The sequence below is a fragment of the Lissotriton helveticus genome, assembly GCF_964261635.1.
Source record: "Lissotriton helveticus chromosome 1_1 unlocalized genomic scaffold, aLisHel1.1 SUPER_1_unloc_27, whole genome shotgun sequence".
Lineage (NCBI taxonomy): Eukaryota > Metazoa > Chordata > Amphibia > Caudata > Salamandridae > Lissotriton > Lissotriton helveticus.
Window position 1 is genome coordinate 1,810,540 of NW_027611667.1, and position 144,179 is coordinate 1,954,718.

At 46.7% G+C, this 144,179-nt stretch overlaps 2 protein-coding genes across 2 annotated transcripts in view; one reads left to right on the forward strand and one right to left on the reverse strand.

Annotated features, from left to right (window-relative positions):
* Window positions 1–6,560: 6,560 nt before the first annotated feature.
* Window positions 6,561–87,349, forward strand: LOC144805815 (uncharacterized). Its single transcript, XM_078672293.1, has 3 exons — window positions 6,561–6,807; window positions 8,027–8,188; window positions 85,231–87,349. The coding sequence occupies exons 1-3, from the start codon at window positions 6,561–6,563 to the stop codon at window positions 87,333–87,335; spliced, it is 2,514 nt and encodes an 837-aa protein (XP_078528419.1). The 3' UTR covers window positions 87,336–87,349.
* Window positions 87,350–143,108: 55,759 nt separating this feature from the next.
* LOC144805813 (uncharacterized) overlaps window positions 143,109–144,179 on the reverse strand; it is a 2,734-nt gene continuing 1,663 nt past the window's right edge. Inside the window, exons 1-2 of the mRNA XM_078672291.1 lie at window positions 143,929–144,179; window positions 143,109–143,845 (exon numbers count right to left, since the gene is read on the reverse strand). The exon at window positions 143,929–144,179 is cut by the window's right edge and continues 1,663 nt beyond it. Of these exons, the coding sequence (XP_078528417.1) occupies window positions 143,359–143,845; window positions 143,929–144,179 (738 nt within the window). The 3' untranslated portion in view covers window positions 143,109–143,358. The remainder of the gene's footprint in view (window positions 143,846–143,928) is intronic.

Sequence of the window (144,179 nt, forward strand, 5' to 3'; positions counted from 1 at the left end):
ATTAGGAATATCCAAGGGAGCGGAGGGACCGGACGTTCGTAAATTTGTTGTTGAACTCTTTACAGAGGCTTTTCCTGAACTTTCAATGTGGCACTGGGCCAGTGAAGATCAAAGGGCACATAGGTTCCCATTCAAACAACCGACTGCCAAATGGGGACAACCTGATCTCAGGCCAAGGGTGATTTCGATTTGTTTGAACAATTTCCTAGCACTCCAGGCTGTATATGAACTTCCACCACCTGTTAAAAAGAAGGCAGGGAAGGGTGTTGAATTTTTGTTAGGCCTGATTTCTGCCATTATATGGTGGAGAAAAGATGGCAACTCTGCCAATTAATATCTCCTTTCCATGGCAAGGTGATACAAGCCTCTTTGTTAATTCCTGCCACACTAAAAATAATCTACAAGGGGCAAACACTTTTTTTATAACTGATGTTGTTGATGTTGCAGGTAGCCCTTCCAGCACTTTTCTACCTGATGCTGATCAGGGAGTCCACTCCTTCTGGCACATGCATCAATATTGCATTTTGCGATTCCCTAATTGCAAAAATAAGGAATCGCAATTAAGGAATTGCAAAATGCAATGCATCAAAAAATCTGTAAAGAAATTAGCGATTCCTTACATTCCTTAATTACGATTCTCTATTTGAGAATCGCAACTAAGGAATACCACCCCATTCATTCCTATGGGCCTAGAGGCCCATAGGAATGAATGGGAATTACATTCTTAATTTGCGATTCACCATTAGAAATTCGCAAATTAAGAATGCAATTTCAAGGGTGCAGGGGTGTCCAAAGGACACCCTGTTGCACCCCTGAAATCTGCCCATAAGTAAATTTTGCACACACACATACCCCAAGGGCATGTGTGTGTGTGAAATGAAACTTTGAAAAATGCACATAAGTGCTTTTTTCAAAGTTTTCGCAAATTAACAAGAAGGTCAACTTCATGGTAATTTGCACCCCTTATTTGCGAATTCGCAAATTTTTAAAGTTTGATGTATTGCATTTAAGGAATCTCAATTTGAGATTCCTTAAATGCAATCGCAATTTAAGAAATCGCAATTTTGCGATTTCTTAAATTGCGAAAATAACAAAAATGATACTGCATCCCAAAAATGGAAATGGCAATGCAATTTCCTTTGATGCATGTGGCCGCTTATCCTTTAACACACGCAAAGTCCTTTTATTGTGACGCCTTGTGAGTGGAGGAGGTGCAGTCCTATGAGTGCAGTCCTCTCTTTTGCAATCCCAAGGTACGGCAGGACAGTCTTTATGAGTGCAGCAGGTGCAGTCCTATGAGTGCAGTCCTGTCTTGTGCAGTCCAAGGGTCCAGCAGAGCAGTCTTTATGAGTGCAGCAGGTGCAGTCCTTATGAGTGCAGTCCTCTGTTGTGTAGTCCAAGGGTCCAGCAGGGCAGTCTTTATGAGTGCAGCAGGTGCATTCCCCATAAGTGCAATCCTCTCTTTTGCAGTCCTAGGGTCTGGCAGGGCAGTCTTTATGAGTGCAGCAGGTGTGAAGAAACCTCCTATAGGGATTCACTGATACACTTGGTTATTTTAACCAACAAAGAAGAGATTGGCACAGAACCTGTAATATAAAGAAAACATATTTAATGACATCACGTGAGGGAGACTGCGTCACACAATACCCTGAGGCCACTGTATGAGACAGTCTAAGGAGTACAGAGAACAGAGGCCTTATATGTGCATAGGTTATATTAGTCAGCACAATACCAAGGGGAGGTCCTGGCACATACCAGCATGCAAAATGACTAATATGGCTATACAAAATTTGCTTGCTCAACAAAGTGGGAGGAGAGACTAAACTGAGCACATCAGTAAGAATAGCCTGACAGTTCTATACCAGGAGCAGGTGCATTCTATCAGCTAGGCCTTTCTGAGAATGTGCAAGGCTCTGAAAGAGAGAGAAAGTGCATGGCCAACTAAGATGGCTGCCAAGTACAAAATGGCTTTCAGCTCATGCTAACAGATTCCTGCAATCTTTAACAGATGCAGTCCTTATGAGTGCAGTTCTCTCTTGTGCATTCCAAGAGTCTAGCAGGGCAGTGTTTATGAGTGCAGCAGGTGCATTCCCCATGAGTGCAGTCCTCTCTTGTGCATTCCAAGGGTCCAACAGGACAGTTGTCAAGAGTGCAGCAGGTGAAGTCCTTATGAGTCCAGTCCTCTCTTGTGCATTCCAAGGGTCCAGCAGGGCGGCCTTTATGAGTGCAGCAGGTGAAGTCCTTATGAGTGCAGCAGGCGCAGGTCTTATGAGTGCAGCAGGCACAGTCCTTATGAGTGCAGCAGGAGCAGTCCTTATGAGTATAGACCCCTCATGTGCAGCCCAAAGGTCAAGCAGGTGAAGTCCTTATGAGTCCATTCCTCTCTTGTGCAGTTCAAGAGTCCAGCAGGGCAGTCTTTATGAGTGCAGCAGGTGCAGTTCTTATGAGTGCAGCAGGTGCAGTCCTTATTAGTGCATTCCAAGAGTCCAGCAGGGCAGCCTTTATGAGTGCAGCAGGTGCAGTTCTTATGAGTGCAGCAGGTGCAGTCCTTATTAGTGCAGTCCAAGAGTCCAGCAGGGCAGCCTTTATGAGTGCAGCAGGTGCAGTTCTTATGAGTGCAGCAGGTGCAGTCCTTATTAGTGCAGTCCAAGAGTCCAGCAGGGCAGCCTTTATGAGTGCAGCAGGCACAGATCTTATGAGTGCAGTCCAAGGGTCCAGCAGGGCAGTCCTTATGAGTGCAGCAGGTGCAGTCCTTATGAGTGTAGACCTCTATTGTGCAGTCCAAAGTTCAAACAGGGAAGTATTTAAGAGTGCAGCAGATGCAGTCCTTATGAGTGCAGTCCCCTCTTGTGCAGTCCAAGAGTCCAGCAGGGCGGCCTTTATGGGTGCAGTCCTCTCCTGTGCTAGTACAATTATTAGGGCTCTTCTCTGGCTGGGGGTGCAGGGTATGGGGGTGCGCCTGTGTCCTGTCTTGTCATTCCCTCTCTGAAGACCAGTTTGGCTACTCCAGCCCCATCCTGCCTTTTGCTCTGAAGCTGCAGACCCCCCACCCCCATATTGCCTTTGTCTCTATGCAGGCCACTTCACAACTCATCAGAGCAGTTTGCCTCAGCCTGCCAAAGACTGACCAATCAGGAGAGGCTGCTGGAAGACCGGATTTTAGCACATCAGAAAAGCAAGTTCTATAACTTCTTTTCTGTGATAGTTATATGAAATCTAACCTTGGCAAGTTGTTGGATTTATTGTATCATTCTAATACTTTGGTGTATTTTTGTAGCTCACTCCTATCCATGGATATACTTTATTAAAGTATTCCCATGTTAGCCTATGGAGCTAATGTGCAACATTGGGGAAATATGTGTAATCGGCAGTCTTTGTCTCACCAGTTTTTTAGTCAACGTTTGAGGTGGGTGAGGGATTCTGGGTAAGGAATGCTGGTGAAAGCCACACAAGTCACCCTACCCTCGAATTCTCCAGGTATCTAGTTTTCAAAACTGTGGACGTTTGCTAGGTTTCCCTAGGTGCTGGCTTAGCTAGAACCCCAAATTCACAGCTACTCACTTTGCATAGAATGGGTCGTTCTGAGTCGAAAAATGTGATGTGACCACGTTGTGTTTTGGATGTGTCCAGTCATGGGCACTAGGACCTAGCGACACAAGTGAGGTACCCTTTCTATCAGGAGACTTAGGGGAATGCTAAATGGGAATAAAGTTTGTTGCTCCCCTCAGATGCATGAGGAAAATGTGTTTTGAAGCACAAGTTTAAGGTTTATAAGGGATTCTCGATACAAAATGCAAATGGAAGCCATGCAAGCCACCCCACCCTGGATTCCCCTAGGTGTCTAGTTTTTAAAAATGTGCAAGTTTGCTATGTTTTCCTGGGTGTCGGCTGAGCTAGAGCCCAAAAATCCGCAACTATCAGTTTTCAGTGGACAAATGTGGTGTGCCCACATTGGGTTTTGGGCCACTTCCTGTCACAGGAACTAGACCTACTCACACAAGTGAGATACCATTTTTGTCTGGAGACTTGGGGGAATGCTGGGTAGAAGAAAGTTTGTCTCACCCCTCTAAATCCAGAACTTTCTATCACAGAAATGTGAGGAAAATGTGTTTTTAGTCCAATTTTGAGGTTTGCAAGGGACTTTGGGTAAGCACAACCTAGTGAGAGCCAGACAAGTCAACCCATCTTGAATTACCCCATGTGACTAGTATTCAAAAATGTGCAGGGTTGCTATGTTTCCCTTGGTACCTGCTGAGCTGGAGCCCAAAATCCACAGCTAGTCGCATTACAAAAAAGGGTCCGTTTTCAGAGGAAAGTTTGATGTGTCCACATTGCGTTTTGGTCTGTTTCCTATTGCGGGCACTAGGCCTACCCACACAAGTGAGGTACCATTTTTATTGTCAGGCATGTAGGAACATTGACTAGCAGAACGTTTGTTATTGGAGTTTGCTGCATGTATGCCTTGCAAATGTAAGACAGTCCGTAAGAAAGAAGACATTTTGAAAAATACTCTCAAAATCATGTGCTGGTACGTGTACCCAAAAATTCAAAGATGTACAAATACGCACTGCTCCTAAACTCTATTTCTTATGTCCATTTCAGACATGCAAAGGTTTCCTTGATACCCATGTTTCACTGCACATATTTCAACATATGAATTGGTCCACACTCGGTACACAATAACCATTGTTCAGTGCAGCTTAGTTGTAGGCTCTGGGTACCTTGGGTTATTGGAGAACCTACAAACCCTATATTCTTGAGATGCCTGCTTCAACGGAAACATGCTCCATCTGTGACATGCCTACAGTCTGATCGTATGCATTCCTGACCTGAAACTGTATTCATTCCCGTTCCTTAAACTGTGTTGGCAGTGAGTGCAGCAAGTTATCAGACATTTTCTGTATCGTCTTCAAGAATTCCAGTGTTAATCGAGGAGGCTTCCTATTTATACTCTTCTGTGAAAGTCTTTTGACTTGCCGCACGTTTTCACGCTGATTTTGCTGTGGCTTGAATTGTATCTGTGTGAGACTGCCACTTCCTCCCACTCCGACTTCGTTCTTGCGCCTCCTTTGCTGCGCTGTGTAAGCTATTGGGATTATTATATGCTGCCACCTCACCGACGGAATTTCCAATAAAGGCTCTACACTTCCGTGTACTCCTCAGCTACGTAATCCCGCTGAAGCTGCCAGGCGCCCTGCTTGGTTCCCTCCCCTTGCGCATCGACCGCTCCGCTCCTTGGTCTAGAGCGTTGAGCGTCAGAGGCTGGGTCCCGCCCCATCTTCACAGCTGACTTTTCCACAGCTGACGAGACCGCTACGCTCATTGATTGTGAGCGCCGAGCGTCAAAAGGCTGGTTCCCGCCCTCAGCTGACTAACGAGACCACTCCGCTCATTGATTGTGAGCGCAGAGCGTCAAGAGTCTGATTCCCGCCCTCAGCTGACTCTTGTAAGTGTGCCATTTTCATCAGCTTGCCAGCGCTTTCTCCATCATTGACAGGCACAGCTTAATAATTCAAATTTTTGCGTGTTCACCTCAATGAAACACACGATTTTCAACACAACCTGACAGAAGTTATTTTGTTGATATCACATCATCTTATCGCTGACAGGCACAGCTTTGAAACAGTTTTATTGTTTTGCTCATTCACTCATTTATTCTAATTTTACAAATAACCCTCATTAATCTAATTTAGGAACATTTTCACAACCTGCTTCTGGTTAAATGGCTGACAAGCACAGCTTCGAACTTTCATTTTAGTCTTATTGTTATTTGGTTCACTTTACAATTCTTATGAAACACATAATATCTGTCAGTACTATGTATTAGGGGGACGGTTTCCATTCTCCATGTGTATTGAAATGTGTATAATGCCATATGTTACTTAATTTTCTACAAGATACAGCACTACTTTACATTTATTACAAATCACATAATTTATATTGATATCGTTAGCACTATTTTTGCAGTGTTTCTCCATACTTCTCTGTTCCTACATTTTCACTTACCACTATTTGTAGCTTCACTCTTTCTCTCTGTCTTTCTCCTCTTTCTTTTCTTTTACTTTTCCCCCATCTCTACCCACGCACCATTTTGGCTGCTTTTGCAATGTCTCAATCCCCCCTCCCCCCATTTCTTAATGAAGAAGGAGAACCACTTATACCATGGAAGAAATGGGTTAACCAATTTGAATCATATTTGATTGCTATAGGAGTTTACAGATTTTTCTGCAGTATGCAGGCAACATATCCTCTTACACAATTTAGGAAAACATGGCAGAGAAATATTTCATGATCTTCCTGATTCTATAATTGAAAATGTAAATCCTAACGAGGAAGGTGAAGGGGATGCACAGCATGATGTTTATCAAATCAGCCTTAAGAAACTAGAAACGCAATTTGGAGAAAAAAATCAACATTGTCTTGGAACATCACAAATTCTTTTCTAGGACAAAAGGCAAAAATGAGCGGGGGAATAATTACATTGCCGTCCTGAGGGGATTAGCCTCAACTTGTGATTTGGGCATTTTAACAGAATCTCTTATTAGGGATCCACTAGTTAGATGTACATTGATATAGCAAAGAGCATAGAACATACTGCCTTCTGCATGAATGAGATCAAAGAAGTTGTGGACGATGAAATAAATAAAATCTCCACAAAGGACTCTAAACCCTCCTCTACAAAAGACTCTAAACTCAAATCTTCACCTACGGAGACAGAGAATCAACATTCCAATGAATACAAAGTTAGGTGTTATAGAAGTGGGAATCCTAATCACTTGGCAAACAATGTGAATTATCCAGCCAGAAGTATTACGTGTAGTTAATGCAATAAAAGAGGGCATTTCTCCAAAGTTTGCAAAGCATTTAAGAAAAAAGTTACTCATATGATGACAAGTGATCCAATTCACAATAAAGACATTGTTTTCCAAGTATCCAAACAAGCTGGGTGTACTAATAATGTTCCGTAATTGGTATTCGCCGATTCTTGTTCTCCATATACCCTCATCAATGAAGCCACCTTTAATATCAATTCAAGAAGCAAGGAATACACTTTACTGTCTCCTTATATCATTCCAGGCGGATACAATTAGGACCCCATTCCCCTAGTTGGCATGCTGTTTATGCACATTGACTTCAAGGACACATCCACGTTGTTGGACCCGGCCTCGTGGCGTGGCCTGTCTCTTTCCCTCAGAACCCTGCAAGCATAGGCCTGCACCCTGAGCCCCTGCGCAGCGTCCCCGCAAGAATAGCCTGCACCCAGCAGCCTGGTCGTCTCACCCCCGATGAGCCCTTCTGGGTGGTGAAGAATAAGCTATCTGTCATAAATGACCACATCTATCGAGGTTAAAGGGTCATACCTTCAGAAAAAATGTATGAGCACATTATCCAAATCGCACACGAAGGTCATCCAGGCAGAAACTTGACAAAGAGCAAAATCAGACAAAGCTATTGGTTTCCAAAAATGGATTCCATGGTAGAGGAAAGAGTTAGAGACTGTCTTGAATGTGGGACCAGTGATAAAGCCAAAGTTATCCGCAAATCCCCACTAATTCCTGTATCCATTCTCACCAAACCTTGGGACAAATTAGGCCTGACATTATTTGGTCCACTGAATTTACTCAGCTACTCACAAAGGTACATGTTTTTACTTATCATCATTCCCACTTGATAACTACAGAAATGGTCACTAATATCACCACATCTTCATTGATTGAATTCCTCAGAGACACCTTCTCCAAAGAGGGCATACCGAGTACACTCATTACAGACAATGGAGTTCAATTCACTTCCGAAGAAATGAAACAGTTTATGACTATCTTATCCATGACCCACCTCAAATCTCCGTTCTACTGTCCAAAAGCCAACGGATTGGTAGAAAGAGCTAATACGATGATGAAGGACACCATACAATTAGCCTTAGCATCCCATGAACCAGTGGAAGAAGCCATAAGAAAGATGTTCTGATCATATCACATCACACCAAATGCTGTCACTGGAATTACTCCTTTTGCCTCTCTTAAAGGGCGTAACCCAGGTTCCAAACGCACACCCAACTGGCTCAATGGAGGATGTCCGGTCTGGGTAGACAGGAAATCTGTTCTAGGAGAAGTAGAGAAGCATCAATTAGAATACAAATCTAGATATTACCAGAAATGGGGTACAGTCAACAAGAGTTGGCAAGAAGGTCAGTGGGTAATCATTAAAGAACCTAACATTTCTCGAGCCAGAATATCCTCCTTTTCTAAACCTTTAAGAATAAAAAGAGTCAACAAAAATTCCGTCGAGCTGGAAGATGGGAGCACCTGGTGTAGTGTAGTTATGTTGTTATGTTATGTTAAAATGCGTTTGTATAGCGCACGGCTACTCTAAAAGAGTGTCCCGGCGCTTTCCACAGTCAGCTACAGTGTAAAAACATAACATGAATAACAGATCCCAGAAGCAGGAAGAAAGAAAGATCCACCTAAACAGAAAGATTAAAAAGCCAAGTTTTCAGATTCCTTCTAAATTGAAGCAGATTGGAAGTGCTGCGAAGTGCCAATGGAAGTGAGTTCCACAACTTGGAGGCCTTGAGTCTAAAAGAGCGCCCCCCCCGTACGGGCCTTCCTCACCCGTGGGACCACCACAGTAAAAAGGGATTCAGAACGCAGAGAGCGTGTAGGACGGTAAAAGGCCAATCTCTTCTGCAAATATCCCGCACCTGACCCAAAGAGAGCTTTGTGTACCAGCGTCAGGGATTTAAACATAATCCGTTTCCGGATTGGCAACCAATGCAGCGTCTGCAGCAGCCCAGAAGCCCGTGTTCGTCTATGCAGACCAAAGATCGCACGGGCTGCGGAGTTCTGTGCCACCTGCAGGCGCTGGACCAGATAGTCCGGTAGGCCTAAAAAGAGGGCATTGGCATAATCCAGCCTGGATCCGATTAGCCCCTGCACTGTTATCCGTCTGTGCTCCGCAGATAGTAAAGGAAGAAACTTGCGGAGCATTTTTAGAACACCGAAGCAAGTGCCGGACAGGCCGAGAACATGCGCTCTCAAAGAGAGCTTGTTGTCAAGCCTAACACCGAGGTTCTTGGCGACCTGGGAGGACTGCGCCGGAGGGCACATTGCAGCCGGCCACCACTGCCGCCATTCGGGATCGATGTCACAGCCGAAGAATAAAACCTCCGACTTGCTGGAGTTGGCCTTCAGGCTATTACGCTGGAACCAGCCGAAGACCATATCCAGACAGTCCCGAATTCTCTCCCCATCAAATGGCTGATCTTTGCCACAAGTGAAGAGGAGTTGCGTGTCGTCGGCGTAGGACACGATCTGGGCTCCACAGGCCTCCACCGCAGCCGCCAGAGGGGACATAAAGATGTTGAACAATGTCGGGCTCAACACAGATCCCTGTGGAACCCCAACTCCCAATGGCGGCATCTCGGCAGAGCTCTGGGAAACCCAGACCGTCTGGCGGTGGTCTTCCAGAAAAGATGTAAACCATCTGAACACCGTCCCTCTTAGGCCGATGTCATAAAGCCTGGCGAGAAGCGCCTCATGGGGGACGGTGTCGAAGGCCGCCGACAGGTCCAACATGACTTGCATGGCCTTGCCACCCACATCCAAGGTCTCCCTGATGATCTCGGAGACCTCCACCAACGCTGTTTCCGTACTGAAATTCGGACGGAAACCGGATTGGGATGGATGGAGCAAATTGTTGGTTTCGAGAAAGCTCGACAAGACACCATGGACATGTTTCTCCGTGATCTTAGCCAAAGCCGGGAGAAGTGAAATTGGCCTATAATTGGCCAATACCTCGGCATCAAGACCAGGCTTTTTCAGGAGAGGGATCACCATCGCCCTTTTCCAGGTGCGAGGAACAATCCCCTCCCGCAAGGAGGCGTTGAGGATCGGGTTGACCAAGGGATTCACCACTGCCGCCATCCCCGCCAAGAATTTGGCGGGGCAGGGGTCCAGTGGTGAGCCAGATTTAAGGCTGGCCAGCAGAGTCCGAGACATGTCACTGGAGACAGGTGGAAAGTCAACCAGTACTGCCGTGGACACGGGCGAAGTTCCAGGTCCTACCCCAGAGCCGCAACCATCCTCCATCAAGCTCTCCGAGAGGGAGGCCTGAATTGCCTTAATCTTGTTGGTGAAAAAGGTGGCAAGATCACACGCCCACGCCTCAGGTGATACAGGCGGGGGTGAATAAGAGGTCGGGGACGTGAACTCCTTCACTATCGTGAAGATCTCCTTGCAGGAGTTCACCGATGCCTCAATCCTCCTAGCAAGATAGTCCCGCTTGGCGCCAAGGATATCCCGGTGATAGGCCTTCACCATAGACCTATAGGCGAGTTTAGCCTCCGAATCATACTGAAGGCGCCAAGCCCGCTCAGCAACCTTACAATGGCTGCGAGCCAGATGCAGCGCCTCGGTGAACCATGGCGCAGATTGCCGTATCGCGGTGGACCGGGGGGTTACCCTTGAGGCGAGAGTATCTAACCTCTCCGTCAACCATCGCTGCAGGGCCTCGGTGTCTCTTTCCGGGTCGCCCGAAAGAGAACACGGATGTTCCATGAGCGCCTGCTCCAACATGGCAGGCGTCACTCTGTGCAAAGCTCTTGAGGCAGCTCTGGGCACTGCAGGGGCACAGATACCAGATCGCCCGATTTCCAACACAGAAAACCCAATCAGCCAATGATCCGACCAGAGCACCGGCCGTGCAACGATGTCAACAATAGGGACAGAAGAGAACACCTGGTCGAGGGTATGCCCTTTCTCGTGAGTAGGCCCTAGCACAAACGGAGCCAGGCCAAGCGAAGATGTAATATCTAGGAGTTTGATCCCTATAGTTCCTATCTTCCCAATAGGCTCTGCGCATTGGAATAATATATCCTATAGATTAGACGTAGGACTGAGGTCAACTAGGTGTCTATGGAATATACTAAACTTAAAAGTGAGTGCCAGCTATCTCAGAGGTCACTAGAAACTTTCTCGAATTCACAAGAAGGGATTTGTTTCTGACAACCGCATAAACATGACAACTTTGTTTCCCAAGAATAAGAAATATATCTCTGGAGTCGCGGAAACAATAGATAAGTATTTCATTAAGTCAATTGTGCATGCTTCGTTTCAACAGAGTTTTTAGAGAAATAGAGACAGGCATTTTCAATAAAAAGGTTTATTGAACAGTCTTCTTTCTCATAAAAGACAAGTGAACTGCTACAATCGTTAAGCACACTGCAAAGTATAATGCGTACAGCGAGAATAGTATTATAAAATAATACTGTAAAAGCATTGTATGGTTTCTAAGCCATATAAAAATATATACATAAATAACATTGACTAAAAATACTCAACTGGTGCTTCTAAATACGCCTACCCCAATGTACCTAACCTAAGTCTAGTACGCAGGAAGTGTTGTTATCTCCTAAGACCTTCCAGATCTTTGATGGCGACTCCTGCTCCACTAGCAGACCTCTAAACTGCGGGGTACCCCAAGGCTCCTCCATAAGCCCTACGCTGTTCAACGTGTACATGAGGCCGCTGGCTGAGGTTGTCCGAAAATACGGTATCAAGATCATCTCGTATGCGGACGACACTCAGCTGGTGGTCTCTCTGGCACAGAAGAACAGCAGGCTTCCCCAAATCAACCTAGCAGCATGCATGGAGGCCGTCAGGAGATGGATGACAGCATCCTCATTAAAACTCAATGGCGATAAGACCGAGATAATGCTCCTTGGCCCCCCTATTCTCACCCCCATGGACCAGCTATGGCCTCCCAGTTTGGGTCCTCCCCCATCCCCGAAGGAGGACATTAAAAGTCTGGGAGTCTGGCTGGACAAAACCCTCACTTTCAATACACAGGCAACTAAAACAGCAGCAACTTGCTTCGGGATCATCCGAATGCTGAGAAAAATCCTGCCTATTCTGCCCCTAGAAGCTAAACAGGTTGTTATTCAGGGCCTCATCCAATCTCGGCTCGACTTCAACAATGCCCTTTACTTAGGAGCCCCTGAATACGTGCTACAGAAACTTCAGCGCACACAGAACTGTGCAGCTCGCACGCTACTCCAAATCCCACGCAGAGAATCAGCTAAGCCAGGGATCAGGTCACTGCACTGGCACCCGGTCAGGGATAGAATAAAATTTAAAACTCTGTGCATATCGCACCAAGCCTTTCGCAGAGCCAGACCTGAGATTAATCACACACTTCTCACTCCCTACTGTCCCGGTAAGTCACTTCGCTCAGAGAACGCATTCCTTGCTGTAGTTCCCAGAGTCAAAAGGTCCAGAGCAGGAGGCAGGTCCTTCACGCTCAACGCTGCTAAATTATGTAACTCCCTTCCCCTCTCACTAAGGTCCAACCCTGTCCTTTCATCCTTCCGTAAAGAGCTAAAAACATATCTTTTCAGAAATTAGCTCCCCACCTGGATCTCTCCCCTCTTCCCTCAGAGCTTTGTTACCTTTACTTTATTATTTTTTTTTTTATTTAAAACATTTGTAGAGCGCAGCTGTCACCTGGCAGGTATCCTGGCGCTGAAGAAGCATACTCCTAGAGTTGAAAGCAGGGGAGTTGGAATAAGGGGGGGTGGCAGTGGAGGGGGAGATTAAGGGAAGAGCCATGTTTTTATCCGTCTCCTGAAAGGTAGGAGCTGTGTGATTTGGCGTATATCGGCGGGAAGACTGTTCCAGAGCTTAGCGGCAGCCACTCTGAACGATCTTCCCCCGATTCTGGCCTTCTTAAATCTCGGTACTCTTACAAGACAGGCGGTCGAGGATCGTAGAGTTCTCGTTGGAATATACCAGGAAAACATGTGTTGTAGGGGTCTAGGTCCTGATCCGTGTACTGCCTTGAAGACCATGCAGAGGACTTTAAAAGCTATGCGTTGCTTCAGGGGGAGCCAGTGTAGCTCGGCTAACGCAGCAGTAGCCGAGGATCTCCTAGTCCATCCAAGTGCCAGTTTGGCTGCTCCCGACTGGACTCGTTGGAGTCTGTCCAACAGTACCCGAGGAGATTCGAGCAGGAGGGCATTGCAGTAGTCGATACGACTGAGAATAGTGCACCTAACTATCAGAGCTCGTGCCGGAGGTGGTAATAGTGGCAGAATTTTGCGTAATGATCGCATAAGAGCCGAGCAGGTAGCGACTGTTCTGGTTACCTGTGTTTCCATGCTGAGTTTGGTGTTTAGCAAGACGCCCAGATTGCGGACACTGGCAACAGGTGGCGGGTTATCCGGGTTTTCCGGGGGCCAGAACTCTACAGGCAGGAGGCGAGGTATTCGGCTCGCGGGACAGAACAGAACCTCGGTTTTGGAGGAAATACATTGAAGGGAGTTGCAGTGTAACCAGCCTGCAGTATCTCTCAGGCAGTCGTGGAAGGCTTCTAAGGGGATGGAGCCTTCCCCCTCCCAGGAGAGAATGAGCTGGGTGTCGTCCGCGTAGTTTACTGTGGTCAAATTGTAGGATCTGATTAAAGTGACCAGTGGCTTTAAATAAACATTGAAAAGGATGGGGCTGATGGAGGAGCCCTGGGGAACACCGTGAGGGACTGGGGAGAAGGCGGATTGGTAGGGGGGAAGGGATACAGCTTGTTTCCTGTCTCTGAGATAAGAGTGGAACCAGAGTAGAGCTGTGCCGTTGACCCCAACATCTCTCAGCCTCTCTAGCAGGATCACGTGGTTGACAGTATCGAATGCGGCAGACAGGTCCAATAGAATCAAGGCCACGGCTTGGCCCCTGTCTGCACGCACTCGAAGTTCTTCCATGGCAGTAAGCACTGCTGTTTCTGTGCCATGGGCTGGACGAAATCCAAATTGGAAGTCGTCCAGAACGTGATTCTGCTCCAGATGAGTTGATAGGCAGGTGCTGACCCATCGTTCCACCACTTTCACTGGGAAGGGCAGAAGAGATATGGGTCGAAAGTTGGAAAGGCAATCTGGATTCAGAGATGTTTTTTTTAGTAGCGGGGTGATGAGAGCTTGCTTCCAGGGGTTGGGGACGAGACCACAGCAGAGAGATTGATTACAAATCTTCCAAAGAGTGTGGAATAGCTCACTCCTGCATACTTTCCATGTTTTCGGAGGCAGAGGGTCAAGAGGGGATCCAGAAGTGATGCCTAGTGCCAGTCTCTCAAAGTCTGCTTCGGAGATCTGTGGAAAGGCCAGAAGACTTTCCGTAGGAGAGCGTGCTGAACTAGGAGAGTATAGATTAGGGGCGGCAGCACCGGGGGAAGATAAAATAATTTCCGATGGGGGGGCTGCTAGGTTGTAAATGATGGTCTCAATTTTATCTGTGAAGAACTGCGCCAAATTGTCGCAGAGAGTCTGAGATGGGGGAATAGTTTTTTTGATACAGTTAGGGTGTAGCAGGTTCTCCAAGATCTGGAAGATGCTTTTTGAACTATTGGCTGCGTTGACAATGGTAGAGCAGTAGTAAGCTGATTTGCTTTCTATCATCGCAGATTTATATTCACGAAGCTTATTTTTCCAGAGGATTTTGTTGTTATCACAGTATCCATGTCTCCACTTCCTCTCAGCCTGTTTACAGGCTGATTTGAGAGTTTTCAGGGAGTCGTTGTACCAGTGCAGCATAGAAAAGAAACTTTTTAATAAAAGGATTAAAAACTAATTCAAGATATACATTATCTAAGGAATGTTATAAAAACTCAGATATGGAGAATATTTTTCATTTTCGTCCATTTTTGACCGATTTGGAGCACTTTGAAGCACTGATGCAGCTTTGGGATTTTTATGGTTATTTTGATCAGAGATGCTCCTAATGTGTTTAGAATTCATGTGGGATGTATCCAAGACACTGCAATCACACCTATATAGTTTTTAAATGATTTTGATGTATTAAAATTTTGACCTCCATAAGGGGGGAAAGGTTGAACTTTTACCCCGCAAGGAGTTCCATGACTTTCGTGACCTTGTCCCCCTGAAATTTAAAATTGCATTTTCAAAGTAATGTGTACAACTATTCATTCTGTGTCATTCATTGTGTGTTTAGCATGCTATTGGGCCACTGTAGCACTTGTTTTTTTTCGTTTTTAAGCATTTTTGACCGTTTTTGAACACTTTGATGCTCCAAATGGTCTTTGGACTTAGTCACTTTTTGCTTCATGGAGACTTCAAAAGTGTTAGAAATTCATTTTGGAGGCACACAGAACAGTGCAAATGCAGTTACATAGCATTCAGGACACTGCAATTACACCTATATAGTTTTTAAAAGATTTTGATGTAATAAAATTTTTGACCTCCATGGGGAGGGCCCTTAAGCTGAACTTTTACCCAGCTCGGAGTTCCATGACTTCCATGACCTTGTCCCCCTGAAATTGAAAATCGAATTTTCAAAGTGTTTAGTAAAACTGTTCATTCTGTGTCATTCATTATGTCTTTAGCCTGCTATTGGACCACTGCAGCACTATGTTTTGTTAATTTTAACCCAATGTTGACCTTTTTTGACCACTTTGATGCACCAGTGAAGTTTTTGGACTTGGTCATTTTTCACTTCATGGAGACTTCAAAAGTGTTAGAAATTCATTTTGTAAATACCTAGAACGGTGCAAATGCAGCCATATAGAATTCAGGGCACTACAATTACACCTATATAGTTTTTAAATGATTTTGATGCAATAACATTTTTGACCTCCATGGGGAGGGCACTCAAGCTAAACTTTTACCCAGCTCCGAGTTCCACGACCTCGGGTGGAAAAAGTGACTTTGCCCCCTTAAACCCAAAAACTTCAAAAAGTCACCCCTGGAGGCCAGAAATGGGTCTTAGACACTCTTGGTATGTCATCTGAGGTATACTATGGTGTTCTTGGGTCCAGAACTAGAAATGTGATGTGACTCTGATATCTAAGGCCTATAATGGAAAAAATTAATTTGACACCAAACACCTCAAAATGTCTGAAATAGGACTCAGACATGTACCTGGAGGCTGGACATGAGCCCTAGACACTCTTGCTATATCACCTGAGATATAATATAGGGTCCTGGTGGCCACAGGGACCCAAAAACAGTCAGGTGGGTTGATACTGAAAATTAGCAAAAATCATCCCAAATTTTTTTTTGACAAGATTTGCTAATTTTCCAAATAGCTCAGAATGGATATCAGAGACACTGTTTGAGTGCGCAAGATACGAATACACTTGTTAGAAAGGTCAGCTCTGATGCTTTCATGTGATATATATAACTTTGATATTATATAAAAAAAAAAAATCCGCTACCAGCCAAGGGAAACACCTGATATCGTACCCGATTTTGAGAACATTGGGCTTGGTGGAAAAAGTCACTTTGCCCCCTTAAACCCAAAAACTTCAAAAAGTCACCCCTGGAGGCCAGAAATGGGTCTTAGACACTCTTGGTATGTCATCTGAGGTATACTATGGTCTTCTTGGGTCCAGAACTAGATATCTGATGTGACTCTGATATCTAGGAGCTATAATGGAAAAAAAAGAATTTGACACCAAACACCTCAAAATGTCACAAATAGGAGTCAGACATGTACCTGGAGGCTGGAAATGAGCCCTAGCCACTCTTGTTATATAATCTGAGATATATTATGGGGTCCTGGTGGCTACAGGGACCTGAAAACAGTCATGAGGGTTGATACCGAAAATTAGCAAAAATCGTCAAAAAAAGTTTTTTTGACAAGATTTGCTAATTTTCCAAATAGCTCAGAATGGATATCGCAGTCACTTTGTGAGTACCCAGGACCTAAATATACTTGTTAGAAAGCTCAGATCTGATGCTTTCATTTGATCTATCTACCTTTGCTATTATCTGAAGTTTTTTTTTCAGCTTCCAGCCATGGGAAAAACCTGACATTGTACCCGATTTTGAGCACCTTAGGCTGGATGGAAGAAGTGACTTTGCCCCCTTAAACCCCAAAACTTCAAAAAGTCATCCCTGGAGGCCAGAAATGGGTCTTAGACACTCCTGGTATGTCATATGAGGTATACTAAGGGGTCCTTAGGTCCAGAACTTAAAATTTGATGTGACTCTGAGCTCAATGTGATGTGACTCTGAGCTATATGGCCTATAATGGAAAAAATGAGTTTGACCCCAAACACCTCGAAATGTCACAAATAGGAGTCAGACATGTACCTGGAGGCTGGAAATGAGCCCTAGCCACTCTTGTTATATCATCTGAGATATATTATGGGGTCCTGGTGGCTACAGGGACCCGAAAACAGTCATGAGGGTTGATACCGAAAATTAGCAAAAATCGTCAAAAAAAGTTTTTTTGACAAGATTTGCTAATTTTCCAAATAGCTCAGAATGGATATCACAGTCACTTTGTGAGTACCCATGACCTAAATATACTTGTTAGAAAGCTCAGATCTGATGCTTTCATTTGATCTATCTACCTTTGCTATTATCTGAAGTTTTTTTTTCAGCTTCCAGCCAAGGGAAGAACCTGACATCGTACCCGATTTTGAGCAACGTAGCCTGGATGGAAGAAGTGACTATGCCCCCTTAAACCCCAAAACTTCAAAAAGTCATCCCTGGAGGCCAGAAATGGGTCTTAGACACTCCTGGTATGTCATCTGAGGTATACTAAGGGGTCCTTAGGTCCAGAACTAGAAATTTGATGTGACTCTGAGCTCAATGTGATGTGACTCTGAGCTCTATGGCCTATATTGGGAAAAATGAGTTTGATCCCAAACACCTCGAAATGTCACAAATAGGAGTCAGACATGTACCTGGAGGCTGGAAATGAGCCCTAGCCACTCTTGTTATATCATCTGAGATATATTATGGGGTCCTGTTGGCTACAGGGACCTGAAAACAGTCATACAAAGCAATTTGAATCCATACGAGGCAATTTTTAATTTGCGGCCATCTGGTCACCCTTTGAAATGGATAGGATATACTACAGAGGATGTAGTGCACTCTATTTCTTGAAGCATACGATGTACTGACTTAATTTCAATTGCAGTATGTAGCTAAGACATTTACAATTCATAGTGGTAACTCTCATGGTTGTGGCTTATAGGGACAAGGTACAAATCAAGTGCAACCTTCAGGTAAGTTTTTATTTTTCACTTTCATGTGTGTTGTAGAACACTTTATACTTTTGGCTATAATTCATAGTCTGTACATTATAGAGACATATTTTAAACAGCACTTTGTTCCTAGTGATGTGCATCTTACCCATGTGAATTATTATGTGTGTGGCGTATTGTAAAGTTGTCAAAATTTGAGGTTGAATGTATGACGTTTTTCAATACCGTCGCATGTACGAAAAAGTATGCCTTACATTTTGTCCCATACTTCTAAAACCATACAATCTGGATCCATAATTGGAAGTGCAGCATTAAGCTAACATGATGCCACTGTCCTGTGTTCATTTTCATGCATGTGGAAAGCTTCAAAGTGGTGTGAATCTTTCAGCGATTAAACACATATTTAAAAAAAAATTCCTCCAGCTTTTGCAAAATGTGTCACGTATGTTATGTCATCAGTCAAGATCCATATTAGATAGAGCTTGATTTCCAACTGCAACACATTCTATAACATAGCCTACTACAGTGTGCCATTTTATATGCATGTGGCTCACACACAAGGTGCATACAAAGCAATTTGAATCCATACGAGGCGATTTTTAATTTGCGGCCATCTGGTCACCCATTGAAATGGATAGGATATATTACATAGTATGTGGTGCACTATAAATCTTGAACCATATGAGGTACTGACCTAATTTCAATCACAGTATGTAGCTAAGACATCTACACTTTATAGTGGTAACTCTCATATTTGTGGCTTATAGGGACAAGGTACAAATCAATTGTAATCTTCAGGAAAAGTTTTTATTTTTCACTTTCATGTGTGTTGAAGAACACTTTATGCTTTTGGCTACAAAATGTGAAGTTGAATGTATGATGTTTTTCAATAACGTCACGTGTGAAAAAATATGCCTTACGTTGTGGCCCATAATTCTAAAACCATACAATCTGGATCCATAATTCTGAGTGCAGCATACAGTTACCATCATGCCACTGCCCTGTGGTCATTGTCATGCCTGTGCCATGCTTAGAAGTGGTGAGAATCATTCAGTGATTAAACGCATGTTTTATAAAATTTGCCTCCATTTTTTGCAAAATGAGTCACGTATATTGTGTCATCAGTCATGATCCATACTAGATAGAGCTTGATTTCCAACTGCAACACATTCTATAGCATACCCTACTACATTGTGTCATTTTAAATGCATGTGGCTTACACGTAAGGTACATACAACGCAATATGAATCCATACGACGCGATTTTCAATTTGCGGCCATCTGGTCGTCCCATTGAAATGGATAGGATATTATACATAGCAGAATGTGCCCTATAATTCTTGAAGCATATAAGTTAAAGACTTAATTTCAATTGCAGATTCTAGCTAAGATTCGTATGCATTATTGTACCAATTCTTATGCATGTGGGGCCACATCCATATGAATCTCGTACATGAGTCCACTGCAACCAAGATATATTTATAGTTACCATCCCTTTGTAAGGGACCACAGTGGTCTAGGTAAACACAGGCTAATGGTTTATCCGAGATTAGAATGGGCGTCTGCGCTGGACGTCTCACCGTTGATACTTTCATTTTTTGACATATCTCACATTCTAAAACATAATTCCTTGTTTGTCTTCTCATTTGTGGCCACCAGTATCTCTGTTTTAATAATGATACTGTGGCTGAGACGCCAGCATGTATAGAAGCAAGCCCTTCGTGTGCCGCTATTATCAGTCCTAACCTATGTTCCATGTTTGGAATTGCCCTATCCCCCACTCCAGGGATTCGAGCAAAAGGAACATTGTTTGCATCAGTTATGTATGAGTATTTTATAGGAAAGCCTTTCGGGAGTGTTTCTATCGATTCCTTTTCTGTAGCGCTGACAGCTTGTAATATTTCGCTGTCTAATTTTGTTTTTGACCGTGTGATAGCAGCTACGGAAGCCGTTTGCACAGCTGCCTTCGCGGCCTCATCAGCCAATGAATTCCCTGCAACGTGAACGCCATCACGTTGATGACTCAGTGTATGTATCACGTGAGTCTTTGGTAGTTCTTTTTGTAAAAGAACTACTTGTTCCCAGAGCATTTTATGCTTGATTGTGCCTCCTTTTGCATCTTTAAAACCATTCTGAAGCCAGATCTGCAAGTATTCATTGTAAGACTGAACGCAATAATACGAATCGCACACTATTAGTGTGGGGAATTCTCGATCGGTATTTTCAGGCGCCATCTTGAATGCCAGTAGTTCAGCTCGCTGAGCTGTACAATCTCCTAGAGATTGTGTTTTAGTTACAGCTGGTATAAATTTCCCTTCGTGCCAGCAACCTTTAACAATCGCGCACGCAGCACTGTAAGCTTGTTTACCCCCCACTGCGGGTTGTGCTGATCCGTCTGTATATATTATACAGCCGTAATGTTCTAGAGGCAGAATTTCAGTCGGCGGAGGACATTCAAATTCATATTGGAGAAATTCTTGTGTTTTTAAGTTAGGATCAAATTCATATGCCACGTCTGTTGCAGCAAGAGAATTAGCCCATTGTATCCATCTCGGATGGAGCGCTTTAGCATTCGGAATGCTTGCTTTTGTTACAGCCTCTAGGGCTGGTATCGGTGTCACGATTATTATTCGTTTACCTTGTGCCAGGGCTCGTTCTTTTGCTATAGCTGTCTGTGTTGCAGTTAGAATTTTTTCCGTTGGGCTGAATTTCATTTCAGCCTTAGTGTACAAGTGTGATTTGAATGCAATTGGTACCTTTTCTCCCTCATTAGAGGTCAGGTATGTCAATCCGCATCTTCCTGGGATGACTCGAATCACAAGATTGCGTGTGTTATCACGTGTTTCTAATTTTGTTTTAATTAGCATGTCTGTTTGTAAGGATCTCAGAATTTCTGTGTGTATTTGAGTCCAATTGGTTCTTTTAAAATCTGGTTTAATTAGATCATAAAGGGGTTTGACCCTTTCTGCGTAATTTGCAATGTATGTTCTTCCGAAATTTAGGAAGCCTAGAATTGACTGTAGGTTTTTTAGTGTTCTAGGTGCTTGGAGTACGGCACATTTCTCTAGGAAAGTGTCAGCCAGGCTTTTGCCTTCACTTGATAATTCATATCCTAAGAACAGGACTGTCAGATGGGCAATTCTGGATTTTTTAAAGTTGAATTTGTAACCCTCTGCTGCGAACCCAAGTATTATGGTGTTCACTCTTTTCAAGTGAGTATCCAAGTCATCATCTGTTAAGTATATGTCGTCGACATAAGATAATGCTTCGTCATCATATATTTGTAGTAATTCTGTTACTCTCGCTGAGAATACTCCCGGGCTGTTCTTGTACCCCTGGGCTAACCGACAGAATTGTTTTTGAGTGCCATTTATTGAGAACGCAGACAAATATCTACTCTCTGGTGCTATGTTTTGACAAAAGAATCCATTAGAGATGTCTAAGGTTGTTTTGTATTTTTTGCGCACTATGTTATTCATTAGTGAAGCACTATGCGAGTTTTGCACTGCAAAAGTTTTGCAACATGAGTTAAGGTGTCGGTAATCCAAAACTAGACGATATGAATTGTCTGGTTTGGAGACCGGAAACAAAGGGTTGTTCATTTGTGAGGTGCAAGTTTCAATCACCCCCTGGTATTCTAGCTGATCTAGTATTTCTTTTACCTGTTTTTTAGCTTCTTGCTTAATTGGGTACTGCCTTTGTGCAGTAGGTTGTGATTTTAATTGGATTTTGTGAGGAGGAGAGTCCTCATCCCATCCTACGTGATTTTTATATAAAGCAGGAGCTAGAGCTACTGCCCACTTTCTAGCAAGTGTATATTTTTTATGAATTGGGATATGATTTGCGAAGGCAGGCATAATTATTTCTTCGCCATGAGGGCAATCCCTGACAAACTCTGGTGGCCAGTCTTTTTCAGCTAGAAGGATGTCATAGCCCTTGGAGAGATTATCCCAAAATAGTCCCCTTATTTTTCTAGTCTTATCCCCCTCTATACGTAATGTTATTTCATATATTTTGTGAGGTTTGCTAACTCTGGTGTCTGCAGTTTCCACTTGAAGATATTCATTCGTGTCCACTGTCTCCAGATGATTCATAAGGACTTTGCGAGCTATGCTCACTTCTGCTGCGCTGTCTAGCATTGTCTGAACCCATTCTCCGTTTTTCAGTTGTGTCCTCAGAATTCTCGGCATTGTTAACTATTTTAATGCTGGCTACCTTCTTTTTTGGAAATTGTAATTTCTTTTTTAGCTGAGCAGGTTCCTTGTCTTTGGACTTGGCGTGCTCTTCTCTTTGTTCTGATCGTCCTCTTCTTTCCGATTTCTGCGAGGAAGTCTGAAAAGATTGAGAGGGACGTGTATCAATGTCTTGATATCTATCAGGTTTTTTTATATTATCCCTATTTCTAAGGTAATATCTTTTCACAGAGGGGTCACTCTGGGGTGACCTATGTCTTTGGTTCGGAGATTTTTCTCTTCGCCTAGGAGACCTTCCTCGGGACTGGAATTTCTTTTCTTTAGGATTGGATTGTTTGTTTCCATCCCAGCTTTTTTTCTGTGATGTTAAATTATTATTAAAAAATATTTTTTCAGGATTTTCAATCAGTTGTGGTTTTACTGGTATTCCACCTAAACTATCTCTACCTAGTTCCTCATAGGATTTTTCTATGATTCTGGCAATTTCAGCTGGTTGGTCTGCTATATCTGTCTCTTTTAACCTCTGGCGGATCGCCACGTTTGCTGCTTCTCCCTTTATGTTAGCTAATAATATAGCCGAGACCTGCTTGAAGTCTTTTAGTAATTTCATACCAAGAGTTAAAGCGGGTTCCGGACCGTATTCATCTTGAATTTGTTTTAGCACATTTGGTATTACCAAAATGGATGGAACACCGTGCGTTTTTGTGTAGATGGAAGCAAAGACTGTACCCCAAGTGTCACAGTCCTCAATGTGTGGTGCGATTCCCATTGGAAGACAGATAGTCAGAATCCTGTGTTTTTCTAACGGGGTGGTGTCTGGAAACACCGCCTCTATTTGGGTGATTTTCTGTGCTAGGCAGAATGGTATTTGTTCCCGTTTAGCCGGTACTTTACCTAGGCAGGACTGTATGTTCTGTGGTGTAATTTTATTTGTGTTCCCCTGGTGAGGGGTCAGCTGTGGAATTTTAATTGCTGGTTGAATTGTTGAAGTCCGCATCACATATTGGACTAATTGTCTATGTATTTTTATTAATTGTTTTAGCTGTGTTAAGAGCTGTGGTGCAGACATCCCGTCGATGTCTGGATGTGGTGTGTATCCGGCTAGGACCGGCCACGTTGCTCCTGGTCTTCCTAAGGGACCGAGCCTGGTGATGTGATTATTATGTTTTAGGGCGCCATCAAATAAGAGCAGGTGCTCTTGAAATTTGAGTGGTACTTCCACCTCCTCGAAAGGAGTGTACGTTTCAGGAGGTTCCTCTATTTTGTAATAGTGGAAGTACTTTGTTACAGGATTTGCTGCTGGAAAATTTATCCATGAATAGTATACCTCTGTCTGCCGATATTCGTGTGCCTCAATTACGAATATGACTGTGCCACCTCTAGGTGTCAGTCCATTTTCTATAAGTTTTAAGGTTATAGATTTCCTTTTGATGACCGGGATGAGTATTATATCCTGGTCTGCATCTTGTATAGCAGCATCAGCTGCTGCGAGTTCAGTTGCTAATCTAACTGCCTCTCTTTCATCATCACTGTCTACCATTTTACCGACAGGAAGGTTATTACTTTTGTTTGCAGATCACGTTTCTTATGGAAACAAAAATTAGATGCACAATATTTTGGAACAGTGTATCCTTCAACGTTGACTAAACCAAGAACCATACATAGGAGTTCCCTCCTGCGAGGTTTTGGAGGATATTACCTTTCACCCACTCCAGACGTCTTTGGAGTATTATGGGGAAAAAGGGGTCTGAGTGAGAAAGAACGACTGAGTTACTCTAAATGTCTTACGTTAGTTTTATCGCCCTTTCCAAATGCGTTGGGCGCCATGTAGTGTAGTTCCTATCATCCCAATAGGCTCTGCGCATTGGAATAATACCTTCAATAGTATAGGCCTAGACCAGACGTTAACTAGGTCTACTACTGTCGATATTAGACTTAAAGTTTTGGGTTTGCCAGCTTAGCTCAGAGTTCACTAGAAACTTTCTCGAATGTTCAGGAAGGAATTAACTTCCCTGATTAGACAAGAAGGGATTTAGTTTCTGACAACCATAGAACATGACAACTTTGCTCTCCCCTAATCAAGAGTGTATCTCGAGAGTCGTGTGAACAAAAGGCAATTTATTTCACTCAGTCAGTACGTGCATTCTTAGTCTCATCAGATTGTAGAGAAAAGGAAGAGACGGGCGTGTTCAATAAAAGATGTTATTTATTGATCAGTCTCTTTTCTCGTACAAGAGAAATGGATCGATATTATTGCAATACTTATAGTTAAGTAAAGTGCATACATTAAAAGCAGAAGTATAAAATAATACTGTAAAAACATGGATATGGTTTCTAAGCCATATGAAGGTTTAAAATGAAAAAAATAGATCTATACACATATACATTTGACTAAACGTACTCAACTGGTGTTTCTAAATACGCCTACCCCGTGTACCTGACCTAAGCCTAATACGTGGGCGGGAATAGAAAGTTACAGTTTAAGTTAAGTTTGTTTTGCCAAGTGACTGACTAAAGAATTCTCTGCGAGGGGTTATTCAGTTCTGTACCTGGAATTTAGGATGAATGATGGATGGTATCTCTTGTCTCTGGTCTCGATATTCCAGGCTGCCTGCGAGGGCTACCCGGAAACGCCGGTGCTGGATTTTCTCGGCAGGAGAAAGCAGCTTCTCTCAGCGCGTCAGGAAGGCGGGGCTGCGCCAGCGGGGTCTGCTCTGCTCTGGGCTTCGGCAAGTATGGCTGCTCCGTCTCGTCACCACCGCATGTGTTTGCATAGGGCAATATCGGTAATATTTATACCTTTAAGGTGCCGAGATTGACGTAAGGATGGACATAGATACGTCAATAAGGATGTCATACGACTTGGTCGTTAGCACATTCTTTTGCTGAAGTTCTCGATGAAATCAAAACAATGGCCGCAGGGTTTTTCCAGGTTGACATAGGTTTGATTTGTTTTGAGAACTCCGTATGCCTTATCAGGGGCTGGAGGATTATCGCTTGTCTAATTAGATGGCAAGCGTTATGACCTAATCAGATAACACGTTCCTGTGCCGTAGTGTGGCTTTATCAGATAACGGTTCCTGCATCATGGGGGTTTTCTGCATCATGGGCTGGCTGCTAGTTAACTTGTTAACCAGAATAGGGTCAGGAATAGGGGGATCGATCCAGAACCTATAGGAATACATCACAGTACGACGTATTTTTGCATGCGCAAATGGGTTTGCGACTCGTTTACATATGCAGAAATATCTAAGGGCTCGCTGATTAGTATTTGCAACTCGCTATTAGGAAGGGGCGTTTCAAAGGCATCCCTTCCTAATAGCAAGTCTCAGCCCGAGGTATGAATGTTTTGCAATTTTAAGCATTCGCAAACAGGTCCCCAGGGGATCTCTTACCCTTTGAGATTGCATGGGAAAATATTTTGTAAGGGCAGGCCCTTGAAAAATGAACTGGAAACGTATCATTTAAAAAAAAAAAATGCAGCTCGTTTTCCTTTAAGGGAGGACCAGCGATTCCTAATGGGGTCGCAAATTACGAGTGCCTCATGAATATGCATGAGGCATGCAATTTGCGACCCCATTAGGCATCGCTAACAGTGTCTCAGACACTGTTGTACATTTGCATTAGGGACTCGCAAATTGCAACTCGCAATTTATTCCAATTTGCGAGTCACTAATGCAAAGGGGTCGTACATCTGGCCCTTGGGGTGTGGTGAGTGGCATGGGTGGGTGAAAGGCAACGCTTTGAGTAACGTACTCATCAGTGGTGGTTCCTCCGCTAAGGCAGAGACTCATCGCCCCACTGCTTTATGCAGTGTAAAAAAAGAAAATGATAATAACTTGAGGTTATCATCATAGTATTTGTTCCTGTTGCGGCGTCTTTGTGGGGCGGGCTGCTCTCAGAGCACGGGTAGGAGTGGTTTGCACTCCCTATGTGAGCATGAGTGTTTGGCCGGCCCTCACGGGCCCTCCAAACCGTCATGCGCACATAGCATGTTCTCCATGCAGACTGCATTACAGCCTGCGTGGAGAAAATGACAACCCCTTCCAGACCCTGGATGAGCGCAGTGTCACGGCACTCAGACTAATCACAACACTGCATTGCAGCCTTGTGATTGACTGCGGGGAGCGTGAGAGCCCTGGCGCTACCTGCTTCCTGTTTCCCCCAAGAAGCCAGGAAGAAGACACAAGAGAGGCGGCGGCGGCGGCCAGACAGCCAGGAGGTGAGTGATCATTTTTTTAACTCGATCCTCCCACCCCGCGCCACTACTGCTTCCAGGTAGTAGCCGCCACTGGTACTCATCTGGTGCGACTTAGACCCATATGTACTAACATGTTTTCCCATTGATGCTGAATGGGAAACGCTTTCATACATCCAGCCCGTTGTGACATTAGGGTATAGTGTCAAAATATCGAGTTTTTATTATCAACTAGACATAATATCGATTGAATCTATTGGCACATATAACTGCTTCTGACCAGCTCACTGCCTATCGATACATATTATAGCTTGGGATCGATTGAGACCTGTTACAGCTTGCTGCCCATTGATACATACGAAAGCTTCGTACCCAGTGGGGCCTGTTACAGCTTACTGACCATCGATACATACTAAATCTTCGTACCCACTGGTGCCTGTTACAGCTTGCTGCCCAATAATACATAATAAAGCTTGGGACCCACTGCAACCCGTTATACCTCGATGCCCAGTTAAAAATACTACAGCTTGGGTCACACTGAGAACAGTTACTGCCCGCTGCCCATTGATACATGGTATATCTTGAAACTCACAGTGACCTGTTACAGCTTGCTGCCCATTGATACATATGAAATCTTCGTACCCAGTGGGGCCTGTTACAGCTTGCTGCCCATTGATACATGGTATATCTTGAGATCCACAGTGACCTGTTACAGCTCGCTGCACAGTTCTACATACTACAGCTTGGGCCCAACTGCAGCCTGTGCAGCACGCTGCCCCTTGATTGACATTAGAGCTTAGGACCCACTGAGAACAGACACAGCTCCATGGATATATATGTTACAGCTTGGGACCCAATGAGACCTGTCACAACTCGCTGTCCATTGATACATAATAAAGTATTGCACCCGCTGCGGCGTGTTACAGCTCACTGCCCATTGATACAGAATAAGGTTTGGGACCCACTGAGAACAGCTACAGCTGGCAGCCCATTGACACATTTTACAGTTTCAGACTCACTTAGAGCTGTGACAGCCCACTGCCATATTTTCAGCATGCTCTCTCTGGTTTGGCTCCTGCCTGCCTGATCACAACCTTTCAATCTTTTACCAATTTCCTCACTTTAGAATCAAAAGAGATGAATCCTGTTTTACAGTCACCATGATAGGAAGATGACAAGAAAAGAATAAACTTTTGACAGCATGTATGAAAGGTCTCACTTTGTCAAAGCTCCTAGCTAATGAGTGAGGAAACAAGACCAACCGTTTCGAAGGAAGCTTACAGCAAGTTTGGGAAAATGACCTTCTGAGTTATGTTTCCCAAGCCAGTCCCCAAAGATTAACAGTTTTCCATTAGGGTTCTTTGACCTCCCTGTGGTAGGCTCTCCTAAGCAAAAAGGCAACGCGGATAGAAAATGTGTGAAGTATTATGTGTCATAGCACAAGAAATCAACAATACAGGTAAAAAATGCAAGCTCCTTAAGAGCCTTACCACCACCTTAAAAACTGAAGACTGGGCTTCTGGACAGACACTGCACTCATCCTGGCCTTGGATTGAGAGGAGGACCATACTTGATGAGAGAAAGGCAGTATCACTGATCCTGCAGGATCTTTCCACCACTTTTTAAACCGTAGACCACCTAGTGCTCACCCAGCGTCATGAAACTCATACGACAGCATATTGTTGGACTAGCGCAAGTCTCATACAATGCTTTCAGACTTTGTCACTTGCACTTTAGGATAAGAAAAGATGGCCATTCTTTGTGGAGTGCAGTGTGGCTCTTCATTATTACAATTTTTCTAATGTATGTCGGTACTTTGTCAGATCTGATTACATCTTTCAGGAGCAGGACGTTGGCTTATGCTGCTGATACTCAGTTAATCAGTCTGCGCAGGTAGGTTCCCACACTAAGGCTGACCAACCTTCAGTTATTTTGGGAAGGGAGGGAGAGGTTGCAATCCGGGTTTGGGCCATGAATCGGGAAGGTGGGCTCTGGTCTGCGATCTTCAACTCATGAGGATCTTTGTGTGGGCACCGAAGTGTCGATGTTCAGGGATGTTGGTCTGCAGATTCGAATTTGAATCATTAAATGTGTGAGGGATCGATGTCGGGTGGAGCCGGCCACCAGACGTCCGTTATGTTGCCATGTGGGTGAATAGATGTATGGGTGGAGTGGTGGATGTATGGGTGGGGTGATGGGTGGAATGGTGGATGTGAGGGTGACATGGTGGATGTATGGGTGGGGGGTGGATGGATGAGTGAGGGGATGGATGGATGGGTGAACGGGTGGATGGATGGTGAGTGAAGGGGTGAATGGATGGTGGGAGAGAAGATGGATGAATGAGTGGAGGGGTGGATGAATCAGTGAAATGGTGGAAGGATCGATGGGGGGGTGGATGGTGGATGAGTCGGTCGGTGGATGGATAAGAGAGGTGATGGATGGATTGATGTATTGATGGGTGAAGGGGTGAATGAATGGATGTATGGATGAGTGAAGGGGTGGATGTGGGGATGGATGGGTGATTGAGGAGGGTGGATGGACGGGGGATGGATGGAGGAGTGAAGGGGTGGAAGGATGGTGAGTGAAGGGGTGAATGGATGGTGGGAGAGAGGATGGATGTGTGTATGGTTGGAAGGGTAGATGGATGGGTGGAGGGGTGGATGGATCAGTGAAATGGTGGATGGATCGATGGGGGGTGGATGGTGGACGAGTCGGTGGGTGGATGGATGAGAGAGGTGATGGATGGATTGATGTATTGATGGGTGAAGGGGTGAATGAATGGATGGATGAGTGAAGGGGTGGATGTTGGGATGGAAGGGTGATTGAGGAGGGTGGATGGACGGGGATGGATGGAGGAGTGAAGGGTTGGATGAGTGGTCAATGGATGGATTCATGAGTGGATGAGTGGATGGATGAGTGGGTGGATGGGTGAAGGGTGGATGGAGGGATGGGTGGCTGGGTGAGGGGGGAATGGAGAGAGAGGGGGAGAATGGATGGATGAGTGGGGACATGGATGAATGATTGGCAGAGTGGATGGGCAGGTGTGTGCTAGGATGGGTGAGGAGAGGAGCATGGAAATGGATGGGTCAGAGAGTGCATGCATGAGTGGAGGGAGGGTGGAGAGCGGAGGGATGGATGGGTGGGTGGATGAGTGGAGGGTTGAGTGGGTGGACGGATGAGTGACTGGGTGGATGGATGAGTGGGTGGGGGGATGGCTGGATGGGTGAGAGGGTGGGTGGTTGGATGGATGAGTGAATGGATGGATGGGTGGAGGTGTGGATGGATGGGTGGAGGTGTGGATGGATGGGTGGAAGAGTGGATGGATGGGTGGAAGAGTGGATGGATGGGTGGAGGAGTGGATGGATGAGTGGGAGGATAGCTTGGGTGAAGGGGTGAATGGTTGGATGGATGAGTGGGTGGGTGGATGGGTGGATGAGTGGGTGGATGGATGGGTGGAAGAGTGGATGGATTGGTGAAGGGATGGATGGATGATGGATGGATGGGTGAGGGGGTGGATGGAGGGATGGATGGGTGAGATGATGGATGGATGGATGGTGGATGGGTTTGCAAGTGGTTGAAGGCGTTTGGATGTGGATAGGGCACAGATGGAGGGACGCCACACCCACTCACAGGCCTGCAGTTTACTAGGCACTCTTGTTGTGTTGAGCATTCTTTACCGGATATTGCCCGTGGTGTGCACGTGGCAGTCGATCATGTGGTGTGCTGGATTCCCGAGGTTTCTGTCGGGTGGTGGGGGGGCCCAACATCTTGGGGAATTCAGCTGGGGGGGCTCAACATGGAAAAGTTTGAAGACCTCTGCTCTAGGTTCAGCGGAAGTGTCCTTTAACTTTAACTTTACAACTTTTACGCACCATTGGTTAACATTGGTGCGTGCGTGCGCTTTCCGCACATCTCCCGAATCCCGAGGGCCATTCCCGACTTCAGCATTGCTTGTCCTGACTGCTCCCAGCGATTCCCTAGGCCCTAGGCCTAACCACTGCTCGAGTGGCATCTCTTATACCACTTGTTTAGTATATGGTTTGAGTGGCCCCCTGCCCTCATCCATAATTGTGCAACTTTGTATGTTTAAACAGTGCTTTTGATTTAACGCTTGTGCCCCTTTATTCATAAAGAATACTGGGGATTGTTTTTAGTAATAAATACATATATTTTTATAATATATACTTGTGTGGTGTCCTTTCATTTGGTATTACAGGATTGTATGTGGTAAAACAGCTCGCTTAACACGACCTCTTAAGTTAAGCCTTTAGGCTGCTTAGTCCATGCTACCCCTAGGATAGCTTGTCTAATAAGGTTGACTTACAACCAGACACCATAAGGGATTGTTTGGTCAGGTAGTAGGTGGTTCCAGAATTGGAAACATCCCCTACCAGGCCAACTTCTCACATTGGTGAGCAGCGGTGCGGATTTGAGCTTGCTGTTGTTTTACCATTGCAATCTTTATATCAAATTGAAAGATCACATCAAGTACCTCTAGGTACATATAAATCAAAAGCTTCGCATTTTAAGTTCTACTGAACTTAGTAGTTGTAGATTAAAGGGATTAGCACACCCTGACTACAACTCACTAGCAAGGTACAGTAGGAAAACACTTAGTGTAGGTAAGTGCACCACTTACACCTCACTAGCAGCCATGTCTGACACAGGAAAAGCCTCAGGGTCTACTCCTGTGACAGTTGACCTTACCCAGGCAACTTTTGGATATGACAAACTAACCCGTAGAGACTTGATTGCCTTGTGCAAAGCAAGAGGGTTAAAAAGGGGCAGAAGCCCCACCTGCCAAATCCTGGTAGAAATCCTAGAGCAGGATGACTTAGAAAGGGCAAAGGAAGCTTCCCTAGAAACAGGAAATGGAGGGAACCCCCCTGTAACTGACCCCCCTCAGGAGGAAGAAGATGAGGAGGAAGAAGAGGAGGAGGAGGACTCAGAAGTTGAGGACTTAGAAGATCAGGATCAGAGGGGTAGCCAGGTCCCAGTTGCCAGGCTTAGCCAGGCCAACTTGGATCTACTGGGGAATGGAGAGGGCAAGCACCTCCCCAGAACCCACCATGGGATTCTCCCAGGCAACAGAAGAGTGAGATCTCCCTCAGGGGACTCTCATATTTCTAGTGCCTCCAGAGAATCACAGAGAGGCATGACTGCTTCTCAAAAGCTAGAACATAGGGCCAGAATGAGGGCTGTCAAACTCCAGATAGAGAGGGAGGAGGTAGCCTTGGCTCAAGCTAGACTTGCCTTGGCAAGAGAGCAGAAATTAAGTGGCTTAGATGTCACTGGTGGCAGCAAATTTCCAAGAGAAAAAGACAGGGCCTATGACAATAGAAACCTGACAAAGATTGTGCCCCCCTTTAAAGAAGGGGATGACATCCACAAATGGATGACTGCTCTTGAGAGAGCCTGCATGGTACAGCAGGTTCCTGAGGATCAGTGGGCTGCAATTTTATGGTACTCCTTTTCTGAGAAAGGGAGGGACAGGCTCCTCACAGTTAGACCTGAGGATGCCAAAAACTACACTGTCTTGAAGAGTGCTCTTATTGAAGGGTTTGGCCTAACCACTGAGCAATACAGGTTGTTGTTCAGAGACACCCAAAAAGCACAGATTAAAGACTGGACTGATTTCGTTGAGTGTGCCACTAAGGCTTTGGAGGGTTGGTTGCAGGGAAGTAAAGTTTCAGACTATACAGGATTGTACAATCTGATGATGAGAGAACAGATCCTTAATAACTGCACAAACCAGCTGTTGCATCAATACCTTATTGACTCTGATCTGACCTCTCCCCAAGAATTGGGAAAGAAGGCAGACAAATGGGTCAGAACAAGGATTAAGCAGAAACCCCAGAACCAAGGTGGTGACCAGAAGAAAACAGACCAGAAGGGTGGTAATCAGAATCAGAAAGATAAAGAAAAAGACCAGAAGTCTTCAGGCCCCCAAACTAATAGTAAGGAGGGTGGTTCCCAAAATGGAAACAAGAAGAAGAAGAACAAAGGTCCAAAGACACCTTGGTGTAATACCTGCAAATCAGTTTCACACTGGGGCAGTGAGTGCACCAAGGCAAATCCAGTTCCCACCACTACAGCTCCTAAAGCAACTGCAACCCCAAGTACAGTAAGCAGTGGTGGAACACAGTCCAAGGGTGTAGCTGGGTTGACCCTGGGTATTGAAGTAGGATCTGGCCTAGTCAGAATCCCTACACAGGCAGTTCTCCTGTATGATGTGGACATTGAGTTGCCCACTGCAGTGAGCCCCAGTAACCTGGGCAAATACAGGCAGACTCCCTTAATTAATGAGAAACTGGCTCAAGCCTACAAGGACACATGTGCCAGCGTCACAATGGTGACACCTGACTTTGTGGACCCTGGACAGATTGTACTAGGTGAGAGCTACCTAGTAACCAATGCCAGCAACTCCACTACCTCCCATAGTGTGGCAGTTGTGAACTTCTCCTGGGGAGGGGTTGATGGCCTAAAGAAAGTTGTGGTGAGTGCAGACCTACCAGTAGACTGTCTGTTAGGCAATGACCTTGAAAGCTCAGCATGGTCAGAAGTGGAGTACAGGACTCATGCAGAAATGCTAGGGATTTCAGAGCATGTCCTTGCCATGACAAGGGCTCAGGCTAAGAAGTGCCTTCCTGAACCAGTGGTGGATCTTGAAACAATAGACCAGCCACAACCCAAGAGAAGGAGCAAGAGAGGAAAGGCTCAGCCTTCCACCTTGCCCCAGGTTGAGGATCAGGTTTCAGAGGAAACTGATTCTGCAGTCCAAGAGGAGACTGTCTCTGAGGAGCTTGAACCTGACCAGGTTGAGTTTCTGGGGACAGGGGGACCCTCAAGGGCAGACCTGAGGCAGGCTCAATTAGATTGCCCTTCCCTTGAACCCCTCAGACAGCAGGCTGCTGCTGAGGCTGCTGGGGATGCCCAAGGTACCCATACTGTGTATTGGGATGATGGACTCCTTTACTCAGAGGCTAGAGCCCCCAAGCCTGGCATGACCAGGAGGTTGGTTATACCTCTGCAGTTTAGGGGGTTCCTCCTTACCTTTGCCCATGATATTCCCCTTGCAGGACACTTAGGCCAGAACAAGACGTGGGACAGGCTTGTTTCACACTTTCACTGGCCTCACATGTCAGAGGATGTCAAGGAGTTTTGTCGCTCCTGTGTCACTTGCCAAGCCAGTGGTAAGTCAGGTGGCACAACAAAGGCCCCCCTAATACCACTACCTGTGGTGGGGGTCCCCTTTGAGAGAGTTGGAATTGATATTGTGGGTCCAATGGACCCCCAAACAGCATCTGGGAACAGATTCATACTGGTGGTAGTGGATCATGCCACCAGGTATCCAGAGGCTATTCCCCTAAGGACCACCACAGCACCTGTGGTGGCAAAGGCCCTCATTGCAGTTTTCTCAAGAGTGGGCTTTCCTAAGGAGGTACTATCAGATAGAGGCACAAATTTTATGTCTAGCTATCTGAAAGCAATGTGGAAGGAATGTGGAGTAAACTATAAGTTTACCACCCCATACCATCCACAGTGCAATGGGCTTGTGGAGAGATTTAACAAGACCCTTAAAGGCATGATAAAAGGATTACCAGAGAAGCTCAGGCGGAAATGGGACATTCTTTTACCCTGCCTGCTCTTTGCTTACAGAGAGGTCCCACAGAAGGGGGTTGGCTACAGCCCTTTTGAACTTTTGTTTGGCCACCCTGTGAGAGGTCCATTGTGTTTGGTGAAAGAAGGATGGGAGTTACCTCTCAAACAACCCAAACTAGACATAGTGGACTATGTACTTGGTCTCCGCTCCAGGATGGCTGAGTACATGGAAAGAGCATCCAAAAACCTGGAGGCCAGCCAAGAATTACAGAAAGCTTGGCATGACCAAAAGGATGTGCTGGTAGAGTTCCAACCAGGACAGAAGGTGTGGGTACTGGAGCCAGTGGCTCCAGCAGCACTCCAAGACAAATGGAGTGGACCCTATCCTATTATTGAGAAGAAGGGGGAAGTCACCTACTTGGTGGACTTTGGAACACCCAGGAGCCCTCACAGGGTAATCCATGTGAATCGCTTGAAAGCATTTGTGGACAGGGAGGACATGAGCTTGCTCATGGCCACAGATGGGGATCAGGAGGAAGAGAGTGACCCTCTCCCAGACCTGCTTTCTCAGAACCCTGATGATGGTTCAGTTGATGGAGTAGCCTTGGCAGGCAGCCTCACTGACCAGCAACAGATGGACTGCAGACAAGTTTTGCAGGCCCACAGGCATTTGTTTTCACTCACACCCAGCCAGACTGACTGGTGTACCCATGTAGTGGACACTGGTGACAGTCTGCCTGTGAAGAATAAGATCTACAGGCAACCTGACCATGTCAGGGATTGCATCAAGGCTGAGGTGCAAAAGATGTTGGAGCTTGGAGTGATTGAGCCATCAGAGAGCCCATGGGCCAGCCCAGTAGCCCTGGTGCCAAAACCTCATACCCAAGATGGAAAGAGAGAAATGAGGTTTTGCGTGGATTACAGGGGTCTCAATGCTGTCACTAGGACAGATGCTCACCCCATTCCAAGAGCAGATGAGCTCATTGACAGATTGGCTTCTGCCAAGTTTCTGAGCACATTCGATCTGACAGCTGGCTACTGGCAAATCAGACTAGCTGAGGAGTCAAAAGCCAAAACAGCATTCTCTACCCCTAGTGGTCATTATCAGTTTGGGGTAATGCCCTTTGGTTTGAAGAATGCACCTGCCACTTTCCAAAGGTTGGTGAACCAAGTGCTTACTGGGTTGGATGACTTTTGCGCAGCATATCTAGATGATATTGCTGTCTTTAGCTCCACCTGGGAGGATCACCTGATCCACCTGAAGAAAGTTTTGGAGGCCCTGCAGAAGGCAGGCCTAACTATCAAGGCCACTAAGTGCCAGATAGGGCAGAGTAAGGTTGTATACCTGGGCCACCTAGTAGGTGGAGGCCAGGTTCAGCCACTGGAGAGCAAAATCCAGGCCATACAGGACTGGGCTCCTCCAGTTACCCAGACACAAGTCAGAGCCTTCTTGGGCCTGACTGGGTATTACAGGAAGTTTGTGAAGAACTATGGGTCTATAGTGACACCATTAAATGACTTGACATCCAAGAAGATGCCAAAAAAGGTTCAGTGGACAGTTAGCTGTCAGGAGGCATTTGATGACCTGAAGAAGGCCATGTGCTCTGCACCTATCCTGAAGAGTCCTGACTACTCCAAACAGTTCATTGTACAGACAGATGCTTCTCAGTTGGGGGTGGGAGCTGTGCTCTCACAACTTAATCAAGATGGTCAAGACCAGCCTATTGCTTTCATTAGCAGGAGGCTAACTCCCAGAGAGAAGCGTTGGTCAGCCATTGAGAGGGAGGCCTTTGCTGTGGTTTGGGCATTAAAGAAGTTGAGGTCCTACTTGTTTGGAACTCACTTCCTGGTGCAGACAGACCATAAGCCCCTCTTATGGCTTAATCAGATGAAGGGTGAAAATCCCAAACTGCTCAGGTGGTCCATTTCCCTACAGGGGATGGACTTTACAGTGGAGCACCGCCCAGGGACTGACCATGGTAATGCAGATGGTCTCTCCCGGTACTTCCACTTAGAACATGAAGACTTATCTGGTCAAGGTTAGTTTAATGTCCCTGCGTTTGGGGGGGGGGTTGTGTAGGAGAGTAGGGTCTGCTATCCTATGGTCACCCCAAATTTTTGCTTTTTGCTTCACTGGTTTTCGACAACTGAGGCTGTGGGCCTGCTGATCAGACCCCCAGCCTGCTGTTCTCTCACTAAATTACTGACACATGTGCTATAGGCACATACCAATTGGAAATGGACTCCTTGTCAGCCCCTGTATAATGCACTATAGGTGCCCAGGGCATAGGGGCCACCAAGGCCTACCAGGGGCTGCAGCATATCTTTTGCCACCCCTGGCTGGTTCTTAAATTGACACAACTGGCTGATCACTCAGCTGGGGTAAGGTGGTGTACACACCCCTTGCTTAGATATAGTATACCTATGTCTAAACCTATATCTGGACACATGTAAACCTGTGAGCCACTCCTATGGAAGGCCTCATCAATCCTGGAGGCAGAGTGCGTGGTTTTATGTGAGATGGAGCTCTAGCATGAGCTGAGCCTGTCTGCAGCTGTCGGGAACAACTCGCTAAGCTGTTTCAGGATAATGCCATACCATATACTCTTAAGTGCCTTATAATCCTCGCGGTTAAATAGCAACTTTGGTTTGGCTTTATCAAAACATGTCGTGTAAGGTGTCATACGATTTGGAATACCATCCCCTCGCCAGTTCTGGCGACGGGGATGGCATTCCACCCCTCTAGAGGGGTAAGACATGTTACTTCACTTAAATGCGGTTAATTTCTCCAAAGACCTTAAGATCCACAAAATGGATGCCTCTGCCACAGACAAATGTCTGGACCCCTGCAGTTGACCGAAACTCAACCAAATGGGTCCTGGACAAAGGGTTTCCTGTCACAGGAGGGTGTCACCGCCCTCCAGACAGGAGATAGTGGATTGTAGCAGGGAGGTTTGAAAGAAACCAGACACTGCTTGGGGCGCACAAGGCTGCCCCTTGCATAATCCGGCCAAACCGGTTCTGGGGCACTCCAGCCCTCGTGCCAGGGCGGCCTGGATCAAAGGAAGGGGGTGTATCCACCCACTTCCTGGGTCCCACCCATAGGAGGGGACCTAGCAGGTAATCACGCCCCCCAGATTCGAATAAGAGTGGGAGCAGTGCCAATGCACATCAGATTTCCTGGAAGAAACATTTGAAACGAAATTCTGGACCCTTCGCCCTCCATCTCAACGTGGAAGCCCGAAGAATCTCCCTTGTGGTCAAGGAGTGACCACCCTGCAGCAGCAGGCACCATCCAGCCCTCGACGTCTACTTTGTTGCAGTTCCCGCCGGAACTCAAGCGACTGAGATCGACGAGATCAAGCTTGCCTGCCTTCCAACAGCCCGATCCACAGTCCCTGCAAAGCTGAGACCCGTGGAGGCGACCGGAAGCGTGGGGCACGCCATCTTGAATTGACCACGAGACGCTGACCGTGCAGCCCACGAGTGATCTTTGAAGCTGTGCACCGGGGTTTGAGAAGCCCCCACCCTGAGCTACTCCTGAGCCGAAGTTCAGCTCTCCACACTCGACGAGTGCTGCGTGGGGCCCTTTGGCTCTATTTGGCTCAACGCGTTGGCCCGGTCACTTGCCAGCTGGCTAGTGGTCCCTGTGCCAACGAACTAACTAAGAAGACTCGTGAATCTGGTTGCTCCAGATCCACACCAGCTCCCCTGAAAAGGAGCCCCGACTCTGACCTTCCTGGTCAGAGTGAGAAGCAATCTTCCGATCCCGCGTGGATTGCTCTTGCCAAGGCTTGTTTGCTCCAAACTTGAAGCGGACTGCACCGACGGTGAGAGCCTGCGTGGGACACATCGTGACCTGCTCCTGGACATCGCAGATGCCCCAGAGCCCACGTGACAGCGGAGAGAAGCTCCTCGACGACCACCTGATTGCGCCCGACATTGCCTGGTTCCGTCCTGGTTCCACCCTGGTCACTGCTGAGTGACCCAGACTCTGTCCCCTCTGCTTTCAGGTACCCTTCGACTTGAGTCCACCCTTGGACTCCACCGGACACTTCATCTTTAACCCGCCTGCAGCCCTTTCAGCTTCAAGCACCAAGAGCCTGCGTGTCAGAACCCGACGCCACTTCGACCCTGTGCACCCACTTCCTGTGGGTGAGGTAACTTTGCTCCGCCGGTGTTCCCACACTGGTGCACACCTCTAGGGTCTGTGTGTTAAGTTTTGTTCCTCTAGGTTCAGCGGAAGTGTCCTTTAACTTTAACTTTACAACTTTTACGCACCATTGGTTAACATTGGTGCGTGCGTGCGCTTTCCGCACATCTCCCGAATCCCGAGGGCCATTCCCGACTTCAGCATTGCTTGTCCTGACTGCTCCCAGCGATTCCCTAGGCCCTAGGCCTAACCACTGCTCGAGTGGCATCTCTTATACCACTTGTTTAGTATATGGTTTGAGTGGCCCCCTGCCCTCATCCATAATTGTGCAACTTTGTATGTTTAAACAGTGCTTTTGATTTAACGCTTGTGCCCCTTTATTCATAAAGAATACTGGGGATTGTTTTTAGTAATAAATACATATATTTTTATAATATATACTTGTGTGGTGTCCTTTCATTTGGTATTACAGGATTGTATGTGGTAAAACAGCTCGCTTAACACGACCTCTTAAGTTAAGCCTTTAGGCTGCTTAGTCCATGCTACCCCTAGGATAGCTTGTCTAATAAGGTTGACTTACAACCAGACACCATAAGGGATTGTTTGGTCAGGTAGTAGGTGGTTCCAGAATTGGAAACATCCCCTACCAGGCCAACTTCTCACAGGAAAGAAGGCAGACAAATGGGTCAGAACAAGGATTAAGCAGAAACCCCAGAACCAAGGTGGTGACCAGAAGAAAACAGACCAGAAGGGTGGTAATCAGAATCAGAAAGATAAAGAAAAAGACCAGAAGTCTTCAGGCCCCCAAACTAATAGTAAGGAGGGTGGTTCCCAAAATGGAAACAAGAAGAAGAAGAACAAAGGTCCAAAGACACCTTGGTGTAATACCTGCAAATCAGTTTCACACTGGGGCAGTGAGTGCACCAAGGCAAATCCAGTTCCCACCACTACAGCTCCTAAAGCAACTGCAACCCCAAGTACAGTAAGCAGTGGTGGAACACAGTCCAAGGGTGTAGCTGGGTTGACCCTGGGTATTGAAGTAGGATCTGGCCTAGTCAGAATCCCTACACAGGCAGTTCTCCTGTATGATGTGGACATTGAGTTGCCCACTGCAGTGAGCCCCAGTAACCTGGGCAAATACAGGCAGACTCCCTTAATTAATGAGAAACTGGCTCAAGCCTACAGGGACACATGTGCCAGCGTCACAATGGTGACACCTGACTTTGTGGACCCTGGACAGATTGTACTAGGTGAGAGCTACCTAGTAACCAATGCCAGCAACTCCACTACCTCCCATAGTGTGGCAGTTGTGAACTTCTCCTGGGGAGGGGTTGATGGCCTAAAGAAAGTTGTGGTGAGTGCAGACCTACCAGTAGACTGTCTGTTAGGCAATGACCTTGAAAGCTCAGCATGGTCAGAAGTGGAGTACAGGACTCATGCAGAAATGCTAGGGATTTCAGAGCATGTCCTTGCCATGACAAGGGCTCAGGCTAAGAAGTGCCTTCCTGAACCAGTGGTGGATCTTGAAACAATAGACCAGCCACAACCCAAGAGAAGGAGCAAGAGAGGAAAGGCTCAGCCTTCCACCTTGCCCCAGGTTGAGGATCAGGTTTCAGAGGAAACTGATTCTGCAGTCCAAGAGGAGACTGTCTCTGAGGAGCTTGAACCTGACCAGGTTGAGTTTCTGGGGACAGGGGGACCCTCAAGGGCAGACCTGAGGCAGGCTCAATTAGATTGCCCTTCCCTTGAACCCCTCAGACAGCAGGCTGCTGCTGAGGCTGCTGGGGATGCCCAAGGTACCCATACTGTGTATTGGGATGATGGGACTCCTTTACTCAGAGGCTAGAGCCCCCAAGCCTGGCATGACCAGGATGTTGGTTATACCTCTGCAGTTTAGGGGGTTCCTCCTTACCTTGGCCCATGATATTCCCCTTGCAGGACACTTAGGCCAGAACAAGACGTGGGACAGGCTTGTTTCACACTTTCACTGGCCTCACATGTCAGAGGATGTCAAGGAGTTTTGTCGCTCCTGTGTCACTTGCCAAGCCAGTGGTAAGTCAGGTGGCACAACAAAGGCCCCCCTAATACCACTACCTGTGGTGGGGGTCCCCTTTGAGAGAGTTGGAATTGATATTGTGGGTCCAATGGACCCCCAAACAGCATCTGGGAACAGATTCATACTGGTGGTAGTGGATCATGCCACCAGGTATCCAGAGGCTATTCCCCTAAGGACCACCACAGCACCTGTGGTGGCAAAGGCCCTCATTGCAGTTTTCTCAAGAGTGGGCTTTCCTAAGGAGGTACTATCAGATAGAGGCACAAATTTTATGTCTAGCTATCTGAAAGCAATGTGGAAGGAATGTGGAGTAAACTATAAGTTTACCACCCCATACCATCCACAGTGCAATGGGCTTGTGAGAGATTTAACAAGACCCTTAAAGGCATGATAAAAGGATTACCAGAGAAGCTCAGGCGGAAATGGGACATTCTTTTACCCTGCCTGCTCTTTGCTTACAGAGAGGTCCCACAGAAGGGGGTTGGCTACAGCCCTTTTGAACTTTTGTTTGGCCACCCTGTGAGAGGTCCTTTGTGTTTGGTGAAAGAAGGATGGGAGTTACCTCTCAAACAACCCAAACTAGACATAGTGGACTATGTACTTGGTCTCCGCTCCAGGATGGCTGAGTACATGGAAAGAGCATCCAAAAACCTGGAGGCCAGCCAAGAATTACAGAAAGCTTGGCATGACCAAAAGGCTGTGCTGGTAGAGTTCCAACCAGGACAGAAGGTGTGGGTACTGGAGCCAGTGGCTCCAGCAGCACTCCAAGACAAATGGAGTGGACCCTATCCTATTATTGAGAAGAAGGGGGAAGTCACCTACTTGGTGGACTTTGGAACACCCAGGAGCCCTCACAGGGTAATCCATGTGAATCGCTTGAAAGCATTTGTGGACAGGGAGGACATGAGCTTGCTCATGGCCACAGATGGGGATCAGGAGGAAGAGAGTGACCCTCTCCCAGACCTGCTTTCTCAGAACCCTGATGATGGTTCAGTTGATGGAGTAGCCTTGGCAGGCAGCCTCACTGACCAGCAACAGATGGACTGCAGACAAGTTTTGCAGGCCCACAGGCATTTGTTTTCACTCACACCCAGCCAGACTGACTGGTGTACCCATGTAGTGGACACTGGTGACAGTCTGCCTGTGAAGAATAAGATCTACAGGCAACCTGACCATGTCAGGGATTGCATCAAGGCTGAGGTGCAAAAGATGTTGGAGCTTGGAGTGATTGAGCCATCAGAGAGCCCATGGGCCAGCCCAGTAGTCCTGGTGCCAAAACCTCATACCCAAGATGGAAAGAGAGAAATGAGGTTTTGCGTGGATTACAGGGGTCTCAATGCTGTCACTAGGACAGATGCTCACCCCATTCCAAGAGCAGATGAGCTCATTGACAGATTGGCTTCTGCCAAGTTTCTGAGCACATTCGATCTGACAGCTGGCTACTGGCAAATCAGACTAGCTGAGGAGTCAAAAGCCAAAACAGCATTCTCTACCCCTAGTGGTCATTATCAGTTTGGGGTAATGCCCTTTGGTTTGAAGAATGCACCTGCCACTTTCCAAAGGTTGGTGAACCAAGTCCTTACTGGGTTGGATGACTTTTGCGCAGCATATCTAGATGATATTGCTGTCTTTAGCTCCACCTGGGAGGATCACCTGATCCACCTGAAGAAAGTTTTGGAGGCCCTGCAGAAGGCAGGCCTAACTATCAAGGCCACTAAGTGCCAGATAGGGCAGAGTAAGGTTGTATACCTGGGCCACCTAGTAGGTGGAGGCCAGGTTCAGCCACTGGAGAGCAAAATCCAGGCCATACAGGACTGGGCTCCTCCAGTTACCCAGACACAAGTCAGAGCCTTCTTGGGCCTGACTGGGTATTACAGGAAGTTTGTGAAGAACTATGGGTCTATAGTGACACCATTAAATGACTTGACATCCAAGAAGATGCCAAAAAAGGTTCAGTGGACAGTTAGCTGTCAGAAGGCATTTGATGACCTGAAGAAGGCCATGTGCTCTGCACCTATCCTGAAGAGTCCTGACTACTCCAAACAGTTCATTGTACAGACAGATGCTTCTGAGTTGGGGGTGGGAGCTGTGCTCTCACAACTTAATCAAGATGGTCAAGACCAGCCTATTGCTTTCATTAGCAGGAGGCTAACTCCCAGAGAGAAGCGTTGGTCAGCCATTGAGAGGGAGGCCTTTGCTGTGGTTTGGGCATTAAAGAAGTTGAGGTCCTACTTGTTTGGAACTCACTTCCTGGTGCAGACAGACCATAAGCCCCTCTTATGGCTTAATCAGATGAAGGGTGAAAATCCCAAACTGCTCAGGTGGTCCATTTCCCTACAGGGGATGGACTTTACAGTGGAGCACCGCCCAGGGACTGACCATGGTAATGCAGATGGTCTCTCCCGGTACTTCCACTTAGAACATGAAGACTTATCTGGTCAAGGTTAGTTTAATGTCACTGCGTTTGGGGGGGGGGGGGTTGTGTAGGAGAGTAGGGTCTGCTATCCTATGGTCACCCCAAATTTTTGCTTTTTGCTTCACTGGTTTTCGACAACTGAGGCTGTGGGCCTACTGATCAGACCCCCAGCCTGCTGTTCTCTCACTAAATTACTGTCACATGTGCTATAGGCACATACCAATTGGAAATGGACTCCTTGTCAGCCCCTGTATAATGCACTATAGGTGCCCAGGGCATAGGGGCCACCAAGGCCTACCAGGGGCTGCAGCATATCTTTTGCCACCCCTGGCTGGTTCTTAAATTGACACAACTGGCTGATCACTCAGCTGGGGTAAGGTGGTGTACACACCCCTTGCTTAGATATAGTATACCTATGTCTAAACCTATATCTGGACACATGTAAACCTGTGAGCCACTCCTATGGAAGGCCTCATCAATCCTGGAGGCAGAGTGCGTGGTTTTATGTGAGATGGAGCTCTAGCATGAGCTGAGCCTGTCTGCAGCTGTCGGGAACAACTCCCTAAGCTGTTTCAGGATAATGCCATACCATATACTCTTAAGTGCCTTATAATCCTCGCGGTTAAATAGCAACTTTGGTTTGGCTTTATCAAAACATGTCGTGTAAGGTGTCATACGATTTGGAATACCATCCCCTCGCCAGTTCTGGCGACGGGGATGGCATTCCACCCCTCTAGAGGGGTAAGACATGTTACTTCACTTAAATGCGGTTAATTTCTCCAAAGACCTTAAGATCCACAAAATGGATGCCTCTGCCACAGACAAATGTCTGGACCCCTGCAGTTGACCAAAACTCAACCAAATGGGTCCGGAAGCGTGGGGCACGCCATCTTGAATTGACCACGAGACGCTGACCGTGCAGCCCACGAGTGAACCTCGAAGCTGTGCACCGGGGTTTGAGAAGCCCCCACCCTGAGCTACTCCTGAGCCGAAGTTCAGCCCTCCACACTCGACGAGTGCTGCGTGGGGCCCTTTTGCTCTATTTGGCTCAACGCGTTGGCCCGGTCACTTGCCAGCTGGCTAGTGGTCCCTGTGCCGACGAAACTACTAAGAAGACTCGTGAATCTGGTTGCTCCAGATCCACACCAGCTACCCTGAAAAGGAGCCCCGACTCTGACCTTCCTGGTCCGAGTGAGAAGCAATCTTCTGATCCCGCGTGGATTGCTCGTGGATTGCTCTTGCCAAGGCTTGTTTGCTCCAAACTTGAAGCCGACTGCACCGACGGTGAGAGACTGCGTGGGACAGATCGTGACCTGCTCCTGGACGTCGCAGATGCCCCAGAGCCCACGTGACAGCGGAGAGAAGCTCCTCGACGACCACCTGATTGCACCCGACATTGCCTGGTTCCGTCCTGGTTCCACCCTGGTCACTGCTGAGTGACCCAGACTCTGTCCCCTCTGCTTTCAGGTACCCTTCGACTTGAGTCCACCCTTGGACTCCACCGGACACTTCATCTTTAACCCGCCTGCAGCCCTTTCAGCTTCAAGCACCAAGAGCCTGCGTGTCAGAACCCGACGCCACTTCGACCCTGTGCACCCACTTCCTGTGGGTGAGGTAACTTTGCTCCGCCGGTGTTCCCACACTGGTGCACACCTCTAGGGTCTGTGTGTTAAGTTTTGTTCCTCTAGGTTCAGCGGAAGTGTCCTTTAACTTTAACTTTACAACTTTTACGCACCATTGGTTAACATTGGTGCGTGCGTGCGCTTTCCGCACATCTCCCGAATCCCGAGGGCCATTCCCGACTTCAGCATTGCTTGTCCTGACTGCTCCCAGCGATTCCCTAGGCCCTAGGCCTAACCACTGCTCGAGTGGCATCTCTTATACCACTTGTTTAGTATATGGTTTGAGTGGCCCCCTGCCCTCATCCATAATTGTGCAACTTTGTATGTTTAAACAGTGCTTTTGATTTAACGCTTGTGCCCCTTTATTCATAAAGAATACTGGGGATTGTTTTTAGTAATAAATACATATATTTTTTATAATATATACTTGTGTGGTGTCCTTTCATTTGGTATTACAGGATTGTATGTGGTAAAACAGCTCGCTTAACACGACCTCTTAAGTTAAGCCTTTAGGCTGCTTAGTCCATGCTACCCCTAGGATAGCTTGTCTAATAAGGTTGACTTACAACCAGACACCATAAGGGATTGTTTGGTCTGATAATAGGTGGTTCCAGAATTGGAAACATCACCTATCAGGCCAACTTCTCACACTTGCCCTAGTAAACAATCCCCAAAGTCTATTTTTTTTCAATTTTCCCAAGCTCAATGTTAAACACATGCATCACCAATGATGCAAAAAGTCAAGTCAGAAATTTCAAACAGCAATAAAAAAGTGAGAAAAACAGATATTTGAAAAATTCCTTTTGTTTATGCGGCCTTATGTCCAAAGCCATCCAACAAGAGCATTTTTTTTTTATTCGGTCGATTTAAAAAAAATCTGCGAACTATTTTATTTCTCTCAAAAAAGTGCCAAAAAGTGACTTTTTGTGCAAAAAAGTGCCCGTACAATATTTTTTCATCTAATAAACTTTTTATGACTCAGAATACACTTAGGCTTCAGGTCAATGTGTTTTCGTTTGGGGGAGGGGCCCAGGGAAAAAAACACCTTTTTTTTTCTCGGATTGGTCAAAGGTCAGGCTACCAGCTTGACTCTTGTTGCACCAGTGCTGCTTCGGCTGCACCAGTGCTGCTTCTGCTGCACTGGTGCAGCTTCTCAGACTTGAGGTGTTGCACCAGTGCAGCATAGAAAAGAAACTTTTTAATAAAAGGATTTAAAACTAATTCAAGATATACATTATCTAAGGAATGTTATAAAAACTCAGATATGGAGAATATTTTTCATTTTCGTCCATTTTTGACCGTTTTGGAGCACTTTGAAGCACTGATGCAGCTTTGGGATTTTTATGGTTATTTTGATCAGAGATGCTCCTAATGTGTTTAAAATTCATGTGGGATGTATCCAAGACACTGCCATCACACCTATATAGTTTTTAAATGATTTTGATGTATTAAAATTTTGACCTCCATAAGGGGGGAAAGGTTGAACTTTTACCCCGCTCGGAGTTCCATGACTTTCGTGACCTTGTCCCCCTGAAATTTAAAATTGCATTTTCAAAGTAATGTGTACAACTATTCATTCTGTGTCATTCATTGTGTGTTTAGCATGCTATTGGGCCACTGTAGCACTTGTTTTTTTTTTCGTTTTTATGCATTTTTGACCGTTTTTGAACACTTTGATGCTCCAAATGGTCTTTGGACTTAGTCACTTTTTGCTTCATGGAGACTTCAAAAGTGTTAGAAAGTCACTTTGGAGGCACACAGGACAGTGCAAATGCACCTATATAGCAGTAATTTGTAAATATATTCATTCTGGGTCATTCATTGTGTGTTTAGCTTGCTATTGGGCCAGTGTAGCACTTAGTTTTTTTTCATTTCTATGCATTTGTGACCGTTTTTAAACACTTTCATGCACCAATGATGTCTTTGTACTTCATCATTTTTCACTTCATGGAGACTTCAAAAGTGTTAGAAATTCATTTTGGAGGCACACAGAACAGTGCAAATGCAGTTACATAGCATTCAGGACACTGCAATTACACCTATATAGTTTTTAAAAGATTTTGATGTAATAACATTTTTTACCTCCATGGGGAGGGCCCTTAAGCTGAGCTTTTACCCAGCTCGGAGTTCCATGACTTCCATGACCTTGTCCCCCTGAAATTGAAAATCGAATTTTCAAAGTGTTTAGTAAAACTGTTCATTCTGTGTCATTCATTATGTCTTTAGCCTGCTATTGGACCACTGCAGCACTATGTTTTGTTAATTTTAACCCAATGTTGACCTTTTTTGACCACTTTGAAGTTTTTGGACTTAGTCATTTTTCACTTCATGGAGACTTCAAAAGTGTTAGAAATTCATTTTGTAAATACCTAGAACGGTGCAAATGCAGCCATATAGCATTCAGGGCACTACAATTACACCTATATAGTTTTTAAATGATTTTGATGCAATAACATTTTTGACCTCCATGGGGAGGGCACTCAAGCTAAACTTTTACCCAGCTCCGAGTTCCATGACCTCGGGTGGAAAAAGTGACTTTGCCCCCTTAAACCCAAAAACTTCAAAAAGTCACCCCTGGAGGCCAGAAATGGGTCTTAGACACTCTTGGTATGTCATCTGAGGTATACTATGGTGTTCTTGGGTCCAGAACTAGAAATGTGACGTGACTCTGATATCTAGGGCCTATAATGGAAAAAATGAATTTGACACCAAACACCTCAAAATGTCTGAAATAGTACTCAGACATGTACCTGGAGGCTGGAAATGAGCCCTAGACACTCTTGCTATATCACCTGAGAAATAATATAGGGTCCTGGTGGCCACAGGGACCCAAAAACAGTCAGGTGGGTTGATACTGAAAATTAGCAAAAATCGTCCAAAAATTTTTTTTGACAAGATTTGCTAATTTTCCAAATAGCTCAGAATCGATATCAGAGACACTGTTTGAGTGCGCAAGATATGAATACACTTGTTAGAAAGGTCAGCTCTGATGCTTTCATGTGATATATAAAACTTTGATATTATATAAAGTTTTTTTTCCGCTACCAGCCAAGGGAAACACCTGATATCGTACCCGATTTTAAGAACATTGGGCTGGGTGGAAAAAGTCACTTTGCCCCCTTAAACCCCAAAACTTCAAAAAGTCACCCCTGGAGGCCAGAAATGGGTCTTAGACACTCTTGGTATGTCATCTGAGGTATACTATGGTCTTCTTGGGTCCAGAACTAGAAATCTGATGTGACTCTGATATCTAGGAGCTATAATGGAAAAAAATGAATTTGACACCAAACACCTCAAAATGTCACAAATAGGAGTCAGACATGTACCTGGAGGCTGGGAATGAGCCCTAGCCACTCTTGTTATATAATCTGAGATATATTATGGGGTCCTGGTGGCTACAGGGACCTGAAAACAGTCATGAGGGTTGATACCGAAAATTAGCAAAAATAGTCAAAAAAAGTTTTTTTGACAAGATTTGCTAATTTTCCAAATAGCTCAGAATGGATATCACAGTCACTTTGTGAGTACCCAGGACCTAAATATACTTGTTAGAAAGCTCAGATCTGATGCTTTCATTTGATCTATCTACCTTTGCTATTATCTGAAGTTTTTTTTTCAGCTTCCAGCCATGGGAAAAACCTGACATTGTACCCGGTTTGAGCACCTGCGGCTGGATGGAAGAAGTGACTTTGCCCCCTTAAACCCCAAAACTTCAAAAAGTCATCCCTGGAGGCCAGAAATGGGTCTTAGACACTCCTGGTATGTCATCTGAGGTATACTAAGGGGTCCTTAGGTCCAGAACTAGAAATTTGATGTAACTCTGAGCTCAATGTGATGTGACTCTGAGCTATATGGCCTATAATGGAAAAAATGAGTTTGACCCCAAACACCTCGAAATGTCACAAATAGGAGTCAGACATGTACCTGGAGGCTGGAAATGAGCCCTAGCCACTCTTGTTATATCATCTGAGATATATTATGGGGTCCTGGTGGCTACAGGGACCCGAAAACAGTCATGAGGGTTGATACCGAAAATTAGCAAAAATCGTCAAAAAAAGTTTTTTTGACAAGATTTGCTAATTTTCCAAATAGCTCAGAATGGATATCACAGTCACTTTGTGAGTACCCATTAAGCATGAGCGCAAAATCCGCTCCGATCGCGGATTTTGCAGATTTTCGGTAAATCCGCGATCCGCGAACTCTCGCGAATTTACCGAGAATCCGCAATCCGCGATCGGAGCGGATTTTGCGGTCAAAAGTTCAAGCCTAACATAATTTACGATGGCGCCGGCAAGCTACCAGCGCCATCCTCAAATGGTTACTTAATTAGCTTCGACAGGAAGCTCTAACAGATAAGATAAAGCAGGGGCTCGAGCGCCTGCTTTATTTTATCAGTTGGAGCTTCCTGTTGAAGCTAATTAAGTAACTTTTGCAGGATGGCGCTGGCAGCTTGCCGGCGCCATCGTAAATTATTTAACCGGTGGTGTCTTCATCTTGAATAAATATGAAGGGCAGGGTTCATTCGGGCACGGCGGTCCTGGCACAAAAAATAAACCTCAACAGGAAACACTTGCAGATATCAATAAAGCATGTGCCCTAGTTGAAGCTTAAATTCAGTGACTCATTTGCATCTTTGACTTTCACGAGCACAAACCCCTTTTATACACACAAGAGGCATGTGCGCTCGCATGGAAGCCCCGTCCGTTTGCCCCGCCCACACACTCGAGGTGTGCACCGTCTTCCCGCCATTTACCCACTATGATGGACATTTCACTCAAGGGACCCCTGCGCACTTCGGCGCGATTGCATAGTAACACACACTTGGTCGCTGGAACTAGGTGAAGCGCAAATGCAGTGACTCATTCATCAGCCCAAAAAAAATTGTGAGCGTTGGGAGGCTATTCAGATGTGCCTTCATCCCAAATATACCATCGAAAATCCGCAGTGATGCTGGCCAGAGGCATTTGCATCTTTGACTTTGACGAGCGGAATCCCCGTGCTGTTCCTGTGACCAGGGGCTTCTGTCTCTTAATCTGCTGCTCTGATCGGTCTCTGACCTTTTATACACACAAGCGGCATCTTTGACTTTCACGAGCGCAAACCCCTTTTATACACACAAGCGGCATGTGCGCTCGCATGGAAGCCCCGTCCGTTTGGCCCCGCCCACACACTCGAGGAAGCCCCGCCCCCAAATCCGCCGATCCGCATAATCCGCGGATTTTGCGGATCCACGATCCGTGAATCCGCAAATTCGTGAATCGTGGATCCGCAAAATCAGCCCATGCTTAGTACCCATGACCTAAATATACTTGTTAGAAAGCTCAGATCTGATGCTTTCATTTGATCTATCTACCTTTGCTATTATCTGAAGTTTTTTTTTCAGCTTCCAGCCAAGGGAAGAACCTGACATCGTACCCGATTTTGAGCAACGTAGCCTGGATGGAAGAAGTGACTATGCCCCCTTAAACCCCAAAACTTCAAAAAGTCATCCCTGGAGGCCAGAAATGGGTCTTAGACACTCCTGGTATGTCATCTGAGGTATACTAAGGGGTCCTTAGGTCCAGAACTAGAAATTTGATGTGACTCTGAGCTCAATGTGATGTGACTCTGAGCTCTATGGCCTATTTTGGGAAAAATGAGTTTGATCCCAAACACCTCGAAATGTCACAAATAGGAGTCAGACATGTACCTGGAGGCTGGAAATGAGCCCTAGCCACTCTTGTTATATCATCTGAGATATATTATGGGGTCCTGGTGGCTACAGGGACCTGAAAACAGTCATACAAAGCAATTTGAATCCATACGAGGCAATTTTTAATTTGCGGCCATCTGGTCACCCTTTGAAATGGATAGGATATACTACAGAGGATGTAGTGCACTCTATTTCTTGAAGCATATTGTAGGAGAGTAGGGTCTGCTATCCTATGGTCACCCCAAATTTTTGCTTTTTGCTTCACTGGTTTTCGACTACTGAGGCTGTGGGCCTGCTGATCAGACCCCCAGCCTGCTGTTCTCTCACTAAATTACTGACACATGTGCTATAGGCACATACCAATTGGAAATGGACTCCTTGTCAGCCCCTGTATAATGCACTATAGGTGCACAGGGCATAGGGGCCACCAAGGCCTACCAGGGGCTGCAGCATATCTTTTGCCACCCCTGGCTGGTTCTTAAATTGACACAACTGGCTGATCACTCAGCTGGGGTAAGGTGGTGTAAACACCCCTTGCTTAGATATAGTATACCTATATCTAAACCTATATCTGGACACATGTAAACCTGTGAGCCACTCCTATAGAAGGCCTCATCAATCCTGGAGGCTGAGTGCGTGGTTTTATGTGAGATGGAGCTCTAGCATGAGCTGAGCCTGTCTGCAGCTGTCGGGAACAAATCCCTAGGCTGTTTCAGGATAATGCCATACCATATACTCTTAAGTGCCTTATAATCCTCGCGGTTAAATAGCAACTTTGGTTTGGCTTTATCAAAACATGTCGTGTAAGGTGTCATACGATTTGGAATACCATCCCCTCGCCAGTTCTGGCGACGGGGATGGCATTCCACCCCTCTAGAGGGGTAAGACATGTTACTTTACTTTAATGCGGTTGATTTCTCCAAAGACCTGAAGATCCACAAAATGGATGCCTCTGCCACAGACAAATGTCTGGACCCCTGCAGTTGACCGAAACTCGACCAAATGGGTCCTGGACAAAGGGTTTCCTGTCACAGGAGGGTGTCACCGCCCTCCAGACAGGAGATAGTGTATTGTAGCAGGGAGGTTTGAAAGAAACCAGACACTGCTTGGGGCGCACAAGGCTGCCCCTTGCATAATCCGGCCAAACCGGTTCTGGGGCACTCCAGCCCTCGTGCCAGGGCGGCCTGGATCAAAGGAAGGGGGTGTATCCACCCACTTCCTGGGTCCCACCCATAGGAGGGGACCTAGCAGGTAATCACGCCCCCCAGATTCGAATAAGAGTGGGAGCAGTGCCAATGCACATCAGATTTCCTGGAAGAAACATTTGAAACGAAATTCTGGACCCTTCGCCCTCCATCTCAACGTGGAAGCCCGAAGAATCTCCCTTGTGGTCAAGGAGTGACCACCCTGCAGCAGCAGGCACCATCCAGCCCTCGACATCTACTTAGTTGCAGTTCCCGCCGGAACTCGAGTGACTGAGATCGACGAGATTAAGCCTGCCTGCCTTCTAACAGCCCGATCCACAGTCCCTGCAAAGCTGAGACCCGTGGAGGCGACCGGAAGCGTGGGGCACGCCATCTTGAATTGACCACGAGACGCTGACCGTGCAGCCCACGAGTGATCCTCGAAGCTGTGCACCGGGGTTAGAGAAGCCCCCACCCTGAGCTACTCCTGTGCCGAAGTTCAGCTCTCCACACTCGACGAGTGCTGCGTGGGGCCCTTTGGCTCTATTTGGTTCAACGCGTTGGCACGGTCACTTGCCAGCTGGCTAGTGGTCCCTGTGCCGACGAACTAACTAAGAAGACTCGTGAATCTGGTTGCTCCAGATCCACACCAGCTCCCCTGAAAAGGAGCCCCGACTCTGACCTTCCTGGTCCGAGTGAGAAGCAATCTTCCGATCCCGCGTGGATTGCTCTTGCCAAGGCTTGTTTGCTCCAAACTTGAAGCCGACTGCACCGACGGTGAGAGCCTGCGTGGGACAGATCGTGACCTGCTCCTGGACGTCGCAGATGCCCCAGAGCCCACGTGACAGCGGAGAGAAGCTCCTCGACGACCACCTGATTGCGCCCGACATTGCCTGGTTCCGTCCTGGTTCCACCCTGGTCACTGCTGAGTGACCCAGACTCTGTCCCCTCTGCTTTCAGGTACTCTACAACTTGAGTCCACCCTTGGACTCCACCGGACACTTCATCTTTAACCTGCCTGCAGCCCTTTCAGCTTCAAGCACCAAGAGCCTGTGAGTCAAAACCCGACGCCACTTCGACCCTGTGCACCCACTTCCTGTGGGTGAGGTAACTTTGCTCCGCCGGTGTTCCCACACTGGTGCATACCTCTAGGGTCTGTGTGTTAAGTTTTGTTCCTCTAGGTTCAGCGGAAGTGTCCATTAACTTTAACTTTACAACTTTTACGCACCATTGGTTAACATTGATGCGTGCGTGCGCTTTCCGCACATCTCCCGAATCCCGAGGGCCATTCCCAACTTCAGCATTGCTTGTCCTGACTGCTCCCAGCGATTCCCTAGGCCCTAGGCCTAACCACTGTTCGAGTGGCATCTCTTATACCACTTGTTTAGTATATGGTTTGAGTGGCCCCCTGCCCTCATCCATAATTGTGCAACTTTCTATGTTTAAACAGTGCTTTTGATTTAACGCTTGTGCCCCTTTATTCATAAAGAATACTGGGGATTGTTTTTAGTAATAAATACATATATTTTTATAATATATACTTGTGTGGTGTCCTTTCATTTGGTATTACAGGATTGTATGTGGTAAAACAGCTCGCTTAACACGACCTCTTAAGTTAAGCCTTTAGGCTGCTTAGTCCATGCTACCCCTAGGATAGCTTGTCTAATAAGGTTGACTTACAACCAGACACCATAAGGGATTGTTTGGTCAGGTAGTAGGTGGTTCCAGAATTGGAAACATCCCCTACCAGGCCAACTTCTCACATTGGTGAGCAGCGGTGCGGATTTGAGCTTGCTGTTGTTTTACCATTGCAATCTTTATATCAAATTGAAAGATCACATCAAGTACCTCTAGGTACATATAAATCAAAAGCTTAGCATATTAAGTTCTACTGAACTTAGTAGTTGTAGATTAAAGGGATTAGCACACCATGACTACAACTCAGTAGCAAGGTACAGTAGGAAAACACTTAGTGTAGGTAAGTGCACCACTTACACCTCACTAGTAACCATGTCTGACACAGGAAAAGCCTCAGGGTCTAATCCTGTGACAGTTGACCTTACCCAGGCAACTTTTGGATATGACAAGTTAACCCGCAGAGACTTGATTGCCTTGTGCAAAGCAAGAGGGTTAAAAAGGGGCAGAAGCCCCACCTGCCAAATCCTGGTAGAAATCCTAGAACAGGATGACTTAGAGAAGGCAAAGGAAGCTTCCCTAGAAACAGGAAATGGAGAGAACCCCCCTGTAACTGATCCCCCTGAAGAGGAGGATGATGATGACTTAGATGAGGACTCAGATGTTGAGGACTTAGAAGTTCAGGAACAGGGTAGCCAGGTTCCAGTTGCCAGGCTTAGCCAGGCCAACTTGGACCTACTGGGGAATGGAGAGGGCCAGCACCTCCCCAGAACCCACCATGGGATTCTCCCAGGCAACAGAAGAGTGAGATCTCCCTCAGGGGACTCTCATATTTCTAGTGCCTCCAGAGAATCAGAGAGAGGCATGACTGCTTCTCAGAAAGCTGAGCATAGGGCTAGGATGAGGGCTGTCAGACTCCAGATAGAGAGAGAGGAGGTAGCCCTGAGTCAAGCTAAACTTACCTTAGCTCAAGCTAAACTTGCCTTGGCAAGAGAGCAGAAATTAAGTGGCTTAGATGTCACTGGTGGCAGCAATTTTCCAAGAGAAAAAGACAGGGCCTATGACAATAGAAACCTGACCAAAATTGTGCCCCCCTTTAAAGAAGGGGATGACATCCACAAATGGATGACTGCTCTTGAGAGAGCCTGCATGGTACAGCAGGTTCCTGAGAATCAGTGGGCTGCAATTTTGTGGTACTCCTTTTCTGAGAAAGGGAGAGACAGGCTCCTCACAGTTAGACCTGAGGATGCCAAAAACTACTCTGTTTTGAAGAGTGCTCTTATTGAAGGGTTTGGCCTAACCACTGAGCAATACAGGTTGTTGTTCAGAGACACCCAAAAAGCACAGACTCAAGACTGGACTGATTTCGTTGAGTGTGCCACTAAGGCTTTGGAGGGTTGGTTGCAGGGAAGTAAAGTTTCAGACTATACAGGATTGTACAATCTTATAATGAGAGAACAGATCCTTAATAACTGTACAAACCAGCTGTTGCATCAATACCTTATTGACTCTGATCTGACCTCTCCCCAAGAATTGGGAAAGAAGGCAGACAAATGGGTCAGAACAAGGATTAAGCAGAAACCCCAGAACCAAGGTGGTGACCAGAAGAAAACAGACCAGAAGGGTGGTAATCAGAATCAGAAAGATAAAGAAAAAGACCAGAAGTCTTCAGGCCCCCAAACTAATAGTAAGGAGGGTGGTTCCCAGAATGGTAACAAGAAGAAGAAGAACAAAGGTCCAAAGACACCTTGGTGTAATACCTGCAAATCAGTTTCACACTGGGGCAGTGAGTGCACCAAGGCAAATCCAGTTCCCACCACTACAGCTCCTAAAGCAACTGCAACCCCAAGTACAGTAAGCAGTGGTGGAACACAGTCCAAGGGTGTAGCTGGGTTGACCCTGGGTATTGAAGTAGGATCTGGCCTAGTCAGAATCCCTACACAGGCAGTTCTCCTGTATGATGTGGACATTGAGTTGCCCACTGCAGTAAGCCCCACTAACCTGGGCAAATACAGGCAGACTCCCTTAATTAATGAGAAACTGGCTCAAGCCTACAGGGACACATGTGCCAGTGTCACCATGGTGACACCTGACTTTGTGGACCCTGGACAGATTGTACTAGGAGAGAGCTACCTAGTAACCAATGCAAGCAACTCCACTACTTCCCATAGTGTGGCAGTTGTGAACTTCTCCTGGGGAGGAGTTGATGGCCTAAAGAAAGTTGTGGTGAGTGCAGACCTACCAGTAGACTGTCTGTTAGGCAATGACCTTGAAAGCTCAGCATGGTCAGAAGTGGAGTACAGGACTCATGCAGAAATGCTAGGGATTTCAGAGCATGTCCTTGCCATGACAAGGGCTCAGGCTAAGAAGTGCCTTCCTGAACCAGTGGTGGATCTTGAGACAATAGACCAGCCACAACCCAAGAGAAGGAGCAAGAGAGGAAAGGCCCAGCCTTCCACCTTGCCCCAGGTTGAGGATCAAGTTTCAGAGGAAACTGATTCTGCAGTCCAAGAGGAGACTGTCTCTGAGGAGCTTGAACCTGACCAGGTTGAGTTTCTGGGGACAGGGGGACCCTCAAGGGCAGACCTGAGGCAGGCTCAATTAGATTGCCCTTCCCTTGAACCCCTCAGACAGCAGGCTGCTGCTGAGGCTGCTGGGGATGCCCAAGGTACCCATACTGTGTATTGGGATGATGGACTCCTTTACTCAGAGGCTAGAGACCCCAAGCCTGGCATGACCAGGAGGTTGGTTATACCTCTGCAGTTTAGGGGGTTCCTTCTTACTTTGGCCCATGATATTCCCCTTGCAGGACACTTAGGCCAGAACAAGACGTGGGACAGGCTTGTCTCACACTTTCACTGGCCTCACATGTCAGAGAATGTCAAGGAGTTTTGTCGCTCCTGTGTCACTTGCCAAGCCAGTGGTAAGTCAGGTGGCACAACAAAGGCCCCCCTAATACCACTACCTGTGGTGGGGGTCCCCTTTGAGAGAGTTGGAATTGATATTGTGGGTCCAATGGACCCCCAAACAGCATCTGGGAACAGATTCATACTGGTGGTAGTGGATCATGCCACCAGGTATCCAGAGGCTATTCCCCTAAGGACCACCACAGCACCTGTGGTGGCAAAGGCCCTCATTGCAGTTTTCTCAAGAGTGGGCTTTCCTAAGGAGGTACTATCAGATAGGGGCACCAATTTTATGTCCAGCTATCTGAAAGCAATGTGGAAGGAATGTGGAGTAAACTATAAGTTTACCACCCCATATCATCCACAGTGCAATGGGCTTGTGGAGAGATTTAACAAGACCCTTAAAGGCATGATAAAAGGATTACCAGAGAAGCTCAGGCGGAAATGGGACATTCTTTTACCCTGCCTGCTCTTTGCTTACAGAGAGGTCCCACAGAAGGGGGTTGGCTACAGCCCTTTTGAACTTTTGTTTGGCCACCCTGTGAGAGGTCCATTGTGGTTGGTGAAAGAAGGATGGGAGTTACCTCTCAAACAACCCAAACTAGACATAGTGGACTATGTACTTGGTCTCCGCTCCAGGATGGCTGAGTACATGGAAAGAGCATCTAAAAACCTGGAGGCCAGCCAAGAATTACAGAAAGCTTGGCATGACCAAAAGGCTGTGCTGGTAGAGTTCCAACCAGGACAGAAGGTATGGGTACTGGAGCCAGTGGCTCCAGCAGCACTCCAAGACAAATGGAGTGGACCCTATCCTATTATTGCAAAGAAGGGAGAAGTCACCTACTTGGTGGACTTTGGAACACCCAGGAGCCCTCACAGGGTAATCCATGTGAATCGCTTGAAAGCATTTGTGGACAGGGAGGACATGAGCTTGCTCATGGCCACAGATGGGGAACAGGAGGAAGAGAGTGACCCTCTCCCAGACCTGCTTTCTCAGAACCCTGATGATGGTTCAGTTGATGGAGTAGCCTTGGCAGGCAGCCTCACTGACCAGCAACAGATGGACTGCAGACAAGTTTTGCAGGCCCACAGGCATTTGTTTTCACTCACACCCAGCCAGACTGACTGGTGTACCCATGTTGTGGACACTGGTGACAGTCTGCCTGTCAATAATAAGATATACAGGCAACCTGACCATGTCAGAGATTGCATCAAGGCTGAGGTGCAAAAGATGTTAGAGCTTGGAGTGATTGAGCCATCAGAGAGCCCATGGGCCAGCCCAGTAGTCCTGGTGCCAAAACCTCATACCCAAGATGGAAAGAGAGAAATGAGGTTTTGCGTGGATTACAGGGGTCTCAATGCTGTCACTAGGACAGATGCTCACCCCATTCCAAGAGCAGATGAGCTCATTGACAGATTGGCTTCTGCCAAGTTTCTGAGCACATTCGACCTGACAGCTGGCTACTGGCAAATCAGACTAGCTGAGGAGTCAAAGGCCAAGACAGCATTCTCTACCCCTAGTGGACATTATCAGTTTGTGGTAATGCCCTTTGGGTTGAAGAATGCACCTGCCACTTTCCAAAGGTTGGTGAACCAAGTCCTTACTGGGTTGGATGACTTTTGTGCAGCTTATCTGGATGATATTGCTGTCTTTAGCTCCACCTGGGAGGATCACCTGATCCACCTGAAGAGAGTTTTGGAGGCCCTGCAGAAGGCAGGCCTAACTATCAAGGCCACTAAGTGCCAGATAGGGCAGAGTAAGGTTGTATACCTGGGCCATCTAGTAGGTGGAGGCCAGGTTCAGCCACTGGAAAGCAAGATCCAGGCCATACAGGACTGGGCTCCTCCAGTTACCCAGACACAAGTCAGAGCCTTCTTGGGCCTGACTGGGTATTACAGGAAGTTTGTGAAGAACTATGGGTCTATAGTGACCCCATTAAATGACTTGACATCCAAGAAGATGCCAAAAAAGGTTCAGTGGACAGTTAGCTGTCAGAAGCCATTTGAAGACCTGAAGAAGGCCATGTGCTCTGCACCTATCCTAAACAGTCCTGACTACTCCAAACAGTTCATTGTACAGACAGATGCTTCTGAGTTGGGGGTGGGAGCTGTGCTCTCACAACTTAATCAAGATGGTCAAGACCAGCCAATTGCTTTCATTAGCAGGAGGCTGACCCCAAGAGAAAAACGTTGGTCAGCCATTGAGAGGGAGGCCTTTGCTGTGGTTTGGGCATTAAAGAAGTTGAGATCCTACTTGTTTGGAACTCACTTCCTGGTGCAAACAGACCATAAGCCCCTCTTGTGGCTTAATCAGATGAAGGGTGAAAATCCCAAACTGCTCAGGTGGTCCATTTCCCTACAGGGGATGGACTTTACAGTGGAGCACCGCCCAGGGACTGACCATGGTAATGCAGATGGTCTCTCCCGGTACTTCCACTTAGAACATGAAGACTTATCTGGTCAAGGTTAGTTTAATGTCCCTGCGTTTGGGGGGGGGGGTTGTGTAGGAGAGTAGGGTCTGCTATCCTATGGTCACCCCAAATTTTTGCTTTTTGCTTCACTGGTTTTCGACTACTGAGGCTGTGGGCCTGCTGATCAGACCCCCAGCCTGCTGTTCTCTCACTAAATTACTGACACATGTGCTATAGGCACATACCAATTGGAAATGGACTCCTTGTCAGCCCCTGTATAATGCACTATAGGTGCACAGGGCATAGGGGCCACCAAGGCCTACCAGGGGCTGCAGCATATCTTTTGCCACCCCTGGCTGGTTCTTAAATTGACACAACTGGCTGATCACTCAGCTGGGGTAAGGTGGTGTAAACACCCCTTGCTTAGATATAGTATACCTTTATCTAAACCTATATCTGGACACATGCAAACCTGTGAGCCACTCCTATAGAAGGCCTCATCAATCCTGGAGGCTGAGTGCGTGGTTTTATGTGAGATGGAGCTCTAGCATGAGCTGAGCCTGTCTGCAGCTGTCGGGAACAAATCCCTAAGCTGTTTCAGGATAATGCCATACCATATACTCTTAAGTGCCTTATAATCCTCGCGGTTAAATAGCAACTTTGGTTTGGCTTTATCAAAACATGTCGTGTAAGGTGTCATACGATTTGGAATACCATCCCCTCGCCAGTTCTGGCGACGGGGATGGCATTCCACCCCTCTAGAGGGGTAAGACATGTTACTTTACTTTAATGCGGTTGATTTCTCCAAAGACCTGAAGATCCACAAAATGGATGCCTCTGCCACAGACAAATGTCTGGACCCCTGCAGTTGACCGAAACTCAACCAAATGGGTCCTGGACAAAGGGTTTCCTGTCACAGGAGGGTGTCACCGCCCTCCAGACAGGAGATAGTGTATTGTAGCAGGGAGGTTTGAAAGAAACCAGACACTGCTTGGGGCGCACAAGGCTGCCCCTTGCATAATCCGGCCAAACCGGTTCTGGGGCACTCCAGCCCTCGTGCCAGGGCGGCCTGGATCAAAGGAAGGGGGTGTATCCACCCACTTCCTGGGTCCCACCCATAGGAGGGGACCTAGCAGGTAATCACGCCCCCCAGATTCGAATAAGAGTGGGAGCAGTGCCAATGCACATCAGATTTCCTGGAAGAAACATTTGAAACGAAATTCTGGACCCTTCGCCCTCCATCTCAACGTGGAAGCCCGAAGAATCTCCCTTGTGGTCAAGGAGTGACCACCCTGCAGCAGCAGGCACCATCCAGCCCTCAATGTCTACTTAGTTGCAGTTCCCGCCGGAACTCGAGCGACTGAGATCGACGAGATCAAGCCTGCCTGCCTTCTAACAGCCTGATCCACAGTCCCTGCAAAGCTGAGACCCGTGGAGGCGACCGGAAGCGTGGGGCACGCCATCTTGAATTGACCACGAGACGCTGACCGTGCAGCCCACGAGTGATCTTTGAAGCTGTGCACCGGGGTTTGAGAAGCCCCCACCCTGAGCTACTCCTGAGCCGAAGTTCAGCTCTCCACACTCGACGAGTGCTGCGTGGGGCCCTTTGGCTCTATTTGGCTCAACGCGTTGGCCCGGTCACTTGCCAGCTGGCTAGTGGTCCCTGTGCCAACGAACTAACTAAGAAGACTCGTGAATCTGGTTGCTCCAGATCCACACCAGCTCCCCTGAAAAGGAGCCCCGACTCTGACCTTCCTGGTCAGAGTGAGAAGCAATCTTCCGATCCCGCGTGGATTGCTCTTGCCAAGGCTTGTTTGCTCCAAACTTGAAGCGGACTGCACCGACGGTGAGAGCCTGCGTGGGACACATCGTGACCTGCTCCTGGACGTCGCAGATGCCCCAGAGCCCACGTGACAGCGGAGAGAAGCTCCTCGACGACCACCTGATTGCGCCCGACATTGCCTGGTTCCGTCCTGGTTCCACCCTGGTCACTGCTGAGTGACCCAGACTCTGTCCCCTCTGCTTTCAGGTACTCTACAACTTGAGTCCACCCTTGGACTCCACCGGACACTTCATCTTTAACCTGCCTGCAGCCCTTTCAGCTTCAAGCACCAAGAGCCTGTGAGTCAAAACCCGACGCCACTTCGACCCTGTGCACCCACTTCCTGTGGGTGAGGTAACTTTGCTCCGCCGGTGTTCCCACACTGGTGCACACCTCTAGGGTCTGTGTGTTAAGTTTTGTTCCTCTAGGTTCAGCGGAAGTGTCCTTTAACTTTACAACTTTTACGCACCATTGGTTAACATTGATGCGTGCGTGCGCTTTCCGCACATCTCCCGAATCCCGAGGGCCATTCCCGACTTCAGCATTGCTTGTCCTGACTGCTCCCAGTGATTCCCTAGGCCCTAGGCCTAACCACTGTTCGAGTGGCATCTCTTATACCACTTGTTTAGTATATGGTTTGAGTGGCCCCCTGCCCTCATCCATAATTGTGCAACTTTCTATGTTTAAACAGTGCTTTTGATTTAACGCTTGTGCCCCTTTATTCATAAAGAATACTGGGGATTGTTTTTAGTAATAAATACATATATTTTTATAATATATACTTGTGTGGTGTCCTTTCATTTGGTATTACAGGATTGTATGTGGTAAAACAGCTCGCTTAACACGACCTCTTAAGTTAAGCCTTTAGGCTGCTTAGTCCATGCTACCCCTAGGATAGCTTGTCTAATAAGGTTGACTTACAACCAGACACCATAAGGGATTGTTTGGTCAGGTAGTAGGTGGTTCCAGAATTGGAAACATCCCCTACCAGGCCAACTTCTCACACATATGATGTACTGACTTAATTTCAATTGCAGTATGTAGCTAAGACATTTACAATTCATAGCGGTAACTCTCATGGTTGTGGCTTATAGGGACAAGGTACAAATCAAGTGTAACCTTCAGGTAAGTTTTTATTTTTCACTTTCATGTGTGTTGTAGAACACTTTATAATTTTGGCTATAATTCATATTCTGTACATTATAGAGACATAATTTAAACAGCACTTTGTTCCTAGTGATGTGCATCTTACCCATGTGAATTATTATGTGTGTGGCGTATTGTAAAGTTGTCAAAATTTGAGGTTGAATGTATGACGTTTTTCAATACCGTCGCATGTACGAAAAAGTATGCCTTACATTTTGTCCCATACTTCTAAAACCATACAATCTGGATCCATAATTGGAAGTGCAGCATTAAGCTAACATGATGCCACTGTCCTGTGTTCATTTTCATGCATGTGGAAAGCTTCAAAGTGGTGTGAATCTTTCAGCGATTAAACACATATTTTTAAAAAAATTCCTCCAGCTTTTGCAAAATGTGTCACGTATGTTATGTCATCAGTCAAGATCCATATTAGATAGAGCTTGATTTCCAACTGCAACACATTCTATAACATAGCCTACTACATTGTGCCATTTTATATGCATGTGGCTCACACACAAGGTGCATACGAAGCAATTTGAATCCATACGAGGCGATTTTTAATTTGCGGCCATCTGGTCACCCATTGAAATGGATAGGATATATTACATAGTATGTGGTGCACTATAAATCTTGAACCATATGAGGTACTGACCTAATTTCAATCACAGTATGTAGCTAAGACATCTACACTTTATAGTGGTAACTCTCATATTTGTGGCTTATAGGGACAAGGTACAAATCAAGTGTAATCTTCAGGAAAAGTTTTTATTTTTCACTTTCATGTGTGTTGAAGAACACTTTATGCTTTTGGCTACAAAATGTGAAGTTGAATGTATGATGTTTTTCAATAACGTCACATGTGTGAAAAAATATGCCTTACGTTGTGGCCCATAATTCTAAAACCATACAATCTGGATCCATAATTCTGAGTGCAGCATACAGTTACCATCATGCCACTGCCCTGTGGTCATTGTCATGCCTGTGCCATGCTTAGAAGTGGTGAGAATCATTCAGTGATTAAACGCATGTTTTATAAAATTTGCCTCCATTTTTTGCAAAATGAGTCACGTATATTGTGTCATCAGTCATGATCCATACTAGATAAAGCTTGATTTCCAACTGCAACACATTCTATAGCATACCCTACTACATTGTGTCATTTTAAATGCATGTGGCTTACACGTAAGGTACATACAACGCAATATGAATCCATACGACGCGATTTTCAATTTGCGGCCATCTGGTCGTCCCATTGAAATGGATAGGATATTATACATAGCAGAATGTGCCCTATAATTCTTGAAGCATATAAGTTAAAGACTTAATTTCAATTGCAGATTCTAGCTAAGATTCGTATGCATTATTTTACCAATTCTTATGCATATGGCCCACATAGAAAGTGCACGAAATGGAAGTTGAATCCATACGAGGCGATTTTCGATTTCCGGCCATCTGGACACCCAAATCTCAAAGATTATTGTTAATAATTCAGTGTGTTTTTATGCTATTTAGCTAATAATGCATGAACCTGTTTATTAACATGTGCATAATGAGATACCAAAGAGAAAATAATGAAAATGTATTGGTAAACCGTATTTTGGTAGACTTTAAAAAACCCCATTGAAAAACACATGCATCACCAATGCTGCTTTTTGCTTGTGCCTAAAACGAAAATGTGTTATTAAAAAGTGAATATAACACATAGAGATGTTTTTTCTTTTGTTTATGAAGCCTAATGTGAAGGCAGGTCACACCTATGTTTTACTTTGAAAAAATCTCTTTTCTAAAATTTACGGCGTTACCTTGTTTTTTAATATAGCTAAAAAAACAATTGTTAAAATCGCTTATAAAAAGTGATCGTAAATGCTATTTTGGTTTTTTTTTCAGCTTGAGGTTCAGTTTAATATGAGTCTTAATTTGATGTATCACTTGCCCTAGTAAACAATCCCCAAAGTCTATTTTTTTCAATTTTCCCAAGCTCAATGTTAAACACATGCATCACCAATGATGCAAAAAGTCAAGTCAGAAATTTCAAACAGCAATAAAAAAGTGAGAAAAACAGATATTTGAAAAATTCCTTTTGTTTATGCGGCCTTATGTCCAAAGCCATCCAACAAGAGCATTTTTTTTTTAATTCGGTCGATTTAAAAAAAATCTGCGAACTATTTTATTTCTCTCAAAAAAGTGCCAAAAAGTGACTTTTTGTGCAAAAAAGTGCCCGTACAATATTTTTTCATCTAATAAACTTTTTATGACTCAGAATACACTTAGGCTTCAGGTCAATGTGTTTTCGTTTGGGGGAGGGAAAATCCGTTGATGAGTGTATGGTTCTAAAATCAACCGGCGCACTTCACAGCTTGTCTAGAACTCGTGCCCGTGTCCAGTACAACAGGACTAAACCGGCAACTTCCACCTCGGTCCTCCCTGTTGGTAGTACAGGGGAGAATGCCCGGTTCCGCAGTATAATCACCCGCGACCTTTTGCGAGCGGGTGATCTTTGCAAAGCCGGTTCAATTGCAGATACTACGGGACAAAGAAGAGCTTTGATTCCTTTTTCCTGAACCCTGACTGTACCCCCTCGCATGGTTAAGCCTCCGGGCTGAGGTTTGTGAGGAGTTTACGAGTGAAAAATCTTAGTTAATCAGGGAGCATGAACATATGATTGTTCCACCCACAACCTATCCTCTGGGCCAAAACCCTTCGAGTCTACAAGATAGAACATTTTCCCTCTAATGGGCTTTGAAACTAGGATTCTTTTAACTTCAAATTCTTCTCGTCTTTCCACTAAAATAGGTTCTCAGTTTCTCAATTCTTTCAGATGAGGTGAAACCTTTTTAAGGTGAGAAACATGAAACACTGGGTGTATTTTTAGATGTGCTGGTAGTTTTAGTCTGAAAGTCATTGGATTCACTACTTGCTCCACAAGATATGGACCTATAAATCGGGTTTGAAACTTTCTATTTCCTTTAAGCTTTAGGTTCTTGTGCTTAACCAAACCCTGTCCCCTGTACTCAAATCTAGTTCAGGTCTTCTTTTTTTATCTGCACTTTGCTTGTAGCGTTCCTTAGCTTTCATTAAGTTCTTGGTGGCAGACTTGTGTACCTTGATAAGATGTTGTACAAAGTTTTGTGCTGCAGGCACCGACACTTCTTTAGAGGAAACCACAGAATTTGGATGCCTTCCATAACTCAAGTAGAAAGGAGAAAAAACAGTAGAGGCATTCTTAGCATTATTATGTGCAAACTCTGCGGTCCAAAGGAGATCAAGCCACTCTCCCTCTTTATCCAAGAGAAACAGTATGAGATACTTTTCTAACTCTTGATTGGCCCTTTCAGTTTGACCATCTGTTTGTGGATGAAAACTCATTGAATAACGTGTCGCAATTCCCAAACCCCTTGTGTAAGCCTTCCAAAAATAGGATAGAAATTGAGATCCAGATCTGTGATCAATACCTTTGGAATGCCATGTATCTTAACACTTTGATTGAATTGTGTGGCTATTTGTTTTGCAGTTGACTTCCCTTTCTGGGCAACACAATGCTCCATTTTTTAGAAGGCTTCTTCTATGACTAATACTGAACTGAATCCCTGACTAGAAGGCAATTCAACAATCAAATCCATAGTCACAGTGTGCCAGGAAAATGGAGGGGTAGGCAAAGGTCTCAATAAACCCAGAGGAGCCAACTTATCTGTCTTCCCCATTGCACAAATCTCACAGACTTCCACATAAACTCAAACATCTTTGGACAACCCTGGCCACCAAAACTGTCTCCTTAACAACTCCTCTGTGTGATGGATTCCAGGGTGACAAGCCAATGGACTGTCATGACAGTCGATCAATGCTTGTTGTTGAAGTTCTTTGATTGGTAAGTACAAGGCCTTGGAATGAAACGGTAATCCATCGACAATTTCTTGAGTTGACTCCTTCTCTGCCCAGGTCCGCATTTCTTCAGAAGTTAAGGCTTCATTGACCCTGTCTACGACAGTTTTCTCACTAGTGGCTCCAACGATCTAAGTTTCAAGAATTATCTTTTGATCTTTGTTAGATCTGGGGGTCTCTGGTTGGCACAGGTAGGTACTTGTGAGGGACCCTCTCCTCTAGTCAGTACAAGGGGATTACACTCCTAAAATAACCCCTGATCACCCTCTAGGTAGCTTGGCACAAGCAGTAAAGGCTTATTTCTGAGGCATTGGAAGTTAAGCAGTTGTGACCACATACAGTAACCCAGTGACAACACTACAAATGGACACCACACATGGTTTATATAAAAAAAGTAGACTTTATATAGTGTTACCACAAGAACATAAACAAAAAAATACACACTATGATTACTTTAAGATGGTAGATTTAAGCTTAGTTCAGTTCAGTTCTTAGATGTGAAACTCTGCGTCAATGTACCTTAGGTTGCGTTGCGCTTCCACGACAAGTAATGTCGCAGCGATGGGAAATGCGGCAAAGTTCAGGTGCAAAGAAATAAAGACATGAAGATCTTCCAGATGCGGCATGCTTCTTGGGGATGCGAGAAGATCTCGGTTCGATGCGTGGACTACAGCGGCAACATCCAAGAAGCGACGGCAGCAGCTCCAGCGGTGACGCTCTTCACCCACGATGCGTGGAGCTTCCAGACGATGCGACAAGTACAGCGGCAACATCCAAGATGCGCAGGCAGCAGCTCCAACCGTGGCACGCTTCTCGGGGGATGCGAGGTGCTCTTGGTCGATGCGGTGCAATATGACAGTTCCAGCGGCGACACCCTCTTTCGGAGTTGCGACGGCAGGCACAGCGACGGCGACATGCTCCGACCTTGTTGCGAGATTCTTCTCCTGATGCGGTTCAAAGCGACAACTACAGTGGTGACACCCTCCTTCAGAGTTGAGACAGTAGCAGCAGCGACGGCGACACGCTTCCTCTTTGTTGCCACACGCTTCTCTCCGATGCGGTGCAGTGCGACAGTTCCAGCGCTGACACCCTCCTTCGGAGTTGCGACTGCAGGCACAGCGACTGCGACACGCCTCTTCTCATTGAGAGTTGCTTCCAGCTCCTTGCGACACGCAGTTCCTCAGAAGGCCCAAAACAGCAGCAGGTACTTCCACAAGAACTCTGGGGAGCTGGGGGTGAAGTCTGTTGTCCCTGAGACGTCAGCAGGAGGCAAGCTCTTTTCCAAGCCCTTGGAGATCCTTCACAAGTTGAAAGCAAAGTACACAGAGTTTATTTCTCCTTCCTCTGGCAGTAAGGCCACCACTGCAGGCCAATCCCCCAAGCAGCACTTCAGCTTGGGAATAGTCTCTTGTCAGTTTCTTCAGGTTCCTCTCCTCAGTAAAAGTTTTTTTTGTAGTCCAAAGTGATCTAATTTCATGGGATCAGGGTCTCAATATTTATACCCCAAAATCCTTTGTTCTCTGAGGGGAGAGAGGCCTCTGCCCAGTCCAAACCAGTTCTGAAGCACTCTGTTTACCAGACTTCTCCTTTCCTTTCACAGTACAGGGCATGCACATCAGACGCCCCACAGGAAGGGGAGCCAGCATTGTGGAAGGCAAGTACAGTCCTGGAGCACTTTGTTTACAGGACTCCTACTCTTCTTTCAGTGTGCAGGGCAGGGACATCAGCCGCTTCCCAGGAGGTGGAGTCAGCATTGTGGAAGGCAGGCACCGCCCTATTCAGAGTTGAGGTGCAATTCCTCCCTCCCATCTAGATGCAGATCTCTCTATTCACCACTCGGTTACTCATCCTGTCTCTCAGAATCCCCCAGCACTGTCACTCACAAAATCAGACAAAGGAATACACAACCTAGGAGAGGCAGGCTTGAAACGTTAGGCAAGCAAATACCTACTTTCTAAAAGTGGTATTTGCAAACACAGAATATTAAAACCAACTTCACAAAAGATGTATTTTTATTATTCTGAGTTCAGGCATACTAAACTCGAATTTCTACCATGTTCTCTGAGTCAGTTAGGATTATAAAATGTAACAATTCTAACAGCCCATTCTGGCTTATGGAAAACAGGTAGCCTTGCAATAGTGATAAAACAAAAATGGCTGTAATTCACTATTAGGACATGCCACACACATCAGGGCTTGTCCTACCTTATACTGACCATGCACCCTGCCTACCCTAGGGCTGTCTGATATGAAGAAAGGGGAAGGTTTAGGGACTGGCAAGTGGGTGCACTTTCCCAGTCAACATGAGAGTACCACACTGCACACAGGCTCTGCAATGGCAGACCTTATACACATTTTACAAGGCCGCTTCTGTGGGTGGCACAACCAGTGCTGCAAGCCCAACAGCAGCATTTGGAATTACACGCCCTAGGCACACTTAGTACACTAGACTAGGGTCTGATAAATACACCAAATAGCCAAACATGGAACCACTGATTAATACATTAATTTATAATAGGGAGAGCATATGCACTTAAGCACTAATCAGCAGTGGTAAAGTGCCCAGAGTCATTAAACCAATAAAAACAGGTCAGACAAAATACAGGAGGAAGGCAAAAAGTTCATGGATGACCCTGCATAAAGGGCTAAGTCCAACAATCTCTAATGGGACTCTTTCTTCCATCTGTGTCAATGCGAGACAAGGCATCTACCTTCCAATTATTTCTTCCCAGCCGATAATTATTACAAAGTCATAATTGGCCAAACTCAGGGACCCCCTAAGTTGGCATGGTGTGAGCATTCTGGTACACTTCAGAAACTGAAGATTCCAGTGATTGGTGAATACCGTCACCACGTTTTGCTCTGAGAAGGTAATGTCGCCATTCTTGGAAGGCATCTTTGAAAGTGAGGAGTTCTTTATCCGAAATAGTATCAGTTATTTCCGCTGGTTGCAATTCTCTAGAGTAATATGCCACCGGATGCAACTGTTCGGTCTCATAGTGTCTCTGTGAAAGTACCTCTCCGATGGCCTGTTTAGAAGGATCAGTCTCCAGGTAAAACGGTTGCGTAGGATCCGCATGCAGCAGAATTGGCGCAGTGGACAAAACTCTTCTTCAGGAACTGGAAAGCATCTTCTGCCTCGGCAGACCATTAAAAAGGTACTCCTTTCTGTAGCAATTTAGTAATTGGAGGTACCGTCAGGGAAAATTCTTGAATGAATCTGCGATAGAAATTTCCAAACCCGATTAACCTCTGAATTTCATTCACAGAGGTTGGAGGAGGCCGATTTAAGGATGCCTTATTCATTTTAGCATCCATGGTAAGACCTTCTGGAGCAATTACAAATCCCAAGAAATCCACAGGTTTCACTCCAAAAGCGCACTTTTTAAGTTTTACGTGAAGCTCGCTTTCCTTCAGGCAATGCAATACTCTTTTGACCTGTTGCTGATCTTCTTCTGATGAGAAATAAATGAAAATGTTTTCGATGTAAACAATCGTGCATTGATCAATGAACTCCTTCAGGACATAATTAATTAAGTACTGGAACGCTGCAGGAGCGTTGCTCAAACTGTAGGGCATCACTTGGTACTCATATAAACCATACTTTGTTATGAATGCTGTTTTCCATTCGTCTCCACTTCTCATTCAAATTAAATGGCACACCCCCTGTAAATCTAACTTCATGAAGATTTTGGCATCTTTTAGTTGATCTAGAAGGACTGAAATCAGGGGAAGAGCATAACGATTCTTTATTGTAATCTTGTTCAAGGCACAATAATCCATACACGTTTTCAGATCTCCATCACGTTTCGGAACGAAAAATAATAGTGAAGAAACGGGGGACTGTGATTGTCGTATGAACCCGTTTTCTAAGTATTTCTGAATGCAATCTTTAAGATGCTGGTTTTCAGCTTCAGTAAGCGCATACATTTGGCTGCAAGGAAGGTTAGATCAAGGTTCCAAATCGAATTTTGCAGTCATACGACCGATGTGAGGGCAACTTCTTTGATTCCAATTCACTGAAAACTTCAGCAAACTCTTGATATTCTACCGGAAGACTCACAGTTTGCACCTCACACACCATCATCTTTTGCTCGCATAATAAAGCTGCTGGATTTCCATCTTACTCTTTCTGCTTTTCTCTGAAGCAATTCTTCTAACAATAACTTGAGTTAAACTTCACGGTTTGTTCACTCCAGTTAATTGTTGGGTTGTGTTCAGTTAACCAAGGCAAATCCAGGATGATTCCAAACTGCGGAGCATAGATCAAGGTAAATTGAATCTATTCCTTTTTACCTTCGACAGAGACAAGTTCCACAACTTGTGCGTGACTGGTTATTGGGCCAGAAGATGCATTTGTACCCTCATACCCTCAACAGCACTAACTGCCTTACTTCTATTTTTAGGTAATGCCTCAGACCAATTTTCGAGGCATATTTGAGGTGACAAAAGTTCCCTGTAGCACCGGAGTCCAGCATCACGGCCACTCCTGAAAGAACTCTGTCTCAAGATCTTAGGGTCATCGTCAGAATGAGGTGCGGATCGGAAGATTGTAGAGTATTGGCCACTTGATGAGAAATTGGAGTTGTATCCTTGTTAGCAACCACCAGCCCAACTCCTTCTACTGGTGGTGCAGAGAGTTTTCCTTCTTGAAGGTTTTTGGCTTCTTGGGACATTCCTTTTTTACAAAATGTCCACTGATACCACAATAAAGCCATAGATTATTCTGTCAATGCTTTTCTTTCTCTTCTTTGGAAAGGGGGCCTCTAATAGTTCCAATTTGCATAGGTTCGACTCCATGTTAATTATCACCAGATTTTACAACCTCTGCTCTGACCCGGTCTAAGTGTGGTACACTGGGCCAAAATTCACGTAATCTTTCACCCCCTCTTTCCGTTTGTCGATAGTCTATCTCTAAAACGAGATCAATCAAAGCTGAAACTTCTGTAGGGCAATTTGGGATCTGTGACAAAGCATCCTTTAAGTCATCTTTCAAACACCGATAGAACAAGGTTGCCCTTTTGGCCTCCAGCCATTCAGTTTCGACAACAAGTTTGTTAAATTGGGCCAGGTAAGTGACAAGCTCTCGATTCCCTTGCCTCAACTCCAGTAATTCATTATCCGTAGCCTGTGCCTCCTTCCGACGATGAAAAATTGGCAAAAACTCTTTCTTGAATTCCTCAAAGTTATATAAAATTGGTGAGTCTTGGGTGACCAGGGGCAGTGACCACGAAGCTGCGTCTCCAATGAGCTACAACAAGATGAAAGCTATACAAGATTGTGCATCTGGGAACACAGTGGGCCGACACAAGACGTACAACGAGCACTGAGTTAAGAAAATTTGGGCCTTCATTTCAAATTTGATTACCTAATTTTTCTCCCTGACTCCTATCAACTCTTGTTGAATCTCCTTAAGAATATTTCCTACATTATTTTAATTGAACCCTTTAGCCATTCTGCTCGGGTGAGTATTGACGTGGGCACTTCACTCTGTCAAGGGTCGTGGTTACTCACAGTGCCAACAGTCCCAGGAGCAGAATGATGAGAGTTTCCAAATTCCACCATTGGTTTTCCCACAGCCCAGCCACCAACTGAACAGTTAATTAGTTGTCGTGCGAACCCAGCCGGAGGAAAGGGGAATAGGACAGAGAAGAGACTGCCTGACCTTCTGGCTCTTCCACTCTGTTTCTTCCTTTCTTCCGTACTCCATTTTATGCCTTTCTTATTCCCTCTCTCTCTTCAAACATGAGTGGAAATCGCAGTAACATAAAAGCACACCATTACTAATTTCCTTCAATTCCTTCTCCACTTTCTAACCCCCTCTCTCTCTCTCTCTCTCTCTCTCTCTCTCTCTCTCTCTCTTTCCTTACCCAGAGTGCCTATGGGTTTTGCTCCTCATCTATTCTCCGATATAACTATTTTTTTCTTTGGTAACCTGCATTATAAACAACATTTTAGCACTCTTTAACTCTGTGGGTTCATTTATCCTTTTTCACTCATTTGTTCGTTCACTCTCTGCCTTACTTTCTTATCTTCTGAATTCTTCTTAGAAACTTTCTGGAGCCTCCGCTGTCAACCAAGCAACGAAGAAATCAGGAACTGAAGTATTCAATGGGTAAGTATTAATTCTTCTCTTTATATTTCTTTTTTCCTATTTACTTTAAATTAACTGACGCACCGAAGTGCTCTAACCTGCGCCTAAGCCTGGCAGAAAATTGCACTATTTCTATCTAGCTAGACTACAGAAAGAACGTGACTAATCTCTGAAAATCCGTTGGTGAAGTGCCTCGGTTCTAAAATCAACCGGCGCACTTCACAGCTGGTCTATACCTCACGCCTGTGTCCAGGAGCTCAGGACTAGACCAGCAACTTGCACCACGGCCCTCTGCCACTGCACAACAATGATAATAAATTCCTGCCTGAGGTGATGCGACTCGGCTATCCCTCCTACTAGAGAAAATAGTCTCCCCTGTAGAGCTGCGATTTATCCCACATAAATCCACAGCGGTTCATCTACGGACGGTATTCGCAGTATTCGCAGTGCTGCATTACGTAAACCCAAACATGAAGTCAGCTGATGCCGATAAGGCGTTTGACTCCCTGGAGTAGCCTTTTATGATCGAGATGTTTAGGCGGCTTTAGGCTGCTTGGTATGTCAGGGAGTTTGAGATCACGTATGAAGCTGCTGAGCACCCAGCCTATGGCCTGCGTTTACGTAAATGGGCTCAACTCAAACGCCATTCAGATCGCCTGGGGCACTGGGCTTAGTGGTATAATTTCTGATGTCTTCATCTCAAACTGGAGGGTTGCTAATTTGAATCCTGGTTGGTGCACTAGGGAATAGTGACTTGTATATTTTTACAGTGCTAGGACGTCTCTGCCTGTGAGAGACAGCACTTTGAATAGGAAAGCCAATAGTTTAAAGAAAGAATTAAACAAAATATAAAATAGGCTACACAAATTATAGGATGTGCTGTACAGAGTATAAGATCAGTCGAGCATAATTTGCAAAAAGAGAGAACGTGATATTTCTTACTGTGCTATCAGATGTTACTTTTTTAGTACCCGCAATCATACTGTAGCAAGTGTTAACCTTTTTTTAAGGTTTCCATGAAAATACTGCATTAAAGAAGTACTGGTAACACCCTCACAGTAATCTTAAAAAGAATTACTCTTTGTCACCATGAACCTCCAGGTTTGTTGCTCCCTCGGGTGGTCTGCTCCATTGTCTGCACTCATCTAGTGCAGCTCGGTGATGCCAGCACAACTGGAACAGCCTGGCAGGGCGCACACATCTCAGCTATAAAAGACCTGCTCGTTGGGTGGCAGGAGCTGCCAGGCAGCAAGGATCCCGAAGTGAGTGTCCACATGCCAGTTTGTGGATCGTGTTCGCAACCCAACCCAACCATATCAGCATACTACAATTCTTTGCCGCAACCACACAAGCAAACTGACCCAGGAGTTACAAGTTAGCCATGGCGGCTCCGGGCCATTGCTTACATTTGTGGTCCCACCCAGATCTCTGGCCCTCTGGACAGCTATCGAAACAGAGGACATGCCCTTTTGAGAAGCTGGTAACCCCAGTGCTTCTTCAAACAGTTCTTTTATCATGGCGCTCCATTTTACGTGGCCAACTCTCACCCCAATGGCCTCCTCAAATGGTGCGATGTTTGGGTGACATTCGTTCCGCGAAGTCCTGAAGCGTGTATAAAGCACAAGCCCGAAACCCATCAGCCTATATCTTTCAGGATCAAGACCTAACGAGAAGAGCAAATGCAGAATTCAAATGTTTCGATAGCTTAATGTCACAGTCACAGTTTGATGCGCTGTAGTCGTTCACCGTATTTGCAGGTCTTTTGTAATTAGTCACTCCTACCTGGAGACTGTTGTTATGTGGTCACTATTAATAAGGGGTTATTGTCCACCTTTGCGGATACACTGTCTACCTTTATACTTCTGCTTCTCCTTAACCTTTGTGTTGTTCTAAAAATACCAGTAACCTTTATAAGGCAAGTCGGTAAGCTTTATAATGTTGTCTATCAGTTGTCGCTTTATACCTTTGTTGTAAAATATGCAAACCAAACTTGAAATAAGTACACTTTGTTGTGAGAATAGCTATTGTTGCCGCTGATTTCTTTTATTGAAGCACAGCAATGCCTCTATTATAAATCAAACATTGATTATTCGAATAGTATTGATTCCATTCCAGAGTGACTTTTGCACCATTAAGGCGATAAATAATACGTTGACCTCATATTTGAGTTGGATCGGTTTATTCTGTTAGAGTCCTGTACTTCGTCGTTGTTTTCTAGTGAGCGGCCTAGGCTCTAGAGGATCATAGGGCTCTCCCCCTCCCTTTGCTTCCACAGTGTTTGCCTTTAGAGATGCTGATATGCAGTGCGGAGACCTGCAGTTAAGCAGCTCTGAATGAGTGATTGAAATCCATGCTGGTGGTTTGTGCTGGGAACGTTCCTTTGCTGTTTATTTCTTCCATCCAGGCTCCTTTGAGGTGCACACAATGTCAGATCAGGGGACAGAGGCACAGACAGAGTAGGATTTGTCTACTACTAAACAGTTTAAGTCTGATGAACGCAGAACTACTTTTTCCAAAGGTTATTATTTGGCCACATTACATTCTGGTGAATAGTCCATGAGAGTGGGTGTTGTGTAACCCCACCCCCCAAAGGGCAATGTCTATGTGGTATTCAAACTTTCGTGTCATCGGTGGTCTAAGGGTAAGATTTATTCACCACTTACCCAACTGCACCAGGAATGTACCTGCCGGGAACACTCCTGGCAACGCATCAACAACACTCCTGGGAAAGTTCTTTTCTTCCACTCTCATGATATGGTTTTGAAAGGCAACTCTGAGCTCACTGAGGGTGGCGCTTCCATGAATCTCAGAGATGGGCCGGTCCAAAGACAGTAACAGAGAAGGTTGAAAGATCTGAGTCTTGATCCTGGCAGATGGACGGGTGATCGCTGAGGGGGTGTAGTTGGTCTGTGTGTTACCACGGCTGTCCAGGGGGTGTAAGAAAATGTCAGCAATTTGTGAAGGGCCTTCTTTTGGGTGAGAATCACCGAGCTTCATGCAATACAGACTTGAGGGTTTGTGTCTGCGCAGGAGGAGTTACATTCTGATAGCAAAATGGAGGACCTTGTCCAAAGGGGATTGATGTTGCCAAGGTTTAACATCTTCATTTATGACAGATAGAGAAAGTCCATGTACCTTGAGGTTTTGAAAAGCTGTCTGCGCTCTGCTGTTGCAGGCAGGATGTTTATTCTCTAGTTAGCATTTGTCAGGGGATGTTCAGATACAGTGGTTGAATTAAACCTTGGAGCAGCACTTGTAGCGCTGACTCTTGGAGTCTTGTAGTGTGTGGTGGATGCGGTAGAACTGTCTTAATGTTCTACGGAGCTTGGAATATCCAGACTCTCCTTCATCTCAGAGCTCCAGCTCTGTGGCTTGACCAGTTTAACTGCAATAAAGAAGATGCTCTAGACCAGTTCTACCTCTCCTGACCTTTGAACTGATCATTGAGGAAAGAAGCCCTTGTCTGGAAGAAAGATCCGCACAAGGCACAGCTGACAGAAGTCCAGCCTGGAAGGAAGATCCGCACAAGGCGCAGCTGACAGAAGTCCAGCCTGGAAGGAAGATCCGCACAAGGCGCAGCTGACAGAAGTCCAGCCTGGAAGGAAGATCCGCACAAGGCACAGCTGACAGAAGTCCAGCCTGGAAGGAAGATCCGCACAAGGCGCAGCTGACAGAAGTCCTGCCTGGAAGGAAGATCTGCACAAGGCACTGCTGACAGAAGTCCTGCCTGGAAGGCAGATCTGCACAAGGCGCAGCTAACAGAAGTACAGCCTGGAAGGAAGATCTGCACAAGGCACAGCTGACAGAAGTCCTGCCTGGTCTGCCCGAATGGCCTGCTTGTAGGGATCTCATCACAGGGATCATAGTGGATGCGCCGTTTCCTTTCTAGCCTTCTGCAGCTTGTTTGTGAGCTCTAAGGTTCTCGTCAAACCAAGGTTCGGAGAGAAAAAGTCTATTATTTTTCTGATTTTTAAATGGAGCAAACGAATGGAGACTGGAATCAATCCACTGATGATATACGTCCGTGGCTGCATCTAAATCTGCAGTAATCTCAGGCAAAGATTGAGTGAGCTGTGCCATCAATAGTTCAGGAGTCATTTTATCCCAGGAGCGGCATCAGGACCTCAGCAGCTGCGGATGAACACTGAGAACATCCGCTTCCAAATTCGGTTGAAGCATAACTGCACGATGGTCTGACCAGAGAAGTGGACGAGCAGTAGTGACTTGAAGAGAGGGATTGTCTGAGAAAATACCATCTACTAAGTGGCCGGCTGAGTGTGTCGGAGCCGTCACTAACGGGGTGAGACCGAGACTTGCCCCAGGGTCTGAGAGATAAATCCTATCTTTATCCGCAGAATTTTCAAGATGGAAATTGAAGTCACCGAGTAGAGTGAAATCGAGGGAATTTGATTTAATGTCCTAGAGCTGATTGTTACTATTTAAGAAGGCTGTCCTAGCTTTTGGGGGGCAGTAAATAAGTACACCATTTAAGGAGTAACGATTAGAAAGAGGAATTTTATATGCACGTGCTTCATAATCAGAGGCGGCCGGTAATGTCTCAAAGGAGGCATTGAGGTTGTCCCTGTAAATGATTGTTAAGCCCCTGCCTGGAAGGAAGATCTACACAACGCGCAGCTGACGGAAGTCCTGCCTGAAAGAAAGATCTGCACAAGGCGCAGCTGACAGAAGCCCCTGCCTGAAAGAAAGATCTGCACAAGGCGCAGCTGACAGAAGCCCCTGCCTGGAAGGAAGATCTACACAACGCGCAGCTGACGGAAGTCCTGCCTGGAAGGAAGATCTGCACAAGGCAAAGCTGAGAAAAGTCCTGCCTGGAAGGAAGATCTGCACAAGGCACAACTGAAATAAGCCCCCCTCCCCCCGGAAGGAATATCTGCACGAGGCACGACTGACAGAATTCAGAATTCCTGCCTGGAATGAAGATCTGCACAAGATGCAGCTGAAAGAAGTACAGCCTGGGAGTAAGATCTGCACAATGCACAGCTGACAGAAGCCCTGCCTGGAAGGAAGATCTGCACAAGGCACAGCTGACAGAAGTCCTGCCCGGAAGGAAGATCTGCACAAGGCGCAGCTGACAGAAGTCCTGCCTGAAAGAAAGATCTGCACAAGGCACAGCTGACAGAAGCCCCTGCCTGGAAGGAAGATCTACACAACGCGCAGCTGACGGAAGTCCTGCCTGGAAGGAAGATCTGCACAAGGCAAAGCTGAGAAAAGTCCTGCCTGGAAGGAAGATCTGCACAAGGCACAACTGAAATAAGCCCCTCTCCCCCCGGAAGGAATATCTGCATGAGGCACGACTGACAGAATTCAAAATTCCTGCCTGGAAGGAAGATCTGCACAACGTGCAGCTGACGGAAGTCCTGCCTGAAAGAAAGATCTACACAAGGCGCAGCTGACAGAAGCCCCTGCCTGGAAGGAAGATCTACACAATGCGCAGCTGACGGAAGTCCTGCCTGGAAGGAAGATCTGCACAAGGCAAAGCTGAGAAAAGTCCTGCCTGGAAGGAAGATCTGCACAAGGCACAACTGAAATAAGCCCCTCTCCCCCCGGAAGGAATATCTGCACGAGGCACGACTGACAGAATTCAGAATTCCTGCCTGGAATGAAGATCTGCACAAGATGCAGCTGAAAGAAGTACAGCCTGGGAGTAAGATCTGCACAATGCACAGCTGACAGAAGCCCTGCCTGGAAGGAAGATCTGCACAAGGCACAGCTGACAGAAGTCCTGCCCGGAAGGAAGATCTGCACAAGGCGCAGCTGACAGAAGTCCTGCCTGAAAGAAAGATCTGCACAAGGCACAGCTGACAGAAGCCCCTGCCTGGAAGGAAGATCTGCACAACACGCAGCTGATGGAAGTCCTGCCTGAAAGAAAGATCTGCACAAGGCGCAGCTGACAGAAGCCCCTGCCTGGAAGGAAGATCTACACAACGCGCAGCTGACGGAAGTCCTGCCTGGAAGGAAGATCTGCACAAGGCAAAGCTGAGAAAAGTCCTGCCTGGAAGGAAGATCTGCACAAGGCACAACTGAAATAAGCCCCCCTCCCCCCGGAAGGAATATCTGCACGAGGCACGACTGACAGAATTCAGAATTCCTGCCTGGAATGAAGATCTGCACAAGATGCAGCTGAAAGAAGTACAGCCTGGGAGTAAGATCTGCACAATGCACAGCTGACAGAAGTCCTGCCTGGAAGAAAGATCTGCGCAGGGCACAGCTGACAGAAGTCCTGCCTGGAAGGAAGCTATGCACAAGGAGCAGCTGACAGAAGTCCTGCCTGGAAGGAAGATCTGCACAATGCACAGCTGACAGAGTCCTGCCTGGAAGGAAGATCTGCACAAGGAGCAGCTGATAGAAGCTGCAGCCTGAAAAGAAGATCTGCACAAGGCGCAGCTGACATAGGTCCTGGCTGGAAGGAAGATCCGCACAAGGCGCAGCTGGAAGAAGTCATTGCCTGGAATGAAGATCCGCACAAGGCACAGCTGACAGAAGTCCTGCCTAGAAAGGAAGACCTGCAAAAGGCGCGGCTGACTGAAGTTCTGCCTGGCGGTGACCTCACAGCAGTGAGAGACCGACAAACAACAAGATCCTTCTAGCCCAGCTAGCCACACTGGACATAATGTACACCAAAGGCCTGATTTAGATTTCAGCGGATGGTTTACTCCATCACAAATGTGACAGGTATCCTGCCCGCCCAATAAAAATGTATTACATCTTATGGCACTTATAATAAGGCAGACAGGATATCTATCACATTTTGATTAGGCCTTGGTGTAGTTCGCAGAGTTTTAGTCCGCTGAACTCCACGAAGTGCCAGGGAAACCCGCCGCACTCTGAAAACTTGCGCTAGTGGCAGAGTTTCTAAGTTGCACTACTCTCGCTGATTTTTTGTGCCAGGAGTTTTTCCCGCACTGTAAAATCAGCGCGAACAGCACTATGGGTCGCACAAGAGGGCGCTGCTGCTTTCTGCTACTCTAATTGACATTCTAATCAAGTGGCAGCTTTATCAACAAAAATTAGAGATTTCTACACTCGAGTGGTCGCGACCTGCCGCGACTTTCCGCAGTGAGAAATCTCACCAGGAGGAGGTCTAGCGCGTTATATTTTCTCACAAGCACTCGTCACCTTACCATTGGCGAGCCGCTTGAGAAGAAAAACTCCGTTCTGCATCACTTTGAGGAGTTTTTGGGGAACTGTGTGGGCAAATCTTTGCGAGGTCTGCCGGCAGAGCAGAATTCCTCAGCCACCTCTAGTTTTGAGGCAATACTCTGTTGGACAAATTCCTAACTAGGCCCTATGTCTGCAATAATTGTTGTACAAGAAGTGAGATCCATGGCCTTCAATCAATCAATCAGTCAATCAATCAGTCATTTGTAAAGCGCACTGCATACCTGCGAGGGTCTCAAGGCGCTGGGTTGGCTGCTACTGATCGAACATCCAGGTCTTGTTTATCCTCCTGAAGGTGAGCAGGTCTTGAGTCTGTCGTAGGCTCAGTGGGAGGGTGTTCCATGTCTTGACGGTGAGGGGGGAGAAGGATCTCCCGCCGGTGGTTGTTCTTCGGATGCGCGGGACAGTGGCGAGTGAGAGGTCGGCGGAGCATAGCTGGCGGTTGGGGATGTAGAAGGAAAGTCGTCTGTTGAGGTAGGCTGGGCCGGTCTTGTGGAGTGCCTTGTGTGCGTGGATGAGGAGCTTGAAGGATATCCTCCTTTTGACGGGGAGCCAGTGCAGGTCTCTCAGGTGGGGGGTGATGTGGTCATGGCGTCGAGGATCAGTCGTGCTGAGACATTTTGGATGCGTTGTAGTCGTTTGATGAGCTTGGTTGGGGCTCCCGCGTAGAGGGCGTTTCCGTAGTCGAGTCTGCTGCTGACAAGGGCCTGGGTGACTGTCTTTCTTGTATCTGTCGGGATCCATCTGTAGATCTTGCGGAGCATGCGGAGGGTGTTAAAGCAAGAGGAGGAGATGGAGTTGAATTGCTTGGTCATTGAGAGCGTTGAGTCGAGGATGATTCCCAGGTTGGATTTGTGGTCGGTGATTGTCAGGACTGCCCCCAGTGCCGTCGGCCACCAAGAGTCGTCCCAGGCTGAAGGGTTGGCGCCGAGGATGAGGACCTCCGTCTTTTCTGAGTTCAGCTTCAGACAGCTGATCTTAATCCAGTCGGCGACGGCCTTCATTCCTTCGTGGAGGTTTGCTATGGCGAGATGGGGTCCTTGGTGAGGGAGTGGATCAGTTGAGTGTTGTCGGTGTAGGAGAATATGTTGAGTTCATGCTGTCGGGCTACGTGTGCGAGCGGGGCCATGTAAATGTTGAACAGTGTCGGGCTGAGGGAGGATCCCTGTGGTACGCCGCAGAGGATCTCGGAGGCTACAGATCAGAATGGGGGGAGGCGGACGCTCAGGGTTCTGCCTGAGAGGAAGGAGGTGGTCTATTCCAGAGCCTTGTCTCGAACCCCTGCAGCGTGGAGGCATGTGCGTAGTGTGCGGTGGCAGACGGTGTCGATGGCGGCGGAGAGATCTAGGAGGATGAGTGCTGCGGTCTCACCGTTGTCCAGCAGGGTCCTGATGTCGTCGGTGGCGGTGATGAGGGCGGTCTCAGTGCTGTGGTTGCTGTGTAACCCTGACTGGGAAGGGTCCAGGATTCTGTTTTCTTCCAAGGTATCGGGTTAGCTGTCTGTTTATGATCTTCTCGATGACCTTGGGAACGGGAGCAGAGAGATGGGCCGGAAGATCTTGTGGTCTCTTGAGTCTGCCTTAGGTTTTTTGAGTAGGACATTGATCTAAGCATGTTTCCAGCTCTCTGGGAAGGTCGCGGTCTTGAGGGAGAAATTGATGATGTTGTGCAGGTGGTGTGCGATGGAGCTGCTTGCTTTGTTGAAGACGTGGTGCGGGAATGGGTCTGACGGAGAGCCGGAGTGGATTGTGCTCATTGTCTTGATGTCATCGATGCTCATGCTGGCCCAGGCTAGCAGGGGATCGTGGTCGATTGTGTGCAGAGAGTCTGTTGTGTTGCTGTTTGTTTGGGGCTGTATGGGTGTTGAAGCTGTAGTGGATATGTGCTATCTTGCGGTGGAAGAAAGTGGCGAGGGAGTCGCACAGGGCTTGCGACGGCGGGATGTCCTTGGTGTTGGAGTTGGGGTTCTGAGAGTTCCTTCACTATGTTGAAAAACCTCCTTGCTGTTGTGTGCGTTGTAGTTGAAGCGGTCTTTGAAGGAGGTCCTCTTGGCAGCCCTGATGAGGTGGTGATGGTTGCGGATGGTGTCCTTTTGTGCTGCGTGGCAGTCCGGAGTCTGTTCACTGTTCCATTTCTTCTCTAGTTTCCGGCAAGCTTGCTTGGAGGCTAGGAGTTCTGGGGGGAACCAGCTGGCCCTCTTGCTGGTGTCTCAGTGGGGGGGTTTATTCGGCAGGCCGAGGGTGTTGGCGCAATCGTCGATCCAGAATCTGAGGCTGTGGGCAGCGTTGTCGGTGTTGGAGGGTTTGGTGGGTAGGCTGAGAGCGAAGTTTGCACGTAGTTGGTCTTTGGTGATTTTGCTCCAGCAGCAGCGGGGGATCTGTTGGGTGCGGTGGTGTGGTATGGGTTTCTGGAAGGTGAAGTGGATGCAGCGGTGGTCGGTCCAGAGGAGTTCGGTGGTGTGGTTGAAGGAGACGTGCGGGCTTGAGGAGAAGAAAGGGTCGAGCGTGTGGCCGGCGGAGTGGGTGGGCGTTGTGACGAGGTTGTCGATCAGGGTTGTGGAGTTTTTGTAGTTGTTGTTCTCAAGGTGAAAGTTCAGATCTGCGAGGAGGATGTAGTCTCTGGAGGTCAGGGTGTGCGTGCTGATGAAGTCGGCGATGGAGTCGCTAAACTAGGGGTGGGGTCCGGGGGGTCGGTAGATGAGGTTGCCTCTGAGGGTGGAGTTGGGGTCTGTGTGGATCTGGAAATGCATTGGTTCGGTGGTGCTGAGAGTATTGTCGGTGCTAGTCGAGACCCTGATGCTGTTCTTGTGGACGATGGCGATTCCTCCTCCGACTCCATTGGTGCGGTCTCTGCGGGTGATCTTGTAGCCGTCTGGGATGGCTATGGGGATGTCGGGTGCGGAGGAGTCGTTCATCCAAGTCTCTGTCAGGAAGGCGACGTCCGGGGATGTTATGTCGAGCAGGCCCCAGAGCTCGACGGCGTGTTTGCGGGTGTTCAGCAGTATGCATCGGAGGTGGTTAAGGTCTTTCTTGGCGGGTGGTTCGTCGGCTCTGAGACTGGTGTTGCTGCAGTTCCGGCAGGTGAAGGGACCGTGTGTGCATTTTGGGGCAGCCTTGAGGCAGGTGTGAGTCTGTCCAGAGTTGAGAGTGTGCAGAATGCTGGCATCATAGTGGTGGCGTTCCTCGTGGCGGGTGCGGGGACCAGGGGTTCTGGTGCTGGGTGCGGTCCAGGGACGGACCGGCGCAGATGGGCTTGCCTTAGGCGCGCCATTGGCGCGCAATTGTCATATATGGGGAGGTGGGAGGTAGGAGCAGCTGGGAGGTGGGAGGCGGGGGCACCGAATGGAAAGTAAGGGGCCACAGGGGACACAGCGGCGGGAACGGTGCGGGATGACAAGGGAACAGAAGGCAAAAGGGCACAAAAATAGAGGGGCAATGAATGGAACAGAAGGCAAAAATGGGCACAGTGTTACAGGGACAACGAGGGAACAGAAAGCAAAAACGGGCACAGGGTTACAGGGGCAGCTAAGGAACAAAAGGCAAAACCGGGCAGAGAGACACAGGGACAGCGAGGGGAACAGAGGGAAGAAACAAGTACAGAAGAAGTACAGGCAGCCAGGACGGACAGAGAGCAGCACAGAGAACAGCAGTCAGCGGCACAACAATGACAATAAGGCAATACAGGCAATTCAGAAAATACAACATATAGCGGAAGAGGAACGAACCTACGGCCTACCACTGGCCACCAGGGATGAGGCGCAGATGGTAGCCTGTGGGTGGAGGAGGGCCTTGAACTTCCTCAGCAGCGGCAGCTGGGGCAGGGACACACAGGCGGTGCCTTGCAGAGGGGGGGGAACCTACCTGGTAGGGTCAAGGGTAGCTCTCCTCGCCGCACTGCAGCTGGCATATGTGGGGAGGTGGGAGGGAGGAGCAGCTGGGAGGCAGGGGCAGCGAATGGGCAGTCAAGGGGCGGGGCCGCAGGTGACGCAGCAGCAGGAGCGGTGCGGGACAACAAAGGCAACAGGATGCAAAAGGGCACAAAAATAGAGGGGCAACGAGTGGAACAGAAGGCAAAAGGGAACAGGAATACAGGGGCAACGATGAAACAGAAGGCAAAAACCGGTAGAGTGTTACAGGGGCAACAAGGGAACAGAAAGCAAAAACGGGCACAGGTTTACAGGGGCAGCTAAGGAACAAAAGGCAAAAACGGGCAGAGAGACACGGGGCAGCAAGGGGGACAGAAGGAAAACCGGGCAGAGAGACACAGGGACAGCGAGGGGAACAGAGGGAAGAAACGGGCACAGAACAAGTACAGACAGCGGGAGAGCAGCACAGAGAACAGCACAGAGAACAGCAGTCACAGGCCTTGTGACTATCAGGCCGTTATCTGACTTCTGATGAACCCCACAGAGTGAGTGTGCAGCCAGAGGGCAACAGAGTGGTCGAAGGACAGGAAATTAGGTAAACTTGAATATGAGAAATATGGAAAGGTAGAAATGCGCATCACCTGTGGATAAATGACACCTCCTCCCGCTCTGCCAAATACCCATCCAGTCACAAAGTGGCATCCTGGGCTCCAAACGGACAACGGCATGCCATATGCCATGTAATTGTGGAAAAGGGGGGAAAAAGAGTAATATGCACACATCTGCTGTGGGATATGTCAGGTAAATTATTGGTTGTAATGGATTCTCTATAAGTACTAAATGACTGATTTCGCTGAATATTATATTATATGAATCAACATTTGTTTGCCTTATCTGCGTGTATAATCTAAAGGACGGGCCTTACAGTTAACCCCTCATTCTGCTTTACACAAAAGCTCCGAAAAGAGCTGCATCTTACAGAACATTTACATTTACATTACTCTAGGAAGAACTAAAGACTTACTTATTAAAGTTATCTTTTAGGTCCAGAAGCAGGTGCTGTAAGCTTCACCAGTTTCAGGGAAATGGACAGATGTTATGTCGATAGGAAACCCCCCTCAACTCACAATAATGTTCCAATCTTCCAGGTTAGAAGAAACCAGAAATGCTTGAACCAAGGGAGCTGTTGAAAGTGTCAAAGGTGACTTATGAACAGCGAGTAAAGACAGGAGTTGGTATTTGAGATGATCTTAAGTGAATAGGAAAGGAATGAGAAGAAGTGTGTGAAAGGAGTTACTTTTGTTGTATACTTCGTAAAGAGTTACTGGAAATTTTGCAGCCCAGCCTGATCTATCTCTTGTTCTAAAATCTCTTGTTGTTTAAATTAAATCTTGACCATGTGCTTCTATCTTCAGCTTTACCACTAAGTACTTGGGAGCTCCGAGAGCACCCTTACTTTGCTCAGTTACTCTGTGAACACTGATAAATCACCTCCTTTTCAGACATTAATAAGATGTCACCTGATCAACAGAACTTTTATTTAAATATCTTTGTATGCCGAAATATTCCTTGCTAAGTTTCAAAGGCGGTAAAGAAGAAGGGGGAGATTTACTAACATTTTGTGCTGTGTTTTCGTCACAAAAGTGGCACAAGACAGTGCAAAATCCTTTTTTCCTAATTTACTTTCAGACAAATAACGTAAAATTAATGTTAAGCAGCGCATAGCACTGCGTCGCATTACTTTGCGCCGGAGGGCATTGCAAGGGGGGTGCATGGGCGTTCCCGTGCAACCACCCAAGGTTTCTCACACTAAACCCAATTTACCAAATTCAGCAGATTCGGTTTAGCGTGAGAAAACTGCACCCTTTTAACCTAGGCGCAAGGAAGGAGAAATACTTTAATTTGTCCTTCCTTTTCTAACTTAGCATGCATGCTGCACTGTGCAACACGTATACAAAATGGGAAAAGCTTTCCCTCGTGTCTGGCATAGTATTTTGTACAGGAAGGGTGCCCTTCCTGTACAAAACCTATGCTCGACTCTGACACACACACACCCTAGCGTTCTGGTGCTAAGGTGTATGCATGGCGCAGGGCCGCTGTAATCAGTGCCAGCGCAAGGGAAAGGGAAGGTGAGAGCCATATCTTTGAAAATATGGTGCTCTCCTGCTCCCGCCCTGTCACGCAGCGCAGCCTCGCGGGGGAGGGCTGCGCTGCATTGCGTGGAGATTTGGTAAATCTCCCCCGAAATGTCTTTTACAACCAGTTAAATATTGTGAATTCTCATTCCATTATGTTTCAATTTAGTAATGTTAAATATCTTTACATCCAGCAGAAAACAAGCTTCGACTGTATGAAATGACCATCAATGATGAAGCGAATGCTGTAAATCTTCAATAATAGCAGAAATAATGAGCTACAGTATTCAGCACAGTGGGCGACATAGGAACCAGCACACAAACTGACATATCCTGGATGAAGCATCAAGGGCAGTTCAGGGATTATAAGAGGCCGAACTGTGCACCTCCACGCCACAAGATAAAGAAATGACCTTAGGAAAATTAAGGCAACAACAATAACAAACCACCTCCTGTATAAACAAGTGTCCAATACCAACTTTGATCATGGGATCGGTATGATGTGATTACTGCAGTGCTCTGTTTTGTAAAATGAAGACAAGCCATCATTCCGTGCTCTAGGAGAATTGTAAACTCTTTCTGGACAAACAGCAGTAACCAGAGAAGAGCACAACAGATCAGAGCCGGACAACTGACGGGTAAAGGAAAGAGGAGTTCTATCTACAATACAACAGACTGTCCCAATTTGCACCGGCCAGAAGGAAGATACATTTTTACCCGCAAGCGTGCATAGCCATAATCCAATCTAAAGGCACAATCACATACAAAGACACCTTCTACATATTAGGAGTGTGGCAAATATTTGGTGGATATTGCATTTTATTATTAAAACAGAAATCAAACGTGTAAAATACCGCACACATTTAAAGTGTGTGACAAAACCCCAAGTGCGTTATCAGCCATGTTAGCCCATCAGGAAATACAGTCATGTAATATAGACAAATATATACCCGACCCAAAGACACTAACCAAGAAAGAAGAATCATACACATGCAGCAAGAGCTTTAGTTTGTCATCACTACTCAAGCTTCATCAGCACACGTACACAGGACAAAAACCATTCAAGTGCAGTGAATGTGTCAAGAGCTTTAGTAGGTTATCAGAACTACAAAGACACCAGCGAACACACACAGGGGAAAAGCCATTCAAGTGCAGTGAATGTGTCAAGAGCTTTAGTGACTTATCAAACCTCCAAATTCATCAGCGAACACACACAGGGGAAAAACCATTCAAGTGCAATGAATGCGCAAAGTACTTTAGTGAGTTATCAAGTCTTCGAAGACATCAGCGAACACACACAGGGGAAAAACCATTCAAGTGCACTGAATGTGCAAAGTGCTTTAGGCACTCATCAAGCCTTCAACGTCATCAGCAAACTCACACAGGAGAAAAGCGATTCAAGTGCAGTGAGTGTGTAAAGAGCTTTAGTCTCTTATCAAATCTCCAAATTCATCAGCGAACACACACAGGGGAAAAACCATTCAAGTGCAATGAATGTGCAAAGTACTTTAGTGAGTTATCGAGCCTTCAAAGACATCAACGAACACACACAGGGGAAAAACCCTTCAAGTGCAGTGAATGTGTAAAGAGCTTTAGTCAGTTATCAAACCTCCAAAATCATCAGCGAACACACACAGGGGAAAAACCATTCAAGTGCAGTGAATGCGTAAAGAGCTTTAGTCACTTATCAAACCTCCAAAATCATCAGCGAACACACACAGGGGAAAAACCATTCAAGTGCAATGAATGTGCAAAGTACTTTAGTGAGTTATCAAGTCTTCGAAGACATCAGCGAACACACACAGGGGAAAAACTATTCAAGTGCACTGAATGTGCAAAGTGCTTTAGGCACTCATCAAGCCTTCAAAGTCATCAGCAAACTCACACAGGAGAAAAGCGATTCAAGTGCAGTGAATGTGTAAAGAGCTTTAGTCGCTTATCAAATCTCCAAATTCATCAGCGAACACACACAGGGGAAAAACCATTCAAGTGCAATGAATGTGCAAAGTACTTTAGTGAGTTATCGAGCCTTCAAAGACATCAACGAACACACACAGGGGAAAAACCCTTCAAGTGCAGTGAATGTGTAAAGAGCTTTAGTCACTTATCAAACCTTCAAATTCATCAGCGAACCCACACAGGGGAAAAACCATTCAAGTGCACTGAATGTGCAAAGTACTTTAGTGAGTTATCAAGTCTTCGAAGACATCAGCAAACACACACAGGGGAAAAACCATTCAAGTGCACTGAATGTGCAAAGTGCTTTAGGCACTCATCAAGCCTTCAAAATCATCAGCAAACTCACACAGGAGAAAAGCGATTCAAGTGCAGTGAATGTGTAAAGAGCTTTAGTCACTTATCAAACCTCCAAATTCATCAGCGAACCCACACAGGGGAAAAACCATTCAAGTGCACTGAATGTGCAAAGTACTTTAGTGAGTTATCAAGTCTTCGAAGACATCAGCGAACACACACAGGGGAAAAACCATTCAAGTGCACTGAATGTGCAAAGTGCTTTAGGCACTCATCAAGCCTTCAAAGTCATCAGCAAACTCACACAGGAGAAAAGCGATTCAAGTGCAGTGAATGTGTAAAGCGCTATAGTTACTTATCAGACCTACAAAGTCATCAGCGAACACACACAGGGGAAAAACCATTCAAGTGCAGTGAATGTGGGAAGAGCTTTAGTCAGTTATCAAGTCTTCGAAGACATCAGCGAACACACACAGGGGAAAAACCATTCAAGTGCACTGAATGTGCAAAGTGCTTTAGGCACTCATCAAGCCTTCAAAGTCATCAGCAAACTCACACAGGAGAAAAGCGATTCAAGTGCAGTGAATGTGTAAAGCGCTATAGTTACTTATCAGACCTACAAAGTCATCAGCGAACACACACAGGGGAAAAGCCATTCAAGTGCAGTGAATGTTTGAAGAGCTTTAGTCAGTTATCAAGCCTTCGAAGACATCAGCGAACACACACAGGAGAAAAACCATTCAAGTGCAGTGAATGTGCAAAATGCTTTAGTCAGTCATCACACCTTCAATTTCATCAGCAAACACACACGAGGGAAAAACAATTTAAATGCAGTGAATGTGTGACGAGCTATAGTCGATTATCAGACCTACAAAGTCATCAGCGAACACACACGAGGTAAAAATCCCTATCATTGTAGTGAATGTGATAGGAGGTTTGTGACTCTTCAGCATTAAGGAATCATCAGCAGACTCACACAGGAGAAAAACCATTCAAGTGGTGTGAATGTGGGAAGAGCATTTTTAATCGATTATCAGACCTATAAAGACATCAGCGAACACACACGGGAAAAGCCATGCCATTGCAATGAATGTGTGAAGAGCTTTAGTCAATTATAAAGCCGTCAAAGACACCAGCAAAGACACACAGGGGAAAAGCCATTCAAGTGCAGTGATTGTGCAAGGTGCTTTAGTCAGTTATCGGACCTAAAAAGTCATCAGCGAACACACACGGGGAAAAAAGCAATTCAAGTGCAGTGAATGTGCAAAGGGCTTCAGTACGTCATCACTCCTACAAAATCTTCAGCGAACAAACACAGGAGAAAAGCCATTCAAATGCAGTGAATGTGCAAGGTGCTTTAGTCGGTTATCACAACTTCGGAGTCATCAGCAAACACACACGGGGGAAAACCCTATCATTGTAGTGAAAGTGACAGTTGTTTTCGCTTCTCTTCAGCATTAAGGTCTCATAAGCTAACTCACACAGGAGAAAAACCATTCAAGTGCAATGAATGTGGGAAGACCTTTAGTCGATTATCAGAGCTACAAAGTCATCTGCGAACACACAGGGAAAAAAACATAGAAGGGCGCTGAAAGTGTGAAGGACTTTTGATAGAAGACCCGACTAGCAGTAAAGAAGAAAAACAGATAACAGTATTTGCAGAGTTATAAAAGTGTTTGTTTCCAGAGATTGTTCACTTCCGTGCACAAAGCAAAGCAACATGATGCACCAGGATACACATTTGAAGGCGAGCACAATGTGGATTAAAAGAAAATAAACATTCTTGATTTTTATTTGATGAAGAGATACAAAGAAAAAAATTCAATCACACCTGATCACACTTCCTGTAAAAGCAACACTGAACAATACTGGGACTAACAACTGTATTTTCAGCTATCTTGTAGGATTAGTGATAGAACCTATAAACCCAACACACCCAAAGTAGGCATGTTGTCAGGGCTCAGGAGATGGAAGCTTCATTGGTAAAATGTATGTATTACTATTAACAAATGCCACTGCAGTATATGTAATGAACTAAAGCGAAGCACAGGTGTTCAAGAAATAACCTATTTTTAGATATAACAGAGCATGTACCTTGTTTTTAAGTAACTTTTGCTGCATCTTTTACACACTGTTTTCGGTTGATGGATCAGCTTGTGTCTCAGGCCTTATAACTAAGTGTGACCCATGGCTCCTCTCCGACTTGGCTCTCCCTATTCATTTTCTGCCGTGCCAAACTCTTCTTTTTACCAGAATTGAGCCACTGTTAGCAGCAGACTCTGTTTGAAGAATGTGGTGAAATAGCGAAATTCCACATCAAAAGCATATATGTGCTAGGACAATCTGTTGCACTCCGAGCAACTCGTCTTCCACACTGATTGTCCTTTGTCCTGAAATGTTCCTCAGGATTTGTCATATGAATGCCAGAAGTGGCAGTGAGATTCATGAAGCTAAAGCTAACAGGAGTGTGTGGGAGATAGAGAGGGGGAGAGATACAGAGAGCGAGAGAGACAAAGAAAGGCGGTGAAAAAGAAAAAGAAATGGAAGGAGGGGGAACGGCAGGTGATTTGTATTCACCTAAAAATAGAAGAAGCAGACGAAAACTTGTCAATGTATGACATCACCATAGAAACGGGCTGAATACCTGTGAATTTATATAATTATTTTTAATATCTATAGAACCATGTCATGGAATAAACAGGGCACAAATGAGGAAAATAGTGAAGGAGCCCATTATCATATGCAAATCACAATGATGTCGCAAGTAGTGACATCACAAGAAGTGATGTCAGGCCCTTATAATAATTTTCACATGAAAGATCGACGGCCTGTTTTAAAAACAAAAAACAAGAAACATAAAATATTGTAAAAAGAAGTTTTTGGTATCAGTTTTTATACATCATGTGTTTTTCCCACTAGCAGTTTGTAACTAAACTCGAAAATGACTGAAAGTGTAAATATTTTTAAACAGATATGTGGAACTTGTAAATTACATTTTTAAACAGTTTTCAGCTAATAAATCAAAAGTGCTTTTAATTTGTGTTTGTTTCCTGACGTTCTTTATCCAGCCCCTAAGCCCCAAAGTGTTTCACATTTATAGTGTATTAAGCAATAGAGGGGCTGATTTCTCTGTTCCTCTCTTGTGCCACTCACACAAATAAATAAAGGGAACACAGCTACTGGGACAGACAGTTACAAACACTCTGAGGCCTGTGTCTGCTGATACAATAAACAAAGTAACAATTCCCAGTCGCAGCCTAAGGAGCTATGTGGAACTAACAGCCTGATTCATCAAAGACCCGTTTTGCGAGTCTACAATAGCGATTCATAAGGAATCGCTATTAAGGACTTGCAAAACGGTATTCATGTAGGAATTGCAAAAAAATTGCGATTCCTACATGTTCTTTATTTGCGATTAGCAAATTGCTAATCGCAAATAAGGAATAACTCCCCATTCATTCCTATGGGCCAAAAGGCCCATAGGAATGAATGGGGAGTATTCCTTATTTGCGATTAGTAATTAGCTAATCGTAAATAAGATAGCGACTTAAAGGGTGCCAGGGTTGTCCAAAGGACACCCTGTAGCACCCCTTAAATGCAAATTGAAACAGGTGTTGCGCACACACATGTCCAAAGGACATGTGTGTGTGCAACATGCAACTTAGAAAAATGCTTTTAAAAGCATTTTTCTAAGTTTTCGCTATTTACCACGAGGTTTGACCTCGCGGTAAATAGCGGGCCGAAATTGCGAATTCGCAATTTTTAAATGGATGATGAATTGCATTTAAGGAATCTCAAATAGAGATTCCTTAAATGTAATTCCTCGCAAAATAGCGAAATCGCTATTACCGATTTTTGCATTTGGGATGATGAATCCCAAATGCAAAAATAGCGCTCGCAAAGGGCCAGATTCTCAAAATCTGGCCCTTTGCGAGCCGATTTCGGCTTGATGAATCAGGCTGTAAGTCTCTTTTCTAGGTAATAGTGGGGGGACCGCATCAAACTGTGTCGAACCTCGACTTGTGCCGTGCTGATAAAGCAATAGTGAATTTTAGTAATTTACGATGAATTGAAATGCGAGGAAGAGATGAAGAGAGCGAGGTGCAGGATATATTAAAGAAAACGAAAAAAAGAGACACAAGACTTTACCCTGTTCTGTGTACAAGCATTTTACGTAAACAATTTGTACTGTGCGATGTGAACAGGCTGTCACTCCCCTTTGTATGTAAATGATCTTCTGTGACCATACACCCCAGGCTCCCATCTCTTCTAGCACGGGTGATAATGTGAGCACTTTAAGGTAATCACAAACTAGGGCTATATTGAGAAACCATCGGCTTCATGGGTCACACAGCTGTGGTTTTGTAGTTCATTATTAGTTTTTTAAAATGTACTTTTATTTGCAGCAATTCTCCTGGTTACTTTTTTTCAGTATTGCGCTTCAGGTCGCTCTTAGCTCTTCATCAGTTAAACGTGAGGTTTGATGTAGGATTTGTTGTTAGTGTCCCTAGACCATGTACTAATCCCTTTGCCCTCAATTTGTCAGCATGGGTTTTGTCCACACACTGGTCTAGGATGGGCCTTCTCAAGGTAGAAGGCGCTGTAATGGGAATAATAAATCAGACATATATGAAATTGTATGAAAACAAATGTGTGCCTTTCAGTTATCAGGCATCACCAGACTCACATCTACACATGTAATTGAGCACCAGACTAAAGTGACTGCTCCCTGTATAAATATGTGCCATCAGTAATCGGGCTGATGGTTCCGCTGATGCGCACAGCAAATACAATTTCTGGGACTGTACGCATTGGCCTAAATTTTAATTGCTGAAGTTTCATGCAGTGTCGCTGATGCACACAGCTTATAAGGTTTGTGCATATTGCGCACTGTAAGCAGATCACTGAAGATCACCCTTAAGTAGTAACTAGGTCAAAACATAGTACAAACATTATGCAAAATGTCACTGCCCCTCCCTTCTTTTTGACATCTCCCGGAGTTCCTCCTCTCTCGTCTAAGAAGGTTTTCACACATTATGCTCATGTCTGTGGCACTTCCTTAAGTGCAGAGAGGGAAGCCTCATGGTTAATGTATTGTTTGGGCTCTGAGGGACAAGAATTCTTTGAACACCTTCCTGAACTCGCTGATAGTTACTCTGCCACTCTTAATGAATATGAGATCTGCCTCAAAAAGTTAGACTTGCACTACCTCCCCAAAGTGAGTACTGTCCTTGAACGATATCACTTCGGGAGAAGAACGCAAAAGCAGGATGAGTCAGTGGAACAATACATTGCGCAAATTGGCTTCCACATGCAATGTTGGTGCAGCTTTAGAGGGGCGCTTAAGAGATCAGTTTATGTTGGGAAGCGCCCTAGACAAAACAAGACAGGCCCTGTGGCAAAAAGACATGCCATTGCTTCAAGAAGTGCTGACGAAAGCCAAAAGTCATGAGCATTCAAAAGCGTGTGTTGATATTATACGCAGAGACAGTTCAGGTGATAAAAAGGAGAACATTAATGTAAAAGTGCTAGTGAATAGATTTGTTAAACCCAAATCGAGCACCACTTTAAAGCCCTTTAACACAAAAAATTTCAGGGGAAGTGCTTCAGGTGTGGCAACTCTGGCCTTATGGCCAACTTTAACCCGTTGCGTGCATCGGACGGCCCCCGGCCATCTGACGTCACAGTGAGCATGTGCGGAGGATGGCCGGGGGCCGTCCGAACCACGCCCACTCATTAATATGCCCGCACCTCGGTGAAAGTCACGCCGCAGTCAACAGGTTAAAGACTACCCAGGCTGGAAGGCCATGTGCAAAACTAGTGAGCGAAAAGGTCAAGTCTCAAAAAGCTGCAGAACGGGCAATGAGCATAAAAAAGTGAGGGAAGTTGATCTTTATGTAGAAGAATTGGAAGGAATCAATATTCTCCCGGTCACAGGGAATGCTAGTGATGGCCCTCAGGAGGTAGTTTTGATCAATGATGCTCCAGTGAGCATGCTCTTCGACTATGGGGCCAAGATAACTCTAGTTCCAAAAACATTTTATGAGCGTAATCTGCAGAGGTCTTTGCTGGTGAACTGGGTTTGTCTCAAAAACTATGTACATTGGATAAAGGTCAAATCTGACGCTGTTCCAAAAACATTTAAGGTCAGGAATACACCTTTGTAAGTAAGGGAGAGCATGCTAGATGAATTAGACAATCTCTTAGGCAAGTGCATCATTCAAGAAGTTGAAGCAATGGAGTGGGGAGCCAATGGGGAGGCCAGGCTCTGTGTCAGCTAGAGGGAGCTCAAGAAAGCAGTTATTGTTGATCATTACCCTTTACCTAACATAACTAAAATGCTGTGTTTTGTTGAGGGGGAAAGGCATTTTTCTTCCTTGGACTTGACCTCCGCCTATCACCAGGCCAGCCTTCACTCCTCTTTAGAACATTCAGAATATTCACTCCTCTTCCCAGGACCTCACCTCCTGTGTAACTCCCTTTGGTACCTTTAGATTTCTAAGAATGCCCTTTGGACTGATTTCTGCAGCCTCATTTTTTCAGAGGGCGATGAAGGGCATTCTTGGAGGCCTTCAGGGTGTCAAGGTGTACCCAGAAGATGAGCTAATCTTTAGTGTGGATCTTGAGGAGCATGACGGGGGGCTGAGGTCAGTATTGAAGAAGTTACGCGATGCTGACCTCACCCTTAAGGCTGACCAGTGCAAATTTGATGTCAAAGAAATAGAGCACTTAGGGAAAATCCAAAGACTCATTGGTAAGCACCTTTTGTAATTTGCGCACCCCTTTGAACAAAGAAGAGTTTGTAAACGTTCTGAGCATAGCTGAATTTTATCACAAGTTTGTTCCTAACTTTGCAGGGAAAAGTTCTTGTTTGAGGTCTCTCTTCCTGAAGGGAAGCACATTTGTTTGGTCCAAGTGCTGTGAGGAAGAGTTTGAGTGCATTAAGAAACATCTGAATGAAACACCTTTTCTAGGAAGTTTTGACCTCACAAAGGTATCTTATCTCATGACTGATGTCAGCTCGAAGGGGTTAGGAGCAGTTCTTTTGCAGAAGGTTGATGGGGAGGTTAAAACAATTCTTTTCATCTCTAGGCTCTTGAGGGGTGCTGAATGCAACTGTTCTGTTGTAAAGAAAGAAGCTCTGGGTGTTTTCTGGGCGGTGCGCAAGCTGAGAAAGGTTTTGTGGGGGAAAAGTTTCAGAATTCTTACTGACCACAAACCTCTTAAGGAGGTCTTCTCCAAGAAAGGCATTGTTAGAATTGGGGGTCTCTAGTTGGCACAGGTAGGTACTTCTGACAAATAGGGACCATCTCCTCTAGTCAGGGTAAGGGGGTACAACTCCTAAAATAACCCCTGCTCACCCCCTTGGTAGCGTGGCATGAGCAGCAAGGCTTTATCTCAGAGGCGTTGTAAGTTAAGCATCTGTGACCACATACAGTAACCCAGTGACAACACTACAAATGGATACCACACAAGATTTCATACATCAAATAAGTATATTTTCTATAGAGTTACCACAAGACCAATAAACAACAAAAATAATCCACAGTACTATTAGATTTCAAGAGTTCTTGTTAAAAAGGCTTAAATCAAGGTTCTGTGTGTGTTGGTAGCCAGGTCCGGCTACAGCGTTGTCGAAAATAACACAGAGTCTAGCAAATCCAGCAGACGGCGTCGGTACGGGCCCACTCAACAACAGACTCAGTCACGGTACCTTTTACTTGATGCGGCTGGCATGGACATGCGAGCCGGTCCCGGTGTTCATCGCGGTGCAGAAAAGAAAGCATTGCAGGACATGTTGTCCCTCGAAGCGTTGCAGGCAGCGGCCCGTTGACAGAGTTGGTGGATCCAAGGCCTGCATTGCAGGGTGAGATGATGCTTCGTTGCGGTGCTTCCAGCTTGCGGTGTGGCGACCGAGCCAGAGTTCGGGCGCTGGCATCGATCAGTCCGGACAGCGGTGTGAGTTTGGCGGTGCGTCATGAAGTGTGCGAGGCGGTTCCTAACTCTGGTGCGTTCACAGGACTCAAAGTCACCAGCAGTGACCGCGTCGGTCAGACCAGTACGAGTCGGTGTAGCGAGGCGTTGCACGTTGCGGTGTCCTTCCAGTTGTGGTGCAGGCAACGGTTCGGAGACGGTGTCGAGACAGAGTCGGTGAGCTCAGAGCTTGCGTTGTTCGAGGTGGACGTTGCTTGATGCGGTGCCTACAGGACACCAGCCGGTCATGAGAGTCAGTCACAGCTCCCTGCCTATGTAGCCACTGAAACAGCGTTTCCAGCAGCAAATAAAAAAAAATCAGGTGAAGTCCACTGGTCCTGAGACTCCGGTCAGGGGGCAAGCTCTCTTCCAGGCCCTTGGAGATCTTTTGACCAAGGTGAAAATAACGTCCACATAGTTGTTTCTCCTCTCTTTGGCAGTCAGGCAACCACTGTGGGCCAATCCCCCAAGCAGCACTTCAGCTTGAGAATAGTCTCTCCTCAGTTTCTTCAGGTTCCTCTCCTCAGCAGAGGTTTCGTCTTGTAAGTCCTGAAGTGATCTAATTTCATGGGATCAGGTTCCCAATATTTATACCCCAAAATCCTTTGTTCTCTGAGGAGAGAGGGGTCTGTGCCTAGTCCAAACTAGTTCTGAAGCACTCTGTTTACCAGCCTTCTCCCTTCCTTTCACAGTGCAGGGCAGAAACATCAGACACCCCACAGGAGGTGGAGCCAGCATTGTGGAAGGCAAGTACAGTCCTGGAGCACTTTGTTGACAGTCTTCCTTCTCTTCTTTCAGTGTGCAGGGCCGAGACATCAGACGCACCACAGGGGGTAGACACGGCATTGTAGAGGGAAGGCCCAACCCTATTCAGTTCCCAGGTACAACTCCTCCCTCCCATCTAGATGCAGATCTCTCTATTCACCACCGGGCTGCCCCAGCCTGTCTCTTGGAATCCCCCAGCCCTGTCACTCACAAACCCAGACAAAGGAATACACAACCTAGCAGAAGCAGGCTCAAATGGTTAGGGAAGCAAATACCTACTTTCTAAAAGTGGTATTTGCAAGCACAGAATATTAAAATAAACTTCACTAAAATATGTATTTTATTATTCAATTCCCGACATACTAAACTCGAATGTCTACCATGTTCTCTGAGCCTGCTAGGATTATAAACATGTAATAATTTAGCAGCCCATTCTGGCCTATGGAGAACAAGTAGCCTTGCAATAGTGAAAAATGAAAATGGCAGTAATTCACTATTAGGACATGCCAGACACACCAGGGCTTGTCCTACCTTATACTTACAATGCACCCTGCCCTTGGGCCTATCATAGGGGTGACTGATACGAAGAAAAGGTAAGGTTTAAGGACTGGCAAGTGGGTGCACTTGCCCAGTCAGCATGACAGTACCAGACTGCACACAGGCTCTGCAATGGCAAACCTTAGACACGTTTTACAAGGCCGCTTCTGTGGGTGGCACAACCAGTGCTGCAAGCCCACGAGCAGCATTTGGATTTACACGCCCTGGGCATACTCCGTGCACTGTACTAGGGTCTGACAAGTAAACCAAATATCCAATCATGGAACCACTAATCAATGCATCAATTTACAGTAGGGAGCACTCACATTGTGGCACTGGACAGCAGTGGCACAGTGCCCAAAGCATCTAACACCAGCAAAAACACATGAGGCAACAGTAAAAATGAAAGGGAGACCCACGCCAATGGTGCCAGGTTTAATAGGCATTGATTTGTCTCCCATAGGATACGGGTTGTGGCTCTACAGTTCTAGTAGACTGTCTGCCAAGACTCGGGGGTGAGGAGTGTGAAACGACAGATGATGTTGAGGGGTTTAGAGGTGAAGAACTGGAGGAAGGAATTAATGTGTGTGTGAATAGTGATGGGTTGATTTTCAAGAGAGAGTGGAGAGAACATCACCGATTTAGACTTGCGGAAAGTCCTAACCATGGGCTCAGGAGGTTGGTGTGAGAAGAAGGACTGTGAAGAGGTCCTCGAAGGCTTTTGATGAGTTAGGGAAGATCTGACGGTGGAGGATGGTCTCCTCATGCGTGGTAGTAAGTTGGTTGCACCCCCTGCACTAAGGGATAAGCTAGTAAAGAGTGCTCACACCTCACACATAGGCATTGCCATGACAAAGGAAAGGATCAAGTAAGTATATTGATGGTGTGCCATGGATGTACCTGTAGAGAGGTTGGTGCGTGAATGTGCTGAATTTGAGTTATTGAGTTTCTAGAAGATTTATTTGAACGTGAGGGTTTCCAGTTAACACTCTTGTCAGACAATGGTGTTCAGTTCACAACCTTAGTCATGAAAGAGTTTCGGAGTTCCCGGGTGATCAAGCATAAGAAGGCGTCCCTGTACCATCCACAAAGCAATGTTGCCATGGAAAGGTTTGTCAAGTTTGTTAAAGAGACTCTGCAACAAGCTGTTGCCTGCGGTGAAAGTTGAGTGTTGGCCATGAGGAAGAAAGTTAGCGAGTATATGTTTTTATTTTTTATTTTTTTTATTTTTGCAGAGTTTTATATAGCGCGAACTAGACCCAAACCGAATCAGGTATCAGAGCGCTTTACATAGCACCAGTTACGTTACATGAGGACACACTTTCATTTTTTAATTTTTTTTAGGCACTGGGAGGTTAAGTGATTTGCCCAGAATCACAGGAGGTTTTTGGCGTCGTTACCGAGACTTGAACCCAGATCCCCAGGTCCGAGGTCGAGCGCCCTAGCCGTTAGGCCAGCTCCTCTCCCTATGTTCACTTCTTGTTCGTCCACTGGTGAAACTCCCTTTTGTTTATTTAAAGGAAGGGTTTATTTAAAGTAAGGGTCACTCCATTGTGGGTAACGGCCAAAAGAACCTTAGTAGATGAAGAGGTGGGTTTTAGAACTGGGGGTCTCTAGTTGACAATGGCTTGCACCTTCGTCCAAATAGGGACCCTTGATTCTAGTCAGAGGAAGGGGGCTACCCTCCTAAAATAACCCCTGCTCAACCCTGTGGTAGCTTGGCATGAAATGAAATGAAATGAAATACCAGTATTTGTAAAGCGCACAGCTACCTTCAAAGTGGTGTACCGGCGCTGGGCATCCTCTTGAAGATTAAGTGAGCTATTGCCCAGGGTCACATGGTGCTTGGCTGACCTGCCACCAGCACCTGGGATCGAACCGTGAACCCCGTAGACTGGAGTTAGGCACCCTGGCCGCTGCACCACATCACTTCCACAGCAGGAAGGTTTATCTCAGAGGCAGTGTGTAAAGCATTTGTGAACACATACAGTAATACAGTGAAAACACTACAGATGTACACCACACAGGTTTTATGAAAATAAATATTCTTTATATAGACTTAACACAAGACTCAAACAACAAAAGTCCACAATACCGTAATCAGAAATAAGATAGTATAAGTAGCTCAAAAGTAGGTTATTCACTAAAACGCAGTTTTTAGCAACAGATAACTCCAATTGGGGTTATCACGTCATCGAGGTCAAAGAAAACCCAAAGTACGGCATCAACCGCGAGGTGCGCGGCTTCGGGTGCGGACTCAAAACAGACCCACAAAGAACAGTACAAAAAGTGAAATAAAGCGAAAAGCCAAAACAAAGACAGCTCGCGGCGTCGAGGAGATGCGGCGTCGTTGACACAAAGAAGATGTTTCCCAGTTTATGGAGAGCCTGAACCTTCGTAAAATACCACAGTTAGCACCATAAGAGCAGGCTACCCATGCATTTGTCAGTGCTAGTTTATTGGTCTCTCGCTGCTTGAGTTAGCAAAATGTAGAATTGTGGCGACATGTGTGTTTCCGACTTCGCCACATGAGCTTTCCAATATAAATGGTAATTCATTCGTATGCCGAGGTAGTCATGTTTTAAGTCGCTTAGTTGGTTTACCATAAATCCTGAATGTCAACAATAACTTTGATTTAGGAATAATTATCATATATTTTTCTCTTTATTGATTATTAACTTCTGTACCTTACAGAATAGCTCGAAGCCTTCCAAAAGTTGATGCATTGATTTTTCAGTACGCTCTAATATTACTGCATCATCATCGGAATATTCTCCTTCTCCAATATCGGAACATGGAGACCAAGATTCATGAGAGAATCAGTTCCATTGATGTGAATGTTGAATAAAGCTGGGACAAGTATGCAACCCTGCCCAACGCCAATGTTTATTTCAAACTTCTCTGTGCATTCTCCTTTTACACTGAGTCTTACTCTGGAATGTTTTCTGCGGGGCAGATCGTTTCGGATACTCCAATAGTTGCTTGGGAACCTCCTTCCTCCAGAAGACTCCGAAGGACGGAGCGGCGACAGAATAGAATCCTGTTTTTAGGTCTTCAAAGACCAAGAAGAACGGGGAGTTTCCAGGGACACAAACTTCATACAGATCATGTGCAACCTCAGAGCCGGGTCGATTCTAGTTTGGCCTTTTCAGGATCCGGCCTGAAGGTTAGAGGCAATATTGTCCTCCTCTGTCCAGGTCTCGAGTCATGACCGAAAGAATTTCCCAAAGATTTTACAAATGTTGTCTAATTGGGAAAATAGCCAATAGTTGGAGGGGTCATCTCTCCCCCCTTTCTTGTGAATCGGCACAGTTATGGAAGACTTCCATGATTCTGGAATCACACCAAGAGTCATTACGGTGTTAAATAACGTTGTTAAAGACCCTGAACGTCTGCACTGGCCATCCCTCCTCTCCTCTGAATCCATTCAATAACACTTAGTGAAGGTGTGGAGGACGGAAGCCCATGTCACTGCACCGTAAATCTCAGCCACAGGAACACCCATGACAAGTGATGATGCAGAGGACTCTGCTCTGGGCTACTGAGCGCAGATTCCCTCAGTCAGTTCCTTTGTGATGCACAAGATGATGCAATGTGATATGGTCCTCTTCTGGGCAGATGTGCCCTTCTTGCAGCCTCTACAGTCCACACCTAAGGTCAGAATAAAAAAAAGACTTCCTTTTGGGGCTCTTACTGATATGATCTTGCCTCCTTTGGGGGTAGAAGGTGGGAAGGGGGGCAGCTCGCTTCAGATGGAAAGAGGGAAGGAGAGGCGATGTAGTTCGGAGGAATAATTCCTCCAGGAAGAATAATGTGAAGGATGGCCTCACGCTAAGTGCCTGTAACTCACTGATGCACCTCAACAAAGTGATGTTATTAAGACAACAAACAACCAACAAGCAAAATGCCAATACTGATCCACTATTTAGATCATTTCAACCAAAGGTGCAAGAACCATAAAACAATACACCCGAAAGCTCATTAGTAGCCTTTATTTCAATAGCACAAAATCTTTTCAATTTGTTTCTCCAAAAGGGAACACATGACTCAATGTGATGAACAGAAATAAATTGTGGGTAAAATTCCACACAAAAACTAATAATACATACACTTGCATTCACACACTTGCAAAACACATTCACTCAATACAACACCATACACATTCAACCTACTTGGTGCAAAAAAGGGTGGGACAAATACTCCACCTAGAAAGCACCTAACGTGCCAAACAAAACTGTGGTTGACTTACAAGAATATTTTTTCTATATATGTACCCTGTACAATATTTACACTAATATACAACCAATGGAATATTTACATTAATTGGGCATAACACAAACAAGCCTAATCTACAAAACCACTGTTTGGCAAAAAAAAGTGGTCTACGCGTTTCAAATCCCTTTATTCTTGGGATTCTCTTCAGGACCAGAAACCACTGTAAAACAAAAAAGAAAAATATGACAGTTGCCTATTCAAATCAAAAGAACGCTCGGATCTCATATATCACCTCAGTGCCTCCTTACCTATTCTGAAAAAGCCACAAGGTCAGTTTTCAAAGGAGTAAATGTGTCAAAAGTCCCTGTAGTGCAATAAGCAGGATACTGGGAGGAAAGAGAAAGGGGGAGAGACGCACAAGTTTGTCATATCGTGAATGGATCAGTCAGCCACCTAGGAAAGATTCCAAATGTTGTTTACACTTACTTGATAAATGCCCTCTCTAGCAGTTCATGACTGGCTTGACTCAATATTCAAATAATGGATGATGACTGCATCCTGTTCATGGACAGAAAACAAAACCACAGGCTTAACTCCCTTTGTAATTTCTGAAAAGCACACCCCTTCTCGATCTTCCCAAATGCTAGACAGCGTTCACATGCCTCCAGCGCCAGCCGGCGCTTGAACAAATCTTGCTTGGTATAATCCTTTCTCGAGTGTACGCTTCAACAAAGTTCTGTGCCGTTAAAAAAGAGAGATACGTTCAGAGTCCGTCCGTTCACTTATGGCTCTCCAGTCCCAAGCCATTAAACGCGAGAATTCCGCCTACCGTGAATGAAGCAAAGTTCCCTTTCCCAACGACCGTGAAACTCGGTTTCACCGGCGTTTAGACGCCAGCCAAGATCTTGAGCGTAAATACGTCCAATCGTACCTGCCGTATCTGGGTATTGTAGTTCCTTGAGGTCACGGAGCAGACGTGAAGGAGGAACTAGGAGGGACCCGTGTTGTAGATGGTCTCTTGACACTCAGTTGTGTGTTAATAATAAAAATTCAATAAATAAAAATTCACTGGACTTAAATGCTAGAGTCTGTTACCATGGAATCCAAAGTATTGTAGTTCCTTAGGCATTCTGGGAGTGGAAGTACATCCCAAAGTATAAACTCCAAATCTGCCATATCTGGATGTTTGTAATTCTTTGAGAACACGGAACAGACTCGAGGAATAAAGACGGCCAGGTGCTGTGTTATAGCTAGTCTCATGGCATTGAACTATGTACTTGGACATGTATATAATAAAAATGAACGGGACTTTACTGCTCCAACTGTTTGCCCATGGGACAAAAAGTTGTATAATTAAATGAGCATTCTGGGAATGGAAGTCCTTTGCAAGGAATTTACTCTCACATAGGCATCTCTCAACGGCACGGTCCTCTGGCCATATTGGTTGTCAAAGCATGGTGATGAAATATTAAACGTAGCACCCCGGGGGGGGGGTTTAAAAAAACTGAATGATGACCTCCTTCATTGGAGCCATACCCTTTATTGTTACACACATAAAGACAACAAAGGTATGCCCAAAGTGTTAGACCAGGAACTTGATGAAACAGCAGATAACAAGCAACAACTCTTCACTGTAGAGTGATTTCAGAAAAATATCAACTCCATGACTGTATGGATGTCGCCGCTCTCCACGGACAAGCCATTTACTAGAAATGTACAATTTTAACATTTACTATTTTGACTTGGACAATTCTGAAAATACAGTTGAAAAGCAAGGATGTAACAATCACACTTGATTCAATCTAGTCACAGAATTTAGCAAAGGAGATCAGCAATAATCATGATATAAAGTCCGCAAGAAGTGAACAGGTGCATCAGGACAAAGGGACGACATATGACTTGACTTCTCGAGGGACTTCCATTTGCTATAGACACTCCATTTCATTTTATGTTTTGTAAACTGTCTTAGTTCAGAATAGGTCTACAGCAAAGCATTGTTGTTTGTTGTATATCATCAAAATAATGGCAACAAAAAACAGTTTACAATATCAGTGACCATAGCTGGTAATTGTGGAGGGGCTCAGAAATGTTAGAACAAGTCTGTTAGAAATGGGATTTCTGGTTTGCTAGGGCTTGTGCCTAAGTCAGGCAGAAACCACCACTCTAGTCAGGGCAAGAGAGTTACACACAGCAGATAACCCCTGCTCACCCCCTTGATAGCTTGGCATGAACAGTCAGGCTTATCCGAGAGGCAATATGAAAAGTGTTTGGGCAACACACACACAGCAGTAACACACTAGGCACACCACAAAAGAAACTCCACACAAGGTTGTAGGAGAGTAGGGTCTGCTATCCTATGGTCACCCCAAATTTTTGCTTTTTGCTTCACTGGTTTTCGACTACTGAGGCTGTGGGCCTGCTGATCAGACCCCCAGCCTGCTGTTCTCTCACTAAATTAATGACACATGTGCTATAGGCACATACCAATTGGAAATGGACTCCTTGTCAGCCCCTGTAGAATGCACTATAGGTGCACAGGGCACAGGAGCCACTAAGGCCTACCAGGGGCTGCAGCATATCTTTTGCCACCCCTGGCTGGTTCTTAAATTGACACAACTGGCTGATCACTCAGCTGGGGTAAGGTGGTGTACACACCCCTTGCTTAGATATAGTATACCTATGTCTAAACCTATATCTGGACACATGTAAACCTGTGAGCCACTCCTATAGACAGGCCTCACCAATCCTGGAGGCTGGGTGCATGGTTTTTATGTGAGATGGAGCTCTAGCATGAGCTGAGCCTGTCTGCAGCCGTCGGGAACAAATCCCTAAGCTGTTTCAGGATAATGCCATACCATATACTATTAAGTGCCTTATAATCCTCGCGGTTATTTAGCAACTCTGGTTTGGCTTTATCAAAACATGTCGTGTAAGGTGTCATACGCTTTGGAATACCATCCCCTCGCCAGTTCTGGCGACGGGGATGGCATTCCACCCCTCTAGAGGGGTAAGACATGTTACTTCACTTTAATGCGGTTGATTTCTCCAAAGGCCTTAAGATCCACAAAATGGATGCCTCTGCCACAGACAAATGTCTGGACCCCTGGAGCTGACCGAAACCCAGTCAAGGGGGTCCTGGACAAAGGGTTTCCTGTCACAGGAGGGTGTCACCGCCCTCCAGACAGGAGATAGTGTATTGTAGCAGGGAGGTTTGAAAGAAACCAGACACTGCCTGGGGCGCACAAGGCTGCCCCTTGCATAATCCGGCCAAACCGGTTCTGGGGCACTCCAGCCCTCGTGCCAGGGCGGCCTGGATCAAAGGAAGGGGGTGTATCCACCCACTTCCTGGGTCCCACCCATAGGAGGGGACCTAGCAGGTAATCACGCCCACCAGATTCGAATAAGAGTGGGAGCAGTGCCAATGCACATCAGATTTCCTGGAAGAAACATTTGAAACGATATTCTGGACCCTTCGCCCTCCATCTCAACGTGGAAGCCCGAAGAATCTCCCTTGTGGTCAAGGAGTGACCACCCTGCAGCAGCAGGCACCATCCAGCCCTCGACATCTACTTAGTTGCAGTTCCCGCCGGAACTCGAGCGACTGAGATCGACGAGATCAAGCCTGCCCAGCTTCTAACAGCCTGATCCACAGTCCCTGCAAAGCTGAGACCCGTGGAGGCGACCGGAAGCGTGGGGCACGCCATCTTGAAGTGACCACGAGACGCTGACCGTGCAGCCCACGAGTGACCCTCGAAGCTGTACACCGGGGTTTGAGAAGCCCCCACCCTGAGCTACTCCTGAGCCGAAGTTCAGCCCTCCACACTCGACGAGTGCTGCGTGGGGCCCTTTGGCACGATTTGGCTCAACGCGTTGGCCCGGTCACTTGCCAGCTGGCTTGTGGTCCCTGTGCCGACGAACTACCTAAAAAGACTTGTGATTCTGGTTGCTCCAGATCCACACCAGCTCCCCTGAAAAGGAGCCCCGACTCTGACCTTCCTGGTCCGAGTGAGAAGCAATCTTCCGATCCTGCGTGGATTGCTCTTACCAAGGCTTGTTTGCTCCAAACTTGAAGCCGACTGGACCGACGGTGAGAGCCTGCGTGGGACAGATCGTGACCTGCTCCTGGACGTCGCAGATGCCCCAGAGCCCACGTGACAGCGGAGAGAAGCTCCTCGACGACCACCTGATTGCGCCCGACATTGCCTGGTTCCGTCCTGGTTCCACCCTGGTCACTGCTGAGTGACCCAGACTCTGTCCCCTCTGCTTTCAGGTACTCTACAACTTGAGTCCACCCTTGGACTCCACCGGACACTTCGTCTTCACCCTGCCTGCAGCCCTTTCAGCTTCAAGCACCAAGAGCCTGCGTGTCAAAACCCGACGCCACTTCGACCCTGTGCACCCACTTCCTGTGGGTGAGGTAACTTTGCTCCGCCGGTGTTCCCACACTGGTGCACACCTCTAGGGTCTGTGTGTTAAGTTTTGTTCCTCTAGGTTCAGCGGAAGTGTCCTTAAACTTTAACTCTTTGACTTTTACGCACCATTGGTTAACATTGGTGCATGCGTGCGCTTTCCGCACATCTCCCGAATCCCGAGGGCCATTCCCGACTTCAGCATTGCTTGTCCTGACTGCTCCCAGCGATTCCCTAGGCCCTAGGCCTAACCACTGCTCGAGTGGCCTTTCTTATACCACTTGTTTAGTATATGGTTTGAGTGGCCACCCGCCCTCATCCATAATTGTGCAACTTGTATGTTTAAACAGTGCTTTTTGATTTAACGCTTGTGCCCCTTTATTCATAAAGAATACTGGGGATTGTTTTTAGTAATAAACACATATATTTTTATAATATATACTTGTGTGGTGTCCTTTCATTTGGTATTACAGGATTGTATGTGGTAAAACAGCTCGCTTAACACGACCTCTTAAGTTAAGCCTTTAGGCTGCTTAGTCCATGCTACCCCTAGGATAGCTTGTCTAATAAGGTTGACTTACAACCAGACACCATAAGGGGATTGTTTGGTCAGGTAGTAGGTGGTTCCAGAATTGGAAACATCCCCTACCAGGCCAACTTCTCACATTGGTGAGCAGCGGTGCGGATTTGAGCTTGCTGTTGTTTTACCATTGCAATCTTTATATCAAATTGAAAGATCACATCAAGTACCTCTAGGTACATATAAAATCAAAAGCTTAGCATATTAAGTTCTACTGAACTTAGTAGTTGTAGGTTGAAGGGAGTAGCACACCCCTGACTACAACTCACTAGCAAGGTCCAGTAGGAAAACACTTAGTGTAGGTAAGTGCACCACTTACACCTCACTAGTAACCATGTCTGACACAGGAAAGGCCTCAGGGTCTAGTCCTGTGACAGTTGACCCTACCCAGGCAACTTTTGGATATGACAAACTAACCCGCAGAGACTTGATTGCCTTGTGCAAAGCAAGAGGGTTAAAAAGGGGCAGAAGCCCCACCTGCCTAATCCTGGTAGAAATCCTAGAACAGGATGACTTAGAGAAGGCAAAAGCAGCTTCCCTAGATACAGGAACTGGAGGGAACCCCCCTGCAGTTGATCCCCTTGAAGAGGAGGATGATGATGACTTGGATGAGGACTCAGATGTTGAGGACTTAGGAGTACAGGATCAGGGTAGCCAGGTTCCAGTTGGTAGGCTTAGCCAGGCCAACTTGGACCTACTGGGGAATGGAGAGGGCCAGCACCTCCCCAGAACCCAACATATGATTCCCCCAGGCAACAGAAGAGTGAGATCTCCCTCAGGGGACTCTCATCTTTCTAGTGCCTCCAGAGAATCACAGAGAGGCATGAATGCTTCTCAAAAGTTAGAGCATAGGGCCAGAATGAGGGCTGTCAAACTCCAGATAGAGAGGGAGGAGGTAGCCTTGGCTCAAGCTAGACTTGCCTTGGCAAGAGAGCAGAAATTAAGTGGCTTAGATGTCACTGGTGGCAGCAATTTTCCAAGAGAAAAAGACAGGGCCTATGATAATAGAAACCTGACCAAAATTGTGCCCCCCTTTAAAGAAGGGGATGACATCCACAAATGGATGACTGCTCTTGAGAGAGCCTGCATGGTACAGCAGGTTCCTGAGAATCAGTGGGCTGCAATTTTGTGGTACTCCTTTTCTGAGAAAGGGAGGGACAGGCTCCTCACAGTTAGACCTGAGGATGCCAAAAACTACTCTGTTTTGAAGAGTGCTCTCATTGAAGGGTATGGCCTAACCACTGAGCAATACAGGTTGTTGTTCAGAGACACCCAGAAAGCACAGACTCAAGACTGGACTGATTTTGTGGAGTGTGCCACTAAGGCTTTGGAGGGTTGGTTACAGGGAAGTAAAGTTTCAGACTATACAGGATTGTACAATCTTATGATGAGAGAACAGATCCTTAATAACTGTACAAACCAGCTGTTGCATCAATACCTTATTGACTCTGATCTGACCTCTCCCCAAGAATTGGGAAAGAAGGCAGACAAATGGGTCAGAACAAGGATTAAGCAGAAACCCCAGAACCAAGGTGGTGACCAGAAGAAAACAGACCAGAAGGGTGGTAATCAGAATCAGAAAGATAAAGAAAAAGACCAGAAGTCTTCAGGCCCCCAAACTAATAGTAAGGAGGGTGGTTCCCAAACTGGTAACAAGAAGAAGAAGAACAAAGGTCCAAAGACACCTTGGTGCAATACCTGCAAATCAGTTTCACACTGGGGCAGTGAGTGCACCAAGGCAAACCCAGTTCCCACCACTACAGCTCCTAAAGCAACTGCAACCCCAAGTACAGTAAGCAGTGGTGGAACACAGTCCAAGGGTGTAGCTGGGTTGACCCTGGGTATTGAAGTAGGATCTGGCCTAGTCAGAGTCCCTACACAGGCAGTTCTCCTGTATGATGTGGACATTGAGTTGCCCACTGCAGTAAGCCCCACTAACCTGGGCAAATACAGGCAGACTCCCTTAATAAATGAGAAACTGGCTCAAGCTTACAGGGACACATGTGCTAGTGTCACCATGGTGACCCCTGGCTTTGTGGACCCTGGACAGATTGTACTAGGAGAGAGCTACCTAGTAACCAATGCAAGCAACTCCACTACCTCCCATAGTGTGGCAGTTGTGAACTTCTCCTGGGGAGGGGTTGATGGCCTAAAGAAGGTTGTGGTGAGTGCAGACCTACCAGTAGACTGTCTGTTAGGCAATGACCTTGAAAGCTCAGCATGGTCAGAAGTGGAGTACAGGACTCATGCAGAAATGCTAGGGATTTCAGAGCATGTCCTTGCCATGACAAGGGCTCAGGCTAAGAAGTGCCTTCCTGAACCAGTGGTGGATCTTGAGACAATAGACCAGCCACAACCCAAGAGAAGGAGCAAGAGAGGAAAGGCCTCGCCTTCCACCTTGCCCCAGGTTGAGGATCAGGTTTCAGAGGAAACTGATTCTGCAGTCCAAGAGGAGACTGTCTCTGAGGAGCTTGAACCTGACCAGGTTGAGTTTCTGGGGACAGGGGGACCCTCAAGGGCAGACCTGAGGCAGGCTCAATTAGATTGCCCTTCCCTTGAACCCCTCAGACAGCAGGCTGCTGCTGAGGCTGCTGGGGATGCCCAAGGTACCCATACTGTGTATTGGGATGAGGGACTCCTTTACTCAGAGGCTAGAGCCCCCAAGCCTGGCATGACCAGGAGGTTGGTGATACCTCTGCAGTTTAGGGGATTCCTCCTTACCTTGGCCCATGATATTCCCCTTGCAGGACACTTAGGCCAGAACAAGACGTGGGACAGGCTTGTTCCACACTTTCACTGGCCTCACATGTCAGAGGATGTCAAGGAGTTTTGTCGCTCCTGTGTCACTTGCCAAGCCAGTGGTAAGTCAGGTGGCACAACAAAGGCCCCCCTAATACCACTACCTGTGGTGGGGGTCCCCTTTGAGAGAGTTGGAATTGATATTGTGGGTCCAATGGACCCCCAAACAGCATCTGGGAACAGATTCATACTGGTGGTAGTGGATCATGCCACCAGGTACCCAGAGGCTATTCCCCTAAGGACCACCACAGCACCTGTGGTGGCAAAAGCCCTCATTGCAGTTTTCTCAAGAGTGGGCTTTCCTAAGGAGGTACTATCAGATAGAGGGACAAATTTTATGTCCAGCTATCTAAAAGCAATGTGGAAGAAATGTGGAGTAAACTATAAGTTTACCACCCCATATCATCCACAATGCAATGGGCTTGTGGAGAGATTTAACAAGACCCTTAAAGGCATGATAAAAGGATTACCAGAGAAGCTCAGGCGGAAATGGGACATTCTTTTACACTGCCTGCTCTTTGCTTACAGAGAGGTCCCACAGAAGGGGGTTGGCTACAGCCCTTTTGAACTTTTGTTTGGCCACCCTGTGAGAGGTCCATTGTGTTTGGTGAAGGAAGGATGGGAGTTACCTCTCAAAAAGCCCAAACTAGACATAGTGGACTATGTACTTGGTCTCCGCTCCAGGATGGCTGAGTACATGGAAAGAGCATCCAAAAACCTGGAGGCCAGCCAAGAATTGCAGAAAGCTTGGCATGACCAAAAGGCTGTGCTGGTAGAGTTCCAACCAGGACAGAAGGTATGGGTACTGGAGCCAGTGGCTCCAGCAGCACTCCAAGACAAATGGAGTGGACCCTATCCTATTATTGAGAAGAAAGGGGAAGTCACCTACTTGGTAGACTTTGGAACACCCAGGAGCCCTCACAGGGTAATCCATGTGAATCGCTTGAAAGCATTTGTAGACAGGGAGGACATGAGCTTGCTCATGGCCACAGATGGGGAACAGGAGGAAGAGAGTGACCCTCTCCCAGACCTGCTTTCTCAGAACCCTGATGATGGTTCAGTTGATGGAGTAGCCTTGGCAGGCAGCCTCACTGACCAGCAACAGAGGGACTGCAGACAAGTTTTGCAGGCTCACAGGCAAATGTTTTCACTCACACCCAGCCAAACTGACTGGTGTACCCATGTTGTGGACACTGGTGACAGTCTGCCTGTCAAGAATAAGATCTACAGGCAACCTGATCATGTCAGGGATTGCATCAAGGCTGAGGTGCAAAAGATGTTGGAGCTTGGAGTGATTGAGCCATCAGAGAGCCCATGGGCCAGCCCAGTAGTCCTGGTGCCAAAACCTCATACCCAAGATGGTAAGAGAGAAATGAGGTTTTGCGTGGATTACAGGGGTCTCAATGCTGTCACTAGGACAGATGCTCACCCCATTCCAAGAGCAGATGAGCTCATTGACAGATTGGCTTCTGCCAAGTTTCTGAGCACATTTGATCTGACAGCTGGCTACTGGCAAATCAGACTAGCTGAGGAGTCAAAGGCCAAGACAGCATTCTCTACCCCTAGTGGGCATTATCAGTTTGTGGTAATGCCCTTTGGTTTGAAGAATGCACCTGCCACTTTCCAAAGGTTGGTGAACCAAGTCCTTACTGGGTTGGATGACTTTTGTGCAGCTTATCTGGATGATATTGCTGTCTTTAGCTCCACCTGGGAGGATCACCTGATCCACCTGAAGAAAGTTTTGGAGGCCCTGCAAAAGGCAGGCCTAACTATCAAGGCCACAAAGTGCCAGATAGGGCAGAGTAAGGTTGTATACCTGGGCCACCTAGTAGGTGGAGGCCAGGTTCAGCCACTGGAAAGCAAAATCCAGGCCATACAGGACTGGGCTCCTCCAGTTACCCAGACACAAGTCAGAGCCTTCTTGGGCCTGACTGGGTATTACAGAAAGTTTGTGAAAAACTATGGGTCTATAGTGACACCATTAAATGACTTGACATCCAAGAAGATGCCAAAAAAGGTTCAGTGGACAGTTAGCTGTCAGAAGGCATTTGAAGACCTGAAGAAGGCCATGTGCTCTGCACCTATCCTAAAGAGTCCTGACTACTCCAAACAGTTCATTGTTCAGACAGATGCTTCTGAGTTGGGGGTGGGAGCTGTACTCTCACAACTTAATCAAGATGGTCAAGACCAGCCAATTGCTTTCATTAGCAGGAGGCTAACCCCAAGAGAAAAACGTTGGTCAGCCATTGAGAGGGAGGCCTTTGCTGTGGTTTGGGCATTAAAGAAGTTGAGGTCCTACTTGTTTGGAACTCACTTCCTGGTGCAGACAGACCATAAGCCCCTCTTATGGCTTAATCAGATGAAGGGTGAAAATCCCAAACTGCTCAGGTGGTCCATTTCCCTACAGGGGATGGACTTTACAGTGGAGCACCGCCCAGGGACTGACCATGGTAATGCAGATGGTCTCTCCAGGTACTTCCACTTAGAACATGAAGACTTATCTGGTCAAGGTTAGTTTAATGTCCCTGCGTTTGGGGGGGGGTTGTGTAGGAGAGTAGGGTCTGCTATCCTATGGTCACCCCAAATTTTTGCTTTTTGCTTCACTGGTTTTCGACTACTGAGGCTGTGGGCCTGCTGATCAGACCCCCAGCCTGCTGTTCTCTCACTAAATTAATGACATATGTGCTATAGGCACATACCAATTGGAAATGGACTCCTTGTCAGCCCCTGTAGAATGCACTATAGGTGCACAGGGCACAGGAGCCACTAAGGCCTACCAGGGGCTGCAGCATATCTTTTGCCACCCCTGGCTGGTTCTTAAATTGACACAACTGGCTGATCACTCAGCTGGGGTAAGGTGGTGTACACACCCCTTGCTTAGATATAGTATACCTATGTCTAAACCTATATCTGGACACATGTAAACCTGTGAGCCACTCCTATAGACAGGCCTCACCAATCCTGGAGGCTGGGTGCATGGTTTTTATGTGAGATGGAGCTCTAGCATGAGCTGAGCCTGTCTGCAGCCGTCGGGAACAAATCCCTAAGCTGTTTCAGGATAATGCCATACCATATACTATTAAGTGCCTTATAATCCTCGCGGTTATTTAGCAACTCTGGTTTGGCTTTATCAAAACATGTCGTGTAAGGTGTCATACGCTTTGGAATACCATCCCCTCGCCAGTTCTGGCGACGGGGATGGCATTCCACCCCTCTAGAGGGGTAAGACATGTTACTTCACTTTAATGCGGTTGATTTCTCCAAAGGCCTTAAGATCCACAAAATGGATGCCTCTGCCACAGACAAATGTCTGGACCCCTGGAGCTGACCGAAACCCAGTCAAGGGGGTCCTGGACAAAGGGTTTCCTGTCACAGGAGGGTGTCACCGCCCTCCAGACAGGAGATAGTGTATTGTAGCAGGGAGGTTTGAAAGAAACCAGACACTGCCTGGGGCGCACAAGGCTGCCCCTTGCATAATCCGGCCAAACCGGTTCTGGGGCACTCCAGCCCTCGTGCCAGGGCGGCCTGGATCAAAGGAAGGGGGTGTATCCACCCACTTCCTGGGTCCCACCCATAGGAGGGGACCTAGCAGGTAATCACGCCCACCAGATTCGAATAAGAGTGGGAGCAGTGCCAATGCACATCAGATTTCCTGGAAGAAACATTTGAAACGATATTCTGGACCCTTCGCCCTCCATCTCAACGTGGAAGCCCGAAGAATCTCCCTTGTGGTCAAGGAGTGACCACCCTGCAGCAGCAGGCACCATCCAGCCCTCGACGTCTACTTAGTTGCAGTTCCCGCCGGAACTCGAGCGACTGAGATCGACAAGATCAAGCCTGCCCAGCTTCTAACAGCCTGATCCACAGTCCCTGCAAAGCTGAGACCCGTGGAGGTGACCGGAAGCGTGGGGCACGCCATCTTGAAGTGACCACGAGACGCTGACCGTGCAGCCCACGAGTGACCCTCGAAGCTGTACACCGGGGTTTGAGAAGCCCCCACCCTGAGCTACTCCTGAGCCGAAGTTCAGCCCTCCACACTCGACGAGTGCTGCGTGGGGCCCTTTGGCATGATTTGGCTCAACGCATTGGCCCAGTCACTTGCCAGCTGGCTTGTGGTCCCTGTGCCGACGAACTACCTAAAAAGACTTGTGATTCTGGTTGCTCCAGATCCACACCAGCTCCCCTGCAAAGGAGCCCCGACTCTGACCTTCCTGGTTTGAGTGAGAAGCAATCTTCCGATCCTGCATGGATTGCTCTTACCAAGGCTTGTTTGCTCCAAACTTGAAGCCGACTGCACCGACGGTGAGAGCCTGCGTGGGACAGATCGTGACCTGCTCCTGGACGTCGCAGATGCCCCAGAGCCCACGTGACAGCGGAGAGAAGCTCCTCGACGACCACCTGATTGCGCCCGACATTGCCTGGTTCCGTCCTGGTTCCACCCTGGTCACTGCTGAGTGACCCAGACTCTGTCCCCTCTGCTTTCAGGTACTCTACAACTTGAGTCCACCCTTGGACTCCACCGGACACTTCGTCTTCACCCTGCCTGCAGCCCTTTCAGCTTCAAGCACCAAGAGCCTGCGTGTCAAAACCCGACGCCACTTCGACCCTGTGCACCCACTTCCTGTGGGTGAGGTAACTTTGCTCCGCCGGTGTTCCCACACTGGTGCACACCTCTAGGGTCTGTGTGTTAAGTTTTGTTCCTCTAGGTTCAGCGGAAGTGTCCTTAAACTTTAACTCTTTGACTTTTACGCACCATTGGTTAACATTGGTGCATGCGTGCGCTTTCCGCACATCTCCCGAATCCCGAGGGCCATTCCCGACTTCAGCATTGCTTGTCCTGACTGCTCCCAGCGATTCCCTAGGCCCTAGGCCTAACCACTGCTCGAGTGGCCTTTCTTATACCACTTGTTTAGTATATGGTTTGAGTGGCCACCCGCCCTCATCCATAATTGTGCAACTTGTATGTTTAAACAGTGCTTTTTGATTTAACGCTTGTGCCCCTTTATTCATAAAGAATACTGGGGATTGTTTTTAGTAATAAACACATATATTTTTATAATATATACTTGTGTGGTGTCCTTTCATTTGGTATTACAGGATTGTATGTGGTAAAACAGCTCGCTTAACACGACCTCTTAAGTTAAGCCTTTAGGCTGCTTAGTCCATGCTACCCCTAGGATAGCTTGTCTAATAAGGTTGACTTACAACCAGACACCATAAGGGGATTGTTTGGTCAGGTAGTAGGTGGTTCCAGAATTGGAAACATCCCCTACCAGGCCAACTTCTCACAAAGGTTATATATTAAAATAGCCTTTGTATTATCCAAAACACATTAGACTAGTAATCGCATCATATACACTGTGCCAACTGGCACTATGCAATACTTACAATACAATACAATAGGTACTGGCTTTGTTGCAGGTCGCGCTGCTGCTGCGCTGTCTATTTTAACTGCCCGTTTTTTATCTGTGTTATTTTGATTTTCGTTTTCCCCTGTTTTTAGGCGCTTTGCTTGGGAATACCCTCCTGCCCTCTCAACTGCATATAAAAGTGTAAACGCACTGCTGTTTGGTGGGTCCGGGTCCCGGGGTTGGTTTGGTGGGCGCCATCTTGCCTTGGGCTGTCCAGATCTTCCACGGGCGCCATCTTGGAGCGTCTCTACGCTCGGTATGCTAATCGCATCGCCTACTTAAAGTCGTCCTCTCCCGCGCAGCGGGATCGCGCAGTGGGACGCCGTCGCTAAGCCGGAGTCGTGCCTGAGTCCTGCCCGTCTGCGCCCGTCCGCGCGGCGGCCTTTAGGTATTTTTACATCCTCAGGTTCGGCTACACGGGTTTGCGCTATGCTTGTATATTCTGCCGCCATGCTGCGGGCCTTAGGACACTCTGTCCCGAGATGTATACATGCACCTATACACCCGCTTAGTGGCCCTTATCAGTGCGCCTGTGGCCAGTGGGCGGTGGACTCTCCGGTCAAGATCTGTCAGGAGGCTCCACCGGTCGCTCCGTGTAGCAGCCGTCAGGCTCACGCTTTGCGCATCCTTAGCCTTAACGCGAGGTCTTTAGTTCAACATCACCAAGCCGTTAGGGACCTGATACGAGATGAGGCCCCTGACATTGTGGCTATTACGGAAACTTGGCTGAAGGATGATGATACGGCCATCATTAATCTGGCACTCCCCTCTGACTTTTCGGTTTTCACCCTGAATCGATTGACTAGGGGAGGGGGCATCGCTCTCGCAGTGAGATCTAGTCTCTCTTGCTGTTGGTCTGCCTTTAACATCGCAGGCTGCGAGAGTGCTGTCTTTAAAATCTTGGTTAACCCTCAGTTCTCATTTCAGGGATGGTAGTCTATCGCCCTCCAGGAAGCGATGTGGCATTTAGGGCTGCCTTTGCCGACGCTGTAAGTTCTCTGGCGTTGGGTTGTGCTAATTTTTCTATCTTGGGGGACCTCAATTTGCACTTTGAGAATCAGAATATCCCTACATGTGCAGTTTTCTAGCCGATTTGGAGGCTCTTCAACTCCAACAAATAGTGCTGCACCCCACACACGTAGGCGGCCATACGTTAGATCCGTTTTTTACGAACTTGACAGAGGCCACTGTTACGGCCGTTACTCCGCTCGGCTGGACGGACCATTCTTCGGTGGCCATCCATGTCCCCTTGCCGGGAATTTCTTATTCTGCTCCCGTAAGGATGGTCTCCACACGGCACTGGAGTAAATTGAGACTTGAGGACCTTCATCGTGTCCTCGCGGCAGAGCCATTGGGACCTTTGGAGGACGTAGAAGCAGGTTACGATCGGTTCTGCTCTTGGGTTACTAAGGCACTTGATTCCCTGATTCCCATCTCGGCTAGGAAAATCAGCTCCAGGGAGTCAAGCCCTTGGTATGACAGTGCTTTACGCGCACTCAAGGGCAGTTGTAGGCGAGCAGAGAGGGAGTGGCGGAAGATGTACGACAGCGGGAAGAAGGTTGTTTACCTCGCTGCCTTTAAAATTTACCATCGTGCTATATGCCGGGCCCGGGCAGCTTTTTACGCTGCGGAGTTCGGCAATAGCCCAAATCCATCAAAAACCATCTTCAAAGTGATGAAGGACCTTGTGGCAAAGCGGGCCTCGGCTATAACTACGAGCTCCACGGCGCATTGTGAGGCTCTTGCCCTGTACTTCCTAGAAAAAGTTCAGAACATCTACTTAACATTCTCTGTCACTAGGCCACCGGTAGGTACTCTATGTAACATCTATGGAGATTCTCTGCTTCATGTGTTGCCCCCGCTGACATCTGAGGGATTTTACATCTTGGCTCAGCAGGTGAAATCCGGGTCGCCCGCTGATCCGCTTAAGCCAGCCCTTTTTAGAGACCAGCTGTTTGTGGGTCGTACCTCGGTACTCTCCCTGATTAATATCTCGCTGGCTTCGGGTACGGTTCCAGCCAGTTGGAAGCGGGCTGTGGTTTCTCCTATTTTGAAGAAACCCTCCTTGGACTCGGAAAAACCGGAAAATTATCGGCCTATTTCCCTGCTCCCCTGGCCGACTAAAGTCGTGGAGGCCCATGTGAACAAGGTTCTTTCCGACCATCTCACTCGAGCTGACATCTTAGACATCTTGGGGTGGGCGGGTCTGCCCTCCAGTGGTTCCGGTCCTTCCTCGATGGTCGCTTCTTCAGCTTTGCGGTGCCACCGTTCCAGTCCAAGTTCCATCCTCTGAAACAGGGAGTGCCGCAGGGATCCTCGCTGAGTCCCACATTGTTCAATCTATACGTGAGACCGCTGGCTGAGGTGGTCAGGCAGTGGGGCATGACCATGGTGTCATATGCCGATGACACCCAGCTAGCGGTTACGATCAGCGGGGATGCGGACCAAGATGCTCCCAGGTTTCAGAGTGGACTTAGGGCGGTGGCAAGCTGGATGAAGGCCAACTGTCTCCAGCTCAACACGAAGAAGACCGAGATCATGATTGTCGGTAGAAGGGCGGATCTCTGGGGGGACAGGTGGTGGCCTTCGGGGCTTGGGTCGGCCCCTCTTCCGGTGACGGAATTAAAAAACCTGGGAGTGTGGATGGATTCCACTCTCAGTTTTGTTGGGCAAACGAAGAAAACGGCCGCCTGTTGTTTTGGAATCCTCCGGGCTCTGCGACCAGTCCTGAAGTTCTTCGACCCCCGCACCCGGCAGTTGGTAATACAGGCGACTGTTATATCGCGCCTGGATTATGCCAGCTCTCTCCTGGTGGGGGATAACCTGGCTGAAGTCACCGGCCTCCAACGTGCGCAGAATGCTGCCGCTAGAGCAATCGTTGGTCTTCCTAGATCCTGCCCTGTTTCCAGTACTTTGAAAGCATTGCACTGGCTGCCAGTTAGGGCCAGAATTCAATTCAAGGTACTGTGCCTGGCCTTTAAGATTCTAAAGGGTACGGCCCCTCAAATTCTTACGGACCTCCTGTCCTGGTATGTCCCCACTCGGCCTTTGAGATCTTTGGGCCAAGCTCTTACTATCATCCCTCGATATAAGTTGTGCCGTGTTGGTGGTCGTTCCTTCCGGGTCAAAGCAGCCGAACTGTGGAACTCCCTCCCGGTGGAGATGCGGCTTTTGGAGGATCTTTTCTCCTTCCGTAAAGCTATTAAAACCTTCTTATTTTAACTTGGTTCCTTCTCTTTAGCTGTTGTGTTTCCTGTGGCTGTTGCGTGTTACCTTGCCATGCGCCAGGACGCCCCTTAGCTGGGGCAGCTGTGCGCACTACAAATTCACGTAACATGACATAACATAACAGGGGATTATGTACACATGAGAGGGCCAATTGGGCCACTGCCAGAACCATCAAATAGCACAAATAGTAAATGTAGAACACAACCAGCAATTACTGGCAAAATACTGTACTCAGCATTATATCCCGCAACATAAATCACATTATGCAATAAGCATCACATTCGGCGTAAAACACGTCATGCACCAACCTCATAAGCATAAACACAGTATGCCCTAATCATGGGGCATATCACTCTAAAAATTACCCCCAGGCCAACTGGCCTTTCGCGGGGGGCTCAATAGGCCATTTGTCCAGAATGTTAGTGTTTAGCTGCAAAGGCAGCGAAATCAAAGTGTGCAATTACGTTGGGGCGTGGAAGGAGTGTATCTCACTCCTGTCTCCAAAATTCCCCCAAAGAAATGATGGCTTGACTCCTCGCACTACTGTGCCGCCTGGGTCCCCACTGGGACTTGGCAAAACAAATGTGCCCCAGGTTGCAGCTGCCGGCGCTCTCGCAGGGCAGCTGGGGAATTAAGCTTGGCACCACTGTGCCTTCTGAGCCCCCACTGGGACTCAGAAACAATTGTGCCCAGGAGAGAAATAAGCACTGGCACTCTCCGTGCAGCTGTGGGAAATAGAGGCACGGGCACTACAGTGCCTTAGGAACGACCACAGGGGGAGGGCACCGACAATGTGCCCCGACACACTTCCCCTCCGGACTCTCAACTCGGCCCCACTAACCGGGCTCTCTCTCGAACCGGACTCTCTCTCGGGACTTCACTTGGTATGGGGACGGGCACTGGCAGTGTGCTGGAATCGGCCCTACTCTAGGGGCCTCTTCCCCCGGTCTCCTCTCACTGGCGCAGGCTTGGAGGCTCCATCTCCGCTCGGGGCTCCTCTCCTCCTGTTGATGGGACCTCTGCCGATCGGCTCCAGAAGGCGGGGTGGGCTCTCGCTGGACTGACGCAGCCGCCAATGTCTCTGGAAGACACCGCCCTGACCAGGCAAGTTGCCGGGCTTCCAGGCCATGGCGGTTCTGGTCTTCTCTCGGCCAAGTGCAGGGTGGGCACCCGCTTCAGATAAAGCCATTGTGGCATGGTCACCCACTCTTCCCTTGAAAACTGGGGTGGGCTCCCGCAGTAAATAATAAAGGTAATTGCGAGGTGTGCCCCCGCTCTAATGGCACTGATGCAGGGTGGGCTCACGGTTTTTAAGCATAAATCAGCAGGGTAGGCTACGGTAAACAGCATAAAGGCGGGGTGGGCTCCCGCCTCAAGACACACACAAACGTGGGGTGGGCTCCCACTCTCTTCCTGCAGGCAGCCCAGCGCTGCCTGCAACCAAAGTTTCTCCTATCCTGGGAGAGTGAAGGAGATGGCCACAGCGCTCACAAGGCGCTTAAGCCCCCACAAAGATTTCCTCAAGGGACAAAGCTGTGCCCCCACAGGCCAGGACACAGGGCGCTCCAGCAGGGAGGCAGTCCCTTGTGGCAGTTCCACCTGTGACCCAGCAGCAACAGGTCCCAAATAAGCACAAAAAGCACAACTTTTCCTGGGATCACAGCCCCTATATTTATACTACACATCTCTTTGTCTGCAAAGCACAGGGCTTGGGGGGACCAGCAAGAACTGGTTCTGGAGCACTCTGTGTACAGTGCTCACACCCTTCTTTGGGAGATGGGGCTCGGCCATCAGACACACCAACGGCGGGCCGAGCCATCATTCACTAGGGCAGGCACAATCCTATTCATGGTCAGGGGACTACTCCTCCCACTACTCCAAATGCTGATGTCCTATTCAGCCCAGCGCTGACTCATCCTGCCCCTCCTGAATCCACACACACCTCCCAGCCCCTGTCACTCAAAAGCCAGACATGCAATTCATATCAGGCAGGCAGACACAAAGCACCCAGAAATGGCAACTTCTAAAAGTGACATTTCTAAAATAGTTATAATAAATCTGGTCACACGATTGAGTATCATTTGTTATCCCTATTCCAAATATACCAAACTTGACCACGCTGCTCCTCTCAAATAGGAATTACCACTTAAACACTTATCAGGGAATCCCCAATGCATTTCTATGGGAGGGCCGCCCCACAGTAGTGAGAAACTAAAATGTCTGTTTGTCACTACCAGGACATGTCACACACTTAAGGTACATGTCCTACCTTTTACCTATAATGCACCCTGCCCATAGGGCTAACTAGGGCCTACCTTTGGGGTGACTGACATGTAGTAAAAGGGGGGTCACAGACATGGCACACATTATAGGTACCACGTCACAGCGGCAGTAACACTGCGCGCAAAGGCCCTGCAATGGCAGAGGCCTGGGATAGGTTTGAAAGGCTACTTTGGTGGGTGGCCCAATCAGCGCTGCAAGCCCACCAGTAGCATTTAATTTACCAGCCCTAGGTATATGAGATACCACTTCACAAGGGACTGACAGGTAAATTAAATAGGCCAAATAGACCAATTTGACCATATTTAACACAGAGAGCACACGCACTTTACACTGGACAGCAGTGCTAAAGTGCCCAGAGTCCTAAAACCACCAACACCATGTCAGAAAAAGGCTAGGAGAAAGGCAAATAGTTTAGGGATGACATTGCAAAAAGGGCCAAGTCCAACAAAGACCATTGACGCATGAGAAAGGGAATAGATGCTAAGATATGTGCCAGGCCCGTCTAAAATCAGGATATGAATGGAAATTGTATGAGGCATGCTGGACAGGGCAGCAATGTATCCTTTGTCTAATGCTGAACTCAGCAGGAGCAGTGACAGAGCACAATGGAAACCTTTTGTAAGGAGAGCCTTCGAAGTATGGTATGATCAATACGCCAGACGATGTATGTTTTTAATCTTCCAGAATAGGCTGACTAGGTGGAGAGGCAACAAGCTGATAAAATTACATCGATCACCTCCATTGGCAGCTGGAAGGAGCTCTGATGACCCTCTCAATCTCTAGAAATTAAGGTGGAGGCTCTGCAAGGCGAGGTGCGGGTCCTGCCCCTCTCAACCTACAGACATGAAGGTGGAGGCTCTCCAGGGTGAGTTGTGGGTGACGCTCCTCTCAAACTCCAGACATGAAGGTGGAGGCTCTGCAGGGAGAGATGCGGGTCCTGCCCCTCTCAACCTACAGACATGAAGGTGGAGGCTCTGCAGGGTGAGTTGTGGGTCCTGCCCCTCTCAGTCCCCAGACATGAAGGTGGAAGCTCTGCAGGGTGAGTTGTGGGTCCTGCCCCTCTCAACCTACAGACATGAAGGTGGAGGCTCTGCAGGGTGAGTTGTGGGTCCTGCCCCTCTCAGTCCCCAGACATGAAGGTGGAAGCTCTGCAGGGTGAGTTGTGGGTCCTGCCCCTCTCAACCTACAGACATGAAGGTGGAGGCTCTGCAGGGTGAGTTGTGGGTCCTGCCCCTCTCAGTCCCCAGACATGAAGGTGGAAGCTCTGCAGGGTGAGTTGTGGGTCCTGCCCCTCTCAACCTACAGACATGAAGGTGGAGGCTCTGCAGGGTGAGTTGTGGGTGCCGCTCCTCTCAATCTCCAGATATGAAGGTGGAGGCTCGGCAGGGTGAGTTGTGGGTGCTGCTCCTCTCAAACTCCAGACATGAAGGTGGAGACTCGGCAGGGTGAGTTGTGGGTGCTGCTCCTCTCAAACTCCAGACATGAAGGTGGAGGCTCTGCAGGGTGAGTTGTGGGTAACGCTCCTCTCAAACTCCAGACATGAAGGTGGAGGCTCTGCAGGGTGAGTTGTGGGTAACGCTCCTCTCAAACTCCAGGCATGAAGGTGGAGGCTCTGCAGGGTGAGTTGTGGGTGCCGCTCCTCTCAAACTCCAGACATGAAGGTGGAAGCTCTGCAGGGTGAGGTGCGGGTGCCGCTCCTCTCAAACTCCAGACATGAAGGTGGAGGCTCTGCAGGGTGAGTTGTGGGTCCTGCCCCTCTCAGTCCCCAGACATGAAGGTGGAAGCTCTGCAGGGTGAGTTGTGGGTCCTGCTCCTCTCAAACTCCAGACATGAAGGTGGAGGCTCTGCAGGGTGAGTTGTGGGTGCCGCTCCTCTCAAACTCCAGACATGAAGGTGGAGGCTCTGCAGGGTGAGTTGTGGGTGCCGCTCCTCTCAAACTCCAGACATGAAGGTGGAAGCTCTGCAGGGTGATGTGCGGGTCCTGCCCCTCTCAACCTACAGACATGAAGGTGGAGGCTCTGCAGGGTGAGTTGTGGGTCCTGCCCCTCTCAGTCCCCAGACATGAAGGTGGAGGCTCTGCAGGGTGAGTTGTGGGTAACGCTCCTCTCAAAGTCCAGGCATGAAGGTGGAGGCTCGGCAGGGTGAGTTGTGGGTGCTGCTCCACTCAAACTCCAGACATGAAGGTGGAGGCTCTGCAGGGTGAGTTGTGGGTGCTGCTCCTCTCAAACTCCAGACATGAAGGTGGAGACTCGGCAGGGTGAGTTGTGGGTGCCGCTACTCTCAAACTCCAGACATGAAGGTGGAGACTCGGCAGGGTGAGTTGTGGGTGCTGCTCCTCTCAAACTCCAGACATGAAGGTGGAGGCTCTGCAGGGTGAGTTGTGGGTAACGCTCCTCTCAAACTCCAGACATGAAGGTGGAGGCTCTGCAGGGTGAGTTGTGGGTAACGCTCTTCTCAAACTCCAGGCATGAAGGTGGAGGCTCGGCAGGGTGAGTTGTGGGTGCTGCTCCTCTCAAACTCCAGACATGAAGGTGGAGGCTCTGCAGGGTGAGTTGTGGGTGCCGCTCCTCTCAAACTCCAGACATGAAGGTGGAGGCTCTGCAGGGTGAGTTGTGGGTGCCGCTCCTCTCAAACTCCAGACATGAAGGTGGAAGCTCTGCAGGGTGAGGTGCGGGTCCTGCCCCTCTCAATCTCCAAATATGAAGGTGGAGGCTCTGGAGATTGAGAAACATGTCCTACCTCTTGAGAGCTCCAGAAATTAAGGTTGAGGCTCTGGAGGGTGAGGCGCGAGTCTTGCCCCTCTCAATCTCAAAATATGAAGGTGGAGGCTCTGGAGATTGAGAAACATGTCCTACCTCTTGAGAGCTCCAGAAATTAAGGTTGAGGCTCTGGAGGGTGAGACGCGAGTCTTGCCCCTCTCAATCACCGGACAGAAAGGTGGAGGCTCAGCAGGGGGTGGAGTGGGTCCCGCCCCCCCTCAATCTCCAGATGTTGGACTTGGCCCTTTTGGCAAACTTTTTGCCTTGTATGTGACCTAATATTAGTAGTTTTTGTCCCCTGCGCACTTTAGCACTGAGGCCCAGTGTAAAGTGCGTGCGCACTCTGAGTGCGTGTGGTGAGCTTGGCCTGCCCTCCCATAGGATTGCATGGGGGATATGTGTGTCCATGGTAATTCCTGGTATGAGAACAGTGCAGGGGCGAGTTTGGTATGCACGAACGCGTGAGAATAAATGCTGTGCAATGGTGTGCGCAGATTTATTGTGACTGGTTGAGAAGTGCCACTTTTAGAAGTTGGCATTTCTGTGTGCAGAGTCTGCCTGCCTGATGTGAATTGCATGTCTGGCTTGTGATTGACAGGGGCTGGATGGTGTGCTTGGCTCCAGGAGCCAGGATGGGTCTGCCCAGTGGTGAATAGGGAGATCTGCATGTAGATGGGAGGGAGGAGTTGCACCTGGGACCTGAATAGGGCTGTGCCTTCCCTCCACAATGCAGGCTCTGTGCACCTAGCCCCCACCTGACACAGGAGAGAGGAGCTGAGCACGACACAGTACTCCACAGCTCCCACCAAACCAGTTGCGTCTGGTTTTCCCCCAGCCCTGTGCTGTATGACAAAGGGAAAAGTGGTATAAATGAAGGGGCTGTGACCCCATGGAAAGTGGTTGTGCTGTTCTAATTTGAGGGGGGCCTGCTGCTGGGCTCCAGGAGGAACCCCAACTAGGGACTGCCTCCCTGCTGGAGGGCCCTGTAAGCTTGCCTGCCTGGGCCCAGCCCTTGCCCCCTCCCTCTTAAAGAACTTTTCCCTGGACTTTGGAGGACTTTCAATCCTAGCACCTTGAAAGCGCTTCATCTTTGGTACAGAGCGCTTTTCTTGTCCCAGGAGCATGTGGGCTCTGCAGCCCTGAGCTGCCTCCTCTACCGAGGGAATCCCGATGTAGGGATTCCCCCGCAAGTGCTACTTATCCAGCAGGTGCCCACCCTGCATCTGTGCACTGTGAAATCTGAGTGGGAGCCTACCCCGCATCAGTACCTTGGAAGCGGGTGCCCACCCCGCATATTTGCCGTTTTAAATACCCATAGCGGGTGCCCACTCCACCAGGGACTTTATGTGGAAATAACGGGAGCCTACCCCGTACTGCGGCCAGAAGGAGCCACTGAACCCTGAGGGAGGCCGCGCTGCCCGCGGTGACCCGGAAGCTGAACTCTGCAAGCCTTGACTGTGGGCGGGGCCTGGGAGCAGCCCGGAAGAGAAGAGCCAGTCAGAACACCAGCGGAGCTGTGCCGGTGTTCCTGGAAACCAGAAAACCCAGGTGGGAGCCTACCCCACACTGGGACGTGCTGCTGGGAAGGTATGGAGCCTCGGAGGCTCCACGGAGAAGCCGCAGCCATCTGGAAGTAACACAGAGGGGGCACGAGGCACATTGTTGGTGCCTGCCCCCGCTGCATGTCAGCCCCGCGCAAGCCGACACTAGGAAGAGAGGAGACCGCGAGGGAGTCCCAGATGAGTGGGACGTCCCCCCATGTCCGGTTCCTGTTCTCCTTGAACAGTCCTGCAGGACAGTGGACCGCTCCAATGTTGGGAGACATTTTTTGTGGCTTAAACTTGAGTCCCCCGAGTGGGGCTCACATGCACAGTTGTGCCAGTTCTCCCTATTTTTATTGAGCAGTCCCGCAGGGCAGCGGACCGCTCCAACGTTGTGGGGGCATTTTGTCCCTAAGAGTCCCCCGAGAGTGGCTCCCAGGCACGGTTGTGCCAATTCTGACTTTGGGTTCACAGCGGCGCCGCAGTTGCAGGCCACTGCAACGTTGGAGCTAAAGTGCGGAGCCTTGCTGGTGCCCTTCAATTACAGTGGGTGCCGGTGTCTTACTTTACTAAAGACAGTGTACGTGAAAAAATACCTCTGTGACCATGAATTATATATAAGTATTTCAAGACCTAGGCTTAAATTTATTACCTACTCCGATTTTCTATAAATGAACACAATAATTCTATCAATTTGACAAATGTGGTAGATAGACATCACCTACATCACTCTACTTATGTGGCAATGATCAGCATGAAAAAATGTGCTCTCAATTGACAATTGATGGCATCCCTTTAGGGCACACATAAAGGGCGGGGTATTTGCCTCCTTGTAAAGTTTAAAGAAACAATCTTTGCCGCTTGTATCAAGTTCAAGTGTGATTTTAATCCATTATGGGCATTAGAGTAGGTTTATCCACATACTTAACGTGATGAGTACAGTTTTGAATTTTCAACATCTACGATTAAATCGTCAAATTCCTGTTTCCATCATCAACAATTAAATCCTTAGCTCCAATGCATTTCGGGCCATTGCCCTTCTTCTGGGAGCATCTACAAAATGACATATAAAGCATGCATGTAATGTCTTCTTATTGATCAAAATAAAACAAAACAAAACTGTTCGCTGTATTGTCTTACTTGGTGGGGTGATCGTGATGTGTTGGTAAACATGTTATCTTTCAACGTGAAGGTAATCTTATAAAGGCCTGTGCACGAAAAAAGGTGTAAAAGCATGCTGTTAGAATATTACCGTGTCGTGTTGAGGTTCAATCCGAAATAACTAATTAAACAAATGGTGTTGGATGGGCGGTTACGCATTGCATTATCGAGTTCAGAAAAGATTTGGTGCCTTGACGATTAGCGGGAAAAGTTTATACGCGCATAAAGCTTCCGTGATGTTCAGCGCGGTTACGCGTATAGATTTACTTAGGATTTTGTTTTAAGTTTGACTTAAAATCCTAAACGTACTACTTTTGGTCTTAAGTCAAACTTAAAACAAAATCCTAACTTTACTACTACTAAATGTGTTCTGTGAATACCAAAAGAAGTAAGTTTAGGAATTTGTTTTAAGTTAGTTCTGTGAATCGGGCCCAGAGTGCTGTACAGGGGTGGCTTAAAAAACATATATAACACACAACAGCCCCGCTGTCACAATATCAGAAAAAGTCACTACCTGTACCACACAGCCATTGGCTCATTCACCGTATGTGTCCCTTTTTTTGTTTTTCACAGCCGCTTATTGATTTGTATATACATAAAATACCAAGTAAAGGAACTTAGTTGTTTTGACAGAAATTGTTTCTTCTCTTGGTGTGTTACTTCATTATATGACTAAAAGCATAATATTTATAAAGGATTAAGTACCGATCACACATCAGTTGATATCCCCGACAGAACCACTGTTATCTTTAAAAAGAAGGGAGGGGCAGTGACATTTTGCATGATGTACATACTATGTTTAGACCTAGTTACTACTTAAGGGTGAACTTCAGTGATCTGCTTACAGTGCGTAATATCCACAAACCTTATAAGATGTGCGTATCAGTGAAAGTTCAGCAATTAAAATTTAGGCCAATGCGCGTAATCCCAGAAACTTAATTTGCTGTGCGCATCAGTGGAACCATCAGCCCGATTACTGATGGCACATATTTATATAGGGAGGAGTCACTTTAGTCTGGTGCTCAATTCCATGTGTAGATGTGAGTCTGGTGGTGCCTGATAACTGAAAGGCACATATTTGTTTACATACAATTTCATATATGTCTGATTTATTATTCCTATTACAGCACCTTCTACCTTGAGAAGGACTATCCTAGACCAGTGTGTGGACAAAACACATGCCGACAAATCGAGGACAAAGGGATTGGGACATGGTCTAGGAACAACAAATCCTACATCAAACCGCACGTTTAACTGATAGAGAGCAAAGAGCGATATACTGAGAAAAAGTAACCTGGAGAATTGCTGCAAATTAAAGTACATTAAAAAAAAATAATAAAGAACCACATATTCACTGCTGTGTGACCTGGAAGCCGATTATTTCTCAATATAGCCTTTGTTTGTGATTACCTTACAGTGATCACATTATCATCCGCGCTGGAAGAGATGGGAGCCTGGGGTGTTTAGTCATTGAAGCTCATTTACATACAAACGGGGGTGACAGCCTGTTCACAACGCACAGCACAAGTTATGTACGTAAAACGCTTGTACACATAACAGGGTAAAGTGATTCAGGTAACAGTGTGAGTTTTGTATGACAGGAGCGGGCAGTCTTAGTTTTTGAGACCTGATCGTCTGAAGGGTGCATCTTTAGCTCTTTTAACTGTTTGAGAGAGGGTGGCAGTCTCAAATTCTGGGGACACAGCTGCCAACAACACTCCTCATGGTTTTTACTTTTTGCATCTACATTTGGTGCAGATTCCACCTAAGACCATAACCTTTTCAGCTCGGTGGTCTGCTTCCTGGAGTCTGCCTGCTTTGCTTCTCTCATACTTCTGTCAGCAAAGGTAAAAGTGTCATCTACTAAAGTGCCCTTAACTCACTTTTGGTAACGTGGCTTGAGTAGTACAGTCTAAGGCACACTCAAAGGCAAAGCAACACAGTGGAAGTCACAAATTTCAATACAGTGTAGTAAAAAGAGACAAGGAACTTTAATATGAAAACCAAGGTTAGAAAAACAAGAATATTTAATAACTATTCAGAAGCAAAATCAAAAGGTCTCTGATTTAAGGATTAATAATTAGCAAACACAACTGTCCTAAAGGAAATAACAGATACTGTTAGTCATGTGCTCTAAACCAAACAAAAAGGTAAATGGATACAAAAAAATGCAGATCCACTGAATCAGTGTTTAAGGTGCACACAAAATAGTACCTGAACTCACTAGAAATGCTCGAAGGAGCAAAGGTAAGTCCAGTCTCCGGTGATGATTAACACTGGAATTTGATGCTAGGTTTTTCGCTGAATCAGTCTCAGAAGGTGATGAGATGCACAGAAGTGACTTGTAGTGCAAAATGCCCACAATATAGAGTTAAGTGCCGCTCTACTCTCTGCGGACAGAGCTGCATCCCAATCTACTCTCTGCGGACAGAGCTGCGTACTGCTCTACTCTCTGTGGACAGAGCTGTATCCCATTCTACTCTCTGTTGACAGAGCTGCACTCCACTCTACTGTCTGTGGACAGAGCTGTGTCCCACTCTACTGTCTGTGGACAGAGACATGTCCCACTCTACTCTCTGCCGACGGAGCTGTGTCCCACTCTACTCTCTGCGGACCGAGCTGTGTACCACTCTACTTTCTGCAGATAGGGCTGCATCCCACTCTACTCTCTACAGACAGAGCTGCATCCCGCTCTACTCTCTGCGGACAGAGCTATGTCCCACTCTACTCTCTGCGGACGGAGCTGCATCCCACTATACTGTCTGTGGACAGAGCTGTGTACAACTCTACTCTCTGCGAATAGTGCAGCCACTCTAATCTCTGAAGACAGAGTTGCATCCCAGTCTACTCTCTGCTGACAGAGCTGTGTCCCACTCTACTGTCTGTGGAGAGAGCTGTGTACCACTCGTCTCTCTGCGGACAGAGCTGTGTCCCACTTTACTGTCTTCGGAGAGAGCTGTGTCCCACTCTACTCTCTTAGGACTGAGCTGTGTCCCACGGGAAGGAATATGCTACTTACCAGTATGCATCTGTTCTTGGCATGTAGAGCTGCAGAGTTGTACACTTAGCAATAGATCACCACCTGGTGTTGGGCTCGGATGATTGCAGGTTGTTGTCTTCTTGGAAGAAGTCTTTGTAGTCACGAGATAGGTGACTCCTCACTTAGACAATACTGCGCATGGTCATCGACTCCATCCTCAGATTGTTTTTCGCCATGATGGGAAATTATGGAGTTAGTAGAAGTAAAGAGAAAAGGATGTCCATGCGTATGCATCTAAGTAAGATGAGTACTGGAACGGATACAAGTCCTGGGGAGGGCGTGTAAAACTCTGCAGCTCTACATTCCAAGAACAGATGCATACTGGTAAGTAGCATATTCCGTTCGAGGCATATGAGCCGCAGATTGTACACTTAGCAACGATTGTGCAGCAGTGTCTCCCCTAGCGGTGGTCGCTTGTATCCGTTGCAGCATACTGAAATAGTGTTTTAAGGACAGCTTGGCCTACTGCAGCTTGCTGCTTGGCTTGCACATCAACACAATAGTGTTTAGTGAAGGTGTGTATTGTAGACCAGTTGCTGCCTTGCATATGTCCTCTAATGGTATGTTTCCTAAGAAAGCCAAAGAGGCTCCTAGTTTGCGAGTGGAGTGAGCTCTAGGATGAACCGTTAGTGTACGTTTAGCTTTTTGACAGCATATTTGAATACACTTTACAATCCATCTGGAAATTCCGCCTTTAGAGATGGGATTGCCTTTGTGTGGGGGAGAGAAAGATACAAATAGTTGCTTTGTCTTTCTGATGGATTTAGTCCTGTCTGTGTAGTATAGTAGAGCTCTTCTAACATCTAAGGTGTGTAAAGCCCTTTCTGCAACAGAGTCCGGTTTTTGAAAAAACACTGGTAACTCTACTGATTGGTTAAGGTGAAAAGGAGTAATAACTTTTGGCAGGAATTGTGGATTGGGTCTAAGAACCACTTTGTTAGGGTGTATTTTAAAAAATGGTTCTTCTATTGTGAATGCTTGTATTTCACTAACTCTTCTGAGAGAGGTGATGGCAACAAGGAAGGCAGTTTTCCACGTTAGGAATTACAGTTCACACTTGTGTAAAGGCTCAAAAGGGGGACCCATAAGTCTTGTAAGGACCACGTTTAGGTTCCATACTGATGCAGGAGGTAACCTAGGTGGGATTATTCGTTTTAATCCTTCCATAAATGCTTTTATTGCAGGTACTCTAAAAAGAGAGATAGATGCTGTCTATTTTGTAAATAGGCTGCAATTGCTGGTAGATGCAGGCGTACGGAAGAATAAGCCAAATTGGACCTTTGTAGGTGTAGAAAGTAGCAAGGAATATGCTACTTACCAGTATGCATCTGTTCTTGGCATGTAGGGCTGCTGACATTCATATCTGTGCATAGATCGCCGCCTAGTGTTGGGTCCGGATGATTGCACATTGTTGTCCTGGAAGAGTCTTCGAAGTATCACGAGATAGGTGGCTCCTCCCTCGGACTACAGTGCGCATGGGCATCCTCTATCCCCAGATTGTTTTTCACCATTGTGGCAGAGATGGAGTATGGTACAGTAAGAGATGTCCATGCAAAGAGTGAATGCTACAGCTGCGACAGGCACCGGGGAGGTGGGTGGGCGATATGAATGTCAGCAGCCCTACATGCCAAGAACAGATGCATACTGGTAAGTAGCATATTCCGTTCGAGGCATGTGGGCTGCTGAATTCATATCTGTGCATAGAATGTATAGCAGTATCTCCCTTAGCGGTGGCTACCTGTGTCAGCTACAGCAGTCTGGAAAAGAGTTTTGAGAACAGCCTGTCCTACAGCAGCTTGCTGTTTGGAATGTACATCTACACAATAGTGTTTTGTAAATGTATGTGTGGTTGACCATGTGGCTGCCCTACAAATCTCGTGTAAAGGAATGTTTCCCAGGAAAGCCATGGATGCCCCTAGCTTGCGTGTGGAATGCACCCTAGGGGGGACTGTTAAGGTGCGTTTTGCTTTTAAATAACATATCTGGATGCACTTAACTATCCATCTGGCTATACCTGATTTTGAAATAGGGTTACCCTTGTGTTGTGGTGAGAAGGCAACAAACAATTGTTTTGTTTTCTGAAATGTCTTAGTTCTGTCTATGTAATATAGCAGAGCTCTCTTGACATCTAGGGTATGCAAGGCCCTCTCGGCTACTGTCTGTGGGTTCTGAAAGAACACTGGCAGTTCTATAGTTTGATTTATATGGAAATGGGATACCACCTTTGGCATGAATTTAGGGTTTGCTCTAAGAACTACTCTATTTGCATGTACTTGAATGAATGGCTCTTGAATAGTTAGGGCTTGCAGCTCACTAACTCTTCGAAGCGAAGTAATGGCAATGAGGAAAGCCACCTTCCAAGTAAGAGATTGTATTTCGCATGAGTGTAGTGGTTCAAAGAGTGGTCCCATTAGTCTGGTTAAAACAACGTTTAGATTCCAGACTGGTGAAGGTGGGTGCCTTGGAGGAATTACGCGTTTAAGTCCTTCCATAAACGCTTTAATTGCTGGCACCCTAAATAGTGAAAGGTTTTGCATGTTTTGCAGATATGCTGCTAACGCAGCTAAATGTATCCTGATGGATGAATAGGCTAAATTGCAACGTTGTAGGTGCAATAGGTAGCGAATGATGTTTTGAGTGGAAGCATCAAGTGGGTTAATGTCATTGTTATTACAGTAAATGACGAAACGTTTCCACTTTGCTGTATAACATGCTCTGGTAGTGGGTTTTCTTGCCTCATTGATAATATTCATGCAATCGGGAGGCAAGTTAAGGTATCCAAACTCTAGGATTTCAGGAGCCAGATCGCCAGGTTCAGCTGTTGCGGATCTGGGTGTTGGATTTCTCCATGGTTCTGAGTGAGAAGACTGGGTGTGAGTCGCAGTCTTTGATGAGGCACCACTGACAGTTCTAGGAACGTTGTGTACCATGGTTGCCTCGCCCACGTGGGAGCAACTAGGATTAGCATCAGAGAATGTTGGCGCATTTTGCGTGCCACTAGCGGTATTAATGGAGCTGGGGGAAAAGCATACGCAAATTTGCCTGACCAGTTCATCCATATCGCATTGCCCTGCGACTGCGGATGTGGGAACCTGGCGGCAAAGTATTGGCATTTTGCGTTTTCGCTTGTGGCAAACAGGTCTATCTCCGGGTGTTCCCACTTCCGGAAGAATGGTTGGAGCACTTTGGGGTGAATTTCCCATTCGTGCATCTGTTGGCTGTGCCTGCTTAGCAGGTCGGCAACTTGATTGTCCTTGCCTGGGAGGTGTTCTGCCATGAGAAAATTTTTTTTCTGAATGGCCCATTCCCACATTGCTTGAGCTAGGTGCGACAGCTGTGGTAAGTGTATTCCTCCCTGTTTTTGAATGTAATACATAGCTTTCATGTTGTCCGTCCGGATCAACACAGCTTTGTTGCATAAGTGTGTCGTGAAAGCTTTTAGGGCTAGAAAGATGGCCATCAACTCCAGAAGGTTGATATGCATTTTCTTTTGCTGTACAGTCCAGAGTCCCTGTACTGTGTAGTGTAGGACATGGGCTCCCCATCCTACTAGGGATGCGTCTGCGGTCAGGACTATTTGTGGGACAGGCTCTTGGAACAGTCGTCCCTTGCAAACGTTTTGTGGATTCCACCAATGCAGAGAGTTGTATGCCCGACTGGTCACCAACACTAGGTCCTTCAATTGCCCGTGAGCCTGGTTCCACTGCCTTGCTAGGCATTCTTGTAGCAGACGCATATGTAGTCTGGCATGAGGGACTATGAATATGCACGAAGCCATCAAGCCTATTAGTTGCATAAACACTCGAGCTGGTAATGAGTGTTGGGGTCTGAACTTTTGTATCAACATTTGCATTCCCTCGACCCGTGTTGTGTTGGGATATGCTTTTGCTGCCAGTGTATCTATTGTTGCTCCCAGGTACTGTTGGACGTGGGAGGGTTGTAGATGTGATTTTGGGTAGTTTAGTGAGAATCCTAAACTGTGCAGGAGATGTTTGGTCTTTGACATGTGGTCGGCACATTGCTGGGCTGTTGGCGCATGTATTAGCCAGTGGTCCAGATAAGGGTACACATGGATGTGTTGCCTTCTGAGATGTGCTGCCACTGTAGCTAGACATTTGGTGAACACTCTTGGAGCTGTTGTCACCCCAAATGGTAGGACCTTGAACTGGTAGTGCTGTCCTTGAATGGTGAACCTCAAATACTTTCTGTGAGCAGGGTGTATTGGTATATGAAAGTATGCATCTTTGAGGTCCAAGGTCGCTAGGAAGTCTCCCTGGCGAAGCAACGGTAAGACTTGCTGAAGAGTGAGCATGTGGAAATGCTCTGACAAAATGTACAGGTTGAGGGGCCTGAGGTCCAATATTGGCCTGAGAGACCCGTCCTTTTTTGGAATAAGGAAGTATAGGGAGTATACTCCTGTTCCTTGATGGTGTAGTGGGACTGGTTCTATGGCCCCCTTTTGCAACATACTGATGACCTCTTGCTGTAGTAGCGTTATATGTTCCTGTGACATTGGACGTTGCACGGGTGGTATGTTGGGTGGTGTGGAGGTGAGTTCGAGGCAATAGCCATGTTGGATAATTTGCCTGACCCACTTGTCTGTGGTGATATTTAACCAGACTGGCAGAAATTGTTGTATTCTTCCCCCGACTGGTGTCATGTGGTCTGGGGTTAGTGCCAAGAAGTCACTGCTTGGTGTTAGTGGAGGATCTATTTGCATTGCCTCCACGACCTCTTCCCTTAGTATTGTTTCCTCGATATCCACCCCTGCTGGTGTTTTTGGTATATGTGGATTGTGTGTTACTTTTGTAGTTGGAGGATTGCTGTGATGTCCCTCGCGCTCCTCCTCTATAATTGGAGCGACGAAAGGAGCCCCGGTGTTGTTGGGACTGAAGAGCTCCCATAGACTTTGCAGTTTCTGCATCCTTTTTTATTTTGTCCAGAATTGAATCAACGGCTGGACCAAATAAAAAGTCTGGGTTGATTGTCTGATTAAGAATTGTTGATTGGACTTCATTTTTAAAGCCTGATATGCGAAGCCATGCATGTCGCCTTAGCAGCACGCTTGTATTGATGGATCTGGCAGCTGTGTCTGTCGCGTCTAGGGCACATTTAATTGAGGCATTGGTGATGAGCTTTCCCTCTTGTATAAGTTCATCTGCCTGCTGTTTGCAGGGATCAGGTAAGTGTTGGAGAATTTCTTCCAAACTGTCGTAGTGCGCCCTATCATATCTGGCCAGCAAGGCCTGTGTATTGGCTATTCTCCATGAGTTTGCTGCCTGAGCCGCCACTCTCTTGCCTGATGCCTCAAAGATTTTAGACTCCTTGTCTGGTGGAGCGGCTTCTCCAGTAGTCTGGGAGTGTGCACGCTTACGTGCGTTGGAGACCACTAAGGAATCTATGGGTAGCTGCCCTTTGATGTATGTAGGATCTATAGGTGCAGCCCTATATTTTTTCTCAATTCTAGGGTTTATGACCCGTGCTCTAGCAGTGTCCTTAAAAATGTCACTTGCATGTTTTAATACCCCTTTTAACATTGGGAGTGTTTTAACGTGTCTCTCAGATGTTGTTAGTGTATCAAAGAGGAAGTCTTCCCAAAAGCATCAGAGTGCATATCTACATTGTGGTAGGTTGCTGCTCTATCCAGTAGTAGAAAATGCTACTGTGTCCTCTGTGGGTGATGGCTTAGTTGGGTATACTGCAGGGTCTGTAATGGGCAGAATCCCTTCAGTGTCTGGTTCTCCTCCTCCACCCCATGGCTGTGTGTTTGGCTCTGCAAGTGGGTTTTGTGGAAAACCAAACCCTACATCTGAGTCCTGATCTTCATCTGGGTTGTAGTCAGAGCGTGCAGGTGAGGTTGGGGCATAAGGAGTAGTAGGCATAACTGGACTGATAGGTTCAAAGAATATGGGAGAGGTAGCACAGTCTTTCTTTTTCTTTAGGGGGATTCTGGAAAGGTCTTCAGTTGGCAGAGGTCTTTTCTTTTTGGTATAAACAGTCACTTTACCAGTCTTTGGGTCGATATAGAGTTTTGACTGGTCTTCTGTGGAGGGATCTGGGTGAATAAGCTCCTCTTCCACAGTCCTTGGTTTTGGTGCTGTAACCTTTGGTTTTTGTCTCTTTGGGTCGATGCTTTTTGTGGCTTCGACCGGTTTTGGTGGTTGGATCGGTTTAGGCTGTTTTTCGACAGGTTTTGTCGGTTGAACGTCTTTGGCTGGCTTCACCACATGTTTCGGACCGAGCGGTTTTGTCTGTTCGACAGTGTCTTTAGGTTATTTTGGAGCCTGCGGTTTTGGCTCAACACCTTTTTTCGGTTCGATTGGCTTCGGCTCGACCGATTTTCTTTCGTCCACCTTTGGTTCCGCTTTCGGTTTGACGGTAGCTTTGGGCGTAGGCCTTGTGCTCTCGGCGACTGTTTTTTCCCCCTTGTCGATACCTGAGGCTGTTTTGCTCGATTCGACGTGCTTCTTGGGGTCGATTCGACGTGCTTTTGTTTTTGTGTCGAATCGACGTGTTTTGGCTTCGAGGTTGACTCGACGGACTTCGAGCTCGACTCGACTGCTTTGGTCTTTGATGTCGACTCGACGGTCTTTGGTTTCGAAGGTTGTATTGGTACTGTGTCCTTCGGGTCGACGCCTTTCGGCTTAGTTACCTTCGGTTCGACGTAATTCGGTCCGAAGACTGTATTGTCGACTAGTTTCAGTTTCGATGGAACCGATGTCGTATGTTGTGTCTCAGAGGGATCTTTTGGTATGTTCTTAGCCGGGTGGTATGGCGGGACTGTAGAACGAGGATATTGATCTAGGCTAAGGCCTGCTGGCGATGCCTCGACCTGAGTCTCTGATAGAGATGTAGTGTCTATATGGGGCGGTGTACTCACGGTTCGCCCCTCGTCGTCATCTGAGTCGTCTTCAACTGCAACGATGTCCTGATCATATTCCTCGAGATCGACGATTAGTTCTCCCTCTTCGAGGTAATATTCGGAGTCGGGCTCCGAGTATTGTCTTTCGTCTTGATCTGAGTCTTCGGCGCTCGCTAGTTCTTCCTCATCGTCGAAGATGTTATCGGGCTCAGGCACCGATCGTTGCATTTCTTGCCTCGCCGCCCGTCGATTCCGAATAGTCTATTTCGAACGGAACTGGGCACAGGCTAGGCAACTATCTTCATTGTGATCTGGAGCTAGGCATTTATTGCACACTGGATGCTTGTCTGTGTGCGGGAACTTCGAGTTGCACTGCGGGCAGTACTTGAATGGACTTCGTTCCATCGACGGTCGGTCCACGTGGTGTCAAGAAGGCCTCACGGCCCGATTCGACGAACGGAGTGCAACAAAGTTGTAAAAAGTGTATCGGCACCGAGCGCTGAATACCGACGGATCCGAAGGCCTTTTCAAAAGTTTTTCTTGATTCCGAACTTGGAGAGTAGGAAAGTACATCCGAACCCGATGGCGGAGAAAAACAATCTGGGGATGGAGGGGATGCCCATGCGCACTGTAGTCCGAGGGAGGAGCCACCTATCTCGTGATACTTCGAAGACTCTTCCAGGACAACAATGTGCAATCATCCGGACCCAACACTAGGCGGCGATCTATGCACAGATATGAATTCAGCAGCCCACATGCCTCGAACATAATATTTTGGATGGAAACATCCAGTGGATCAATGTGATTGTGTTACAGTATATTGCAAATCTTTTCCACTTAGCAGCATAACATGCTCTGGTAGTGGGTCTTCTAGCTTCTTTCATTATGTTCATACAGTCTGGTGGTAAGTTTAAGTAGCCAAACCTCAGGAGCCAGATCGTCAAATTCAGTTGGTTTGTTTCTGGGTGCCTTATTTTTCCATGGTTCTGTGTTAACAGGGATGGCGTGAGCCGTAATTTCTGATGTGGAACCAGTGAGAGATCTAGTAGCGTGGTGAACCACGGCTGACGTGCCCATGTGGGGGTCACTAGTATTAGTTTGAGAGACTGTTGTCTGAGCTTGCGTACTACTAGTGGAATGAGTGGGAGAGGCGGAAAAGTGTACGCAAATCTGCCTGACCAGTTCATCCATATCGCATTTCACTCCGATTGTGGGTGTGGAAACCTGGCGGCGAAGGTTGGGCATTTTGCGTTTTCATGGGTGGCAAACAGATCTATCTGTGGATGCCCCCACTTTTGGAAGAATGGTTGGAGAACTTGTGGGTGCAGCTCCCATTTGTGAATCTGTTGTGACTGACGACTCAACAGATCTGCTATCTGATTGTGAATTCCTGGAAGGTGTTCTACTGTCAGGTGTATGTTTTGATGGATGGCCCATCTCCAAATGTTCAGTGCAAGCTGGGACAGTTGCAGAGTGTGTGTCCCCCCCTGTTTTTGTACATAATACATGGCTGTCATATTGTCCATCCGGATTAGAACAGCTTTCTTTTGTACTTGTACTTGAAAGGTTTTGAGTGCTAGGAAAATTGCTAGCAACTCTAAATGGTTGATGTGGAACTGTTTCTGTTGGTTGTTCCATTGGCCTTGTGTGGTATAATGCAAGAGATGGGCTCCCCATCCTGTGAGGGATGCATCTGTCGTGAGCACTATTTGTGGAACAGGGTCTAGGAACGGCCGTCCCTTTGTCAAGTTTTTGGTGTTCCACCATTGCAGAGAGCGATATGTACGGCTGTCCACCACCACCAGGTCTGTGAGCTGACCTTGAGCCTGATTCCACTGTTGTGCTAGACATTCTTGTAGTGGGCGCATTTGCAGTTTTGTGTGAGGAACTATGAAGATGCAAGACGCCATCATGCCTATTAGTTTCATGAACACTCTGGCTTGAAGAGAGTGTTGGTATTGAAAAAGGGAGACTAAGTTCTGAATGCTTTGAATCCTGGCTAGACTGGGATACGCTAGAGCTGCCGATGTGTCTAAGGTAGCTCCTAGATATTGATGAACGTGCAAAGGGTCTAGGTACGACTTGGTGTAGTTTATTGTAAACCCTAAGTCGTGTAATGTTTGAATCGTTTGTTTTGTGTGTTGTACACACTGGTTGAATGATCTTGCTTTTATGAGCCAGTCGTCGAGGTAAGGGAAGACATGTATCTGTTTTCTTCTGAAATGTGCTGCTACTACTGCTAAGCACTTTGTAAACACTTGTGGTGCTGTTGTGACCCCAAATGGAAGGACTTTGAACTGATAGTGTTGTCCTTGTATAACAAATCTTAGATACTTCCTGTGTTCAGGATGTATAGGAACATGAAAATAGGCGTCCTTTAGGTCTAGTGTTGAACGAAAATCTCCCTGTTCTACTAATGGGAGTACTTGTTGTAAAGTGATCATGTGAAAATGATCTGGTTGTATGTAGTGGTTGAGGGGCCCGAGGTCGAGAATTGGTCTCAGTGATCCCTTCCTTCTTGGGGATTAGAAAGTACAGGGAGTAGACTCCTGTTCTTTGTTCCTGTAAAGGGACCACTTGAATAGCATCTTTTTCTAGAAGTGCTAGAACTTCCTGTTGAAGCAGTTATGTGTTCTGCGGACATTGGACGCTGCCTGGGTGGTATGTTTGGGGGGGTTGCTGTGAGTTCTAGGCAGTAGCCATGTTGGATAATCTGTCTTGCCCACTTGTCTGTTGTGATGGAATTCCAGACAGGTAGGAACTGTGATAGTCTGCCCCCCACAGGAGTGGAATGCTGTAGGGGAGGCAGAGGGAAGTCACTGTTTGGGAGTGGAAGAGGAGCGGTTGTTGTTATTACCTCTACCTCTTCCCTTATTGTTGTTGCCTCTGTATCCTCCTCTAAAGTAGCCTTTATTAGAGGAGGTTTGTGTGTGTGTCTTAAAAGATGATATGGTATCTGTGCCAGTCTGCTTGGAGCCTCCTCTATAAGAGGAGCGGCGAAAAGAACTTCTAGTCTGGGTGGATTGTAATGCACCCATAGACTTAGCAGTGTCCGTGTCTTTCTTCATCTTTTCTAGTGTGTTGTCTACTTCCGGCCCGAACAACTGGTTCTGATTGAAGGGCTGGTTCAGGATGGTAGTTTGTACTTCTGGTTTGAAACCTGAAATGCGTAACCATGCATGACGTCTGAGAATAACACTAGTATTAACTGCTCTGGATGCTGTGTCAGCTACATCGAGTGCGCATTTAATTGAGGCATTAGATATTAATTTGCCTTCTTGTAAGAGCTCTTCTGCATGATCTTTGTATTGTTCTGGTATGTGTTCCATTAATTTTTCTAGTTGGTGGTAGTAAGCCCTGTTGTAGCGTGAGAGTAAGGCTTGTGTGTTTGCTATGCGCCATATGTTCGTTGCTTGCGCAGCAATCCGTTTCCCTGACGCATCAATAATTGTAGATTCTTTGTCAGGCGGGAGTGTGTCACCAGAAGTTTGGGAGTTGGCTCTTTTACGTGCATTTGACACTACCAAAGAGTCTAGTGGCAGATGTCCCTTAATGTAGACTGGATCAGCTGGTGCTGGTCTATACTTTTTCTCTATGCTGGGATTTAGCACCCAACACCGTACTGGATCTTTAAAAATGTCTGGAGCATGTTTAATGACTCCTTTGATCATGGGTAATATTTGAGTAGACCTTTGTGACTGTTCAAAAGTGTCTAATAAGAAATCCTCCTCAATGGCATCAGAGTGCATTGAAACTCCATGGTAAAGGGCAGCTCTGTTTAATAGATGATTAAACCCAATACTATCCTCTGGAGGGGAAGGTTTTGTTGGGTAGTATTGAGGATCAGGGATGTCTGGTGCATTGTTTGGTGGAAAATTATATGCATCGTCATCTTTGGGATATTCTGGATTGACATCCTCATCTAAAGGGTATGTATGTGGCTCTGGTACGTCATTCCCCCCACCTAAAGCATATTCCTCGTCAGTGTGGTGTGATGATGCAGGAGATTGAGCAGGAGAAGTTATAGGTTCAATATATGGAGTAATAGGAGAGGAAGAAGGTGAAGGAGAGGAAGGGTGCATTGGAGAAGTTGCACTATCCTTTTTGGCAGGAACCACAGGTGGAAGTGGTGTGTCTGCTGGTCTTTTTTTATAAGGAATTGCTTCCACATGTCCAGTTTTTGGATTAATATGGACTTTTTTCTGTCTAGGATCTGGTCTAAACAGATCTTCCTCTTCTATAATCTTCTTTGGCGTCGATTTTTTCGGTGCCGATAGGGGATGCTTAGTGTTTTTTGCCTTAGGAGGAGTGATTGAGTCCTGTGGACATTTTTTCGGTGCCGAAGGTGGTTTAGGCTTGTCTGGAGTCTTTGGTACCGATATTGAAGATTTTGGGGTGGAGACAGGTTTTGTTGGGCCTGCAGTGCCGGAATATAGCTTCCCTTCCTTATTTTTGGAACCGGAGGTTTTCGGAGTCGAAGCTTTCGGGACCGGTACGGTTCCTGGCTTCGGCACCGATGTGTCTTTTGGTTCGGGTGCCGAAGGGTATTTGGGCACCGAAGGGCGTTTTGGCTTCGGTGTCGAAGAGTCCTTCGGTGTCGAAGGATGTTTCGGTGCCAATGGAGGAGGTGGAATTGGCACATGTGGTTTTTTCGGCGCCGAGGCACCGGAAGGCATAGTCTTTTTCCTCGGAGCAGAGCCCAAATGCGGGGCATTGGAGGGTAAATTTCGGTCTCGGCTGGGCCCCATGGGCGGAGTGCTGACCGTTGCCTTTTGTTTGGGTAGTGTCTGTTGTGCAGGGGCAGAGGTACTCACAGGTTGTCGAGATGGAATCGAATCGTCCGAGTCCTCTGCTCCCGATATGATCTGAAGATCAGGCGAGTCTTCCTCGGCGGCGAGTGGAGCCTCGTACTCAGAGATATCTTCGAGTGGGTTCTCGTCCTCGGAGACGTCTTCTTTGACGATCTCCTCCTCAAAGATGGCCTCGGGTGCTGGCGCTGATCTCCTCATCTCGTGTTGACGGGCCCTCTGATCCCGAATGGTCTTCTTCGATCGGAAGGAGGCACAGGCTGTGCAGGTCGACTCGTCGTGTTCTGGCGAGAGACAGAGGTTGCAAACCTCGTGATGGTCACTATGAGGGAATTTTGCTCGACATACCGGGCATCTTTTGAATGGAGTGCTGTCCATGAGGCGTAGGCCGTACGGCGCCGATAGGCCCAATGGCCCGCGTCGACACACCGGGATGTAGCTGGTGATGTCAAAAAGTCTATTCGATGTCGAAAAAGTTGAACTAAAGTTTTACGCTTCGAAAATGCAGAAAAAGTGTTTTCTAGCCGGAGCGTATAACTTTCATCCGAACCCAGTGGCAGAAAAAAACAATCTGAGAATGGAGTCGATAACCATGCGCAGTATTGTCCTAGGGAGGAGTCACCTATCTCGTGACTACAAAGACTTCTTCCAAGAAGACAACAACCTGCAATCATCTGAGCCCAACACCAGGTGGTGATCTATTGCTAAGTGTACAATCTGCAGCTCATATGCCTCGAACACAATGTTTACTACGGAACAGACACAATGCATTACTTTACAACGTGGTCTTTACAACAACCATTTTGTTACCAGGCTTGCAACACCAGGGAATGTGTTGGATTTTAAATCTAATGCCTTCCCTGCTGTTGGGCAAACTGGAGTAGGAACAGTAATTAATACTATTCCTAAGTCCAGCGCGCCCCCTAGAGCAATGCCTAGTGTTTTAATGACACACGAGGTTAAAACGCGGTCGTTGTAACAACCACGTTGTAAAGTACTGCTTTGTAAAGGCACGCATTGTAACGTGCTATATTCGTGTCCCACTCTACTGTCAGTGGAGAGAGCTGTATACCACTCTACTCTCTGCGGAGAGAGCTGTGTACCACTCTGCTGTCAACGGACAGAGCTGTGTCCCACGCGGATAGAGTTCTGTCCATTCACCTCTGTGAAAAGTCCCTTTTACTGCAGCATATTGCATAATTATATGTTATTGCGTTCCTTCCATATTCTGTATGTTTCCCGTGTTAATCATCACACCCTAATACACAGGTTGTTGTCAGTGCTTAATTTGAGTCAGTGGTTGCAGGTAAGGCACATCACACTAATTTTTGTTGGAACTAAACCTGTTTTCCTCATTATAGTCTGCTCCACATCAATACGGTGAAAGACACACAGGAGATAGAAAGAAAAAAAAACAAGAGAAAAACCCAGGAAATATGAGGTAGAAACGCAGAAACCTGCTAGAGTAGGATAAAGAGGCAGAGAGTGTCTGGTGGTGGATTAAAGAGGCATCAGGTGGAATCAAGACTACACTGCGTTGGTATTCAGCACCTGATACTCAGTAGTGTCGGCTGCACCCCTTTTACAAAGTAAGCACTGGTTCTTATTAACGAAAGCCAGGTTATTATCAAGCCTGCTGCTTATTTAACCATGCCCCTCTTTTCTCTCTTTGCTTTCCATTCCACCTTCTCCCACAGCCCTCCCTCTCGTTTCTGTCCCTTGCTACTTCTTCCTTGTCCCGTGTCCCTTTTTTATCATTTTCTTTAATATATCCTGCACCTCGCTCTCTTCTTCTCTTTCTCTCATTTCAATTAATTGTAAATTACTCAAATTCACTATTGCTTTATCAGCACGGCACAAGTCGGGGGTCGGCAGAGTTTGTTGGGGTCCCCTCACTGTTATCTAGAAAAGGGACTCAGTTCCACCGAGCTCCTTAGCCTGCGACTGGGAATTGTTACTTTGTGCCCCAGCACTGCAGATACAGGCCTCAGAGTGTTTGTAACTATCCGTCCCACTAGCAGCGTCCCCTTTATTTATTTGTGTGAGTGGCGCAAGAGAGGAACAGAGAACTTGACAAAATTAGCCCTTCTATTGCTTAATTCACTGTAGATGTGAAACACTTTGGGGCTTAGGGGCTGGATAATGAATAACTTAATACAAATCACCTGCCGTTCCCCCTCCTTCCATTTCTCTTTCTTTTTATCCCCCTTTCTTAGTCTCTCTCGCTTACTTTATCTCTCTTCCTCTCTATATCCCCCACACTACTGTTAGTGTTAGCTTCATTAATCTCACTGCCACTTCTGGCATTCATACGACAAATCCTTCAGAACATTTGAGAACTAGGGACTATCAGTGTGGAAGACGAGTTGCTGAGAGTGAAACGGATTGTCCTGGCACATATATGCTTTTGATGTGGGATTTCACTATTTCACCACATTCTTAAACCAGTGTCTGCTGCTTACAGTCGCTCAATTATGGTAAAAAGTAGAGTTTGGCAAGTCACAAAATGAATAGGGAGAGCCACGTCGGAGAGGAGCCACGGGTCACACTTAGTTATGAGGCTCGAGCTGATCCATCAACCGATAACAGCGTGTAAAAGATGCAGCAAATGTTACTTAAAAACAAGGTGTATTTTTTATTTATAAAGTTTTACATGCTCATTTATATCTAAAAATAGGTTATTTCTTGAACACTTGTGCTTCGCTTTAGTTCATTACATATACTGCAGTGACATTTGTTAATAGTAATACATACATTTTACCAATGAAGCTTCCATCTCCAGAGCCCTGACAACACAACATGTCCACTCTGGGTGTGTTGGGTTTATAGGTTTTATAACTAATCCTACAAATTAGCTGAAAATACCATTGTTAGTCCCAGTATTGTTCAGTGTTGCTTTTAAAGGAAGTGTGATCAGGTGCGATTGAATTTTTTTCTTTGTATCTCTTCTTCACCAAATAAAAATCAACAATGTTTCTTTTCTTTTAATCCACGTTGTGCTCGCCTCCAACTGTGTATCCTGGTGCATCATGTTGCTTTGCTTTGTGTACGGGAGTGAACAATCTCTGGAAACAAACACTTTTATAACTCTGAAAATACTGTTATCTGTTTTTCTTCTTTACTGCTAGTCGGGTCTTCTTCACACTTTCAGCGCCCTTCTATGTTTTCTCCCTGTGCGTTCGCTGATGACTTTGTAGCTCTGAAAATCGACTAAAGCTCTTCCGACATTCACTGCACTTGAATGTTTGATATCTTAATGCTGAAGAGAAGCGAAAACTACTGTCACATTCACTACAATAATAGGGTTTTTCCCCGGTGTGTGTTCGCTGATGACTCAGAAGTTGTGATAACCAACAAAAGAACTTTGCACAATGACTGCACTTAAATGGTTTTTCTCCTGTGTGAGTTCGCAGATGACACCTTATTGCTGAAGAGCTACGAAAACTACTGTCAGATTCGCTACAATGATAGGGTTTTTTACCCGTGTGTTCGCTGATGACTTTGTAGGTTTGATAACTGACTAAAGCACTTTGTACATTCACTGCACTTGACTGGTGTTTCCCCTGTGTGTATTCGCTGATGTGTTTGGAGATTTGATTAGCGACTAAAGCACTTTGCACATTCACTGCCCTTGAATGGCTTTTCCCCTGTGTGTCTACGCTGATGTGTTTGAAGGCTTGATAACTGACGGATGTATGTCACTACAATGCATACTTTTACAACGCATACCTTTACAACGCATTTTTTACAACGTGAGATCCGTTACAATGCATTCCAACCAGCGCATGCCATTACAACGCATCTTTAAAACTACCTTTACAACGCATTCCACTACAACGCATACTACCTTTACAACGCATACCATTACATTGCATGTATGGTAAGTATTGGATAGTGTACGGGTAAAATTTACTATTCTAACTCTAGGGGGATGCGACAGTAGGGTAAGTGTTGGATAGTGTAGGGATAAAAATTACTATTCTAACTCCAGGGGGTGCAACAGTAGGGTAAGTGTTGGATAGTGTAGGGGTAAAAATTACTATTCTAACTCCAGGGGGTGCAACAGTAGGGTAAGTGTTGGATAGTGTAAGGATACTATGTGTATGCGTTGTAATGGTATGCGTTGTAATGACTGCGTTGTAATGACATTCGTTGTAGAGGTATGCGTCATAGTGTCATAGTGACATGCGTTGTAATGGTTGCGTTGTAATGGATGTTGCGTTGTAAAAGTTTCGTTGTAAAGGTAGTGCTTTGTAAAAGTTGCGTTGTAAGTGTTGTTTCCCTAACTGTCTAAAGCATTCACTGCGCTTGAATGGTTTTTCCCCCCTGTGTGTTCGCTGATGACATTGTAGGCATGATAAATGACTAAAGCACTTTGCACATTCAGAGAAAAAAGAAAAACCAAAGGTGGTGATGGACGGAGCGTTGACAATACAAACACTCACCCCCAGTCAACTGAAACGATGGATTTAGGCCCAGATCTCTGTACTGGGGTGAATGTATGACATTGTTCTGCATTCTGTCCATCACCTGTTGATTTTGCTTTGCACATTCAGTGCACGTGAATTTGGTTTTCTCCTGGGTGTGTTCGATTATGTGTTTGAAGTTGTGATAACTGACTAAAGCACTTTGTACATTCACGGCACTTGATTGGTGTTTCCCCTGTGTGTCTACGCTGGTGTCTTTGAAGGCTTGATAACTGACTAATGCTCTTCACACATTCATTGCAATGGTATGGCTTTTCCCCCGTGTGTGTTCGATGATGTCTTTGTAGGTCTGATAATCGACTAAAGCTCTTCCCACATTCATTGCACTTGAATGGTTTTTCTCCTGTGTGAGTTTGCTGATGATTCCTTAATGCTGAAGAGTAACGAAAACTACTGTCACATTCACTACAATGATAGGGCTTTTTCCCCGTGTGTCTTCGCTGATGACTTTTTAGGTCTGATAACTGACTAAAGCACTTTGCACATTCACTGCACTTGAATGGCTTTTCCCCTGTGTGTCTACGCTGGTGTCTTTGACGGCTTGAAAACTGAGTAAAGCTGTCACACATTCATTTCAATGGTATGACTTTTCCCCTGTGTGTGTTCGCTGATGTCTTTGTAGGTCTGATAATCAACTAAAGCTCTTCCCACATTCATTGCACTTGAATGGTTTTTCTCCTGTGTGAGTTTGCTGATGATTCCTTAATGCTGAAGAGTCACGAAAACTACTGTCACATTCGCTACAATGATGGGGTTTTGCCCCCGTGTGTGTTCGCTGATGTCTTTGAAGGTGTTGTAACTCACTAAAGCACTTTGTACATTCAGTGCACTTGAATGGTTTTTCCCCTGTGTGTGTTCGCTGATGGCTTTTAAGCACTGATAATCG

Bases quoted from the DNA above. Each gene is read 5' to 3' on its own strand.
- LOC144805815 (XM_078672293.1), top strand. From the start codon at position 6,561: ATGTACATTGATATAGCAAAGAGCATAGAACATACTGCCTTCTGCATG. The intron at 6,808-8,026 runs GTATTACGTGTA...CCTCTCTTAAAG, and splicing joins TGTGAATTATCCAGCCAGAA to GGCGTAACCCAGGTTCCAAA. The intron at 8,189-85,230 runs GTCAGTGGGTAA...ACACGTACACAG, and splicing joins CAACAAGAGTTGGCAAGAAG to GACAAAAACCATTCAAGTGC.